This window comes from Malus sylvestris, chromosome 7, assembly GCF_916048215.2.
Source record: "Malus sylvestris chromosome 7, drMalSylv7.2, whole genome shotgun sequence".
In the NCBI taxonomy this organism is placed as follows: domain Eukaryota; kingdom Viridiplantae; phylum Streptophyta; class Magnoliopsida; order Rosales; family Rosaceae; genus Malus; species Malus sylvestris.
In genome coordinates this window covers 14,260,897-14,405,075 of record NC_062266.1, presented here as the reverse complement: position 1 = coordinate 14,405,075, position 144,179 = coordinate 14,260,897, and the positions used below count along the sequence as shown (strand labels likewise).

At 38.0% G+C, this 144,179-nt stretch overlaps 7 protein-coding genes, 1 long non-coding RNA gene and 1 pseudogene across 13 annotated transcripts; 6 read left to right on the top strand and 3 right to left on the bottom strand.

The window, feature by feature from the left end:
- The first annotated feature begins 21,759 nt into the window (after positions 1–21,759).
- Positions 21,760–22,756, top strand: LOC126630117 (uncharacterized mitochondrial protein AtMg00810-like). The gene is made up of 3 exons (XM_050300263.1): positions 21,760–21,915; positions 22,058–22,283; positions 22,506–22,756. Exons 1-3 carry the CDS (start codon positions 21,760–21,762, stop codon positions 22,754–22,756), a joined length of 633 nt encoding a protein of 210 aa, XP_050156220.1.
- Positions 22,757–23,332: 576 nt separating this feature from the next.
- Positions 23,333–26,718, top strand: LOC126628074 (uncharacterized). Of its 4 annotated transcripts, none has more exons than XR_007625247.1 (4): positions 23,333–24,963; positions 25,114–25,477; positions 25,801–26,001; positions 26,493–26,718. It is a non-coding gene; the product is annotated as an uncharacterized LOC126628074 (long non-coding RNA). The 4 variants fall into 4 exon arrangements; XR_007625248.1 differs by having other exon boundaries at positions 23,335–25,353; positions 25,429–25,477; XR_007625249.1 differs by having other exon boundaries at positions 23,337–25,353.
- Positions 26,719–40,496: 13,778 nt separating this feature from the next.
- LOC126629713 (arginase 1, mitochondrial) lies at positions 40,497–44,827 on the bottom strand. Of its 2 annotated transcripts, XM_050299818.1 has the most exons (7): positions 44,648–44,827; positions 44,378–44,520; positions 43,789–43,948; positions 43,301–43,434; positions 42,114–42,323; positions 41,391–41,501; positions 40,497–41,102 (listed from the first exon to the last, which is right to left on the bottom strand). In XM_050299818.1, exons 2-7 carry the CDS (start codon positions 44,516–44,518, stop codon positions 40,842–40,844), a joined length of 1,017 nt encoding a protein of 338 aa, XP_050155775.1. In that variant the 5' UTR covers positions 44,519–44,520; positions 44,648–44,827; the 3' UTR covers positions 40,497–40,841. The 2 variants fall into 2 exon arrangements, with proteins under 2 accessions (XP_050155775.1, XP_050155774.1); XM_050299817.1 differs by lacking the exon at positions 44,648–44,827 and having other exon boundaries at positions 44,378–44,548.
- A 452-nt stretch (positions 44,828–45,279) lies between these two features.
- Positions 45,280–79,865, top strand: LOC126630116 (histone transcription regulator 3 homolog). Its single transcript, XM_050300262.1, has 4 exons — positions 45,280–45,298; positions 46,534–46,775; positions 79,554–79,616; positions 79,761–79,865. Exons 1-4 carry the CDS (start codon positions 45,280–45,282, stop codon positions 79,863–79,865), a joined length of 429 nt encoding a protein of 142 aa, XP_050156219.1.
- An 11,517-nt stretch (positions 79,866–91,382) lies between these two features.
- On the top strand, positions 91,383–94,825 carry LOC126629265 (uncharacterized). The gene is made up of 3 exons (XM_050299233.1): positions 91,383–93,001; positions 93,345–93,534; positions 94,477–94,825. Exons 1-3 carry the CDS (start codon positions 91,409–91,411, stop codon positions 94,602–94,604), a joined length of 1,911 nt encoding a protein of 636 aa, XP_050155190.1. The 5' UTR covers positions 91,383–91,408; the 3' UTR covers positions 94,605–94,825.
- A 114-nt stretch (positions 94,826–94,939) lies between these two features.
- Positions 94,940–98,116, bottom strand: LOC126629266 (ycf20-like protein). Its single transcript, XM_050299234.1, has 4 exons — positions 97,881–98,116; positions 96,988–97,194; positions 96,012–96,674; positions 94,940–95,880 (listed from the first exon to the last, which is right to left on the bottom strand). The coding sequence occupies exons 2-3, from the start codon at positions 97,185–97,187 to the stop codon at positions 96,203–96,205; spliced, it is 672 nt and encodes a 223-aa protein (XP_050155191.1). The 5' UTR covers positions 97,188–97,194; positions 97,881–98,116; the 3' UTR covers positions 94,940–95,880; positions 96,012–96,202.
- Positions 98,117–103,632: 5,516 nt separating this feature from the next.
- Positions 103,633–115,589, top strand: LOC126630115 (uncharacterized). The gene is made up of 3 exons (XM_050300261.1): positions 103,633–103,795; positions 115,188–115,249; positions 115,344–115,589. Exons 1-3 carry the CDS (start codon positions 103,633–103,635, stop codon positions 115,587–115,589), a joined length of 471 nt encoding a protein of 156 aa, XP_050156218.1.
- Positions 115,590–118,306: 2,717 nt separating this feature from the next.
- On the top strand, positions 118,307–123,717 carry LOC126629251 (protein GRAVITROPIC IN THE LIGHT 1-like). Of its 2 annotated transcripts, none has more exons than XM_050299221.1 (3): positions 118,307–118,574; positions 118,696–118,756; positions 122,145–123,717. In XM_050299221.1, exon 3 carries the CDS (start codon positions 122,215–122,217, stop codon positions 123,481–123,483), a length of 1,269 nt encoding a protein of 422 aa, XP_050155178.1. In that variant the 5' UTR covers positions 118,307–118,574; positions 118,696–118,756; positions 122,145–122,214; the 3' UTR covers positions 123,484–123,717. The 2 variants fall into 2 exon arrangements, with proteins under 2 accessions (XP_050155178.1, XP_050155177.1); XM_050299220.1 differs by having other exon boundaries at positions 118,308–118,574; positions 122,152–123,717.
- Positions 123,718–134,438: 10,721 nt separating this feature from the next.
- Positions 134,439–135,981, bottom strand: LOC126630114 (uncharacterized; annotated as a pseudogene).
- Positions 135,982–144,179: the final 8,198 nt, after the last annotated feature.

Genomic DNA, 144,179 nt, shown 5'->3' with positions numbered 1-144,179 from the left:
CACATGCAAGCTTTGCATAGTTGCAGCAGATAATTGCAATGGAGATAATATATATAACAGGTGATAGGAGCATATTTATGCGACTTAATTGGCTTGTTCTCATGCGTTTACGTTGTGTTTCCTTAGTTATTTAGCGTTTAAAGTCATTTTCGTATGTTTGTAGGTCTTAATAACAACGTTGGCAAGAAAAGTGCATTTTGGTGCATTTTGGATCAATATTGGGCTGAAATGGATTGCATGCATGAGGATGGACGTTTTGGGCATATGTGTGTGCAAGTGTGTGTGTGCAAATGCAAGGGTAAACAATGACAACTCATACACATGCAAACTCACGGCAAGAGAGGGAGAAAACACATGCAAAGACACCCACATGCAAAGTGAAAGAAAGTCACGGCCATGGGAAGAAATTGTGTTGTTTTGTGGCTGAAATGATGTGTGTGCAAGTGTAACAACTAGGATGAAACATGGCAGCACACACATGCAAAGAGGAGCTGGAATCATCCTTCACACAAATGCAGCAACAACCCCTCATCATTACACAACATTTCTGCCACAAAACACATGCAAAGACACCCGCATGCAAAGTGGAAGAAAGGCACGGCAAAAGGGAAGGAATTGTGCTTGTTTTGTGGCTGAAATGATGCAAATAACATGTGTGTGTGCAAGTGTAATAGCTAGGATGATAACATGGCAGCAAACACATGGCAAAGAAAAGAACATGGCAGCAAACACATGGAGCACACGGCATGGGCAGAAAATGTGGGTGTTTGGTGGTTGAAATGATGAAGCATGTGTGTGTAAATGTAAAGGGGAAACATGACAACACACACCCACACAAGCTGCACATGCAAAGGAAATGGAGTGGTCCTCTCTCAAGCCTATAAATACCATCTCCCATATTCATCAAGGAGAACAGATTTTGATCCTTGTCTTTGCTGTGAGTTCTCCACCACCATTCTCTCCAAATTCAGCCAAAAATCACCCCTAGCCACACCACCCATCAACTCTAAACCTTTCCATACCATTCCCCATCCATTCTACACCATAAAAACCACCCAAACCTTGTCCAAAACCTCTCTGCCGCAGCAAGGAAGAATGAGGAACTTTGGATGCACCTGCTGCCAAGTTGGAGTGTCTTAGGTGTTCTCTTTCTTTGAATTTTAATGTCTAATTTTATGTATCTTTGCTTTGCAAGTATGAGGAACTAAACCCCCCTTAGCTAGGGGGGATTCACAACCATGTTTATGCTTGCTATATGATTTGATTACTTCCAATTGCGTTTCATGAATTGTGAATTTAATTTACTTATCTCTATGAATTAAAACTAATTTGTGTATGTTGGTTGAGAGTGCACGCTTAATTTTCATGCATAAGTTTGATGCTAGGATATAAGGGAGTTTCACCTAATCGTTATGAACTTATATTCATAAGTAGTAAAGGTTGTTGATCACAATCATGTTAAGTAAATTATTGGCATAAGTTTCATGCAATTCATAGTAACAAGTGCCTCGCCAATGCTTATGGTTTTCATAGAACTTAATGATTCTTGCTTGTATCTCTATTATGCAATTCATGTAGGGGACTTGTGAGGAATGCTTTGGGTTGTCGTATGCAATTCATCCAATTCAATAACTTTAGGGAAATCTGAGGGTTAATTAGTGCAATTCACAGTTAATCTGGGGTGTTGGGAATTCATGGTGTGTCGAAGAGCAATTGGAAATCATTTTGTATGCAAGTATAACATGTGTGGAGAAGAACCCCTTAGCTAGCTTCTCATCCATTCAATTTAATCAATCTTGTTTTACAATCTGCTAGTTTTTAAAAGTTTTTGTTTAGTGTTAAATCTCGTCAAGAACCAATCTCCCATTTATTTCAAAGTGTTAGATTAGTTAGTAATCACTTTAGTTTGTGTTTTTAAGTGTTTTGATTCAAGTGGTAAACCAATTTCGTCCAAATTTGTGTTTGTGCTCAAAACTGCCCAGAAAGTGTTTTTAAGGCAGTTTTGAGTCTTTTGGTTGCTGTTTTGAATCTTTTTGTTTATCTTAGTGTTTTAAACTTTAGTTTTGCATTCTTTGAGTCTAGTTTAGTGTTTTAAACTTTGTTTTTAAGTTTTGGGTCAGTTTTCAAGTGATTTGGCAATCCCTCCTAATCCCCGGCCTAGAACGATCCTTACTTACATACTTGTTACAATTGATAAAAAGAGGGTTTAATTTGTGTGCTTATATATTTCGCATCAAATTTTTGGCGCCGTTGCCAGGGATTAGCAACTTTGCTAATCCCTTTGATTGTTTCTTTTCATTCATTTATTTTGTTGAAGTTTCTGACCTTGTTTTGTTTCTTTGTTTTTAAGGTACTAGTGCATGACTCGAAGTTCCCACCCTGTTCGTGAGCATATTTTGGACTTTGACGACGATTTTGAGAGAACTTTGAGACGAAGAAGGAACCAACAAGAGTCCAACCCACTTAGCCTGGAGCCTAACCTTGAAGAACAAGTTCCAGAAGAGGAGGAGATACCCACGACACAAGTGGGAGAAGTAGTGCAAGACATAACCATGGACAACCGAACACTCAAGGAGCTCGCCGCTTCGGGATTAGATAATGCCGCACCTTTGTGTATCCAATATCCCACTGCTGCGCAAGGTAAGACCGAAGAGTTCGAGTTAAAGTCAAGTTTGCTCCACCACATTCCAAAATACCATGGGCTGTCCATGGAGGATCCGAACAAGCATTTAAAAGAATTTGAAGTGGTGTGTTCAAGCATGACTCCGGTTAACGTCAACGGAAGTATTTTGAAGATGAAGGCTTTTCCATTCTCTTTAATGGATAAAGCCAAAGATTGGTTGTACGAGTTAGCTCCCGGAACTGTCACATCTTGGGAGAGTATGAAGAGGGCGTTTTTGGAGAAGTTTTTCCCAACTTCTCGAATCATTCTCCTACGTAAAAAGATTAGTGGTATTCAGCAAGAGGAAGGTGAGTCTTTTCCCACTTATTATGAACGTTTTAAATCACTTATTGCTTCTTGTCCACAACATCAGATGAAGGAGGAGTTACTTCTACAATACTTTTACGAGGGGCTCCTACCACTTGAACGTCAAATGCTCGATGCCTCGGTGGGTGGAGCATTGGTGGACAAAACACCCATGGCTGCCAAGATCTTGATCGCTAATCGAGCATTGAACGCTCAACAATACGAAGGCGTTGGCCAAAGAGGACCCCCACGGCAACAAGTGCATGAGGTAAGTTCCACATCCGAAATTCATTCACAATTAGCTAATCTTACTTCCATTGTGTCTCAGATGGCCGAAGGAATGAGAATGCAAGGGCCAATGGTGTGTGGCGTATGTTCTATCCAAGGACATGCCTCGGAAAAGTGCCCTCAACTCATTGAGAATGGTGGATGGGAGAGCGCTAACGCAATTGGATTTCAAGGCCAAAACCAACCGAGGAACAATCCATATTCAAACACATATAATCCAGGTTGGAGAAACCATCCAAACTTCAAGTGGAGGGAGGCCCAACAACCCCAACAACAAGGAGGCTTTAGGCAATAACCTCCGGGGTTTTTCACCAAGCCATACGCACCCCCACATGTTCCACAACAATCTACCCCAAATGCTTCAGGTACATCTCTAGACAATGATACACTCCTTAAGTTACTAACTAACTTGTCTCAGGGGAAAGAAAATCAAACCAAAGCTATGCAAAGCCAAGACAAAAGGGTGGATCAATTGGAGAAACAAATTGGGCAGATTGCAGACTTTGTGAGCAAATTTCAGGACCCAGGCCAACTCCCTAGTTCTACCATTCCAAATCCAAAATGAGGTTTCGAAAGCGCAAAAGCCATATTGTTGAGAAGTGGAAAAAAAGTTGGGGCAGGTCCTAAACCATCTACATCAGGTCTCAAAGAAGATAAAAAACTACAATTTGAAGAGGAGGACACAAGCCCACCCACGGCAAAGGTGGACACACCTTTGCCGCAAGCTTCCATAGGCCTAAATCTGTCCAATTCGGCCAATAAGGGTAAGAATGTGTCAAATTCTCTTCCTACTAATGTTTTTCCTTCGAATGTCCCTTTTCCTAGGAGGAAGCTGAAAGGGACATCCTTGAGACATTTAGGAAAGTTCAAGTCAACATACCCCTTTTGGATGCAATCAAGCAAGTCCCGAGATATGCCAAGTTTCTAAAGGAATTGTGCACCACTAGGAAGAGGATGTCGACCAAGGAGGTTGTCAAGGTAGGTGAAAATGTATCCGCTATCTTGCAACGCAAACTACCCCCCAAATGCAAAGATTCGGGTAGTTTTACAATTCCTTGTGTCATTGGAAACACTCGCTTTGAATCTGCCATGTTAGATTTAGGTGCTTCTATAAATGTTATGCCATACTTAATTTATGCATCTATGAATTTAGGAGTGTTGAAAAATGATGGTGTAATCATACAATTGGCCGATAGATCTAACGCATATCCAAAGGGAGTTTTGGAAGATGTTCTTGTGCAGGTAAATCACTTAATCTTTCCGGCGGATTTCTATGTTCTCGAAATGGATGAATCGGACCATACCCCTTCATTGCCCATCCTCTTTGGAAGGCCATTCATGAAGACGGCCCAGACTAAAATTGACGTGTTTAATGGAACTTTGTCCATGGAATTTGATGGTGAAGTTGTTAATTTCAATCTTTCAGATTCTATTAAGTACCCTAGTAAGGACCATTCATGTTTCTCTATTGATATAATTGACTCTTTGGCGCAGGGATATCTTGAAGATTTGAATGACGATGTGCTTGAAAAAGTCATTACAAGAGGCATGGAACTCAAAACCATGGATGCAAACCATATGCTAACCCACGACATGCATGAACCATTCCATGCCGTGGCTTATAGTGAGGAATTCATTGAGTTGGTTGCTGCCCTTGAGTCATTACCTAAGCATGGTGGTAAGTCTCCTAACTTCGATTCCATTCCCATTTCAACTAACAAGTTGCTTCCATCAATAATTCAGGCACCTGTCCTTGAACTCAAACCATTACCAAGCCATTTGAAGTACATTTTCTTGGGAGAAAATGAGACCCTATCTGCCATCATATCCTCATTCCTCATGGCACAAGAAGAAGAGAAACTAGTTCGAGTCTTGAAGGAGTTCAAATCTGCCCTAGGATGGACCTTGGCCGATATCAAGGGTATAAGCCCTACAACGTGCATGCATCACATATTTCTTGAGGAGGGGGCCAAACCAACTAGAGAGGCTCAACGCCGTCTCAACCCTCTAATGATGGAAGTTGTGAAAAATGAGATAATCAAGCTCCTTGATTGTGGAGTGATATATCCTATCTCCGATAGCCGTTGGGTTTCACATATTCAATGCGTGCCCAAGAAATCTGGAGTGACAGTTGTGGAGAATGCGGAGAATGAGCTTGTACCCACACGAATCCAAACCGGTTGGCGAGTATGCATTGATTATAGGAAGCTAAATGCCACCACAAGGAAGGATCATTTCCCATTGCCGTTCCTAGATCAAATGCTTGAAAGGTTAGCGGGTCATTCCTTTTATTGTTTTCTTGATGGATACTCTGGTTATAATCAAATTGTCATTGCCCCGGATGATCAAGAAAAGACCACTTTTACTTGTCCCTTTGGAACGTTTGCATATCGACGCATGCTATTCGGTTTGTGCAATGCTCCTGCCACGTTTCAAAGGTGTATGGTTAGCATATTTTCTGATTATGTTGAAAGGATTATTGAGATATTCATGGATGATTTTAGTGTGTTTGGTAGTTCATTTGATAATTGCTTAGATAATCTCACTTTAATCTTGAAACGTTGTGTTGAAACAAACCTTGTGTTAAATTGGGAGGAATGCCATTTTATGGTTAAACAAGGTATTGTTTTGGGTCATATAATCTCTAAAAAAGGAATTGAAGTTGATAAGTCTAAGATAGATCTTGTACGCTACTTACCCTCTCCTACTTTGGTGAGAGAGGTTCGTTCTTTTCTTGGTCATGCAGGATTCTATCGACGATTTATCAAGGACTTTTCCAAGATTGCACAACCTCTATGTCGTCTCCTACAAAAAGAAGTGTCGTTTGAGTTCAACAAGGCGTGTGAGCAAGCATTCAACCATCTCAAGGACATACTCACTTCGGCACCAATCATCACTCCACCAGATTGGAGCATTCCCTTTGAGCTCATGTGTGATGCATCAGATTATGCAATTGGGGCTGTTTTGGGTCAAAGGAAAAACAAGCTGCCACATGTTATTTATTATGCTTCTCGTACTTTGAATGATGCACAATTAAATTATTCCACAACTGAGAAAGAGCTCTTGGCTGTTGTCTTTGCATTAGATAAGTTTAGATCGTATTTAATTGGTACTAAAGTCATTGTCTTCACTGACCATGCAACCTTGAAGTACTTGTTCACAAAGAAAGAAGCTAAACCTCGACTCATTCGTTGGATGCTCCTACTTGAAGAGTTTGATATCGAAATTAAGGATAAAAAGGGAAGTGACAATGTGGTTGCCGACCACCTAAGTAGATTGGTGCATGAGGAAAAGCCCATTCCCATTTCAGAAATGTTTCCGGATGAGCAACTTCTGTCCATTGAGGTAAGTACCCCTTGGTATGCCGATTTGGTCAATTATTTGGTGTCTAAGCAAGTTCATCACACCTTAAACAAGTCCCAACGTGATAAACTTAAACATGATACACGTTTTTATGTTTGGGATGACCCATATGTGTGGAAGTACTGCCCATATCAGATTGTTAGACGATGTGTACCAAATTCTGAATTTAACTCCATTCTAGCCTTTTGTCATTCTTATGCATGTAGGGGTCATTTTGGCACTCAAATAACAACCCTCAAGGTGTTAGAATGTGGTTTTTATTGGCCTACATTGTTTAAAGATGCTAGAATGTTTTGCTTAACATGTGATAGATGTTAAAGGACAGGTACCATCGGTGCTAAGGACCAAATGCCGCAAACTCCTATTTTCAATGTTGAAATTTTTGATGTTTGGGGTATTGATTTCATGGGTCCCTTTCCTTCTTCATTTAGATTCACTTATATTTTGCTTGCGGTTGATTATGTTCCCAAATGGGTAGAAGCAAAAGCTACCCGTACTAACGATTCTAGAGTGGTTTCAGATTTCATCAAGACTAACATTTTCTCTAGATTTGGGATGCCGCGGGTGTTCATAAGTGATGGAGGCTCACATTTCTGTAATCGGACCATTGAGGCACTCTTTAAGAAGTACAATGTCACCCACAAGGTTTCTACACCTTACCATCCTCAAACGAATGGCCAAGCTGAGGTTTCCAACCGAAAGATCAAACAAATTCTAGAGAAGACCGTTGGGCCTACAAGGAAGGATTGGAGCTTACGGTTAGATGATGCACTTTGGGCATATCGTACGGCGTACAAGACACCCATTAGAATGTCCCCATTTCGGCTCATCTATGGCAAGCCGTGCCATCTCCCTGTTGATTTGGAACACAAAGCTCATTGGGCCGTCAAGAAGTTCAATATGGACCTAAATGCCGCAGGGAGTCATAGAAAGTTGCAACTAAATGAACTTGATGAGATAAGGCATGCAGCGTACGAGAATGCTAGCATTTACAAGGAGAAGACCAAAGTTTTCCATGATAAGATGATTCGAAGCAAAACATTCTCTGTAGGGCAAAAAGTGCTATTGTTCAATTCCCGTCTACGGTTATTTCCCGGTAAGTTACGTTCTAAGTGGATTGGACCGTTTGTTATTACTAATGTTTTTGTTCATGGTGCAGTCCAGATCCAAAGCTTGAAAACGGGACATGAATTCAAGGTGAATGGGCATCAATTGAAGCCCTATTATGAGCATTTTGAGGAGCATGCCGTGGAGGACATTCCCTTGCATGCCGTGGGCTCCAATGGGGAGTAATTGCGTTCTTTGTCCGGCTGCACGACGTTAAAGCAAGAGCTTCTTGGGAGGCAACCCATGTATTCAAATAAGGAAGATCTATGAATCGCTTCACAATCGGTTTTGCGTTTCTAAAAACCTTCCATTTACTACGTTTTTTTTACCTTGTTTGTCATTTTTAGTTGTTGCTTGTTTGATTTCTTTTGGTGTGGATTTTTGGTAAACAAAGATGCTTTTTCATTGATTTTTGTAGAAAAGGAACATTAAGCAGAAAATTACAAGAGGGAGCCTTCACAAAGGCTACTTAGGAGAAGTCTCAGTAGTCGGCGGAGCCCCAGAAGGAGGAGGCAGCGGAGGTTGATCATTTGGAGCTTCAGTACGCAGTACAGCCCCAGAAGACGAAGGTAAATGCTGTTGGAATAAACCCACAAACCTCTGATGATCAAGTAAGATCTGACCATCAGATTCCTGCATCTGGTCAATTTTCCTCTTCATGTTTGTGGCATAGTTGTGTGCGAGCTTATGTAACTGTTTATTCTCATGCTTGAGCCCTCTAATATCCTGTTTGAGACTCATCACTTCAGCCGCCAACAATTCAACTTGACGGGTTCGAGCAAATAGGCGTTGGGCCATGTTGGACACGGAATCCGCACACTGCACACTAAGAGCCAGAGACTCCTTAACAGCCAACTCATCAGACTGTTTTGAAAGCAGTCTGTTATCTTTAGGAGTGACAAGGTTCCTGGCCACCACTGCAGCTGTCATATCATTCTTCATCATTGAATCCCCAACGGTAAGGGGGCTAGTAGGGGATATGAAGGATGGGCGCCATATGTTGTCTGGAGAAGGTGGGACTGCCTCTTCACCAAGGTTCAAGTCAAAACGATGGTCGGAAGGGCCATACATTTTCAGAGGTGTTAAAGAAAGAAGAGGTCGGACAGGTCAAGATCGTAGAAGTGCAAGAATGAAGTTTTTACAGGTTGAAATTCAAGTGTGCTTTGAACGTCATGCGTACCTCTATAAAAATCAACATGTGATGGGATTTCAGAGATTGAAGAGGCGAGCTCATAATTCAAAGAAGCCAATTCAAAAATCGAAGAGGCGCCAGCTTTCTCAAAAGTTAGGCTTGCTCACAAACCACCGATTCCAGATATCGAAGAGTGTCAGCTTTCTTAGCCTCGTGAGCACCCGACACACGCAAACTCAGCTTTGCGAAAATCACGAAAAATTTGTCGAAGCATCGATCTCAGATAGCGAAGATGCGCTTGTCTCTCTCAGCCTCGTCAGCACTTGTCACATGCAGAGAAAGCTTTGCGAAAATCACGGAAAGTTTGTCGAAGTGCCGATTCCAACCATCTGTCTTTCTCAGCCTCGTCAGCTTTGAGGAAATCACGGGCAATCTGTCGACGATTTCTGTTGAAGTAGAAAACACGTGAAGTTTACTGTTCAATCATCCAACGGTTGCCGACAGGAGTGAAAGAACAGTACCGGTTATTATTTCCTATAAATGTCAACCTTCACCCTTCATGGCAAGGCAGACATACATAACCTTCCGTCATATCCGAGAATGCCTTTCCAACAAACCCTCTCGAGTCACTCAATGTGCCTTATTCCTTGGGGTACCTCTGTAAACAAACCATCCAAAGTAAAAGTATTTCATATCATGAAGGTTGAAAGCAAGAGTATCTCATATCATGCTTTCTCCCTGTCCTTCTCTTTGTCGTTGTTTTAGGACAAGGAGAAAGTGAGTAATCAGCTAGCACTTGGTATCAATCTTCCGATCTAGAACCGACTGCCTGGAACCCTTTCCTGATTGCTTACCTAGCCTTGCTCTCGAGTACTCATCTTCATCATCTTATGCTTCCGCTTCGTCTACCACATCTGCCTGGGGAACAGATAAGGGAAGTGAAAATGATACCTCGAAGCATGTGGAGACAATTTACCAATTCATCCTCAGCTAGGGACAAGGAGAAAGAAAGCAAGAGGTGGGCACTTGGAAAGATTGAAGAAAGAAACAGACCAACACCTTTACCTCGTGTCTGCCCGCCGTGCAGAAGAAACAAGCAGAGAAGAATGCAGACTGCACAATCAAATCATCCCAGCAGAAGGAGTCTGATTTGAAACCAAGGAACTCTCATATTTCTCGCTCAGAATTCCAAACCAGTTCGAGATCAAAGCTATGGAAAGTCAACAAGATCATCTATCTCCAAAACCAGATTTGCATTCTTAAACTCTACTCTGTTTGGTTTTTACTTTGCCATATTTGTCATGTTTATTCGTTAGTTGTTTGTTTGCTTGTTTTTGTGTGAGTTTATGCTTAAAACATTGAGGACAATGTTTGATTTAAGTGTGGGGGGGGGTAACCAAGTTGTTTTGCATGAAATTCGTAGGAGTTTATCACCCATTACTTCTAGTGTTGTTCCTTGCTGTTTTAAGTGTTTTTAAGCTATTTTGGAGTATTTTAGTGTGTTTTGACATGAAAATCTCATAAAAATTTGAAAATTTGTTTAAAAAAAAAAACCAAAAAGAGTTGTTTTTTTTGTATGTGTCTTAGGGTACCTTCCAACACAATGATGAGGATTTGGTTTTTAATTACATGACTGTTTAAGAGAGTTATAAACATGGGTGAACATTTGATTTACTCTTTGGTGTATGCTTGGTTGTGGTTATAATTTATGAATTCACATGCAATCATAAAGGAAAAATTAGTTTTTGTAACATGCTTGAAGGAAGGAACTCAAACAAACGCTACAACCTTGTGAGACTTGAGCCTAAACGTTATTTGGAGAGTTGATAATCTGTGCATTATTGTTTTCTAAGTCGTTGCATGATCTCATTATTCTTTTCTTGGTTACTATTTAGAAGGCGTTTCATCATTTAGTTCCAAATCCTATAACTCATGTCCATTTCATTCAAAGCATGCTATTGATTTGCATAACACATATTCAAGAAGAAGTTGTGTAGTGACCACCACCTTAGCCAAATTGCCATGTATACTACTTCATTATATGTTCAAGTGTAAACCCCGTTGAGCCTTGTTTAGCCTGTTTTTCTTTGTTAATCACATCATCTCCACCTAGCCTAGATTAGGACCATCCATACCCTTGTTCTTAAAGCATAGTAAAGCATGATTCAAATTGAATTCCTGTTGAGTAATGTTTGGCAGAAAACAAGTGTGGGGGAAGTGTTTCTCATGTAAGTAGTGAGCCATAGGCACGGGTGGAAAGAAAAGAAAAGAAAAATACATTCAAAAAAAAAAAAAAAAAAGAAAAGTTGTGAAAATGTATGAAAAAGAGTTCTAAAGTGTTGTTTGTTGAAGAAATGGTCCAAAACATTGAATTCGGCCCTAAGTGTTGCTCAAATCGTCCTTATGTGTTAAAAGTTGATTTCTGCATTCTAAAGTGAATTCTAAGTTTCGATTTCATTACTTTGCTTGCTATTGCCTTAGGAACATTTGTTATCCCTATCTTTCCCTTGTTAAACATTACCCCAAGCCCCGTTACAACCCTTGACTTCTATCTTGAGTGTTATGTGTTTCAATTTGTGGAGTTTGAATTTGGTATGAGCATATGGTGTCACTGGTTCTCGCATCTAAGTAGTAGCATTCCATTCATGAGATCATATCTAAACATGCTTATTAACTCCAGAAATTGCGTTCTTTGTGATACATATATGTGACTGTTCGTTTTCATATCTACATCAATCTTCTCACATATGACTAGTCTAGGGTGTGTAGTTAGAAAATCTGAGTGAAAATTGAGTGCACACTTTGTAAGGAATTGAGTAAATTCTCTAAGGCATGTTACTACATGAAAAACATTGTTTTAATCGATTAATTGTGAACAAGTAAATGGTGACTATGGTTAAGTATGTGCTTAAGTGTAAAGATGACTCAAATCTGTGGGGATAATGATTTTTAACATGTCATGTGCATTGGAAATCCCTGAGGCAAATGTTGGAAGGTTTAGATTGTGTTTTATTTGTTTTGTTTCGTTTTATTTCTTTGTTTTGCTCGAGGACTAGCAAAAGCTAAGTGTGGGGGAATTTGATAGGAGCATATTTATGCGACTTAATTGGCTTGTTCTCGTGCGTTTACGTTGTGTTTCCTTAGTTATTTTAGCGTTTAAAGTCATTTTCGTATGTTTGTAGGTCTTAATAACAACGTTGGCAAGAAAAGTGCATTTTGGTGCATTTTGGATCAATATTGGGCTGAAATGGATTGCATGCATGAGGATGGACGTTTTGGGCATATGTGTGTGCAAGTGTGTGTGTGCAAATGCAAGGGTAAACAATGACAACTCATACACATGCAAACTCACGGCAAGAGAGGGAGAAAACACATGCAAAGACACCCACATGCAAAGTGAAAGAAAGTCACGGCAATGGGAAGAAATTATGTTGTTTTGTGGCTGAAATGATGTGTGTGCAAGTGTAACAACTAGGATGAAACATGGCAGCACACACATGCAAAGAGGAGCTGGAATCATCCTTCACACAAATGCAGCAACAACCCCTCATCATTACACAACATTTTTGCCATAAAACACATGCAAAGACACCCACATGCAAAGTGGAAGAAAGGCACGGCAAAGGGGAAGGAATTGTGCTTGTTTTGTGGCTGAAATGATACAAATAACATGTGTGTGTGCAAGTGTAATAGCTAGGATGATAACATGGCAGAAAACACATGGCAAAGAAAAGAACATGGCAGCAAACACATGGAGTACACGGTATGGGCAGAAAATGTGGGTGCTTGGTGGTTGAAATGATGAAGCATATGTATGTAAATGTAAAGGGGAAACATGACAACACACACCCACACAAGCTGCACATGCAAAGGAAATGGAATGGTCCTCTCTCAAGCCTATAAATACCATCTCCCATGTTCATCAAGGAGAACAGATTTTGATCCTTGTCTTTGCCGTGAGTTCTCCACCACCATTCTCTCCAAATTCAGCCAAAAATCACCCCTAGCCACACCACCCATCAACCCTAAACCTTTCCATACCATTCCCCATCCATTCTACACCATAAAAACCACCCAAACCTTGTCCAAAACCTCTCTGCCGCAGCAAGGAAGAAAGAGGAACTTTGGATGCACCTGCTGCCAAGTTGGAGTGTCTTAGGTGTTCTCTTTCTTTGAATTTTAATGTTTAATTTTATGTATCTTTGCTTTGCAAGTATGAGGAACTAAACCCCCCTCCCTTGTCTAGGGGAATTCACAACCATGTTTATGCTTGCTATATGATTTGATTACTTCCAATTGCGTTTCATGAATTGTGAATTTAATTTACTTATCTCTATGAATTAAAACTAATTTGTGTATGTTGGTTGAGAGTGCACGCTTAATTTTCATGCATAAGTTTGATGCTAGGATATAAGGGAGTTTCACCTAATCATTATGAACTTATATTCATAAGTAGTAAAGGTTGTTGATCACAATCATGTTAAGTAAATTATTGGCATAAGTTTCATGCAATTCATAGTAACAAGTGCCTCGCCAATGCTTATGGTTTTCATAGAACTTAATGATTCTTGCTTGTATCTCTATTATGCAATTCATGTAGGGGACTTGTGAGGAATGCTTTGGGTTGTCGTATGCAATTCATCCAATTCAATAACTTTAGGGAAATCTGAGGGTTAATTAGTGCAATTCACAGTTAATCTGGGGTGTTGGGAATTCATGGTGTGTCGAAGAGCAATTGGAAATCATTTTGTATGCAAGTATAACATGTGTGGAGAAGAACCCCTTAGCTAGCTTCTCATCCATTCAATTTAATCAATCTCGTTTTACAATCTGCTAGTTTTTAAAAGTTTTTGTTTAGTGTTAAATCTCGTCAAGAACCAATCTCCCATTTATTTCAAAGTGTTAGATTAGTTAGTAATCACTTTAGTTTGTGTTTTAAGTGTTTTGATTCAAGTGGTAAACCAATTTCGTCCAAATTTGTGTTTGTGCTCAAAACTGCCCAGAAAGTGTTTTTAAGGCAGTTTTGAGTCTTTTGGTTGCAGTTTTGAATCTTTTTGTTTATCTTAGTGTTTTAAACTTTAGTTTTGCATTCTTTGAGTCTAGTTTAGTGTTTTAAACTTTGTTTTTTAAGTTTTGAGTCAGTTTTCAAGTGATTTGGCAATCCCTCCTAATCCCCAGCCTAGAACGATCCCTACTTACATACTTGCTACAATTGATAAAAAGAGGGTTTAATTTGTGTGCTTAAATATTTCGCATCAATAGGTGAGTGCATGATTGGAGTTCATGGAGGACTCGTTGGTGGTGCCCGTGCCACTGCTAGTGGATGATTGTTTTTGCCTGTTTTTTTATGATGGTGTCTCTTTCTTTTTAAGTTGGTGGTTGACACATTAATTCGTCAGATAAAAAATTCTTATCTTCTTTCATCAGCTTTCTCTGTCCACCACGAGATTGAACCTTAGCTCCATGATATGGGTCTATCTAAAAAGCAACTTGGGATTGATTGTATGATCTGAAAGCTACGTCGTTTAAGCTGTGTGAAGCTTGGCGACGTGAACTGGATCGGAGAATCTGGGAGTTGAGGAGCTTTGAGCAGGAGTTTCTGAGGGCGTGCAGATCAGAGATGTGGCGTAGATCCGGTATTTGAGTCGGGTTGACCCGTTGGACGGGTCAAACTCGGATGGAGGGAGAGGATATATGTTGCACATGCTTTATATATGTAGATCAGAGATGTGCCGATCAGAGACACGAGATCAACTTCTGCTTCAGGATCATCTTCCCCCGACATTGGATAAACCTTCAACCTCGAGATCAACGCTCCCATTATCCATTGAGTAAATCATATTTGAGTGGTTCCGTTGTTGGGTTAACTGCTTCAAGTTTGCGTGCAATCTGATCAACATTTTGTTGGTCATCTGAAGTGGCATCAGCACCTCAATCGAGCGGAGCAATGGCGTTAAGAAGCTCGTCCTTGATAGGCTAAGTGTCTTTGCGTTTGTTCAAAAATGCAAGAAAGAATGAAATTTTGGCTCTCCATTTCTTAGAACTTGAACTGCAGTTGGAGAGTGTGAATGGTGGTGGTGGTAGGTTTCCTAGGCCATGAAGAACATAGGTAGCCATTTGGGATTGCGACTACTTTGGATGAATGTATCAAAATTACGAATGAGATTAGGTTTCTCAATGTAGTTATTCACAATCTCCTTCAAGCTCTGTACCATCTTCCGAGATCCCACCGGTATGACAGAAATCCCAGTATTGCCCTTGCCATTGCTGGCCATTCATCCGCCGCCTCTCCCACTAATTCTCTCTCTTTCTCCCTCCCTCTATGAGAAAACCCTTATTAGATTTGAGATTGCCGATACGGCGTCGTATTGGGTTTATAGTTGTTTGCCTCTTTCTCTGTGGTTCCGCCGCTGTTGCCAAACAGAACGAACAAGGAAAAAGAAGAGGATCATACATAAACAGCCACAGCTCACGGGGATGGAAGAAGCATGAGGCTTTTTCTGACTAGCTGCTGTTGTATGGCGCTGACATTGCTGGTGCGCGATTGACGAGTTGTCGACCGTTTAATTGGGTCGGACCTCCATAACTCATGATGATCAACCGTCTCCTGATCAACGGTTGCTATTCAATATCTGATTTAACGATTTCTGGTAGCGTTGGTGGCGGTGAGGCTGTCCTTTTGTTTTTTTTTTTTTTTTTTTGCAATGGCAAGGGCATAAGAAGATCAGAGAGAGCAGAATGGAGAAAACTACCGCAAGCCTCAGCGCGAGAATTCTTTTTTTGCTAAAAGATTATCTGAATTTCTGCCACACAGTAGAAAGAGAAAGATAGCTGATGAGTGTTTGAGATTTGGATCTTTTCTGTTTCTGGGTTTTTTGTGATTTTGCAGATTCACGCTGGAGGTGAAAAAAATGAAAGAGAACCGACATAGTTTTTTGTGTCGATTCCCCCAAACGACGCCAAATGTTGATGCACAAAACCGGAGGTCTTGGAACAATGTAAATCTGACCGTGAATCTGCAAGAAATGTATATAACAGAAGATGTATCGTGGTTCACCCCAAGGTTTGGGCTACATCCACACTGATTGTATTTCTTTGAGAGTATTTGTGAGGGAGAAAGTGTGAGAGCTTTGCTCTAGATAGGATAGGCTTAGGGTTTGTAAGGATGAGGAGACCATTTTATAGAATAAGGGCTCCTTCCCTTTTTACATATTTGCCCATTCCTTTATTGCATAATTACATTTGAGTCCTCCGAGTATTTATACGAGATCTAAATACGGAGGCCCTAAGTATGGTACAAACAAACATGATTTTTTTGTTTTACTAAAGTGACAATAAACGGACACTAAAATAGACACTTGAACGTTTTATTGTCTATCAAATGCATTAGAATACATGATACGGTATGATAGCGATATATATATTGTGGTAAGGTGATTGTCATGAAAATGGGGTGGATGGTAGCGGTACCATTGATGGTGATGCAATGGGAGTAGGATTCTTTCTCTTCCGATACATGACAGTCAGAAGAGGTGAATATACTTAATTGGAGTTTGAGAAGTTTTGTGAGGATGTTGGTATTGGAAAAAAAAATTAACTATGGCTTACTCCCCAAAAAAATGGCATTGCTAAGAGGAAGAATCGTATTGTTGTAGAAATGGCAAGAACCATGCTTTATGAAAAGAGATTACCTATCAAATTCTGGGGTGAAGCAATGCGCATAGCTTTCTATCTCTTAAATAGGTGACTTCCTTTGAAGAGTTCAGTGGAAGGAAACCAGGAGTAAAACATCTCAAAATGTTTGGTTCTGTATGCTTTACTCATATTCCAACTCAACAGAGGCAAAAGCTAGATGAGACAGACCAAAGGTTGTGTTTGTTGGGTATGAGACAAGAGAGAAGGACTACAGAGTTTTGGATCTGAAGAGTAACAAGATCATTGTCTCTAGAAGTGATATCTTTGATGAATGAGCAATGTTAAATTGGAAAATCATGTAGACTGTCCACATTTCTATGTCGTGGTCAAATACAAATGAAGGTGCGAGTATCACTGAGATTGGAAATGGCTCAAGTGAATGATCATCTTCTTGTGTCATTAAGTTGAAGTCTCCAAGCACATATGTTACTAATGGTGTTGAAATTGGTACTAGGCGGAATATCTCGTAAATAAAATTTAACTTTGCACAATAGACTATTCAAATGAGCTAGTCAACTAGTTACAAGTTAATCAGTGATATAAGGAACAATTGCAAGAACAAATCCTACCTGACCAATACATACAACTAATCAGAGTCTGCCCAGATTAATTTCACAATAATGATTCCTAAACTTGAACCTATATACATATCAGTTCATTATGTAAACAGCATTGACAAAGCAATTATGAATCAAATTATGCTGGATTGACTAGTCAAACTCACTAGTCAACTAAGTACAAATTCCGTCAATGAATCAAATGTAAATCTACAAATCAAACTTAGTTCACTACAAGTTAAACTAGTAAACAACAATTCAGTTCATTACTCATAGTATGTAGTGTAAACTTAGTAACGCATATGAAGGAACAACTCATAAGATGCATGAAACATATGCAAGTAAGTAAGATATGTAGACAAGTTTAAGAGATAAGAAATGCAAGAAATTTTTGGCCAAAAAAACCCACATCTGGGTTAAAAATCAGGGACTCTCCATAATGTTTCCACATAGGCTCAAATCCTATATCATAATCTATGAAGTAGCTTATACCTTTGTGCAACCTTGCCTTACACAAGATGGACTTCTTCGGTCTTCATGAAGTGGTAGCTACTCTTGAGCTCATCACCTTGTAGCACTGAAATGGTGTCGCCTGCAGTCTTCACAAGATGGCAGCTTTTCCTGAACTCTTTACCTTGTGGCACCGAGATCACCACCAACGAATATAAATGATATGATGATAATGATCAAATCAAATATGGATCCAACGACCAGTCAGTTTCTCCGGTCAAACCGTTGAAAGAAGAAACTGACGAGAATCCAAAAAAGGGTCAGTTTAAAGATTTGAAACTTAAAGAACTTGACCACAAAATTAAAACAAAACCACGAAGAACAATGCAACCCTATTATTCAATGATTAGGTGTTTAATGCATGAACATAGTTTTGTGGCTAGAGTTTTAATAAATAACACAAGAGGTAGCTCAAAACTAAAAACCACTGTTTTAAAAATCCCTACCTAACGCCGCTTAGGCCCTGCCTAGGCGTTAGGTGGTTGGCCATCGCCTCGATTAATGCCTAGGCGTTTGAAAATTAAGAAATGACGCTTAGACCTACTGAGGCCCCCACCTAGACTGCCTAGGCACCTACCTAGCCCACCCATACCCGCCTAGACACCTGCCTAGGTTGCAACTCACTTAGACAGAAAATAGATAACTTTTATTTTGCATTTTATTTTTTTAATAAATTGTAAGAGACTTGTTGAATAATTAAAGGAACACACATTATATATTTGTTCCCCATGTTTTCATTATGTTCTAATAGCTCATAATATATATGTCATTCCATTTTCTAGTTTATGATGAAATCATATATATTTTAAGTATAACAAATACATAAAATATAGTAGATTTAATTAAATCCGCCTAGTCTGCCTAAACCCCGCCTAGCCGCCTAGGCGCTAAACCCTAGCCCACAACCCGATTGTGTCTCCTTGTTATTGTAAAATAGTTGGTAGCTCTTCAAGGAGTGATTTATGGAGACTGGTTGGAGGCTACTTCCTAGCTGCTCCATTTCCGTCCCTTTCTCATATACATGCTTCAACCTTGTAAATGTTACACATGAAAAATATACATCCAAAATTCAACATGGTATCTGAGCAGGAATTCTAAAATCCTGGCTCTGAATTTTTCCATTGCATCTTATTTTTTTCTTCAAGCTACGATGGCGGAAGACAATTATTTTGAAGCTGAAAGCTCTTAGGCTACTGCAGCAGGTTCCGACGTTGAGGTTAATCTAAACCAACGTCTCAGTTCTGTCTTGTTGAATGAATTCAACTATCTTCCATGGGCTAGAGCCATATCTCTTGCACTGGGAGGAAGATCTAAGCTTGGATATGTCTATGGTGCTATACAAATGCATGCAACCACGTCTCCTACATTCGAGTCATGGTTGTATAAAGATCAACTAGTTATGTACTGGTTATGTCCTGGTTACTTAATTCTATGGAGTGTAAAATTGGTGAAATTTTCAGTTATTTAGAGTCATCCAAGCATCTGTGGAATCAAGTCAAAGAAATGTATGGGAATCAGAACAACGCTTCTCGTGTCTTTCAGCTTAAGAAAGACATTGCAAATCTGTAACAAGAAGGTAAGTCATTTGTTTAACATCTTGGCAGCTTAATGAGTATATGGAACGAACTTGATATTTATCGACCTCATACCACTGATGCTACTGTCCTAATAAAGAGAGATGAGGAGGATAAGATCTTTCAACTCTTGGCAAGCTTAGGCCCATGGTTTGAAGATCTTAGAAGCCATATACTTATGAATTCCGAGCTGCCATTTTTCACAGATGTGTGTACTATCATTCAAAAAGAAGAAGTGAGGAAGAAAGTGATGAACTTGGAGACCAAGTCAAATATGCCTGAAACTAGGGCTTATGTTTCTAATCATAGTCACACTGAAGGAAAGCCTTATAAAGGAAAAAGGCTTGACTTGAAATGCAACTATTATGATATAGTTGGGCACACTTGAGATAAATGTTGGATTCTTTATCCAGAGCTGAAGCTAAGCTCCTTGAAGGATAGCACATGCCCCTAGAAAAGCTTGAATCATCTACCCCACTGAGCCAACCATGTAGCTGGTTCTTCAACTGAGGGAATGATAAACTTCATAGCAAATCCTACCGTATTGATCAATGAGTTTGCAGCTTATCTTCACAAGAAACAGTTGCACAATGATTGTTTGGAAACCACCATGTCTGAAAGCAAAAATCACACTGCTTTATTGGGAAAGTTAGCTAGATTTCTTGCAAATACTGACTGTGTTCCACAAGGTGATATTCTAGGTATCTTAAGCTCATTCTCAACCGCCTTTAATGCTAGTTGTGTGCATGATTATTGGATTATAGATTCAGGAGTTACGGATCATATGAAATGTCAACTCACCAAACTACATGATTTTACAACAATGTCCATTCCATCTCAAGTGTCAGTAGCTAAAAGGAAAGGAGCCTCAGTTGTAGGAAAAGAAAAATCAATCTTCTTTCAGACCACATAGAGTCATTAGCACTTTATGTCCCTTCATTTCCTTGTCAATTTTTATTCGTTGGAACCCTCACAAAATCTTCAAATTACCTGGCCATTTTCTCTCATCACAATGTTGTTTTTCAGGATATCATCACCAAGAAGATGATTGGTGAAGGTTTCTTTTTGAATGGACTTTATTACCTAGCCAAAGATTTCAAGACTTCCAAGGTTTTTCAAGCTAGTTCCAGTATACCACAAGAACAACATCTTTGGCACCAACGATTGGCTCACCCATCTGAAAAAATGATGTCTTTTTTGTTTCCAAACCTGTGTAAAGACAAGATTCAATGTGATGTTTGTCACTTGTCTAAATCTGTCAAATTACCATTTGATTCATCCTTGTCTAAGGCTAGTAATCCTTTTGAAATCATTCATTCAGATATTTGGAGACCAGTTGTTAAGTCCTTTGATGGATATAGGTATTATGTAACCTTTGTGGATCATTTTACAAGGATCACTTGGTTGTACCTCTTAAAGTTTAAAAGTGAATTTGCAAGTGTGTTTCAAGATTTCTATAAACTTGTTGGCACTCAATTCTCATCCAATATTCACATATTAAGTTATGATAATGGCACTGAATATATGTCCAATAATATATCACAATATCTGAGCAACCATGGCATTCTTCATCAAACAATTTGTGTCGGCACTCCCCAATAAAACGGGGTTGCTGAGAGAAAAAATCGAGACCTTCTTAAGAAAACATGTTTCATATGCATGTACTCAAGAAGTTTTGGTCACAAAGGGTACTCACAACTATATACCTCATCAATCGACTCCCTAGTCAAGTGCTAGTTTTCAAATCTCCTTATGAAGTGTTGAACGAGCGAAAGATTAATCTATCTCACTTAAAAGTCTTTGGGTGTATATGTTTTGTTCACACTCAACCTACTCATCGTGATAAACTTGATCCTCGGGCTGTTAAGTGTGTGTTCATGGATTATTCATCTACACAAAAAAGGTTATAAGTGTTATAATCCAGTCACTAAGAAGCTTGTAGTGTCTAGAGATGTTAGATTCGATGAGTCAACTCCCTACTTTACATAGAAATTGGTTGATACAAATCAAGGGGAGTTTCTGCATGATTTCTTTCCATTACCTAACATCCCTTCATATCAAGAAAACCAAACAGAGAATGACACTCCAAGCTCACATATAGAGTCCTTATCTCAAGCCTCCGAGCCACTGACTCTACCACAAGTTCCAACTCGGAGAAATCCTATAAAAAACCACCATCCTCCATCTAGGCTTGTTGATTATGTTACCTATACTACAAGATATCCCCTAACAGACTTTGTCATTTACAAAAAATGTTCATCCTCTCATGCTGCTTTTCTCAGTGCCTTACATGATACTCATGATCCACAAAGTTTTCAAGAAGCAACTGAGCATGACATTTGGAAAACTGCTATGAAAAATGAACTTCAAGCTCTCCATGACAATGGAACCTAGAGTGTTATTAAGCTTTCTTAAGGAAAAAAGACAGTGGGCAGTCGTTGGGTGCATAAGACAAAGTTCAACTCTGATGGAACTGTTGAGAGACACAAAGCTCGCTTGGTGGCTCATGGTTTTACTCAGACTTATAAAGTGGATTATAAAGAGACTTTTGCTCCAATTACCAAGATGAACACAGTGGGAGTATTGTTGTCCATTGCAGTTAATCAATCTTGGCCTTCATATCAAATATATGTGAAGAATGCATTTTTACATGGTGAGCTAGATGAGGAAGTGTACATGAAGTTGCTCCCAGGTCAACCTCAATTCCATGATACTGACATGGTGTGCAAACTTCATAACTTTATCTATGGTTTAAAGCAATCTCCACGGGCATGGTATTCAAAACTTAGCTCAGTACTTGAAGAAGTTGGCTTTCACAGAAGCAATGTTGATTCCTCACTTTTTGTTCGAATTGGTTCAATAGGAAAAATTGGTTGTTTTGATTTATGTTGATGACCTCATAGTGAAGGGTGATAATATTGAGGAAATTAATTCCCTCAAGCATGCCCTCCAAGTTAGGTTTGCTCTTAAAGATTTGGGAACTCTTAAGTATTTTCTTGGCATTGAAATGGCCACATCTTCGAAGGGGCTCTTTCTAAATCAAAGGAAGTACATTCTTAATCTTCTAAAGGATGCTGATATGGTGGATTGTAAGCCTGGTCGAACTCCCCTTAACAGTAAACTCTAGCTCGACATGCAAAGTGAGGCTCCCACCCATCTCACTGACTATCAAAAGTTAGTTGGGAAACTGATTTATCTCACAATCACATGTCCTGACATTTCCTATGTTGTGAGCATTGCCAGTCAGTTCATGCATGCTCCCACCATCGCTCATTTACGCGTTGTTCAAAGAATACTTCATTATCTCAAAGGCTATTTTGGTCGAGGTATATTGATGAAAAAGAATGGTAACATTGCCATCATGGGGTACACAAATGCTGATTGGGTTGGAAACTCTCTTGATCGTAAGTCAACCACTGGATTCTGCACATTTATGGGTGGCAATTTGGTCACATGGAGAAGTAAAAAACAAAGTGTCATAGCTCAATCAATTGCTGAGGCTGAGTATCGAGCAATGGCATCCACTGCTTGTGAGCTCATTTGGCTAAAAGGTCTTCTCTAAGATTTAAGGTTTCCAAGCAGTTAGCATGTGTCTTTGTTCTGTGACAATCAAGCTGCTATGCACATTGCTTCCAATCTAGTTTTTCATGAGAGGACTAAACATATTGAGGTTGACTGTCATTACATTCGAGCACAAGTTCAATCGAAGGTTATTAACATTCATTACACACGCAATCATGATCAGTTGGCTGATATTTTACGAAATACCTTCCTATTGCTCAATTTCAGCGTTTATTGTTCAAGCTTGGCTCAACGAACCCCCTTGATCCATCTTGAGGGGGAGTATTGGAAGAAGTAGCTAAGGCTTGGAAATCCAACTGGAGCAAATCAATCAAGTCATACATTTTTAGTGTTAGCTGTTTGTTCAATGTAGAACTCTCGGCTAAGGCTAGGGTTTTATTCAAGATATTTTTTCCAGCTTGCTTTAGCGTACAATTAAGGTATTGTGTTTCCTTGTTATAAAATAGTTGGTAGCTCTTGAATGAGTGATTTAAGGAGACTGATTGGAGGCTGCTTCCCAGTTGCTTCCTTTCCGTGCCTTTCTCATATATATGCTTCAACCTTGTAAATGTTACACATGAAAAATATACATCCAAATTTCAACAGATTTACAGGCTTCTTCTTCTCCATAGTTCTCAAGGCGAGCACATCAATACCAACGTCTTCCAAGAAGGTGACAGGATCGAAAGCTATAGTTTCAGCGAAGAGAGCATCAAGATCGTCAGCGAAGAGAGCACGAAGGTCGTCTAGCACCAGGAGTATTGTCTTCAACTCTTTCCCATTACCAAAGCATCGTTTCGGCAGTGACGGATTTACAGGCTTCTTTTTCTCCATAGTTGCCATGGCGTGCACATCAATACCCAAGTTTTCCAAGAAGGTGACGAGATCGAAAGCTGTGGTTTTAGCAAAGAGAGCATCAAGGTCGTCAAGAAGCTCTCCCTCACACGACAGTTCATACTCCATCTGGTTGGGAAAAGGAAAGTAGCAGTGATAGCTAGGGCTTGGAAATCTGGAAACTAGAGAGTAGTACTGTAGTGGTTTACAACACTACAATAAAAAGACGTTATTGCGTCTGATGGCACAGCCGTCGCAAATAACACAAAATATGCGCGCTAGATGGTGGAGCGAAAATAATTGCGACCTTGGCATTAGTAACGTCGCAATTAAAGTCGGAAAAAGATTAGAAATAACAATATGTCGTCTTCAACAAAGGGTTTGCGACGGTCCGAAACGACGGAATAAAATTCAGCGCTCAAATTTTTACATACGCGCTCAATTTTCAGATGAAATAGCCCAGCGCGTGTTTCCTTTTCCTTTCTATCCGAAAAAGAAAAATCTTTTTCTCTCCCTCAACTGTTTCTTTCCCCCATGGTGCTCCTCTCTCCCTAATCCATCCAATTAGAGATTCAATCGGAGATTCTAGAGATTCAATCGGAGATTCTAGAGCTTAATCGGAGATTCTGGAGCACAATCGGAGTTCTTGTAAGCCACTACAATCATCTCCATCTTCTCTCTATTCTTATTCAATAACTTTTGCTAAGTGATTTCTAGGGTTCCTCTCAAATCCGGAAAACAATTGTTTTTATTAATATTGGATTGATTTTTCTAATTGTTGTTGATATGTTTACCTGGAAAGATTATGTACGTGAGATCCCCTCTTTTCTTATTTCCAATTTTTGTTGTCGTTTACTTTCAAGTGAGTTTTGAGATATACAAGGATTCATTTTTCGTTTCAGTATGGGTGGTAACGGAATTTGATCTGGAACTCATTAGATTTTGCTAAAATATATTTTTTAGATAAATTCAGAGTTGTGTTTTTTTCAACTGGATTTTAAGTTTTAGTAGAAACACAGAACCACTTTTGGTGTAGCTAATGGGATTGTTTAGTTTTGGATTAGTTTGGAAAATTGTTTAACTTTTGCGTAGCTAATGGGACTTTGTAGTGTTGAATTAGTTTGAAAACTTGTAAAACTACAGGGAGTATGAGTTTGGTAAATTTAATGAGTCTTTGACTCTTTGTAGGGTACAATTTCCCACACTTTTTCTTTCGGAATAAATCTGAATTGTTCGTGATTTTAGGAGTTTTAGCAATGTTTGTTGCCAGGACATTATCAAGATTTGTTTCTGATAGATTCAGCAACATGCTTGGGATCTTTTTTGAGGTTGAAAATTAAGATTTTGAATCAGATGTAAGCTGTGGAAGTTTTTGTTAGGGTAGGATCAGTGTTGTAGTTCATATACTTTGGATTCGCAACAGATATCAGAACAGGGTGCTTAATACATATCTTGGTAATGAGTTTGAGAGTCATGACTCTTATGTCTAAGCATCCAAGGATTACATATGCAAACCTGTACTAGGTGATTATAGTTCTGAATAATTTACTCAGCCTATTATATGAATTTAGCTCATCAAATTATTTGCAAATGAAGAGCTTGTACAAAGACCATCACAGGCTTTCCTAAACTACGTGGGAGATAGCATGGATTCTTTAATGAAGACAGCAATTAAGGGGCATGATTACTTGTATTTTCAGCTTGCTGGTGTGTTGCAGTTGAGTTCACTGCCCTGCCATTGTTTTCTTTTTTCCAGGCAGGAAGGTATGTTGTGGCCACTGACCACTTATTTCAAGAACACATAGCTAGTTTTCATCTGTTTTTTGTATTTTTTCTTAGGATTCTAAAATTTCTCCTAAGGAAGGACGACTTACAGGTGCTAAACGAGGTTTATTCGAATCCTTAATATATCTTCTTCAAGTTTTATTTTTCCCTATTATAATAGTTCTCATATGCTAGCATTTTAGTTGGATTAGAGTTCATAAATGTTATGCGTTTCGATATTAGATATTTAGAAGTTTTTTTATTAGACTAGATTAGAAGTTCTCTAATAATGTCTCTATTAGTTTATATGTGCTTCTGTATCCTAGCTTTCTTAATTCATGCTTGCTTGTGTATCATTTTCAATTAAATTGTTTGGGAGATGAAGTTTTTTGTTGTTCATTATAGAAGTTTAATTTCTTATCGGTGTGTTCTATCTTTTGATAATAGGTGCACCACATTTTAGGGAAAAGTTCTATAGAATGGGGCTATTGACAAGGATATTTTTGCACTATATGGGGGTGATACATTGGTAATTCTCCCTCCTTGCACTACATGGGCGTGATACACTGGGGGTTGCTGAAACTTCCGACATATGCAGCTTTAGTGGAGGATCCTGAGTTCTGTAAATATATTGATCTGTATGCAAAGGTAATTTGGGTTCGAGCTTGTTTCAGTTCTATTTTGCTGGTCAACAGTTGGATTATTTATCACTGCTAGTGCTATATTATACTTACAGATTTACCGTGTTTGTTCATTTAGAGCTACTTTAATATTGTTAGTTGGCACTAATTTTAACAAACAATCAAATGTTGCTCACCCATTTTCTAGTGGTGCTTGATCTGATCAACTCTCACTTATGAATGTAATATGTTTTCTTGCATCAGTGACAAAATTTTTAATCTGTTTAGTTCCTTTGGGTTTTCATCTCATCTTGTTTTTCTAGCATGTGCTTAGTGGTCTTTGTACAACTAGTATGATTAATACCCTGATATGTGATCCTGTTGGTGCTTTTGAGTTTTGACCATATTAAAATTCGTCTACTTCTAGTTATATATGTTTTCTTCTTATTGATATGAAACTATGGTTTTTGTAAAAAATTTCATACATTATTGATGGTTCCAAAAATGTCACTTGTTCAGGTTTTGGCTAATGACTACATGATGCCATGGATGTATAATGTATAGGACCATTCAACTAACTTGGAAGTAAAAGGGGAGCGTTGCTTTCATAGTTTTATTGGTACTTGTATATGATAATACACTGTATAATGATTTACATTAATTATAGTTCATTGTTAATAACAATTCTTCGTATCAAGCTTACAGATATTTACATAATTTATAGATTATTCATCATTTTTAATAATTATTTATTTCTAGTTTATAAAATTAAATAGAATAAATTGAATCTGGCGTCAAATATGACGTCAGATTTTTTTTTACACCTGCCATCTATTATTAACGATGCTTCAGATAATGTCCCAAGGTTGTCACAAATAGTACTTGCGACAGTCAAGTTGCGTCGTATATGGTGTCAAAACATTTGCGACATAGGTTTATTGCGATGTGTCCATTACCGTCCATTACCACCGTAAGGCCATCACTAAAAGCTTTTTACGATGTTTTTAGCATTTTTTGCGACATTCCCGTTCCGTCGTAGAAGCCCTTTATTTTGTAAAGGCTGCGGTCGATACCTCTAACTAATGGGCTACGTATATATGAACTTTCTTTTCTTGCCTCATGTGGTTTCCTACCCTAATGTGGAAACAATTCTGAAAATTAGGGTTAGTGATCACTTTTCTTTTATTATTAATTAGAAATTAGAAATTTATAACCAACTAATCCATAAATTTGCCTCGGTAAATGATCATCAAGCTTGGGGTTTAGTTTTATTTGCTTTATCATCACGCAAGTGCCTCATCACCGTTTGTTTACCTTCCCTCACAACTAATTTACTGTATTGCCCAAAAAAATTAATAAATAAGATTATTTAACTTCATTTTGTCAAGTTTATTTTTTGGAAATTATATGCACAACCTTTATACTCTATTCACATGCTATTTATGTTCATTGATTCTCTTTTATATATTCAATCTAAAGACAACGTAAACAGAGAACTAGAAGTGTGAAAATTATTTTCCATTTCTTTTGCCCGGTTTGTTTTGTTTGTCAAAGCGAACACGAAAGAGGGGGGGGGGGGGGGGTGTGGCCTTTCAATTGATGGTTCTGCCCATCTCTGCTTTGAATCCTGCAGCTCCGTGTAAAACTTGGCAGGGCTATTTTGGAATTCCATTTTCGCAGGAATTAGGGTTGGTTGGTTAGGTGGGGGGGCTTGCACTTTCGTCTTTGGTGAGGGTAGCTGTTACAGAGAGAGGGAGGTAGAGGGGAGCGTTTCTCAACAGTTTTAATGATGATGGAAGCCTTTTCAACAAGACCACAAAAAAATTATATGGTTGTGAATCTAAAGTGGGTTTGTGTATCGGTCGTAAACCCTAAAGAGCACAACAGACATTTGTTTTGCTTTTTAATTATAGTCATGCAATTGTTGGACGCATTTCAACATGCATCTCTCTTTATCTATTTTTCCTTTTGATTATCCTGTACGTTTAATGAATGCTCTTAAAAAGCTTCCTTTCCAAGCTTTACATATTTTTCTCATGTCCTCCGCTGTGCATTTCTACGTGTATATTGTTGTTGATGTTGTATTCTAGTTGTTATTTAGAGCGAATAAAATGCTGAAAGAAATTGATCGAAGTGAACAACATATCCTAGGAGGAGTTTTGATAAAAAAAAGTTACGGAGATTGGTTAGAAATCGAAAAGAAAAACAACGTCGAGGAACTAAACTTAAATTTTCAAACACTTGCTCCAGGACCAGGCCCATCAACTGCACACAAAAAGAGAAAACAAGAATGGGTTTACGTGTTTTTGGTAAAGGTGACAATCGAAACAAGTTGGTTATCTTGGTTATCTACACAATGTACTTGCCTCCAAATCTAAATAATTAGCTGTCAGACGAAGAAGACTTTGTAGTCATAGATCCCTTTCGCTCTAGAGTATCTAGGGACAAGTGACAAATTAATTTATAGGATAAAGATAGATGTGTGAATCATATTATTTGTACGTTGGTAGGTGTTCCAATGTGGGACTTCTGTTAATTAACTCTTGATCACTTAATTGAATAAGGATATCCACTGAATAATAGTATACAAAATGCTATATATATATTTTTCAGAAAAGAGACAATATTCATTAATTGAGTGAATGAATATACAAGTATATAAGAGGATATGGTACATTTATTTTGGGCCTCGATAAAAACCTTGCCGGGAATTTCAACCCAATCGAAGGGAAAAAGAGTGTCCCATACCAAATAATACAAATTAGAACTATGCTCGATTAAGAGATCTACAATAACATCATGGGTTCCTCGAACCATGTTACTTCTTGGTCCAAAGCCAAACCCAAGCGTTGAAGTCGACGAGCAACTTGTTTGCCTCCCATCTAGTATGTATCAGCATCGTTTGAGGAATAATGCTATATATCTGTATATATTAGCTCTCCAAGAAATCAGAAGGCGAGACACTTTCTTGATTTCAACTGCTTGTTCTTGAAGACGTTCCCTCTTTGCGGTTTAGCCGGCTTAGGCAAATCCTTGATGTCAAGCACCTGAATCTTCCTTCTCTGGTTCTGGTAATCTTGATAACCCTGGTGAAGCTTTCTCTTACTCCTTGCCATCCTCTCTTCGTCATTCCAATCTTGCCGATGATCACGTTCAGAATCGTCCTTCTTCTTAAGGTTTTCTAGATAACAGGAAGGCGGACTTAGCACCCGGTGTAGCGTCTTCAACTCTTTCCCATTACCAAAGCATCGTTTCAGCAGCGGCAGATTTACAGGCTTCTTCTCCATAGTTGTCAAGGTGTGCACATCAATACCGACGTCTTCCAAGAAGGTGACGGGATCGAAAGCTGTAGTTTCAGCGAAGAGAGCATCAAGATCGTCAGTGAAGAGAGCACGAAGGTCGTCTAGCACCCGGAGTAGTGTCTTCAACTCTTTCCCATTACCAAAGCATCGTTTCGGCAGTGGCGGATTTACAGGCTTCTTCTTCTCCATAGTTGCCATGGCGTGCACATCAATACCCATGTCTTCCAAGAAGGTGACGGGATCGAAAGCTGTGGTTTCAGCGAAGAGAGCATCAAGGTCGTCAGCCAAGAGAACATCAAGGTCGTGAAGAAGCTTTCCCTCACATGGCAGTTCATACTCCATCTGGGTGGGAAAAGGAAAGCAGTGATAGCTAGGGCTTAGAAATCTGGAAACAAGAGAATAATACTGTAGTGGTTTGCAAAAGGCTGCGGGGTTGGTCGATACCTCTAGCTAATGGGCTACGTATGTATATATAAACTTTCTTTTTTTGCCTCATGTGGTTTCCTACCCTAATGTGGAAACAATTCTGAAAATTAGGGTTAGTGATCACTTTTATTTTATTATTAATTATAAATTATAAATTTACAGCCAACTAACCTAAATTTGCCTCGGTAAATGATCATCAAGCTTGGGGTTTAGTTTTAATTGCTTTATCGTCACGCAAATGCATCACCACCGTTTGTTTGCCTTACCTCACGACCAATTTACTGTATTGCCCCAAACAAATTAATAAATAAGATTATTTAATTTTATTTTGTCAAGTTTATTTTTTGGAAATTATATGCACAACCTTTCTACTCTCTTTACATGTTATTTATGTTCATTGATTCTCTTTTATGTATTCAATTGAAAGACAAAACATAAACAGAGAGATAGAAGTGTAAATATTCAACCGAATGAAAATTCAAATGCTTGTCTTATTTCACTAAACTACGAGTTACTATATGTAATATCTCATATGATCACATTGATGATAACATTTTTAGAAGAATGGTGATTCCAACACACATGTGAGGGACACTGAAAATAGGACTTATCCTACAAAAGCTTGCCCGACGGAACAATTTTCATCCGTTAAAAAACCATTTACCCGACGAAATATTCAACTTGTAGGGAAAATTTGGTCAACGTTTAGAGTTTCGAGAAAACCTTTACAAGACGGAAAGTATTCGTAGGGCAAGATTTTATCCGTCAGGAAAATTTTTGGCGCTAAGAGGAAAAAAATGGTGCGTTTGCAGAGCGAATACCTAGTTCGTTGGATGGGTCCCTTTGCCCGCCAAACTTTTCTTTTTTGTCGCTTACTATTGCGGGTCGTTTGGCAAAGGACCACGACAATGTGTTAAAAACCAGCAGTGAAGCCCTTGATCGATGACATTTTAATGGTTGCTTGGCGAAGTAGTTCGTCTGGCAAACCCTTACTCATGAATTAGGTATGTGCCTTCTTCTTTCTCCCCATTTCTTCATTTCTCCCCCCCCCCCCCCCCCCCCCCGCGCCCTCCTTCATCTCTTCCTCTCCCACTTAATTGAAGGTTAGTTCATTTTTATTTGTTGATTAATTTTGTCTTCAATGTGTGATTAGTTAATTTTGATTTATGTAGGTTTGTGATTGGATTGGAAATTAAAGGAAAGGTATGTTTTGTCTCTTAATTATAAGTATTATGTTTGAATTTATTTAATTGTGATATGTATATATGTTGAAACTGTGTGTGATGTGAAATTTTGAGTTTGTGTTATTGAAAATATGTAGATTAGGAGAATTTAATTTGTGCAGCACTGTTAGAATTTCATAACCATTTATACGGAGTTAATTATGTTGATAATATTTGTATAATAAATTCGAAGAAACCTTAGACTCGTTTAAGGTTCCGTCAGACGCACGTGTAGGTGCAGTATGCGGCTCCGTGGTCTAATTGAATCTTGAATTGTCCAATTCGAGCACTAGTATGTGTTTAGGGTTTGCAATGAACTTGGCTAAGTTTCTTTCTTGGAAAATTCCGTTGTGTACCCCCTAATGTTCTTCGAGTGCATACTAGATTTTTTTTTGTAAATCTACGTCATGCACGTAAGGAATCATGGGGAGATGCTGCCGAATTCTTTTACATCGGAAATAGTCACGTAATTTGTAACCACAACACAGAAAGTGAACTTTCAAATGGGATAGGATCATTACCGGAGGCATAAGGGGGCAATGAAGCGTATTTTAAATAATCATGATGACTAAATTCTCTAAATACAAGCACAATGGAAAAGAAGTGGATCAAGTTGCAAGGTAGAAGTTGTGACCAATATTTGGATGGGATCGACAATTATATTCAATTTGCATAATCATATTAGGTGTCCTTACGTGAAATGTAATATATTGTGTTCAGATGACACTGGACAAAGTCTGATATCACTTGTATTCGAATAGGATGGTACACACTTACTCCAGTTGGACTTATCATGGAAAATCGCCCATTATAGCATCAATGTCTTCCGGCAATGGGACAATTTGGCTTCAACCCTCTATATCTGACCGTGTTGATGATGACCATATGATGGACATATTGAATGATGATTTCCCTAATGTTTTGCTCAATAGGGATAAAGAGTCATCCACAGACCCCAAGAAGTAGATAAATTGTTGAAAAAAGCTGAGCGAGAAGTGTACCCTGGTTGCGAAGAATTTTTTTGTTCTAATAGCCATTATAGAGTTGATGCACATGAAAGTAGAGTGTAATATGACCAATCAGAACTACGATACGAAGATAGGAATTTTTAAATGTATGCTTCCAAATGCATTACTTGCAAATCATTATAGGTCGAAAAGATCTTGAAAGATCTCGAGTTGGGATATGACAAGATCCAAGCATACATGAACACTTGTGTACCGTTTTACTGTGAATTCGAAAAGTTAGATAAATGTCCCAAGTGCAATAAGCTGAGATATTGAAAAACAAGATTCCGAGTAAGGTGTTGCATTATTTTCCCCTTACACCAAGATTACAGAGATTGTACATTTCGACCAATGTTGTACATGATATGAGGTGGCATGGGGAAGAACAGGTTGATGATGATGTGTTACGGCATTCGACTAACGGCAAAGTGTGGAAGGAATTTGATTACCTCGATTTTATCACAGAGCCAAGAAATATCAGATTAGGTCTTGTTTCTGATTGCTTCAATCCATTTGGGAATTTTTCCAGTGCGCACAACACTCGGCCGGTGGTCGTTCTTCCTTATAACATACCCCCTGAAGGTGCATGAAGAAAGAATTTATGATCATGAGTCTTTTTATACTCGAACCTAAATCACCTGGCGATTCCATTGATGTTTTTTACGACAATTGATTAATGAGTTAATAGATTATGGACAATAGTGTACGAACGTACGACATGTCTACGGGGTGAAATGTTCACTCTAAGAGCCGTATTTAGGTGGACAATTGATGATTTCCCAGCTTATGGTATGTTTTCAGGCTGAAGCACCAAAGGGTATATAGCATACTCAGCATATGGCAAAGACTCATTGTCTTTTTGGCAAGCTAAAAATGCATGCTACTTGAGTTATTGAAGATGGCTCCCCTAGGGTCACGAGTGGAGTGACAGACCTGAAAGATTTGATGGGACATCAAAGTATCAAACTAGTGTTAAGAGAATTATATGGAGATAAAATGTTGGCCAAGTTTAATACGCTTCAATTTGAGGAAGGCTTGAGACTAGTGAAATAACTTAATTGGATGAAAATAGTATATTCATAGACGTGCAATACTGGCCGAAATTGAAAATCAAACACATTGTTGATCCCATGCATATTGAGAAGAATGTATGCGACAATGTGGTGGGAAAGACTCTGCCTAACGAGAGAAACTGAAGGACACCATGAAGACTCGTATTGTCATGCAAGCAATGAGGATAAGATCCAACATGTTGCTTAAATTTGTCATTGATAAATACAAGAAATGGAATGCTAATTTTACTTTCAAGCTGGGTGGTAAGAAGCAAGGAAGAAAATATCGGTAATATCGGAAATATCGGTAGTCCGAAAACACGGAAATATCGATGGAAATATCGGTAAAATATCGATATCGATAAAAATTACATGGAAACCACGGAAATTATAAGAAAAACTTGGAAATTTTTATTGAAACTTTGTAGGATGTTTATTTAGTCAATTATCTATTAGTTTATCACAAAAAATTGGAAAGAAATGCATTGCATGATAGATTTAACATTATCAAGTTGATTATATAGCGAGCTGACAAACATTGTGAGTGTAGAAAATATGTAGTAATTAATGAAAGAAGTCTAAACACACCATAATCATTTATATATAATGAATTAGTACAATATTTGGAGGTTTTATTTAGGATATTAAAAAAAGAAAAAGGGAAGTGAATAAAATGATGAAGAATAATGTGCCGAATTTGACACTTTAAATTTCTTACAGATAAGCATGCGTCTAGGCGTTGAAGTTCCAAATTATAGTATATCAATTAACGATTGAAAATCAATACATTGAATAAGACTAAACTTTAATTTGGATGCCGATTATGTTTTTTTAAGTTTATATAAAGTAAAAGAATTGAATTTTGGAAGTCAGGAGTGTGTCAATTGTTTTATAATTCGTCCGAATACATATATCAGGTTGCTACTCAACGTAATTTGAAAGTATATCTAGTGCAAGGACTTGTCTTTTTTTGTTGATAAGCAAAGGGTTTGTAGCTTTTTTTGCTAAGCAGTAGAACATATTATGTTTGTTTAATCTTTAGCATTTGATGGTTGTCCACAAATATAAGATAGAAAGCCCCAAATTAGATCTGGCTCTTACCTAGTTGGAGTCACAAGTTCACATGTACTAGCCATTGAGACAAAACGTTTTGGTTTTCCTGCCAAACCACCACGAGTTGGCTGGCGTGCAAGGTATCAATCTCTTCGTCTCATCGAGTAGTACAACTTTCCTTTTTATTTCACTCAATTTCGTTGAGTATTGAAAAAGTTATACTCATTTGAATCTTACCTAGTTTCCGGCGACCTCAGTGGCTTTCGAGGAAATTTCCGGCCAAACCACAATGCTTCAGATGTCGTGTGAGATACCATTCTCTTCATCTCTTCGAGGGCTACAACTTTCCTTTTTGTTTCACTCAATTTTGTTGCGTATTGAAAAAGTTATACTCATTTGAATCTTACCCAGTTTCCGGCGACCTCAGTGGCTTTCGAGGAAATTTCCGGCCAAACCACGGCGATTTGGCCGGCGTGAAAGGCATCAATCTCTTTGTCTCGTCGAGTAGTACAACTTTCCTTTTTGTTTCACTCAATTTCGTTGAGTATTGAAAAAGTTAAACTCATTTGAATCTTACCCAGTTTCCGGCGACCTCAGTGACTTTCGAGGCATTTGCCGGCCAAACCACAACGATTCAGACGTTGTGTGAGGTACCATTTTCTTCGTCTATTCGAGGGCTACAACTTTCGTTTTTGTCTTGCTTGATTTTGTTGAGTTTTGACAAAGTTATGGCCATTTAAAGTGTGTGTGAATTTTCGGCTGAAATTCCTATTTTCTTCCTTGAGTCCCACATCGCCCAGCGAGGGCAGTGAGCAAGCCAAGAACGCCTATATTCACATGCTGTGAAAAGCATGTCTTGGTTGGCCTTTGGGCTTTGATCAAGTGTAGTATGTGTTGAGATTTTTCAACATTTTAAAGTATTTTTGAATATTATATTGTGATATTATCGATAATTTTAAAAATATCGATATTATCGATAATATCGTGATATTTTGACGAAAATCATTTGGATAATTAAAAAAATATCGGATCTTAAAAAAAACGATAATATCGGCGATATTTCGCCGATATTATCGATTTTTTCTTCCTTGGTAAGGAGTTCTTGAAGTAGTTGTAAGGTGCAAAATTTCCAGACTAGGTATGCTAGCAATATAGCAAGACATGTTAAAATGGATACTAGGACACTGTTGGGTTTGAAGAGTCATGATTGTCATGTCTTACTGCAACGACTCATTCTGATTAGTATTTGGCCGTACTTGGACTCTAAGGTTGTTAAGACGATGATATTGAAATTGGTACCAGGTGAAATACCCTACAATAAAAACTTAAAACCAATTGTACTGACTAGCCAACATACTAGTTAACTGAATACAGATTGTTAGAATCCCACAAGCATATAAATCACACAAACTTAAAAGGTTACAACTTAACAATGTGAATTTTAGTTAAGTTTTAGTCTTAGTACTTGAGTTAAGTTAACTTGATTAATAAAGTGTCAATACTAGCAAACCTTACAATGTTTAGTTCCAACAAGGTTATAAATAAGGCTTTGTAAAGTATTGAGCACAAGGAAGTTTTTGGCCAGAAAAACCCACATCTGGGTTAAAAACTCGGGGACTCTCAACTGAGTCTAGTCCACTAGTGTAACAAAAGGTTCATACAAAGATCCACACAAAGCTCAATTCTTAGAATCCTATCTAAGGAGCAGCTTTACCTTTGTACAACCTTACGTTACACGAAACAGACTCCTTCGATCTTCACGAAGTGGTAGCTCCTCCTAAGCTCATCACCTTGTGGCACCGAGATCAACACAATCAATGATGTGATATGATGTTATGATATGCACAACAGATTTGGATTCAACTGACCAATCAGGTTCTTCAGTCAACAGTTGAAGAAGAACCTAACATGAATCCGAGAGCTTGGTTTATGAAGAATATGAAACACTTAGGTTTAGACCAAAAACTCAATGCAAAACCATTAAACTAATGCAACCCTAATATGTAGTGATTGCGTGTTTGTGCATGAGATGGTTTTGTAGCTAGGGTTTCGGCTTAGAAGCTTAAGAGGTAGCTTTAGGCTAAATGCACTCTTTTTCTGAAAATCTGAAAAACCTAACCAAGGAACAAATGAAACTTTGAAAACCCTTATAATGGAGGAGATGAATGTTTTAGACAAGGGAACAATGAGACACACGTCACGAGCTAAAGAGACCTTCCCAGATCAAGGGTGAAAGATCCACGTACAACAAAATGTGTTAGATGGCCCATGTGGGTTGTCTTATTTTGCATGCCTAGACAGCTAGAAAAGACGAAAATTCTAACTAGACAACTACACTACAAAAGGATTCTAGAAAAATAAGCTTGACATGCATATGCAAATGTATGATTCAAACCTTTTGTATTGAAGTTGGCTGGTGCTTTGGCGATTTAATTCCAGCAGAAATCCCAGATCAACATTGAACCCTTAACTCTAAATTATGAGTATGTGTGGTAACATTTACAACTTTTTTGACAAGGGAAGCCAAACATTAAACCTAGTACTTAACAGATATATCTCAGTTCATCTAGAAACTGTTGTAAAACTTTGCAAAAGTCCAACATAGATGATATGAAAAAAGATATTGTGTACATCCTCTATTGGCTAGAGCAAACGTCCACTGGTATTTTTCACGAGTATGGTTCATGTAATGATACATTTACCATATAAGGCAAAGCTTGTTGGGCTCATCATAATCGTTGGATGTATCCAATTGAGCAGTAATATTGTTAGTATGTTAATTTGTTAATATTCTTAATCAAGCATTGGAAATTAAAAAATTTCGTAATATTTTACAATTTATCAGACTATTGGGCGATTACGAGCAGTTCATCCGCAACAAGGCACAACCCGAAAGATCCATAGTGAAGGCACTCATATTTATGCGAGGTTCCTTTGGAATGTTGAAACATCCTAGAACAAGCACCTGCACAATTTTTACTGGGGGTGAGCGAGTGAAAAAGTTATCTATCTTTGCGTAACCTGGACGCCCATTCAACGAAGGACCTTTTTCCTGAGCCCTTCAAAGAAGCCAACTTGAGGGGCTCACTAGTCCATATTAAACAACTACGATGAAGTTGACCCATTCATTGAACAACATGAAGCATTGATGAAGACCCAATAGCCTTCACCTTGGGATGAAATCCAAAGACAATTATTTTCGCATTGGTTTGCCAAAGATGTAAGTGTTTTATTTTTCAAAATGTTTAAACTATTTGTTTTTTTCAAAATTTACACATTCAATAGTCATTGTACTTTACTAGATGCGACAGTTACGAGAAGACAATTCACCCTTGTTATTATTCCAGCTGGTATGTCGTCATGTTAGAGCCGAAACGTACGCTGATTGTCACGTGAATGGAGTTAAGTCTTGTTGCACAAGAAGTCATCCACCATATGCCTGTACTTTAAACATATCCTCAACGCCGCAATATTGTCTACTAGAAACACCGAATTCTTGTTTGTCCGTAGGGGCCCCTTGATCGAAGCCAAATTGACGAGCAAACCTATTAGGGTAGTATGGTTCTATCCAAAGGTCATCACCAATTCTAACAGGAAGCTTTGTAGTACAAATGTAGACAAAAAATTCAGAATGATCATCAGATAGGTCTTCATTATCCATCAAAGAACAACTTCTTTCTTCCATAAATGCAGTCGGGGAATAAAGAATAGATTTATCACTCTGGAAAATAAACCTCATATAAGATATACTAAACTACCTGGGTTCAATATCGGCGTATCTCCCTAATTGAGGATAACCTTTAGGAAAATCATTGTCAGGACTAGATCGGTTATAAATATGGAAAATGCTCTCCTAACCAGCTAACAATATAGTGAATCAGTATGGAAAAGCATGTGGACCCGGGTGCCCTCAGATAAGAAACAATGTCTCCAAGGCCATGATAAATGTATCCTATAATAGTTGGTGCAAGAGAAACTTTAGAACCTTGTGTCTTCAAACAATCCATGGGGAACGTCTCAGGCCTCGCTCGGCCACCCTTTGAAGGCAACACAAATCTGCTAAGCCAAAAGCCATAAATCAGCTAAGGCTGCTTCTTTTAAGATCTTCAGGGGGATTTCTTGAGCCTTAAAAATCTATTTCAATTGGAATGTCCGTTGATTTCTCTTCTCATAAGCCACATAAATTATTTTTTCCTCAATGAAAATGGGCCATTGATCCCAAATATCTGCCTCTGACCATAAAATCTGCACAATCGAGAATGAACTCTCAAAATCTCAGGAATAGTAGACGGATAAGGCCCTATTTTGCACAAATCTTGTTGATATTTTCAATCATCGTTTATCAATGTTCTAGTTAAGGCTTGTAAATAATATGCTTTGCAACAATTTTTCAGCATCTTAACTATTGTAATTGAATGTGATATAGGTACTCTCTCCCAAAAGTTTATGAATGAGTGATAAAGGAGCACATTCACTATATATACAAAGGAAACTGTTAATAGCACTCCAAAAATCTCATTTTACACTCTTCACAAGTGTATTTTTCTTTCTAATTATAGAAAGTTTGGAGTGCCAAACGAGATTTTTGGAGGGTTAATAACAATTCTCTATACAAAAGGAAAGATATTTTTATCTGCACATCCTTGAAAGAATTCAAGTTTGCATTTTTGGAGTTTGAGGACTAGTGTTAGTATGTTCAAACACATATCTTAGGTTTGTAATGAATGTAATCTGGCATAAGATGTTTGTTTTATCAATGATAATACAAATTATTCTTTGAATAATGCTCAGTGGAATTTTACCAAAAAGCATATATTTCTTACCTCAATTCCCATTCGAAATTTCTTTTATTTTATTTTTTCCGATTAGGTGTTTTAACGATAACCTTGTTGTGTCGAAAATACTATTTGCCATAGACTAGAGTAGTAGTTGAGAGTCAAAAATAATATTTTCCCTTTATTTTGAACAAAAAAAATTATCCAAAATACATTATTGGAAATATCAGAATTTCCCACAAAAATAATATCTTTTCCAATGAAGATTGAGCACTTCAAGCCCAAAAAAAAATCACCTAGGGGATAGAATACAAACGTCCCCTAGTTGACGTCAGCTAAGAATTAATTAAAAATACAAAAAAATTATAAAAAAATTGATTAAAAATATAAATAATTTATACTTTTAGGGATGGAATTACTCTTATGACGACCACTTGCCCAAAAAGGGTTTGTCCAACTGGAAAATTGCTTTTCTAACGGTTTTTTACCCTTGAAAATGAGGCTTCGTTTTGAAGTGAAGCTCGGGGTCATGTTTCAATTGCTTTATCGTCACGCAAGTGCATCACCACCATTTATTTACGTTCCCTCAAAATAAGTAACATTATTTGATTTCATTTTGCCAAGTTTAGTTTTGGGAAATTATATGCACTCCCTTTTTTTACTTCTCAACTTCTCAAGTTAGTTATGTACTTAACTCTCGTTTATATTATTCAATCAAAGAGGTATGCATGACAAGAGATAGGAGTATGAAAATTATTTCTCTATTTCTTTTGCCATGTTATTTTTGTCAAAGCCAACCAAATGAAAGTCCAAATGCATGTCTTATTTCACTTGACTACTAGCTAGTAACTACTACTCGTAATACCTCAACAAGGCGGTTAAGTGGTTGAGAACAAATTTCTGGCCCATATTCCATACGGCATGTCGTGTATTTGATTCCTACCATTGGTGAATAGCACGATGATGGTGGGGAGGAGGCTGAAATGCCTCTGTGACTCTTCTTGATTCCTGGAAGGGTGGACTATCGTGGCAAAGCCATCAGCTGGTCCTATTTTAAAAAAGAATCAACATACCACATGTTTTAGAACATATTTAGAAGAGATGTGGCTCCAACACACATGTGAGTAGTGACAGAGCCAAAAAATCATGTTGAGGAGAGTCAATCTTGAAAAGTAGGGGTGAACACAAACTGGCCAAACAAACCAAGCCAGCTCTGAACGATAGAATGACCAATTTAGCAAGATTTTTACTTTCCACAAAAAAAATAATGTCGAATAGCACAAATAAATAGTGCTTCATACCAGTTTTCTTCTTTTCTCACACGTGATATGGTAAAAATTAACACACAAATTAAACCCTATAGATTATGTAATTGTAGTACGAGTAAGTAGGAATCCTTCTATTTTGGGGATTAAAAAGGATGCTAATCAACACAAATTAAACAAATAAAACCGAAAACTAAGTTAAACTGACAAAGAAACAATGACCGGGGGGATTTTGGTCAAATTTAATTAAACAAAAAGTAAATGGCAACATGAAAGTGAAGTTGTGAATAAAATACGGATGAAATGATAGCTAAATGATCCTTCTCCTCACATGAAACATATGCATATAAATTGATTTCTAGTTATTCTTTCTATAAACCATGAATGAAAATACCTCAAATTAAATGCGAATAGCACCAATTAACTCTCAAATTTTCCTAAGTTCAATGAATTTGACTCAGCGACACAACCAAATTATTCTTCTCAAGTTTCTTAACTATGAAAAACATAAGCATTGACAAAGCATTCGTAACTATGAAAGGGAGCGACATTGAGCTTCGAAAATCTGTCTGGTCTCAAACCATCAGACCATTAAGCATACCATGTCTCCTCTGGAGTATTATTGCTGAAAATGAATTACCATATCACATGCTACAGCTAAATGTTTAATACTGTCAGTTCAGCTGTCACGAAAAGAAATCCGTGTTATACTGAAAGCTTTTGGTCTCCAGGCCTTGTGTTCTGAAAGGAACGCGGATCGTCGCATCATTTTGAAATTTTCGCAGCCAGCTCTCTCACCAGCTTAGCAGCAACCATTGCAGTCATCCCATCAACGGTATCGCGCTGTGGGTTGAATTCAACGACATCTGCAGCAACAACATCACCTTGGAGGTTATGGAGTATGTTGAGTACATCGCGGAAGGAGAGACCACCTGGTTCAATGTGTGACACTCCAGGAGCAAACGCAGGATCCAGGCAATCTACATCTATCGAGATATACACGCCCTTCACACCTTCCCCTAATTTCTGTCAAAGATAAATTTTGTAAGAGATAAATATGGATGGATGCAAATTATAGATCACACGTCGAATGGTATCGTAAGCATTCACATATAACAGCTGGTTGACAAATATCTAATTAGCTATCTATTTAACTACATAAATATACGGAAACAGTGATGGATATGCATAGGCAAGCTAGTGAGGAAGAACAGTAGAGAAAAAGAGCAAGAGACACAGAAGCTCATAAATGGAAACACAAAGGCACAGATGGGGCATGGAAGGAGAGAAGAACAGAGAGAAAGAGATGGAGACCAGATTTTCCAAAAAGTGACGATCTCGTGAAAAGGTTCGCATTTCATATTGCTCAACACCAAATCGTTTTCCTTGTACACGCCCTTCATTGTTAATTGATCTAATGCCGACCTGAAAAGTCAGCAACCAAGTTCATTAGGTTAACTGCAAACGCTGGATGGCAACTAAAACAGGAGATTTCAATTTAATCCAAGAGCGCAAGAGAGTATGAGAACTACATTTGGTTAAATGCTTGAATAAAAAATTGCCATAGGTAGGGAAACTTAATATAAAGTAAGTACAGAACACTCTTAATGAAGTAGATTTCACTGATGTTGCAGACAGATGCCTCTTAACAAAACACTACTTCTACTAACTACTTAATTCAAGAACCAGAGATGCAATTACTATATGATGTCACCAAATCCTACTTCTGGTAACTACTTTCCATGAGGCATTCTACCTCCTATTCCCAAAATTTCAATCTTTGAAGAAAAAAAAAATTCTAGTGCGATAGAAGTGCAAATATTATCAGCTGAGTATGTTTACTAAGTTCCCACAAACAATGTCAAGATCCTATGAGATGCTTTACAGAAAACCAGTAATGACACACCTAGAAACCCAGGCCAGGTGAAACTATAAAATATATACATATATTTATTATTTGGATCAATACACATTTCTTAAATAAGTGGGAATGCAAACCATAAAGTGTATAGATGCATAGTTACAGACAAAAATTACCTGCAATAGGCGCCGAGCATAACCCCCTTCCATAATACGAGCAAAAGAAGATGCATGTGAATATTTATTATCTTCAAAGGCATGATAGATATCAGGATGGGCATCAAGATGAAGAATATCCACAGGTCCCCCAAGCTTCTCAGAGACAGCTCTTACGACAGGATAAGAAATTGAGTGGTCACCACCTAACACTAATGGGCGCAGTGGATCCTGAAAGGGCATGGACACAATGTAAAGGTTTGTCTATTAAAAGCAAAAGGTAGCTAGTGTATAGATTAACGTCATCGGAATGAAAGGTCGAGGCCAAAAAGGATAACACTATCATGAAAGAGCGCTCTCAATATCTCTGACGCTTTCCGGAAAACAAATTTCCGAAACAAGACCATGCAAACATGCCCTGGATCCAGAATGAACTCAAGATATTATGCTGAACGCTGATGGCATCTGAATTTTCTATTTTCTCTGTCTGACATGAAGAGTCAAAGCTCTCACCAAACTTTTTCTGAAAAGGATCTTGATTGGTGCACACTATACTAGTAAAGTCCCCAATTAAAAAGGAAATATAGGCACCCAATGTAAATGAACCCTTACAATCCCTCCAGCAAGGGCCTGAATATGGCATCATACTGCAGGCAGGGTACTTGATATCTACACATGTAAATTATTAACTGCACTAGCTGAGCTTCAAAGTATACTTCTCAAATGGCTGTGTTTTAAATTATAAGCATATTGTGTAACACAAAATTAAAAAAAACGTATGAGCATATTGCAAGCAACTGAGTCATACTGGAGGAAAATTCAGTGCTATTAGGCAAAAACTACTATAGATGGTTATCAAAGGAATATGATTACATCTACAAGCAACTAACAGTGAACATGTTGTAGTTCAATTAATTGCTGCTAAAACAGAGTCTAAGTAAAGCATTTTAGGCACATCAGGCAACACTACCACCAACAAGGTGGAAAGTACATATGTATTAAGTTTTGGTGCATAAGGTTCAAAAACTCAACTTTTGTCACATAACCTAGCACAAATGGCAAAACTGGTGTCAGAGTTATCAAGCTGCCCACGGAACAAGTAGAGTTTTGAGAACAGAACAGAACAACAGTATTGACATAATTTTTCCACTTTCTCAAAACAAATTATTGCAAAAAAAATTTCGAAGTTTATAGAAATTACAACCAACCTGTTCCATTACTAGCTTGACAGACTCACTTATGACATTCATCAGTCTGTCATCATCTACTCCACAATCTCGAATTTCTTGGACAGGAACATCACCAACATCAGTTAGCACCCTCGGGTCATTTAGTTCTTTCCCTGCATCACCAGCATCATGTTACAATGATTTCACACACCATCAAAGAAGAAAAATGAAAGGACAAGAAATCAGCAACAATGAGCATTGCATCTCTCAAATTCACAAAATTGCAGATGTTTCATGAATTATGACGCAGTCATCACAAAACCTGAGTACATACATATACACATGATAGTTCTGAGATTAGTTGGTTTCACTAACAGCTTAAACTGCTAAATGCAATCGTAAATATGAGAAACAACCGCCAATGTTGTACTTCGAATTCTCAAGCGGCAACACTTGATGGGTAGACAGCTAAACATTGAATGGTTTAAGAAGCAAAAGGTTCAGTAATAATTTAGATAATTCGATACCTTCTTCAGTCGTTGAGTTGGTGCTCCCACACCAGATAGCCTCTCTAATCCTCGGAGGAGCAAAAGCTGGCCCTTGAAGAAACGATGAGTTATGTCCAAGAGGAACTCCAAGAAGAGATGTGGATGCCACAGCTCCTCCTAAAGCACGTACAAGCTCTCCCTACACAACCCAAAAAAGCCCAATTCACCACAACCAATTCTAAGTCCAAGAATCTACTTACACAATCACATAAACAAAAATAACTACTTTTTATTCGATCGATATTCTAATTAATCTAATCTAATCTAATCTAAACGACCAGGAGTGAGATTCAAACTTAGCAAATTGAGGAAAACAAAATTCACCAAAACTCGTTCCATGTCCAAAAATTTGCACAATCACATAAACAAAAAGAAAACCATTGTTTTTTTATTCAAGCCATATTCTTATTAATTTAATCTTAACGACGAGGAGTGGGGTTCAAACTTAAACAACTGAAAAAAGAATAAGAAACACCCAATTCACCAGAATTTATTGCGAGTCCAAAAATCTACTTAGACAATCCCAAAAGCAAAAAATGAAACACAACCCAAGAAGGAAAGAGCATACCTTGAGCTTTGCCCTCTCACGAATGAGTGTGAGAGAAGCATCTATGACTCGACTCTGGCCCTTCTCTATCAGAGCAACGGGAACGTTTTCAGCATTCAGTTTATGCAAGAAATGGATTCCTCTGCGCCCAATGATTGACATTTCTGCAAATTGCATGGACAAAAACACACTTGATTTTCTCACAAGTCACCGAAATAAGAAAAAAAAAAAAAAAAAAAACCCATGTAATTGTAATCGCTTTGGGGTCGAGAAATCAGAGGAAGTGTATACCTTTGAGCAGGAATTTGAAGGTGGTAGAGAGAGAGAGAGAGAGAGAGAGAGAGAGTTGAGTGAGGGGAGCTTGGGAATGATCCGCTGAATACCAATAAGCAGAGAGAACCAAGAATTGCAGTGATTCAGTGGCCAAAGAAGAACGACGCAGAATAGAAGATATCAACTAAATAATCCGGATGACGGGTCATTTCTCGTTTGATATATCCACTCCATTTTCTTCCTTTCTTGCTAAATATGTCTCAAAAGACATTATTGTCCTTCACCCTACATTGTTTTCCTATTCGTGATGATTGGACCACATATCCAACTTTAATTTTATACACATTCAACCAGGAAACCCTTCCCAGGCCGCCCCCCTCCCCCGCATCTCCCCCCTTCCCTCCCGCCTCCCCTACCCTCTCTTAGCTTCTATAGCTCCTCCCCTCCACAACTGAGATGAGCTAACCAGTAGTCCTCTCTCGAAGCAGTGTTTGGTTCCGTTGCCTCGCCCTATGAATGTTGTCGTTGCATGTTTGCAGTGGTTGGATGTTGTTTTGCTTTTTGCGTTGAGTTTGTGGTCTCATCTTTCAACGGTGACATTTATGGTCTCGTTTTATTGTGATACTTTTATGTGGCCTCGCATTTACGCAATGACCTATGCGGTCATCGGTATAAGTATATTGCGTCTATCGTGTTTTTGTAACAGATTTGTATTGATGACTTTTTGTGGGGTCAGGACAGTGTTAGTGGTAGCCGTATACGGGTTTACTATTGTTTGTTTCTCTATGCAAATTTACTCCAAATCAAGTTCTTGATCACTGGAGCTTATGTACCCAATTGGCAATCTCTGTAATTGTTTGTGAAGTTCAATGATATACCACTTTATCGTTTCTTGTCCAAAAAAAAAAGGAGAACATGTTTAAATTATTATACGAGACATTATTTTTTATTTGAGAGTTTTGAGAGTTTTGAACATGTTTTATTGACACAATCTTTTCAACATAAATTTTATAATTTAAACTACATATTAATAAAATTAAGGGTGAAAATACATTTTTGTCTTCTATCATAACAAAAAAGTTAAGGACGGTAACTTAATTTCACAAAACAAAATTTTGCTGTTTTTTGTTTAAGCCTCACCTACACACAGTGTTTAAAGTATCGGTATCGGTGGATATGGATATGCATATTTGTGAAATATCGAAAGATATGTCGTCGATATCAATATTGGTTGCCTTAAATGAAACTGATGAAAATTTAAAATAAAACTTTACAGATTGTCAAATATTGGTTTGGAAGAAATATAAGAGTTTTTTCGATATTTAACAGATGTGTCAGAAATATCGACGATATTTGGTAATTTTAGTCTAAACTTAAGAGTTTCTCCAATATAAGATGAAGTTTAGATTTCACCCCCCATTTCCATATTTTTCTGGTGATTCTCTAATTTTAAAATAATAATAATAATAATAATAATAATAATAATAATATAGAACAAACCTCTCTCCCTCTCTCTCACTCTCTTCGTCTCTTCTTCAATTTACAAAAAAAAAAAAAGTAAAAAATTTCACACACTTTGTGTGTGGGTATATACTAGTTTGGTCTTAAAGATTTTTGTGTTACAACATTTTATCTTGGGGCTTGTGGCATAACTCTATATATCTTCTTTGGTTTAGTAATTGGACAAATTAACTGAAGGTACAGTTTGAATTTTAGGTGGTCGTGTGTTGTGGTGCTCTAGTTCAAGGTATAAAAAATCGATAATATCGGCGATATTTCGCCGATATTATCGTTTTTTGGGGAGTCCGATATTGCTACACATATCCAATAGGTTTTCGTCAAAATATCGAGATAATATCGATAATATCGCAATATTAGCGATATTATCGCGACATTGCTTGAAGGCGACGCCGATGGAGTAGACGGCGACGGGCATGAGGGCCTTGAGCATCTGGATGAAGAAGACAGAGAGAAAGATGTAGGCGGAGTTGGAGAGCCAGAGGGAGAGGGAGTAGAGAGCGCCGATGGGGACGACGGAGGAGAGGTAGAGGTCGCGGGACATGGTGATGGGCTCGACGAGGAGGAAGGCGAGGGAGGAGCAGAGGGAAAGGAAGTAGAGGGCGCCGATGGGGATGACCGATTTGAGGTAGAGCCACCGGGTATGTATGTTGCTTGGCTCTTGGTTGAAAAGGGGTGCGAAACTGAGAAACAATGGAGAGATGAAAGGGATGGTCTGCTACGGAGAGATAGAGAGCCTTTTAAAGCTCTAGGCTCGAGGCAAGGGCAAAAGATGTAGCAGCTACTAGGGTTTTTCAATTCAAACAGGAAGCTGCTGAAGGAAATTTTGTGAAAAACATGTTCATTTAAGCAACATCTATAGCATGCAATTAACAATTAAAAGGCGGAATCATGCTTGTATGCACTTAAAAACAAAACATTAACCATGAAATTCAAAGCCTAGTAGATTGGTGAACCTTGACTCAACTTAAAACAACATTTGTTAGTTGAGAAATTATACCTTTGTAGATTCCTCTTTGCATAAGCAAAGGCTAATCACCCAAAGAGAGGGTCTTCATTTCTTGCATCTTAGATCTATGGATTTGGATGGATGAAATGGTTCTCCAAGTTCCCAAAATTGAGAACCTCTAAGTCTCTTCACCAAGGTTAGATTGGAGAAGAAATGAGTGACCTTGGAGTAGTAGGATTGCTAGCTAAACTCTCCAAGGAGGAGCTAAACTCTCCAAGGAGGTCGGCCACTTTAGAGAGAAATGAGAGCTTATGTTCTCATCCTTTCCCCAAAAGAAAACCCTAAATGAATTTTGGCTATAAAGTCATATGTATACCTTAATTCATTGGAGTGGCAAACTTGTAAACAAGTCCAAAACTCACTCCATCTCTAAATGGCCGGCCTTAGGGTATTATTGGGCTAATTGGGCCTTTGTGAATCATTATTCATTAAGTTGTCATACAACTTAATTCAATGGGCTTGACTTTCGAAGCCCATTGGGCCTTAAGGTCCAAAACTATCCCGAGGTCTTTAACGAGCTTATTCGTTTGATTAATTAACATATTAATTAATTCCTGCCATAAATAATTAAACCATTTAACTATTCTTACTCATCTCCATTGTTTCTTCAATCTCCACCTTACACGGTGTACGATCAATTAGGTTCCTTTTAGCGAGGCAGTGGGCGATTAAAACCATTTCAAATCAATTGTGAATTGAAACTTACTTTCAATTCTCCCTTTAGTGATTATACACGTTTAGGGCTTCTACAAACCATGAGTGACACCTAGGAGCATATCATGGTTACCCAAGCTAATCAGAAGAGGTGGAGAACCTATTCAGTTTAGGATTACAAAATGCAATACGGTCTTTCTCTAATACAATACTCTTGACCACATTGTTTGGTTTGATAGTTTATTCATGTCTACTATCCAATGTGATTCGTGTGCTTATATGATTACCTTGAATGTGATTTGGAACGACTTCCTAAATCTCATTCATACTCTGGCCAGAGATTCTTAATCATATCATACAGTATTTTCCCCCAAACGGTTTGAAGGTTAGAGATCCCTTGTTGCGCATTCACTTGCCTCCATGGCTAAGTGGCTTAACCCCAACGATGCCGTGGACACCCTCCTGATGGAATGACTTTGACATAATAAAAGATCAAGAACTTAACCACAAGACAACTATGATGCCTCAGGTCAAATGACTACTTTGCATTATCCCAACCATGAGTTCTCATGTGACATGAGTATGAGAACTCCTCGTTGATCGTGTTCAGTGGACTCATTCATTATTGAGCACCTACATGCTTGTCTTGATGTCACACACACCAATGACTCGAGACTAGTCACTCTCCCTGAGAGAAGACACAGCATGTACTGATCTTAACGTACTGTCAATGCCCAATTGGCAATCCTATGATCAGGAACGTTTCGGATGTGTCTACGAAAGAATGGTCTCATGAATCTAACTTCTTTAGATCGCATTCTCCCAATCACATATTCCTTGGAATTATCGTTTAAGCGTATAACATTTATATGAGACGGCTCAAACAATAATCTTTGCCCTTGATATTAAACTAGATTAGTTTAACATGTGAAATGTCCGTAAAGTATCATCATATGATTGGTTTTAGGGCACATTTCCAACAATCTCCCACTTGCACTAGAGCCAATCAGCTTGGTCATCAGTGATGATACCTCTTCTGTAGTCATTTCATAAATGGCTGAGTAGTAGGCCTAGACAATGGATATCTATATGTTATCCATAGAAGCAACCTTGAGAATAACGACGTCACCATTATACATGATTCTTAATCATGTGGTTCAGTCTCTCATTTGAGTTCGGGTCTTGATGAGACCTTGATTCCCTGGCTTGAGCTATCGCCCTATTAATGTCGTAGTGTCGGTACACTAGAGACACTTTCTGGTTGGAACCGAATAGAGAGTTCATAAATGAACTTTCCCATCCAAACAACATTGTTGTAAGCTTCTATATGGCAATATATTTTGCATTCATAATGGAACACACTAAAGTCATTACTTTTAATGTTTTCATCCAAATATCTCTTTAGTCATAATAAAGAGATATCTTATTATCTTTTCATTCATAATGAAGAAACATCCAATGATGGATTAGATTCATAATCTAATACATTTACGCTTCCTTTACGTTACTCTAATTCTTCCTCATTCTTTGAGGAATTTATCATTTAGTATTTCTTAAATACTTAAGGATTCACTTGACAGTTGTTGTGGTTCTGATCCTGGGCTTGCACTGATATCGTCTTGTACCTATCTAGGTACAACTCATATCAATGTTTTCATACAATATGAAATTCATAAATCACCTTTCTGCGTATGCATAAAGGATTCTATTTACGCATTATTTCTTTGGGAGTCAAAGAGTACGTTCTCTTTGAGAAGAGCAACTTCTTAGTCTCACTAGAGTTGTCCTTTTTGATTGAAGTTCATCATCATATGAGAAACTTCCTATCACCTTTTGTCTATATTTAGGGCTTGATATAATCCAATTATATCCTAAAATCTATCAATATAGATTTCCATCCCATGTATATAGATTATGTCTCCCATATACATTCTATCTTCATATAATGTTTTAAAGTCATAACTTTAACGAAGAAGTATTCTTTTCATTTCCAAAATCAATATATCATATATTTGTATATATATATATATTCAAATTTAGGAACATGATTAACTCCCACTAATCTTTTGTAAACCTAGTAAACAAAATATTCATTTACATCTTTATGAGAAATCAAACGTTTTGATCTTTCTCTCATAAGACGTTTACAGCTCCCACTAGCTTGCTAAGATCCATGATGGTTGGATCTCTACAACTTACATGTCTTGTGATTCATAGTTTTAGACATATATTATCAAGACTATCTTAATAATGGTTTCGGAAACCTATATTATGTCCAAACATTGAATCACCATTTAGTTATAGATAGCAATCTTCGAATTAATTGAAAACAAGACTACGTCAAAGATGGTTTCTTCAAAGTCAACCATTCTCTTTGATTGTAGTCACCTTAAGCTACCAATTAGCTATTTAAGGTTTCATTATTTCGGGTCAAATGGTACTTTATCATTTCCTTGAGTATATGTCGCATATACACTCAATGTAGTCATAAGGATTTTCATTCTTATTTCTTTCGAATTAAGAGGTGTAACTCTATGACATAGTCATAAAGTTCAAACCATTCAACTGAGACAGTTTATAAATCCTTCTCGACTACCTTGGAGCTTGTGGTATAGGAACTAGGTTGTTATATTTGTTGATCACTATCTTGTTTCTTAAAGAACCATTCTTTGAGTTCTATCCCTCGTTCATTTGCTCTATCTTGGGCAAATCCTATGGTAGGATTATAATGAACTATCCAACAAACAACATTTGTTAGTTGGTTTATAGAAGTGATATCCAAATGTTAATTTAAGGATACCCACAAGATAATTTTCAAACAAATATTGCTTATTAGCACCCAACCCCAAATCTTAATACGATTAAGACTTGTCTTTCTTTCCAACTACATCTTATGGAGTCATGAAAATTTTGGAAGATCTTCTAATTGACAATCATATTGTCTTAGAAGTATATATATATCCTATATATATGGGTAATTGATAACATCCAACGAACTAAATCTTATTCAAGTTCGTTCTTCTCTTAATGGAGAAATCCATTATCTTATGATGCTTCTTTCCTTGATATCTTTCAAGGAAACTGTTCTAAAGTGTTACCTTATCTTGGATCAAATCTAAGGAGGTAAATACTTTAGACGTCTTACTCATCAACTTACATTTCTTGAATTCTTTGAAACCTTTTGCAAAGTATTCGAACTTGTGTTTATTCAAAAAAAACTATAGTCCAACCGAGAGTGATCTTCGGTGAATGTCATACAACATGAGTAGTATTATGTTGTGGACAAGTGCCACTAACATCTAAGTGAATTAACCTCAACAACTTTGTGATTCTTTCTTCTTTCCAAAAGAATAAAGATTCGAACATTTCGCCTCCATACAATTTTAATAAGAAGGTATTGGATCCAGATCTAATGATCCAAAGCATCCATCTATGACCAACTCATATTTTATGTTTTTGAGGTATCACAACTTAGTTGGGATTAGTGACTACCTTGCAACCTTTTGGGTTTTAAGCATCGTTATATTATAAATAGTTAACACTACCATATCATCTCTACTATAGAGACAATCAATTAGATTACTATAATCCAATCATTGACTAATAAAGAACAATGTTTTGTCAAACAAAACATTCATCCATCTCTATTATAGTGACAGAATTAAATTCCTTAAAATTGGAATGTAAAGACAATCTTTGGTTTTTCCAATTTCTTTGGTAGTTCATATGAGGAAGTAAGTACTATCTGCTTTCGCAGAGATCTTTATTTTATTCACGTTCCGAATGTGAAGCACCTTTTTCTTCTTTCATATATCTTCTACTTCTTATTAGTCACACTTTTACAACGATTGTAAAACATAGTTACTAATACGGAATCAAGCATTCAAGTAGAAGAACCAACTGTTTTGAACTATTCAAGAACAATTTACAACACCTTCGAAAGGTGTGTTCTTGACACTTACAAGACATTTCTTGCAAACACCCCTTCCATTGTCCATCATTTCATAAAGAAAGTTTGTTCCCTTGGAGTTATTTCGCTTTCTTCATTTGACTTCTCCTTTGTCTACAATAGTCATGGTCCCTAAACTCCCACTGTCTCTCTTGAAACTTATTTCAATTGTGTTATACACATCAAACGATTTGGAGAGCGTGTGGTTATTGTTCACTATATAGTTTACAATAAACTTAGTGAACCATTTGGATAGGGATACAAATGTGAAGTCCTTGCCTAGTTTCCGTCTCTAGAAGTGGTGTAACACTTCAACACTCAATGATTCAAAATCATCATAAGTCCATGTTGATGGACTATTTTTGTCAACCAACCATTATGTTCTAAACATAATTACAAACTTTCAAGAGTTGTTCAAGGCAACTCTCATTTCTTCATACAACAATTTGTAAGTGAAGAATTATGGCACATAAAGTGTCCATGCCCTTATGCTTTCTTCTCAAGTTCTTTGTTCATTTAACAAAGAAACAAGCACTAGTGTTTGCATTAGCTAATGGTTGTTCAAAGCAACTCTTATTTCTTCATACAACGATTTGTAAGTGAAGAACTATGACATTAAAAGTGTTGTCCTCTTTATGATAGACTTATCTAACATGTTCTTCCAATGATACATTATCAATAGGAAGATTGAGAGGATTAGACTACTTAGGTACATATACAATCCATTTAAGACAATCTTTGGGATTGTGGTACCAAGTCCGGAGGAAACTAAAGCATTTGGCTTTTCTTTGTCAAGTTTTGGATAGCGTTTGCAAATATATTGGTAAACAAATACATAACGAATATAAATTGATTGATTTTAAGCCATTTGATTCGGGTCTTTAAATCAAATAGCACCACCCACTATTTTTGGCAAATTCCATATCCCTCATTGGAATTTGAGAGTTTTGGAGGAAACTCTTAGTAGGGTATAAGAGACTCACTATTACCAAGCCCACCTCACAATGATATGATGTTGGCTAGCATTAATAATAATGAGAGAGTACGCTTACTCATTTGCATCTCTTGCAAGTACCCATCTTATTTGGCCTCTAGAGAATGTAGTCTCACAATGATATGATGTTGGCTCTATTGCACTTAGTTAATTCATTCCCACCATGCAAGTTCGGGTAGGGGTTCAAGAACAACCTCACAATGATATGATGTTGGCTATTCTAGTTGCCTACCTTTCACAACATCAAGTATGCATATAGACTCCTCCTGAGTGTAAGCACGCACTTTGTACTCCCCCATGATAGGGTGAAGCCGGTGTACGAGTCACAAACGATCGGAGCCTACCACGGTGGAAGGCCACGAAAGAGTGTTCAAAGCACTCTCACGCTTCTCAACTTAATAATGGTTTGGTTGAGGGTTTTTAGGTCTCATCACATATAAATATTCATTTTAATCTTTATTAAAACAATTTTGGTCCTATTACAACTATTGGTCCATTTGATTGAATTTAGTTGTATATAATACTCCCACTATGCTTATAAAACGGTTTTTAAAGCAAGAGTATATGATACTACTAACATAAACTTTGCATTCATTTGATGGACTATATAGTTGCCTTAGGGCCTTAGGATGACTATGAACCTTTGATTAGATTCAACACGAGCCTAGTGTTGAATCTCGGTCTAGGGATGGTGATTGATTTTAGTTACGCGTTTAATCACATTAAGGCGTGTTGTCTTAGGGGCGTTGGACCCTCTACTCCATTTTCATGCATATCAAATAATACAAGAAAGGAGTACTTCAAAGTAAAGATGAGCTTATGCTCTTTACAACATTTGAATAAAACAAATTACTTTAAAGTAAAAAAGAGCTTATGCTCTTTTACAACATTTGATCAAATCAAATTACAACCAAAATCTAATCTACACATTCCCATGGTTCAAACAAATTTGAAACGGCCTTTCACATAACTCAATTATCGTAGGCTTAGGTTCATAATCACCCTTTAATTAATTAACACTTTAACTAATTAAATTGAATGCAACGTTTTCATTTGGTTTTTGTATTCATAAAATTGATTTAAATGGAGCTAAATGAAATGAAAATCCAATTCTCATTTAAAGAGACAAAACCATTTTGTTTTCAACCTAATTTGGGCCAAAATGCAATAACCTCAACTTTTTGGGCTATGTTGCAAAAACATAAAATTTTGGGGTCACTTTGTAAAAACACAAAAGTCCCCTACTTCATGTAATTACAACTAGAACCCAAAAATTTCAACAAATTCAAAAACTTCATTAAAGGAACAAAACAATTTGTCCTTTAATGATTTTAGGCCTTTACGTAAAAACGTAAACTTTTGGGCCAAAGTGTAAATACACAAAAGTATCAAAACTTTATGTAATTGCATAAAAGCCCCAAAAGTACCCTATTTTAATAGGGTGGCCGGTTTTAGATAGAAGGGAGTGATGTGTGTGTTGATTTGTAGTTTTAGACATAAAGCATGCAAGTGGTGCATGACATAAATGTCATGCAAGTGGTGTGTGTGAAAGGGAATTAATCCTTACACACCCACCAATATTCCTTACACCTTTCTAAATAAATATCTAACACATTTAAACATTTGAAAAAAAAAATATAAAACATAAATTTTATGAAATAAATCAAAACTTTGAATCAAAACACCAAACTTTTTGTTCTTGGCAAAAATGTCAAGAACAATGAAGAACACTCATGAAAAACTCAAAAAATTTCCATGAACATTTTTCACCCAAAAACATCCCAAAACCATTCAAACTTAAGGGAAATAACATATAACCAAACTAGGGTACATAGGGGTTCCAAAAGTTACTTGAAAACACTTTTAACAAGTCAAACAAGAACCCAAAAATCCACCCTTTGGATTTGGCCGAAAATTCCCAAAAACATGGCACCAAATTTTAGCTCCAATATTCATGCTCATATGAACTACATCTACAACATTTGAGATGGCAAATTTTCTAACAAAATTTACATTCAAAGAAGTAAGAATAAAGCTTGTAACATATTACAACATTTAAATCAAAGACTATGAACTACAAAACCCAAAAGGATTCACCAACTACTAGACCTAGGCTCTGATACCACTTGAAGGAAATTTTGTGAACAGCATGTTCATTTAAGCAACATCTATAGCATGCAATTAACAATTAAAAGGCGGAATTATGCTTGTATGCACTTAAAAACAAAACATTAACCATGAAATTCAAAGCCTAGTAGATTGGTGAACCTTGACTCAACTTAAAACAACATTTGTTAGTTGAGAAATTATACCTTTGTAGATTCCTCTTTGCATAAGCAAAGGCTAATCACCCAAAGAGAGGGTCTTCATTCCTTGCATCTTAGATCTATGGATTTGGATGGATGAAATGGTTCTCCAAGTTCCCAAAATTGAGAACCTCTAAGTCTCTTCACCAAGGTTAGATTGGAGAAGAAATGAGTGACCTTGGAGTAGTAGGATTGCTAGCTAAACTCTCCAAGGAGGCCGGCCACTTTAGAGAGAAATGAGAGCTTATGTTCTCATCCTTTCCCCAAAAGAAAACCCTAAATGAATTTTGGCTATAAAGTCATATTTATACCTTAATTCATTGGAGTGGCAAACTTGTAAACAAGTCCAAAACTCACTCCATCTCTAAATGGTCGGCCTTAGGGTATTATTGGGCTAATTGGGCCTTTGTGAATCATTATTCATTAAGTTGTCATACAACTTAATTCAATGGGCTTGACGTTCGAAGCCCATTGGGCCTTAAGGTCCAAAACTATCCCGAGGTCTTTAACGAACTTATTCGTTTGATTAATTAACATATTAATTAATCATTGCCATAAATAATTAAACCATTTAATTATTCTTACTCATCTCCATTGTTTCTTCAATCTCCACCTTACATGGTGTACGATCCATTAGGTTCCTTTTAGCGAGGCAGTGGGCGATTAAAACCATTTCAAATCAATTGTGAATTGAAACTTACTTTCAATTCTCCCTTTAGTGATTATACACGTTTAGGGCTTCTACAAACCATGAGTGACACCTAGGAGCATATCATGGTTACCCAAGCTAATCAGAAGAGGTGGAGAACCTATTCAGTTTAGGATTACAAATGCAATACGGTCTTTCTCTAATACAATACTCTTGACCACATTGTTTGGTTTGATAGTTTATTCATGTCTACTATCCAATGTGATTCGTGTGCTTATATGATTACCTTGAATGTGATTTGGAACGACTTCCTAAATCTCATTCATACTCTGGCCAGAGATTCTTAATCATATCATAGAGTATTCTCCCCCAAACGGTTTAAAGGTTAGAGATCCCTTGTTGCGCATTCATTTGCCTCTATGGCTAAGTGGCTTAACCCCGACGATGCCATGGACACCCTCCTGATGGAATGACTTTGACATAATCAAAGATCAAGGATTTAACCACAAGACAACTATGATGCCTCAGGTCAAATGACTACTTTGCATTATCCCAACCATGAGTTCTCATGTGACATGAGTATGAGAACTCCTCGTTGATCGTGTTCAGTGGACTCATTCATTATTGAGCACCTACATGCTTGTCTTGATGTCACACACCAATGACTCGAGACTAGTCACTCTTCTTGAGAGAAGACACAGCATGTACTGATCTTAACGGATTGTCAATGCCCAATTGGCAATCCTATGATCAGGAATGTTTAGGATGTGTCTACGAAAGAATGGTCTCATGAATCTAACTTCTTTAGATCGCATTCTCTCAATCACATATTCCTTGGACTTATCGTTTAAGTGTATAACATTTATATGAGACGGCTCAAACAATAATCCTTGCCCTTGATATTAAACTAGATTAGTTTAACATGTGAAATGTCCGTAAAGTATCATCATATGATTGGTTTTAGGGCACATTTCCAACAACTGCTGCATCAGCATATATTGTAGTTGTCGCTGCACTTTGACACAAGTGTGGACTTGGACGTGTTGGGCCGTGTTTCTCTTCAATAGCACCAGGTCTTCGGTTTGAATCCAGGTGATCTTTGTCCTTTTTCTTCTTTTCTTTTTGTTTTATTAATTTGTTTATTTTAATTTCTTTGTTTTCTTTTCTATTTTCCTTTTCTTCCAGTTTTTTTTATTTTAGGCTTTTGTTTTATCTTTTACAGTTTTTATTTTTGTTCTTCAATCTTTGTTTATTTTTACACACCTTGAGGACAAGGTGTGCAATAAGTTTGGGGGTGGGAAAGTAAAATTTTAGGATTTTAATTTTTTAGGCTTTTGTGTAAAATATTGTACTAATTCATTATATATAAATGATTATGGTGTGTTTAAATTTCTTTCATTAATTACTACATATTTTCTACCCTCACAATGTTTGCCAGCTCGCTATATAATCAACTTAAATCAGTTAAATCCATCATGCAATGCATTTCCTTCCAATTTTTTGTGATAAACTAATAGATAATTGACTAAATAAACATCTTGCAAAGTTTCAATAAATTTTTTTAAGTTTTTCTTACAATTTCCGTGGTTTCCATATTATTTTTATCGATATCGATAATATCCCGATATTTCCATCGATATTTTCGTGTTTTTGGACTACCGATATTTCCGATATTATCGATATTTTATACCTTGCTCTAGTTTGATTATCAAAAGGGATTTTGAAAGATAGAATATCCTACATAATAAAAGAAACAATTAACCCCGGAGTATTCTATTTTAGTGCATTTTATTACCAAATATAATAAAAGGTCGTCCAATTATCTGAGAAGCTTGTGGTGGGTGCCCCTAGTAAAAGAAGTGGCGATCGAATGATGACGTGAGCAACTGAACATGGTGGTTTGCCGAGTCACATGGCAATCAAATCTTTCGTCGGACAAAACCAACAGATCACCCAAGAATGGAAACCTGACGTCACGCATTTCGAGGTGCCAAACTGCGCCGTACTTATGCATCACCTAACCCAATTAGGAAAAGCCCAATAGCAGATTCTGAACCGGCCCAATTATTGGGCTTCTTCTTACTTTTGGTGTATCAAATTCTTTACCAGCCTTTGCATTGAGCCCAAATCTCTCTTTTATTTTTCTTTTGTTTTTTCATTCTTATTTGTGGTCCGAACAATCGTTTATTGGCTACTGTTTGTTTAGAGGCTCTTTCTTTTCTCTCGTGCTTGCTTTTGTTTGTGGCTTCCTTTCATGTAATCTTGCTTTGTTGGCTACTATTTGGTAGTATTTTTATTAATTTTGCTACTATTTGGTAGCATTTTTATTAATTTTGCTGGAAGAGGTTCCACAATCAAATGTCTTCTCACTGAATCTTGAAATTGTGGGTGAGAGCAGTTATTGTTGTGGTTTTTGTCTTAAAAAAATATTAGGAGCCTTAGGGCTGGTTTGGTATTGCTGTGCTTTGAAAAAAAGCTGCTGTGAGAATAAGCGGTTGTGCTGTGAGAATAAGCGGCTGTGAAATAAAGCCAGTAGAGTGTTTGGTAAATTTTTTTGTGAAAGTGCTTTTGGAAAAAAAAAGCAGGATGATAGTGTGTCTTTTTATTAAAGGAGCACTGTAGCTCCGTGTGCTTTGAAAAAACTGGCTTTTTTTCAAAGCAGCAAATAGCAGCTTCAGCTTTTCCTTTGATTTTCAGCTTATTCTCACAGCAGCTTCCAAAATAAGCCCTTTTTTTTCAGTTTACCAAACACAAAAATGACCCTCAGCTTTTTTTCACAGTGGCTTTTTTTAAAATCACCTCAATCCCAAACGGGGCCTTAGAATGATGGATGATGATCGTGTTGATGAGAAAGAAAGGTGTAATAAGTTTCATGTTAAGAAAGGAAAATTTCTTTAGAATTGACTATTTATTCAATTTTGTGATGCAAAGTGAGATGAATGAAATTGTGAGATTCAATCTGTAGCAAAGGCTTGAGAAATTGTTGGGTGAAGAACTAAACTTATTTGGTGTATTATTTTAACTTCAATTTTGAACTTTAATGCTTGCTATACTGGAATTTGTATGAATGGTGGATGAATGATGGATTTTTTATTGTATATTTTCATGGTCAGAAATAATAGGTATTTATTTATTGTTGGTACACAATAATAGGTATATTAGATCACTATCTAAAACTTACTCGTTTAGGTCTCACCTAGGTACTAAGCGGTTGAACACCATCCCAATTAATCCTTAGGCATTTGAAAGTTAAAAAAAATTGCACCTAAACCCACTTAAGTGTTTGCCTAGCCTGCCTGAACAAGCGTAGGTAGCAACTTTTACTTAGACAATCGATAACTTTTATTTTACATTTTATTTTGTTACTCTCTACTAATAGAATGCTAGAAGTGAGTTTTGGTATCTCAAGGCTTCACCAACAAAATCTAGACACAAAAGCCCTTGAAACAAAAAAACTTAACTCATGCAATAAATTATACAGAAATTTGATAAGGGATAGGATTGTCCAAATAAAAAAATTATAATATGATAAAATCTCTACTAATAGAATGCTAGAAGTGAGTTTTGGTGTCTCAAGACTTCACCACAATAAATGGACACCAAAGCCCTTGAAACAAAAAAAAAAAACTTAACTCATGCAATAAATTATATAGAAATTTGATAAGGGTAGGATTGTCCAAATAAAAAAATGATAATATGATAAAATAGAAGATAAAGAAGAAAACAAAAATGAAAAATACAATCAGTTAAAATTGTTTGTACGTTACACTTGCCATACCTATAATTCAGGATGAATTTCTCTATTAATACTAAAAAAAATCAATAAAAAAAACATTACAAATAATTAAAAACACCATGTTTAGAGAAGGAAGAATTGACAAAAAATGATTATGGCTAGAACGCCCTGCGACCTAACGAGATTATGCTTCCCCATGATTGTCCTTTGCATTCACCCATGTTCTACTTTGAAAGTTCAAAAATCTCACCCCCAACACCACCATTTATATGTGGAGACAGTTGCGTTGTCCGCACTGCAACCACACTATTCAAAACAAATCATTCTCTTCTCTCTCCTCCACCTACGCCACCGCCACCTTCATTGCCATCTTCTCCAGGTACCCAACTCTCTACTAATAGAATGTCAAAAGTGAGTTTTTGTGTCTCAAGGCTTCACCAAAAAAAATGGATACAAAAACCCTTGAAACAAAAAAACTTAACTCATGCAATAAATTATATAGAAATTTGATAAGGGATACGATTGTCCAAATAAAAAAAATGATAATATCTCCACTAATAGGATGCCAGAATGAGTTTTGGTGTCTAAAGGCTTCACCAAAAAAACTAGACACAATATGTCACATCCCGACCCAAGCCCCCACCACATCCCGGGCTTGACTCCACCGTAGCACGATTTTGTTCGCTTTGGGCCCCGACCACGCCCTCACGGTTTTGTTTATGGGAACTCACACGAACAAAACTTCCCAGTGGGTCACCCATCCTAAGAATGCTCTGACCCCTTTCTCACTTAACTTCGGAGTTCCTACAGAACCCGAAGCCAGTGAGCTCCCAAAAAGCCTCGTGTTAAGTAGAGATGAGAATATACATATAAAGCTTACAAGATCCACTCCCCTGGAAGATGTGGGATGTTATAATCCACCCACCTTAGGGGCCCAACGTCCTCTTCTGCACACTTCTGGCCAAGGATTGGGTCTGATACCGTCCGGGCTCCCACCACATCCTTGTCTCGACTCCACTGTCGCACGATATTGTCCGTTTTGGGCCCCAACTACGCCTTCATGATTTTGTTTCTGGGAATTCACACGAGCATAACTTCCCAATGGGTCACTTATCATGGGAATGCTTTGACCTCTTTCTCGCTTAACTTCAGAGTTCCTATGGAACCCGAAACTAGTGAGCTCCCAAAAGACCTCATGTTAGGTAGAGATGGGAATATACATATAAGGTTTACAGGATCCACTCTCCTGGGCAATGCGGGATATTACACAATAGCCCTTGAAACAAAAAAAATTAACTCATGCAATAAATTATACAGAAATTTGATAAAGGATAGGATTGTCCAAATTAAAAAAAATTATAATATGATGAAATAGACGATAAGGAAGAAAACAAAAATGATAAATACAATCAATTAAAATAGTTTGTACGTTACATTTGCCAGACCTATAATTCAAGATGAATTTCTCTATTAATAATAAAAAATTAATAAAAAAACTTGCTAGACCTATAATTCAGGATAAATTTCTCTATTAATAACAAAAAATCAATTAAAAAAATTACAAATAATTAAAAACACCAAGTTCAGAGAAGGAAGAATTGGAAAAAAAAATATTACAGCCAGAATGCCTTGTGACCTAACGAGACCGTGCTTCCCCATGATCGTCTTTCTCATTCACCCACGTTCTACTTTGGTAGTTCAGAAATCTCACCCCCAACACCACCATTTACATGTGGAGACAGTTGCGCAGTCTGCACTGCAACCACACTATTCCAGACAAATCCTTCTATGTCGCATCTTCTGTCCCTCCTCCAAGCTTGCAATCCTCTACATCTTCTCTCTCCTTCACCTACGCCGCTGCCTTCATTGCCATCTTCTCCAGGTACCCAACTCTCTACTAATAGAATGCCAAAAGTGAGTTTTAGTGTCTTAAGACTTCACCAAAAAAAAAAGGACACAAAAGCCCTTGAAACAAAAAAAATTAACTCATGCAATAAATTATACAGAAATTTAAGAAGGGATACGATTGTCCAAATAAAAATATGATAATATGATAAAATAGAAGATAAATAAGAAAACAAAAATGATAAATACAATTAGTTAAAACTGTTTTCACTTTACATTTGCCAGACCTATAATTCAGGATGAATTTCTCTAATAATAATAATAATAAATCAATAAAAAAAGACATTACAAATAATTTCAAACACCACGTTCAGACAATGAAGAATTGAAAGAAAAAAAATGATTACGGCCAGAACGCCTTGCAATCTAACGAGATCGTGCTTCCCCATGATCATCCTTCTCATTCACCCACGTTCTACTTTGGCAGTTCAGAAATCTCACCCCTAACACCACCATTTATATGTGGAGATAGTTGCGCAGTCCGCATTGCAACCACACTATTCCAAACAAATCCTTTGACGCTACATCTTTTGTCCATCCTCTAAGCTTGCAATCCTCTGCATCTTCTCTCTCCTCCACCTATGTCGCCACTGCCTTCCTTGCCATCTTCTCCAAGTACCTAACTCTATAATAATAGAATGTCGAAAGTAAGTTTTGGTGTCTGAAGAAAATATTTGTGAAAACTAGATCATTTGAGCAACATCTATGCATGCAATTAACAATTAAAAGGCAAAATCATGTTTGTATGCACTAAAAAACAAAACTTTACTCAAGAAATTCAAAGCCAGGTAGTTATGGTGAACCAAGACTCAACTAAAAAACAAAGTGAGTTGAGAAATCTTATACCTTTATTGATTCCTCTTTGCATAAGCAAAGGCTAATCACCCAAGAGAGAGGGCCTTCATTCCTTACTTATTAGCTCCATGGATTTCTTGGAAGATGATGGATGAATGGATTCTCCAAGTTCTCAAAATAGAGAACCTCTAAGTCTCCACACCAAGAAGAGCATTGATGAAGAGATGAGTGACCTAGAGGAAGAAAGATTGCTAGCTATGTTCCTTTAGGGTGGCCGACCTTCATTAGAGAAGAGAGAGCTTTGTGATCTCTTATCTTCTTTTAGAAAACCCTATAGATGAAATGGCTATAAAGTTTCCTTTATACCACCTCACAATGGAGTAGCAAACTTGCAATTAACATAAGTTTGCCTACCCTTCACCCTATGGCCGACCTTGATGGGTTTATTGGGCTTTGAGGCCCTTTGTGTTTTCAAGTTGTCATACAACTAGAGTTAATGGGCTTGACATTCAAATCCCATTGGGCCTTGTGGCCCAAAACTAACGCGAGGTCTAATGTGAGCTTATTCGTTTGATTAATTAACATATTAATTAATCCTAGCCATAAATAATTGAACCATTTAATTATCCTTACTCATCTCCGTTGTTTCTTCAATCTCTACCTTACTTGGTGTACAATCCATTAGGTTCCTTTTAGCGAGGTAGTGGGCGATTAGAACTCTTCAAATCGATTGTGAATTGAAACTTACTTTCAATTCTCCCTTTAGTGATTAAACACCTTTAGGGCTTCCACAAACCATGAATGACACCTAGCAGTATATCATGGCTACGCAAGCTAATCAAAAGATGTGGAGAACCTATTCAGTTTAGGATTACAATGCAATACGGTATTCCTCTAATACAATACTCTTGACCACATTGCTTGGTTTGATAGTTTATTTATGTCTACTATCCAATGTGATTCTTTTACTTATATGATTACCTTGAATGTGATTTGGAACGACTTCATAAATCTCATTCATACTATGGTCAGATATTCTTAATCATATCATAGAGTATTCTCCTTCAAACAATTTCCCTTGTTGTGCATTCACTTGCCTCCATGGTTAAGTAGCTTAACCCCAACTATGTTGTGGACACCCTTTAACGGAGTGACTTTGACATAGTCAAAGATTAAGGACTTAACCATAAGACAACTATGATGCCTCAGATCAAATGACTACTTTGCATTATCCCAACCACGAGTTTTCATATGACATGAGTATGAGAACTCATTGTTAATCTCGTTCAGTGGACTCATTTTTTATTGAGCACTTACATGCTTGTCTTGGTGTCGATCACACCAATGACTTGATACCAGTCACTCTCTTTAAGAGAAGACATAGCACATACTAATCTTAACAGACTGTCAATGCCCAATTGGCAATCATATGATCAAGAACGTTTAGGATATGTATACGAAAGAGAATGGTCTCATGAATATAACTTCTTTAGATCACATTCTCCCAATTACATATTCCTAGGACTTATCGTTTAAGCATATAATATTTATATGAGACAGCTTTAAACAATAATTTTTGCCCTTTTTATTAAACTAGATTAGTTTAACATGTGAAATATCCGTAAAGTATCATCATATGATTGGATTTAAGGCACATTTCCAGCAATCTCCCACTTGCACTAGAGCCAATAAGCTTGGTCATCAGTGATGATACATTTTCTTAATTCATTAGAAAAATGGCTGAGTAGTAGGCCTAGACAATGGATATCTATATATTATCCATAGAAGCAACCTTGAGAATAACGACGTCACCATTATACATGATTCTCAATCATGTGGTTCAGTCTCTCATTTGAGTTCGGATCTTGATGACATCTTGATTCCCTGGCTTGAGCTATCACCCCATTAGTGTCATAGTGTCGGTACACTAATGACACTTTCTGGTTGGAACCGAATAGAGAATTCATAAATGAACTTTCCCATCCAAACAACATTGTTGTAAGCTTCTATATAGCGATATATTTTGCATGATGGAACACACTAAAGTCATTACTTTTAACGTTTCCACCCAAATATCTCTTTAGTCATAATAAAGAGATATCCAATTATCTCTTCATTTATAATGAAGAGACATCCAATGATGGATACGATATTAGATTCATAATCTAATACATTTACGCTTCCATTGCGTTACTCTAATTCTTCCTCATTCTTGAGGAATCTATCCTTTAGTATTTCTTAAATACTTAAGGACTCACTTGACAGTTGCCATGGTTTTGATCCTGGACTTGCACTGATATCGTCTTGTATCGATCTTGGCATAACTCATATCAATATTTTTCATACGATATGACATACATAAATCACCTTTTTGCATATGCATAAAGGATTCTATTTACGCATTATGCTTCTTTGGGAGTCAAAAAGGTATGTTCCCTTTGAGAAGAGCAACTTCCTAGTCTCACTAGAATTGTTCATATGATTGAAGTTTATCATATGAGAAACTTCCTAGCATCTTTTGTCTATAATTGGGCATTGATATAATGCAAGTATATCCTGAAATCTATCATTATAGATTTCCATCCCAAGTATATAGACTAAGTCTCCCATATACATTTTATCATTATAGAACGTTTAAAGTCATAACTTTATCGAAGAAGGATTCCTTTCATTTCCAAAATTAATATATCATATATAAATTCAAATTTAGGAATATGATAAACTCCCACTAATCTTTTGTAAACCTAGTAAACAAAAGATTGATTTACATCTTATGAGGAATCAAACGATTTGATATTTCTCTCATAAGACGCTTATAGCTCCCATTAGCTTGCTAAGATTCATGATTGAACTTACAAGTCTTGTGATTCCTAGTCTTAGACATATATTATCAAGACTATCTTGATAATGGTTTCGGAAACCCATATTATGTCTAAACATTGAATCACGTTTTAGTTGTAGTTAGCAATCTTTGAATTAACAGAAACCAAGACTACATCAAAGATGGTTTCTTCCAAGTCAACCAATCTCTTTGATTGTAGTCATCTTAAGCTACCAATTAGCTATAAAGGTTTCACTATTTCAGGTCAAATGGTACTATACCATTTCCTTGAGTATATGTCGTATATACACTCAATGTAGTCATAAGGATTTTCATTCTTATTTCTTTCGAATTAAGAGGTGTAACTCTATGACATAGTCATAAAGTTCAAACCATTCAACTGAGACGGTTTATAGATCCTTCTTGACTGCCTTGGAGCTAGTGGTGTAGGAACTGGTTTGTTATATTTTTTTATTATTATCTTGTCTCTCAAAGAACCCATTCTTTGAATTCTATCTCTCTTTCATTTGCTTTATCTTAGGCAAATCCTATTGTAGGATTATAATGAACTACCCAACAAACAACATTTGTTAGTTGGTTTATAGAAGTGATATCCGAAAGTTAATTTAAGGATATCCCACAAGATTGTTCTCAAACAAATATTGCTTATTAGCACACAACCCCAAATCTTAACACGATTAAGACTTGTCTTTCTTTCCAACTACATCCTATGGAGTCATGAAATTTTTGGAAGATCTTCTAATTGATAGTTATATTGTCTTAGAAGTATATATCCTATATATGGGTAATTGATAACATCCAATGAACTACATCTTATTCGAGTTCGGTCTTCTCCCAATGGAGAAATCCATTATCTTATGATGCTTCTTTCCTTGATATCTTTCAAGGAAACTCATCTAAAGTGTCAGTTTTCCTTGGATCATATCTAAAGAGGTAAATACTTTAGACGTCTTACTCATCAACTTACATTCTTGAATTTTTTGAAACCTTTTGCAAAGTATTTAGACTTGTGTTTATTCAAAATAAACGATAGTCCAATCGAGAACGATCTTAGGTGAATGTCATATAACATAAGTATTATGTTGTGGACAACTGCCACTAACATCTAAGTGAATTAACCTCAACAACTTTGTGATTCTTTCTTCTTTTCAAAAAAGAATAAAGATTCGAACATTTAACCCCTATACAATTTTAACAAGAAGGTATTGGATCCGGATCAAACAATCCAAAGCATCCATATATGACCAACTTGTAATTTGTGTTTTAGAGGTGTCACAACTCAGTGGGATTAGTCACTACCTTGCAAGCTTTTGGGTTTTAAGCATCGTTATATTTTAAATAGTTAACACTACCATATCATCTCTACTACAGAGACAATCAATTAGATTACAATAATCCAATCATTCATTAATAAAGAATAATGTTTTGTCATACAAAACATTCATCCATCTCTTATAATGATGGAATTAAGTTCCTTTATTCAAATTGAAATGTAAAGACAATCTTTGTTTTCCATTTTCTTTGGTAGTTCATATGAGGAAGTAAGTACTATCTTCTTTCACAGAGATCTATATTTGATTCACGTTCCAAATGTGAAGTACTTTCTCTTCTCTCATTAATCTTCTACTTCTTATTAGCCACACTTTTACAACGATTGTAAAACATAGTTACTAATATGGAATCAAGCATTCAAGTAGAAGAACCAACTATTTTGAACTATTCAAGAACAATTTACAACACCTTCGAAAGGTGTTTTCTTGACACTTGCAAGACATTTCTTGCAAATACCCCTTCCAATGTCCATCCGTTCATAAAGAAAGTTTGTTCCCTTGGAGTTTATTTCGCCTTCTTCATTTGACTTCTCCATTAACTACAATAGTCATAGTCCCTAAACTCCCACTATCTCTCTTGAAACTTATTTCAATTGTGTTATACACATCAAACGATTTGGAGAGAGTGCAGTTATTGTTCACCATATAGTTTACAATAAACTTAGTGAACCATTTGCATAGGGACTCAAAGGTGAAGTCCTTGCCTAGTTTCCGTCTCCTGAAGTGGTTTAACACTTCAATACTCAATGATTCAAAACCATCATAAGTCCATGTTGATGGACTATTTTTGTCAATCAACCATTATGTTATAAACATGATTACAAACTTTCAAGAATAGTTCAAGGCAACTCTCATTTCTTCATACAACAATTTGTAATTGAAGAATCATGACACATAAAGTGTCCATGCCCTTATGCTTACTTCTCAAGTTCCTTGTTCATTTAACAAAGAAACAAGCACTAGTGTTTGCGTTAACTAAGGGTTGTTCAAAGCAACTTTGATTTCTTCATGCAACGATTTGTAATGGAAGAAATATGATACTAAAAGTGTTGTCATCTTTATGATAGACTTATCTAACATGTTATTCCATTGATACATTGTCAATAGGAAGATTGTGAGGATGAGACTACTTAGGTACATATACAATCCATTCAAGACAATCTATGTAATTCCTTACCTTCTAAGCCTTAACTTTAATTTCTCTAGATTTTAGCACATGTTTAGCACCTCTTAAACTCCAAAAACGTCCAGCCCATATGCTATCCAAGCATGATATCCAATCCAAGTCCAAAACTGCTCCAAATTGCTCCATTTAGCTATTTATTATCATCTTTACCAAATGGACCTACAATAATATGAAAATAAATTAAATTACCAAAATAAATGGAAATTAATTAAGTAAATGCAAAGAAATAAGATAACAAAGTCGCATAAATATGCTCCTATCACAAAGTGAGAGGTGATGGGTATGGTGTTGAAAGAAAATAGGTATGGGTGTGAAAGAAAAGTACCAATCATGTACACCAACCATGACTAACACACTTACAACTTTCCAATCACTTTTTCAAAAAATTTCTTGTTGATTGAAATGTCATTCCATTCATTACTAAACAAGACTTTATGTAAACAATAAAAAAACTTTGAATCAAAATTCCCAACCTTTCGTTATTGCCAAGAACATAACAAGAACAATGAAGAACATCGATGCAAACCCATAAAAGCTCCATGAACATTTTTCACCCAAAACACCCCAAAAACACTCAAACTTAAAGGAAATAACATATTACCATACTAGGGTACTTAGGGGTTCCAAAAGTCATTTTAAAACACTTTTAACAAGACAAACATGAACCCAAAAATCCACCCTTTAGATTTGGCCGAATTTCCCCATAAACATGGCACCAAATTGTAGCTCCAAAATTCATGCTCATATGAACTACATCTACAACATTTGAGATGGAAAATTTTCAAGCAAAATTTACATTCAAAGAAGCAAAAATAAAGCTTGTAACAATTACAGCATTCAAATCAAAGACTGTGAACTACAAAACCCAAAAAGATTCACCAACTACTAAACCTAGGCTCTAATACCATGTGAAGGAAATATTTGTGAAAACTAGTTCATTTTAGCAACATCTATGCATGCAATTAACAATTAAAAGCCAGAATCATGCTTGTATGCACTCAAAAACAAAACTTTACTCATGAAATTCAAAGCCTAGTAGTTATGGTGAACCAAGACTCAACTAAAAAACAAAGTGAGTTGAGAAATCTTATACCTTTGTTGATTCCTCTTTGCATAAGCAAAAGATAATCACCAAAGAGAGAGGGCCTTCATTCCTTACTTCTTAGCTCCATAGATTTCTTGGAGGAGGATGGATGAATGGATTCTCCAAGTTCCCAAAATAGAGAACTTCTAAGTCTCCACACCAAGAAGAGCATTGATGAAGAGATGAGTGACCTAGAGGAAGGAAGATTGCTAGCTATGTTCTTCTAGGGTGGCTGACCTTCATTAGAGAAGAGAGAGAGCTTTGTGTTCTCTTCTCTTCCCTTAGAAAATCCTATGGATGAAATGGCTATAAAGTTGCCTTTATACCACCTTACAATGGAGTGGAAAACTTGCAATTAATAAAAGCTTGTCTACCCTTCACCCTATGGCCGGCCTTGATGGGTTTATTGGGCTTTGAGGCCCTTTGTGTTTTCAAGTTGTCATACAACTTTAGTTAATGTGCTTGACGTTCAAATCCCATTCCAAAACTAACCCGAGGTCTAATACAAACTTATTCGTTTGATTAATTAACATATTAATTAATCATAGCCGTAAATAATTAAACCATTTAATTATCCTTACTCATCTCCGTTGTTTCTTCAATCTCTACATTACTTGGTGTACAATCCATTAGGCTCCTTTTAGCGAGGCATTGGGCAATTAGAACTTTTCAAATCGATTGTGAATTGTGATAGGAGCATATTTATGCGCCTTAGTTAGCTAGTTCTTATGCATTTTAGTTATGTTTTCTTAGTTTAAAGTAGTCTTTTAAGTTAGTTTCATGTGTTTTCAGGTTTTAAGAGCATATTACATAAAATGATGCAATTTGGAGCATTTGAGAGCAAAATTGAGCTGGAATGGAGTGTATGCTTATGGAGCACAAGGAATGGATGAGTTTGAAGGTCAAAGGAGCTTAAGAAATGAAGAAATGAAAGTGAAGAACAAAGAAGTCGGAATTGGCAACCAAAGTTTCTAAAGTTGGAAGTTTCTATTCTTAGAGGTTTCCATTTTCGAGAGTTTCTATTCTTGGTTTTGGGCTTTCTAGAAGCCCTATCTACAAACCCTAACCCTAGCCCACTAATCAGCCGCACCTAGCCTTCTAGAACACCTATTTCCTTGCCTTGCAAGGCATTCTAGAAGGCCCATCTCTAACCCTAGCCGCACCTAAACCCTAGCCCATTGTCTAACCTGATTTCTTTAGGGTTTGTGGTGCCTATATATATGTGTTTTATGCCTAAATTCGTCACCACCCCTTCACACCATTCAAACACACCTTGCCGCAACCCTAATCACCATTCTACATCACAAAACCCCATCCTACATCCATACACATCTCTGCCGCACCTTTTGGAGAAGAAGGAGAGCCTTGTCGTGCATTCCGTTGATGAATGAGGGCCTTGTGCGCAAGCCATCTGCATCTTTGGGAGTTTTAAGAGTTTTTTCTTCTCTTGTTTCTGTTTTCATGTTTAATTTAAATTGCTTTTCAATTATGTTAGACATGTGGAACTAATTTCTTTTTAGTTAGAGGCGAATTTGAAGCCATGATCATATGTTTTATATGACTTGATTTCTTCCAATTATGATTTCATAAATCGTGAATGTGGTTTACTTATCTATTTGATTGATAACTTGTTTATGTATGTGGGTTGAGGGTCGACACTTAATTTGCATGCCTAAACTTGATGCTAGAGTATAAGGGAATTTCACCTAATCGTTATTAACTTATATTCATAAGTAGTAAAAGTCGCTAGTCACGATTGCGTTAAGTAAATCCTAGGCAAGAGTAACATGCGTATCCCATAGTTATGAATGCCTCGTCAATGCTTATGATTTCCATTGAACTTAATGATCTTTGATATGTGTCTCTATCATGCGTATTCCATAGTTAGGGTCCTTGATAAGAATAATTTGGTTGTAATGCGTATTCCATTCAATTTAATGAATCTAGGGAAATCTGAGAATTAATTGGTGCAATCTAGTTAATTTGGGGCATTGTCATTCATGGTTTGTTGAAAGAGTAATTGGAGATCGAGTTGTATGCATATGTTCATGTGCGGATAAGGAACCCTCTAACTAGTTTCTCATCATTCTATTTCATCACAATCTGTTTTGCTTTAAGTTTGTTTTCAAAGTTTAAGTTTTAAAGTTTTAAGTTCGTCAAAATCAATCCCCCATTTATTTTAAAGTGTTAGATTAGTTAGAAATCAATTTAGTTGTGTTTTTAAGTGTCTTGAGTCAAGTTTTAGTCCAATTTCGTCCAAATTAGTGTTAGGTACTCAAAACTGCCCAGAAAGTGGTTTTAAGGCAGTTTTGAGTCTTTTAGTTGCTGTTTTGAGTTTTTGGTTGATTTAAGTGTTTTCAACTCTAGTTTTGCATTAATTGAGTCTAGTTTAGTGTTCTACATTATGTTTTTATGTTCTTGAGTCAGTTTCACATTGATTAGCATCCCTAGTTAATCCCCGGTTTAGAACGATCCCTATTTGCTCATATACTACAATTGTCATCCATAGGGTTTAATTTGTGTGTCAAGTCAATTTTCACATCAAATTTTGGCGCCGTTGCCGGGGATTAGCAAAATTGCTAATCCCTTGTGTTTTGCCGTGTGTCTTTAGTATAATTTACCTAGTTTTCCTATTTTGTTTTGTTTTCTTGGTTTAGGTACTAGTGCATGACGCGGAGTTCTCAAACTGTGCATATACACATCTTGGATTTCAACGACGATTTTGAACGTGATTTGAGAAGAAAGAGGAGGCATCCCGAACCTAGTGAACCTAGTTCAAGTTCAAAGGCCGAATCTGAGTTTGAAGAAGTGGAAGAAGAAGTTATGGCAGCGGACAATCGGACCATTAAAGAGCTTTCGGCCTCGGGGTTGACCAATGCCGCACCATTATGCATTCAATACCCCGCGGCTGCCCAAGGCAAGACCGATGAATTCGAGTTGAAGTCAAGCTTGTTGCACCACATTCCAAAATACCATGGGCTTTCCATGGAAGATCCCAACAAGCATCTCAAGGAGTTCGAGGTTGTTTGTTCGAGCATGACACCCAGAAATGTCGATGGGAACATTCTGATGATGAAGGCTTTTCCATTCTCACTTTTGGAAAAGGCGAAGGATTGGCTTTACGAGTTAGCACCCGGAACGGTTACATCTTGGGATAGTATGAAAAGAGCTTTCTTGGAGAAGTTTTTCCCAACTTCAAGAGTCATTCTCTTGAGGAAACGGATTAGTGGCATCCAACAAAATCAAGGTGAATCGTTTCCTTCTTATTATGAACGTTTTAAATCACTTGTTGCTTCTTGTCCACAGCATCAAATGAAGGAGGAGCTACTCATTCAATACTTCTACGAAGGACTCCTTCCCATGGAACACCAAATGCTTGATGCCTCGGCGGGAGGTGCGTTGGTGGATAAAACTCCGGGGGCTGCAAAAGTTCTAATTGCCAACCGAGCACATAATGCACAACAATATGAAGGTGTTGGACAAAGAGACCCCCCACGGCCACAAGTGAATGAGGTAAGTTCTATGCCCGAAATTCAATCCCAATTAGCTAACCTTACTTCTATTGTTGCTCAGTTGGCCAAGGGAATGAAGATTCATGGACCAAGTGTGTGTGGTGTGTGCTCTATGCAAGGACATGCCAACGATCAATGCCCTCAATTGATTGAGAATGGGGGTTGGGAATCTGCCAATGTCGTGGGTTTTGGGAGCCAAAATCAACCACGCCATGATCCATACTCAAACACCTACAATCCAGGGTGGAGGGACCATCCAAATTTCAAGTGGAGGGATCCTCAACAACCCCAACAACAATGAGGATTTAAGCAGCAACCACCGGGCTTTTATACAAAGCCATCCGTCCCCAATCAAACCCAATTGCAATCTGCCCCAACAAACTCAGGTATGTCTTTGGATAATGATCAGATTGTTAAGTTACTTACTACTTTGACGCAGGAAGTACAAAATCAAAACAAAGAGAGGCAAATCCAAGACAAAAGGGTGGATAACTTGGAAAAGCAAGTGGGGCAAATAGCGGAATTCATGGGGCATATTAGAGAACAAGGCAAATTGCCTAGTTCAACTATTATGAATCCTAAAGGAGGCTTTGAAACCGTCAATGCAATCATGTTGAGAAGTGGTACACAGGTTGGAGCCGAACCAAAATCATCCAAATCAAGTCACGATGAGGATGAAAAGTTGCTACAAGAGGAAGCACAGGGACCAAAACTCACGGCCAAGGATGAACAATCCTTGCCGCCACCATCTAGCCCTCCTAAGCCGTCCCAAACCACCAAGGTAAGTCCAAATTCGACTTTTTCTAGTTCCATTCCACTAAATGTGCCCTTTCCTGGCAGGTTTAGGCAATCAAAGAAGGAAGAAGCCGAGAAGGACATTCTAGAGACCTTTCGAAAAGTTCAAGTCAATATTCCGCTCCTTGATGCAATTAAGCAAGTCCCGAGGTATGCTAAGTTTTTAAAAGAACTTTGTACATCAAGGAGAAGGATTTCGAACAAAGAGGTGGTCCAAGTAAGTGAGAATGTTTCTGCCATGTTACAAAGGAAATTACCCCCTAAATGCAAAGATCCGGGTAGTTTTACCATTCCGTGCGTTATTGGCAAGACTAAGTTTGAACAATGCATGTTAGACTTAGGGGCTTCGATTAATGTTATGCCATACTCTATTTATGCATCTATGAACTTAGGTGAGCTTAAAAACGATGGTGTGATTATTCAATTAGCCGATCGTTCTAATGCATATCCAAAGGGTGTTTTGGAAGATGTTTTGGTGCAGGTGGGCAATTTGATTTTTCCAGCGAACTTTTACGTGCTTGACATGGAGGATTCACCCTATTCTACCCCATTGCCGATACTATTAGGGAGGCCCTTCATGAAGACAGCCCAAACCAAGATCGATGTGGCTAAGGGAGAGTTAACAATGGAGTTTGGTGATGAATTGATTAAATTCAAAGTTCCTGAATATGTTAAGAATCCTAATGATGTTCGTTCTTGTTTTGCAATAGATGTGATTAAAAATGTGGGGAAGGAACATTCATGCGCACCAATCAAGAAGGATGTCCCTAGATGCATCATCGAAGAGGGTATTGGAGTGGAGCATACGAAACATGTCATTACACCCAAAATACCAAATCTGGCCGAGATTGCTGCCCTTTTTGAGTCTTCATCTACATGCATTGGTAAGCCTCCTCCTCTAATTCCAATTCCCGTTTCCACTAATAGGTTATTGCCTTCTGTAGTGCAGGTACCAAATCGAATCCATGATTATGGGAGTTCTTACTTTGACCTTGGGAAGCTCAATGCCACAATCTGGGACCATCATTATCCACTGCCATACATAGACCCAATGCATGAGTATTTCAAGGAGCATATCATGGAGGATGTACCCCTCCATGCCATGGAACCTAGTCAAGCTTAAACGGAGGTACCGTCCGGCTGGAAGACGTTAAAGCAAGCGCTTCGTGGGAGGCAACCCATGCATTTGACAAAGGAAGACCTAGAGAGCACTCCAATTCCAGATTTGCGTTTCTAAACCCTTCTCTTTGTTGTTTCTTTCGTTTCTGCCATGTTTAGTTTGTTAGTATTGGTTTGTTTGTTTATGTGTTTTTGTGTGAGTCTATGCTTGAAACATTGAGGACAATGTTTGGTTTAAGTGTGGGGGGGTAACCAAAGTGTTTTGATGCAAATTCGTAGGGTTTTCTCACTCATAATTTCCAATGTTGTTTCTTGCTGTTTTTAGGTGTTTTTAGGCTGTTTTGGTGTGTTTTAATGTGTTTTGATTCAAAAATCCGAAAATCCCATAAAAATTTGAAAATTTGTTTTAAAAAACCCAAAAAGAGTCGTTTTTAAGTTGTTTTTGTGTGTTTGTTTGTGTCTTAGGGTACCTTCCAACACAATGATGAGGATTCGGTTTTTAATTGTATGACTATTGAAGAGAGTTATAAACATGGATGGAAGTTTGATTTACTCTTGGTTTATGCTTAGTTGTAGTTATAACTTATGAATTCACATGTAATCAAAAAGGAAAAAATCAGTTTTTGTGACATGCTTGAAGGAAGAAACTCAAACTAAAGCTACAACCCTGAGAGACTTGAGCCTAAACTTTATTTGGAGAGTTAAAATCTGTGCATTCTTGTTTTCTAAAGTCGTTGCATGATCTCATTATTCTTTGCTTGGTTACTACTTAGAAGGCGTTTCATCATTTAGTTCCAAATGCTAGAACTCATGCCAATTTCTTTCAAAACATGTTATTGAATTGCATAACACATATTCAAGATAAAGTTGTTTAGTAGTTACCACCATAGCCAAAAAGCCTTCATTCCATACATTTGTTTTTCTAGGTTTAAACCGTTGAGCCTTGTTTAGCCTATATTGTTTGTTAACCCACATTATCCTTACCTAGCCTAGATTAGGACCATCCATACCCTTGTTCTTGAAGCATAGTAAGCATGACTTAAAATGAATTCCTTTTGATTGAGGGTGTGCAGAAAACAAGTGTGGGGGAAGGATTTTTGATAGGTGGATGTGCCAAAGTCTATTTTGAGGCACGAGAAAAAAAGAAAAATGTTGAGAAAAGTGTGAAAAAGAGTTGAAAGAGCATGGAAATGAGCTCTAAGGTGTTGGTTGTTGAAGAAGGGGTCCAAAACATTGAATTTGACCCCAAGTGTTGCATGAATTTCCCCTTTGAGTTTAAAAGTTGATTTTTGCATTCAAAAGTGAATTCGAAGAGTCAATTTCATTGCTTTGCTTACTATTGTTTTAAGAACGTTTGTTTACCCTTCACCTTTCTTTGTTAGCCAATACCCCAAGCCCCGTTACAACCCTTAACTTCTATCTTGAGTGTTGTGTATTTCAATTTGTGGAGTTTGGGATTGGTATGAGCATATGGTGTCACTGGTTCTCGCGTCTAAGTAGTAGCATTCCTTTCATGAGATCATATACATGCTTATTAAATTCAGAGAAAGCTTTCCTTGTTATAACATATATGAGCATTCGTTTTCATATTTACATCAATCTTCTCACATATAACTAGTATAGGGTGTGTAGTCAGAAAATCTGTGTGAAAATTGAGTGCATATCTAGTAAGGAATTGAGCAAATTCACTAAGGCATGTTACTATGTTCAAAATCATGTTTTATTTGGTTAAATGTGAACTAGTACGTGGTGACTATGATTAAGTGTGTGCTTAAGTGTAAAGATGACTAAAATCTGTGGGAATGATGATTTTTAACATGTCATGTGTATTGGAAATCCCTGAGGTAAATGTTGGAAGGTTTAGGTTGTGTTTTGTTTGTTTTGTTCGTTTTGTTTTTCTTTAATTCTTTATTTTGCTCGAGGACTAGCAAAAGCTAAGTGTGGGGGAATTTGATAGGAGCATATTTATGCGCCTTAGTTAGCTAGTTCTTATGCATTTTAGTTATGTTTTCTTAGTTTAAAGTAGTCTTTTAAGTTAGTTTCATGTGTTTTCAGGTTTTAAGAGCATATTACATAAAATGATGCAATTTGGAGCATTTGAGAGCAAAATTGAGCTGGAATGGAGTGTATGCTTATGGAGCACAAGGAATGGACGAGTTTGAAGGTCAAAGGAGCTTAAGAAATGAAGAAATGAAAGTGAAGAACAAAGAAGTCGGAATTGGCAACCAAAGTTTCTAAAGTTGGAAGTTTCTATTCTTAGAGGTTTCCATTTTCGAGAGTTTCTATTCTTGGTTTTGGGCTTTCTAGAAGCCCTATCTACAAACCCTAACCCTAGCCCACTAATCAGCCGCACCTAGCCTTCTAGAACACCTATTTCCTTGCCTTGCAAGGCATTCTAGAAGGCCCATCTCTAACCCTAGCCGCACCTAAACCCTAGCCCATTGTCTAACCTGATTTCTTTAGGGTTTGTGGTGCCTATATATATGTGTTCTAAGCCTAAATTCGTCACCACCCCTTCACACCATTCAAACACACCTTGCCGCAACCCTAATCACCATTCTACATCACAAAACCCCATCCTACATCCATACACATCTCTGCCGCACCTTTTGGAGAAGAAGGAGAGCCTTGTCGTGCATTCCGTTGATGAATAAGAGCCTTGTGCGCAAGCCATCTGCATCTTTGGGAGTTTTAAGAGTTTTTTCTTCTCTTGTTCTGTTTTCATGTTTAATTTAAATTTCTTTTCAATTATGTTAGACATGTGGAACTAATTTCTTTTTAGTTAGAGGCGAATTTGAAGCCATGATCATATGTTTTATATGACTTGATTTCTTCCAATTATGATTTCATAAATCGTGAATGTGGTTTACTTATCTATTTGATTGATAACTTGTTTATGTATGTGGGTTGAGGGTCGACACTTAATTTGCATGCCTAAACTTGATGCTAGAGTATAAGGGAATTTCACCTAATCGTTATTAACTTATATTCATAAGTAGTAAAAGTCGCTAGTCACGATTGCGTTAAGTAAATCCTAGGCAAGAGTAACATGCGTATCCCATAGTTATGAATGCCTCGTCAATGCTTATGATTTCCATTGAACTTAATGATCTTTGATATGTGTCTCTATCATGCATATTCCATAGTTAGGGTCCTTGATAATAATAATTTGGTTGTAATGCGTATTCCATTCAATTCAATGAATCTAGGGAAATCTGAGAATTAATTGGTGCAATCTAGTTAATTTGGGGCATTGTCATTCATGGTTTGTTGAAAGAGTAATTGGAGATCGAGTTGTATGCATATGTTCATGTGCGGATAAGGAACCCTCTAACTAGTTTCTCATCATTCTATTTCATCACAATCTGTTTTGCTTTAAGTTTGTTTTCAAAGTTTAAGTTTTAAAGTTTTAAGTTCGTCAAAATCAATCCCCCATTTATTTTAAAGTGTTAGATTAGTTAGAAATCAATTTAGTTGTGTTTTTAAGTGTCTTGAGTCAAGTTTTAGTCCAATTTCGTCCAAATTAGTGTTAGGTACTCAAAACTGCCCAGAAAGTGGTTTTAAGGCAGTTTTGAGTCTTTTAGTTGCTGTTTTGAGTTTTTGGTTGATTTAAGTGTTTTCAACTCTAGTTTTGCATTAATTGAGTCTAGTTTAGTGTTCTACATTATGTTTTTATGTTCTTGAGTCAGTTTCACATTGATTAGCATCCCTAGTTAATCCCCGGTTTAGAACGATCCCTATTTGCTCATATACTACAATTGTCATCCATAGGGTTTAATTTGTGTGTCAAGTCAATTTTCACATCAAATTGAAACTTACTTTCAATTCTCCCCTTAGTGATTAAACACCTTTAAGGCTTCCACAAACCATGAGTGACACCTAGCAGTATATCATGGCTACCCAAGCTAATCAGAAGAGGTGGAGAACCTATTCAGTTTAGGATTACAATGCAATACGGTCTTTCTCTAATACAATACTCTTGACCACATTGTTTGGTTTGATAGTTTATTCATGTCTACTATCTAATGTGATTCTTTTACTTATATGATTACCTTGAATGTGATTTTGAATGACTTCCTAAATCTCATTCGTACTCTGGCCAAAGATTCTTAATCATATCATAGAGTATTCTCCTTCAAACGGTTTAAAGGCTAGAGATCCCTTGTTGTGCATTCATTTGCCTCCGTGGCCAAGTGGCTTAACCCCAACTATGTCGTGGACACCCTTTGACGGAGTGACTTTGACATAGTCAAAGATCAAGAACTTAACCACAAGATAACTATGATGCCTCAAGTCAAATGACTACATTGCATTATCCCAACCATGAATTCTTATGTGACATGAGTATGAGAACTCCTTGTTGATCATGTTCAGTGGACTCATTCTCTATTGAGCACCTACATGCTTGTCTTGGTGTCAGTCACACCAATGACTTGAGACTAGTCACTCTCTTTAAGAGAAGTCATAGCACATACTGATCTTAACGGACTGTCAATGCCCAATTGACAATCCTATGATCAAGAACGTTAGGATATGTATACGGAAAAAAATGGTCTCATGAATCTAACTTCTTTAGATCACATTCTCCCAATTACATATTCCTAGGACTTATCGTTTAAGCATATAACATTTATATGAGACGGCTTTAAACAATAATATTTTCCCTTTATATTAAACTAGATTAGTTTAACATGTGAAATGTCAGTAAAATATCATCATATGATTGGCTTTCGGGCACATTCCCAATAGTGTCTCAAGGCTTCACAAAACAAAATGGACACAAAAGCCCTTGAAACAAAAAAAATTTAACTCAGGCAATAAATTATACAGAAATTTGATAAGTGATAGGATTGTCCAAATAAATAAATAAAATGATAATATGATAAAATAGAAGATAAAGAAAAAAACAAAAATGATGAATACAATTTGTTAAAACTGTTTGCATGTTACACTTGCCAGACCTATAATTTAGGATGAATTTCTCTATTAATAATAAAAAATCAATAAAAAAAACATCACAAATAACTAAAAACACCACATTCAGAGAAGGAAGAATTGAAAGAAAAAAAATTTTACGACCAGAACGCCATGCAACCTAACGAGATCATGTTTCCCCATGATGGTCCTTCTCATTCACCCACGTTCTACTTTGGTAGTTTAGAAATCTCACCCCCAACACCACCATTTATATGTGGAGACAGTAGCGCAATCCGCACTGCAACCACACTATTCCAGACAAATCCTTCTACGCTGCATCTTCTGTCATTCCTCCAAGCTTGCAATCTTTTGCATCTTCTCTCTCCTCCACCTACGCCGCCGCCACCTTCATTACCATCTTCTCCAGGTACCCAACTTCTCAATTTAAAAAACTAGGGTTTGTTTTTGGATTTTTTTCTGTCGTTAATTTGGGAATGGTGACTATCTTACGCAATGGGTGAGATTATGTGTGTTAAAAGAGATTGGGCATCTATAGAGCCACTGAAAATCCCCAAGTCCAGTTTTGATTTTTCACTCTTTTCATTTTTCTTTGTTCCTTACAGATTCTTGAAAAGGATTGGGACTACAAAGTTGAAGCTCTTAGATCACAAAAAGGGAGCAGCAGAGTAATTGATCATGGTCTTTTTCCTTCTTCATTTACATGGTTGCACTGCTTGAAATTTTTTTCATTTGTTGCTTGGACTTGGTCTCTCTTTTGTTTATCTGAGTATTACATTGGATTGTATTGCACTTGGTTTGATGGTATTTAGGTCGGCAATGCATGGACAGAAGAAACAAAGAGGTCTAGATACACGGAAGGAAGAAACCGCCATTCTTCTTCAAATTTGGATCTCAAGAAGGGAGCAGCAAAGTAATTGATCATGGTTTTTTTTCTTCTTCATTTAAGTGGTTGAACTGCTTCAAAATTTTCTCTCATTTGTTGCTTGGACTTTTTATCAGCATCTATTTTTTTATGCATATTTTGTAATGGGTAGTTGGTGGAGGGAGGTTTTGAGTTAGTGTTTTATTTTATGAGCATGCTTGTTATTCAATTTTCCCATACTATTTTTAATATTGTCCAAATTTCAATTCACACTCTTTTCTTTCTCACTCTTCATCTGTAAAGTCGTTGTCAGGTACGCCAATGATATGTGCTTTATTTTATGACCATGATTGTTATTCAATTTTCCCATTTTATTTTTAATATTTTTCAATTCACCCTCTTCTCTTTCTGACTCTTCACTTGTACAGCCGTCCCGTGTGTATAAGTGGTTGTATGCATTAGACGTGAAGAGCTGGCGTGCTAGGAGATGGTACTTCAAAAGTATTTCTCTATCTATTTCTTCTGCGTTTTATTAATTTATTTGGCTATCAAATGACACTCTGTTCTTTTCTGTCTTAGGTTTTGTCTATGAAGAAAAATGTTACACCTGCATGTTTATTAGGCACTCATCGACTCATATTCAAAGGTATTGAGCTTAAATGTGTCTTTATTGTTCTGTTTTCTATTTGGTACTCATATATTCCTCAAGCTAGACATGCATCCTTACTTCTTTATTGTGAATAATCTTCATTTCATGTTATATATTTTGTTGCCAAAGAGTAAATAGGTAGAAAAATTAAACATTTGTCATTTGTTTTAGCACAACACTATGACACGATTATCGAATCTGCCTCACCAAATGACACTGTCTATTTTGTCCATGCATTTTTATGTCACCCATAAATGATATAATCCCCCTTTTTTTTATCCTTAAAGTCAATTCATTCACCCACCATAAAAATCAAATGAGTAAAAAACATATTATTTGATTACACAAATAGATTTTTTTATAGCGAATTGTTTCTCCATTCATTGCAGAAATCAAAGCGAAGAAAACGAGGGCGAGGCAGAGGTGAAACAGATCGAGAAAGAGTCTTCCTCGGTACAACTTTTCAACTCTCAAATCTTAATCTTTTATTCTCAATTCTCAAACTCAATTGTTTTGGTCCTGTCAAGCTTAAATTGGGATTACAAACTTGGACGTGCATATATGTATACTGTAACATCCCACATTGCCCAGAGAAGTGATCCTTAAATGTATATTCTCATCCCTATCTAACACAAGGCCTTTTGGGAGCTCACTAGCTTCGGGTTCCATCAGAACTCCGAAGTTAAGCGAGTAGCCCGTGAGAGCAATCCCATGATGGGTGACCCACTGGGAAGTTGCTCGTGAGTTCCCATAAACAAAATCGTGAGCTCGTGAACGGCCGTGAGAGCTCAGAAAGAATCCTTGAAATTCATGGTTCCGTCGGAAAATGCAGGTGAGCTTCCTCCGTGCCGTTCCCATCCTCAAACCTAGCCAGAAGAAATGAAGAGATCTGTCGGAGGTCCCTTCTCTGGGTTCCCTGACTTCACTGCGACGGAGAGAGAGAAAGATGGTGTCAGCAAGGTTATGAAAATGGTCTACACTAGAGTTGTATACATGTTGCTTGGTTGGTCAAGGTGCAGGGAGTGAAATGGAGAGAAGAGAGATCATGTGAAAGAAAGAGATGTCTGAGAATGAAGACTCGGGCAGAGGGGAAAGAGATGAGATATGAGAACCTGCCACGTGGTAGTTTAGGAGCAATAGGGAATCTAGATCAAGGGTTAGGATTAAATTGATAGATTTAAAAATGTTCTAGGGGAAATAGAAATAAAATGGAAATATGGGGGTGGTTGTAACAATCTACCCCCCTTACAGAAATTTCGTCATCGAAATTGCGAATTTACACGAAAAGAAAGGAATATTGGTTCCGCATTGATTCCTCTGTTTCCCAAGTAGCATTTTCGACTGTATGGTTCCTCCACAGTACCTTTACCAAAAGAATAACTTTGTTTCGCAACACCTTGTCCTATCTGTCAAGGATAGCCACTGGTTCTTCTACATAGCTAGCATCCAGATTTACTTCCAATGGTTCTATCTGGATGATATGATAGGGATCCGGTACATATTTCTGAAGCATGGAAACATGGAAAACGTTATGGATCAGTGACAACTCTGGTGGTAGCTCCAACTTATAAGCAACTGCACTAATTCTCTCAATAATCTGATAGGGACCGACGTATCGAGGACTCAGCTTTCCTCGCTTAGCAAAACGAACAGCACCCTTCCAGAGAGACAACTTCAAGAATACAAAGTCGCCCACTGTAAACTCACGATCCTTGAAGTGTTTGTCTGCAATGCTTTTCTGTCGGTTTTGTGCTGCTTTCAAATTCGCCTTAATTAGTTGGATATTAGCATTTGTGGTATCCACAATCTCTGGTCCCACCAAAGGCCTTTCTCCTACCTCTGTCCAACATAATGGCGTCCTACACGCCCTCCTGTAAAGTGCTTCAAAAAGTGCCATACCAATACTTGAGTGATAACTATTATTGTAAGCAAACTCCACCAATGGCAAATAGTTATCCCAGCTGCCTTTCCACTGTAACACCGACACTCTCAACATGTCCTCTAAAGTCTGAATCGTCCGCTCAGACTGACCATCAGTTTGTGGATGATAAGCAGTGCTGTGATGCATAAAATAACTAAACACACAAATTAACCCTCTTGTTGACAATTGTAGTATGGATAAGTAGGGATCGTTCTTAAATCGAGGATTAGGAGGGATTGCTAAAACACTATAACTGACTCAAATCTGTAAAACAAAGTTTAAAATACTAAACTAGACTCAAAGAATGCAAAACTAAACTCTAAAATGCTAAAACAAACCAAAAGACTCAAAACAGCAAACAAACACTCAAAACTGCCTAAAAACCACTTTATGGGCAGTTTTGGGACTCTAACACAACTTGGACGAATTTTGGTTTTCTAATGACCTAAAACACCTAAAAACATATTATAAGACAAGTTCTAGTTAATATGACTCAAAGAAATAAGATGGGGTTGATTTTGGACAAAAATAAATAAAACAAAGCAAGAACAATGTAAACAGATTTTTAGACAGAATTAAGTAAATTGATGGGTGATAGACTAACCAGAGGGTTCTTCTCCACACATGATACACTTGCATTCAACTTTGATTTCCAATTGCTTCTTTCAATAAACTATGAATCTCAACACCCTAGGTTAACTGTGATAGCACTTTTTTAACCTTCAAGTTTTCCTAAAGTTAGTGAATTGGATGGGAATGCACATGCAACAACTCAAAACATTCTCTAAAAGTCCCTTATGTGAAAAGCACAATAAAGGTACAATCAAAGATCATTAAGCTTCATGAAAACTATAAGCATTGACGAGACAATTGTTACTATGAAAAGCATGAAACGTTTGCCAAGAATTCACTTAACACGATCGTTTATAAGCGACCTCCACTACTTGCAAACATATGGTTGTAACTATCAGGTGAAACTTCCTTATGTTTTAGCTTTAAATTCCTGCATGAAAACTAAGTTGGCCACCTTAATTAACACACAAAAATAAGTCATCAATCAAACGGTTAAGCAAATTGCATTCACAATTCATGAAATAACAATTAGACATAATCAATTCATCTTGCAAGCATAATCATGGTATCGAATAACCCCTTAGCCAAAAAGGCTTAGTTCCCCATGTTCACAAAATAAAGGAAAACAGATTTATACATTGTAAATATAAGAAAGAGAACACCTAAATATTCCAACGATTCGATGTTGAACAGCTAGAACCTTCAAGTACTTCTTCTTCCTCTCCTTTGCTGCGGCACAAGGGTTGGGGGTGAGTTTTGGGAGTTATGGATGATGTAGAATGATAGGTTTATGGGTTGGATGAATGTAGGGGTCGGCTAGGTATGTTTCTGGGCAGAAATTAGGGTGAATGGTGGTAGAATGGTGCGGTTGAGAGTGGAGGCTAGTTTCTGGCGTGAATGGATAGTAGATGGATCTTTTTTTGCTGCAAAAGAGAGTTTTATTTAAAGGATTTCAGGAATTAAAACCCTAGGCAATTTAGGTAATCAGAAATTAAGTCTAAGGCTTCTAGAAATAGGAAACAAAATCAGAAACTTAATGGAAATTAGCTAAAAGGTGCGGCAAGGGTTTGAAATAGATTAGGAAAGTGTTTTAAAGCATAGATTCAGGAAATAACCCTCTCCCTTGCACGGCAAGGAAGAGGAAATACCAAGGGGGTGCGGCAAGGGTTCACAATGTGCAAGGGATGTGTATTTGATGTCCTAGAATGCTTAGGATGCCTTCAAAGTTGATAAAACTTAGGAACATTTAGGAAAGGTCAAACCAAAGTAGGAAACCTTGGCTTAACTTTCCTATTTCAAGTAGGAATCCTTCTTGGAGTAGGAATCCTCATGTGATTAGGAATCCATCTTCAATTAGGAATCCTTCGTTGATTAGGAATCCTAATTTCTTCAAGTCTTCAATTCATCCATTCCTTTTGCTCAAAAAGGCTCCAAATTACATCATTTTGCACTCTTCGGCTTTGGAATCTGAAAACACACAAAAGTGACTTTAAACACTAAAATAACTAAGGAAACACAACGTAAATGCACGAGAACAAGCCAATTAAGTCGCATAAATATGCTCCTATCATGCTGAACAATAACTGAGTACCCACAACATCATTAAAGGCTTTCCTGGAAGTAAATTTGGGATTTTTATCTGACATAATGGAGACGGGTACACCATGAAGACGAATAATTTTGCCAATTTTTCCAATGAGTAAGTCTGTCGAACTGGTAAGAAATAAGCTGTCTTGGTAAGCCGATCGACAATTACCCAGATACCATCATACCTTGACGGTGTTATAGGCAGTTCGTACAGAAAGTCCATAATGATATCCTCCCACTTCCAAACTGGTATCGGAAGATTTTGCATCAGTCCCCCAGGTCTTTGTCTGTCTGCTTTAACCTGTTGGCAGATTAAACATTTACTCACATACTCTGCTACATCCCATTTCATCCCTTCCCAGTAATAGAAAGGATAAATGGTGCGATACAACTTAGTACTTTCCAGATGTATAGCATAAGCTGAAGTATAAGCCTCATCCAGAATTTCCTTTTTAACAGCTTCATTATCTTTAGGCACAAACAAACAGTTCCCTTTCAATAATGCTCTGTCCTTACGAATGATGAAATTCTCATTATCCCCCTTCAACACTTGTTCCTTTAATTTGGCGAATTCCGGATCAAGTTCCTGAGCTTCTATGACCATGTCTACAAAGATAGGTCTAACCTGAAAATGTGCTAGCTAAGTTCCGTGCTCACCTGGTTCCAAATTAACACCAATTTCCCGAAGAGAAAATAGTAATGGAACGTGTACAGCTTGAAGTGATGTAAGTTGCTCGTGATGTTTCTGACTAAGAGCATCAGCCACAGCATTAGCATGCCCAGTATGGTACTCGATCGAACAATCATAATCACTGATAAGCTCCATCCATCTTCTCTGTCTCAAATTCAGTTCCTTCTTGGTGAACACATACTTAAGACTCTTATGATCCGTAAAAATCATGAGTGGGATAATTTCTTTCATGGGTTTTGAGTTGTCTGGAAGCGTAGGCAATAACTTTTCCATGCTGCATCAGTACACACTCAAAACCTGATAGAGAAGCATCAATATACATCTCAAATTCACTACTGTCATCTGGAAGAGCGAGAACAGGGGGCCTGAGTGAGGCGTCGCTTAAGCTCCTGAAAACTTTGTTCACAATTTTCATCCCACACGAACTGAACACCTTTACAAGTCAATTTAGTAAGAAGTAGAGCAATTGTAGAAAAATTATGAATAAATCTTCGATAATACCCTGCCAAACCCAAGAAACTTCTCACTTCAGTGACATTATTCGGTTGTTCCCAATTAGACACTGCTGACACCTTTTGGGGATCCACACTGATTCCTTCAGCAAAAACTATGTGCCCAAGAAAACCAACCTGAGTTAACCAAAACTGGCACTTACTAAACTTGGCATAAAGCTGGTTGTCCCTCAGTCGTTCCAACATAAATTAGAATATCATTAATGAACACAATCACAAACCGATCCAGATACGGTCTAAAGACTCTGTTCATCAAATCCATAAATGCTGCAAATGCATTTGTCAATCCGAAAGGCATGACACGAAATTCATAATGCCCATACCTCGTACGGAAAGCAGTTTTTGGGACATCATCCTCGCTAATCCTTAATTGATGGTAACCTGATCGAAGATCAATTTTGGAAAATACCTTAGCACATTTCAATTGATCAAAAAAATCATCGATCTGAGGCAGAGGGTAACGATTCTTTACCGTCACCTGATTCAGTTGCCTATAATTGATACAGAGTCTCATTGATCGATCTTTCTTTCTAACAAAAAGAACAGGAGCTCCCCACGGGGATGTACTTGGCTGGATGTAACCTTTGTCTACCAATCCTTGGAGTTGGATCTTCAATTCTCTCAACTCTGCTGGTGTCATTCAATAAGGTGCCAAGGAAATAGGATTTGTACCTGGAGTAAATCGATAGTAAACTCAATTTCCCTCGCAGGTGGCAGCCCCGGTAAATCATCAGGAAACACATCGATGAAGTTCCTTACAAATGGCACCTTTTTTGGACGTAAAGAAGATTCATCCTTCACAACTACGTGGGCTAAAAACCCCACACAACCTTTATTCAACAACCTAGTTGCTCGAATGGTAGAAATAATACTATAAGGGAGGACACGTCTCTCACCCATAAATGTAACTGCTAGAAGTCCTGGCGGATTGAACGTCACGATTTTCTCCCAACATGCGACATTCGCTCAGTGCTTAGATAGCCAATCCATTCCCATAATGACATCAAACTCCGCTAGTTTGAAAGGAATTAAATTAATCTTTAAGTTTTCCCCTTCAACAATAATTGGACAATTCCGATATTGCCATTGAGCACAAAACAATTCACCACTTGGCATTTGAATCAGCATATCAAAACCTAGTAGTTGAGGTTGAGAAGGTATAACCCGAGCAAAAGATGAAAAAACAAAAGACTGCGTAACACCCGGATCAATTAAAACTCTAGCCCAAGTATTACAGACAAGTAACGTACCGGTGATAACTCGAGGATCCTGATTAGCCTCCTGCTGAGTCATGGCGTTTATACGTCCATGAACCTGATACCCCGCATTATTATTCCCACCGCCACGACCTCTGGAACTACATCCTGCTCTGTTCCCCTGATTACTATTACTATAAGATGTTCCAGCTTGCTGCTGGGTCGAAAAATGAGCACTCTGGCTGTCATTTCCTCTAAAACTCTGGCTACCTCAGCCACCAAACTGCAGACCTTTGTTACTCCCGTAGTTCTGATTAGTACTGCTACCATAACTTTGACTACTATTGCCACTGCCATCAAAGCTTTGTCAGGCGCCAAAATTCTGAACTGGCTGATGTCCACTGTAGCTTGAGCCCAGAGGTAAAATCATCAGGTGGTGCTGGACAATCACGAACAAAATGCTCGGTGCCACCGCACCTGTGACAAACTACAGCAGTTATTCCACACCTCTCTCGATGACGTAACCCACACTGATTACAGACCGGATAACTCGGAATGAAATGACCGAAAGATCGTCTCGCCGACTCGTTGCCTGAGCCTTCACTAGACGACCCTAAACCCCAACGTTGTATGAATATTTTTGTACGAATTATTAACACATATCTATTAATATTAAACGAATAGTGATTTTACATTGTCATTGCCTTTTTGTACTATCAATGCAAACATCCATTTAATAATTCTGCTATGTCTACAGACAAAAAAATAATATGGAAAGGAATATGTTTGGAATGATAGGTGATAAATTTTTTATGTAAACTTGGAATAACAGTTCAACTATAATAGTCAAGAGAAAAATATAAAAAGAACATCACATAAAGATGTAGTATATTGATATAGCAACAGAAATTAAAAAAATGAAAAGTTCTATAAAAAATAGTGGAATGAACCTTTTTTTTTACCCCAAAACACTAAGGTAGTAGAAACTGTTCCTTTGTCCTCATCCTCTCTTCCCATGTCACTATGTGGTAAATCAAGTCCGCTGTAAACTAATTTTATTTTACCACTGTTATAATATTTACTCTTTAATAAACTAAGTCTACCGTAAACTTTTTTATTTTTTTCCAACCAAACGAAAAAGAAAAAAAAACGTAATGTATACCATTGATTTAATTACAAAAACAAAAGGAAAAAAAATAAGTATGTAGGTACTTAAATAATATTTTATGCTTGCTAATATTTTTCGTGCACCATTACGTTCTTGGTTTAGAGCAACAAAATGCATATGTTACTGATGAGAGACAAAGCCAACGAGAGCAATGACGGGATCAACAACGTATGAGGCGGAATTCGATGAGTTCAAGGCAAAGACACGATTACTTAGCACGACGACAATCCAATTATCGTGTTCAACAAATTCAACGCTCAAACATAATGTTATTTGGTGGTGATACCGATCAAATTCAACACCCTAACATAGTGCAATTCGATGAAGGCAGTAGCAATAATGTTGAACGACTCAACATAGTGCCGTTTGGAGAAGGCAACAACAATCAAGTTCCAAGAACAATGATCTTAACTCATATAAGGCAAATTGCCCAATCAAATAGGACACACTTGCCTTAGGATGGACTTATTCAAAGCTTTACTAATAATGGTGATCGTACAAACTACCATAGTACAACTTTGAAAAAGATAAACATCAATATCATCATTACTGTAAGCACCACTTATTACCTTATTTCCATTTCATTTGATTATAACAGAAAATACAACATCGCAATCATTCAGTTCGAATACTCCAATGAATATTCTTATCCACCCATCATCAATGAAGGTATCAATTTTTGAATATTAATACCTACAAATTCAACTATGCTCTCTAAATCATAAAACACCTTTAGTGTTTCCTTTTGACGCAAATGATTTTAATCTCATTAATGAAAATGAGATCCAACCTAACGAGGACGTACCACCTCAATAGCATATTATGGGAACAAGGCCAATTCATAATTGTGCTAGAAACTTTAATGAAAACATAGAAATCCTAAGATTTCACATGTCAATTCCAACCACATGTCCAGATTGTCATGCCCGTTTGTTCTCTCATGAAACATCTAAAATGTGTTGCTTACGTGGAAAGCTTGCTCTACCATTGACACTGTCCCCTCCTGGAATGACTGAGCTCTTTTACAACCAATTTGCCAAGGGAAGACATTTTAGGCAGAATATACGAGCTTACAACCACATTTTTGCCTTCACTTCAATGGGAGTTCATGTTGACGAAAACCTCATTCGCTTCAATGGGAGTTCATATTGACGAAAACCTAGCAATAGGAAGACGTGGTTTTACACATTTCATGCTCAAGGTTCCATATACCATAAGATTGATTGCTTTCTATAGGAGAGTGCTTGATTTTAATTTTCATTTTGGTGTGTTACCTCTTTTGGATCTATGTGTCAAGGGTGAAGCTTTTGATTAACTAGATCTACTTTATTTGGTGTTTTAGGATCGTGATGGTGATTAGGTGATACGATCGACTCATGGTCATCATACTCCATATTCCAATTTATGGTTTGAGATTTTAGTCTCACATAATCTCCATGTAACACGAAGTTTAACAGTTTTATGGATCTTTTAATCGTGCGGTTCCCGAATCGTTCGGATGAGTGCTTGAAGTCTATGCTTTGCAATTAGTGATGTTTTGTTATAATATTTGTATATCTAGTTTGCAATGGCCTTTTTGGGGCCGAGTTTTTCATGATATATATTTGTAATGTCCTTTAATGAAGTATCATACTCTTCTTTAAAAAAATGTTTAAGAAAAAAAAGATATTATTATTGAAACTCCAAAAAATTTATTAAGAATCATAACTGTATTTTACTTCTAAATAGAAAGTTGGCCTAATTGGATAAATTATTCTCGTGGTGATAGGGTATTCGGAAGATAGCCTCGTGATAATAAATTTGAATTAAAACCCCTGTTTTGAAGTTCGTTAGGAATTAAACACAAAATTAAAATTTCCATTAGTTTCTCCGTTAAGATTTGTTTTTTAATTTTAATTTTAATTTTAATTTTTTTTTAAGTACACAGGCTTGATAATGCAACCTTTCCAACAAGCTAGCTCAATATAACCAAGAACAAGCTTGAATTCAGACAATGCTAGACGAGAGCAATGGTGAATCGAAGGTCTTTGAGCACGATTTTTCGATATGCTATCTTTTTCCTGCAAAATGTATCATTCCATTCACGGTATTCGCGAAGCGAAACATTCGAAAACAAGAAAAACAGAGGTTGTAGCTGACTCTAAATACAAGTAATGCTAATGAGAAAAAGAGAAAAGAAAAAAAAAAACCCAAAAAGCTCAACTTCCTCCCCCAATCTCCCAATTCGATTTCAGAGACAAAACCCCACAATGATTAGCAGTCCATAGTTCGAACATGAGGGAGATAAAAACATATTGCACTGAAGGTGTTTGATTTAATCCCTGATAGACCGCTCGAATTAATGGCTTCGACTTCGGCAGCTGTGGAGGAAGCCGAGTGTGGCTCAGAGTCCGAGAGGTCACTCTGCCATGGAGAAAGTGCAGATATCTGAATGAGCTTCATCTGTCACTAATTTCCAGCCACCACCATTTTTAGGATTTTGTTTTCGCTACTTCAGAAGTTTAGAAGGAAAGAAAAAGATTTTAGGGCGGTAGCAGATGATAACATTTTCCAAGCTGTGGTTGGCTGCTTTGCCATTGGCAGTGGTGGGTAGAGAACCTTGGTTGTGACTCACTATTTTCCAAGTTATGCTCTACACTCACGAAAAACTAATGGAGTTAACGGAAAACTAACGAAAATTTTGTTTTGGGTATATATTCTAACGGACATTACTGCAGGAGTTTAAATTCGATTTTTTTTACTATGAAAACTATATTTCAACTACTTTATTACTATCGGAACTATTTATCCAATTAGGTCTAGTAAGTTTTAGAGAGCACAATGATACTTCTTGAAGTTTCAATACCAATACCAAATAAATAAGGGATAAAAAGTGTGTGAGCTTGAAAACTAGTTACGAATTGGACTTGAAACAAAGAAGATCGTTTTTGGGCCCAGATCAAACAGCCCCAACAGCAAATCGGCACATGAGATATAAACTAAGAAAAGGAAAGGGATCATTTCCGAATCTTTTCTACTTCTTCTACCTAATCATTCTTATCAAATAATTCGAATTTTTAAAATTTGATCTAACGGTTAAATATATTATAACTTTAGAATGGGTCTTATTTGTAACCGTTAGATTAAATTTTAAGAATTCAAATTATTTGATAAAGAGAATTAGATAGAAATGATCCGCGAAAAAGTTGGAACCATCAAATCAATCGTGTCCATCGAATTTTCAAAGTAATGGGAAGGTCTAGAAGATAGAACAAAAACGTTGGAACCATTTTTTCCTTTCATAAAACAGAAAGAAAGAATGAAAGCAAAATATGCCACCACTCCATTCCACAAGGTTCACTTTCCCTATAAACTCTCCACTCTTCCACCTCCTTCCACCGCCTCCAAACTCACCACCACCACCGCCAGCAAAACCTTAATCCCCGCCATGTCCTTCTCTTCCTCTTCAGTCTCCAACCCCAAACAACCCCAAGACCCACAAGACAAAGATCTCCATTTGCAGCAGGTACTCAAGTACCACAACCAGACCAAGCACCAGTTCACCAAATACGCCAGAGGCCCCCACGGCCTCGACTGGGCCAACCAGCCCAACCCATTCCGTCGGTACGCCCCCGCCCCTCTCCTTCCTCTCCTGCACTGCCCCACAGACAATCAAACCCCAGACACTCCTCTGTATTCCTCTCTGTTCCACTCTCTCCCTCCTCCAAAACCCATCTCCAAATCCACCATTTCTCAGTTTTTCTACGATTCTTTGGCTCTCTCAGCTTGGAAAACTGCTGGGTTTTCGACCTGGTCGCTCAGAGTCAATCCCAGCAGCGGCAATTTACACCCCACCGAGGCTTATATCATTTCTCCCCCAATAGAATCGCTCTCCGATTCAAGTTTCGTAGCGCATTACGCTCCGAAGGAGCATGCTTTGGAGCTCAGAGCTGAAATCCCATCGTGGGTTTTCTCCGGTTTCTTCCCGAAGGACTCGTTCCTCATTGGCTTGTCGTCGATTTTCTGGAGGGAGGCCTGGAAGTACGGCGAACGCGCTTTTAGGTACTGTAATCACGATGTGGGTCATGCTATTGCTGCGGTTTCGATGGCGGCAGCGGAACTTGGCTGGGACGTGAAGCTTCTTGATGGGCTGGGTTATGAGGATTTGGAGAAGCTAATGGGGCTTGAAATGTTGCCAAGGTTTCAAATTCCTTCTCGGCCTGTTAAAGGCCGGTTTCCCGAGATGGAATTCGAGCATCCGGATTGTATTCTGGTGGTTTTTCCTAACGGGGTTGGTGAATTTGATGTGAATTATAAGAAGTTTAGTTTGGTGATGTCGGAATTTTCAAAATTGGAGTGGAAGGGAAAGCCGAATTTGCTTAGTAAAGAGCACATTTGTTGGGATGTAATCTATAGAACGGCAGAGGCCGTGAAGAAAGAGTTAAGTATTGGTGATAAGTTTTTAGTTGATCCATTTCAGAGTAGTGGGATTTGTAGTGAAAGTTCATATAAGGGTTTTACAGTTAGGGAAGTGATTAGGAAGCGTAGGAGTGCGGTTGATATGGATGGAGTTACTGTGATGGATAGAAGCACATTTTATCAGATTCTTTTGCATTGTCTTCCTTCGGGTTCTCGAAATGGAGGGAAGCAGAAGAGGTCTTTGGGATTGCCATTTCGGGCTCTTCCTTGGGATGCGGAGGTTCATGCTGCTTTGTTTGTTCATAGGGTGGAAGGGTTGCCACAGGGTTTATATTTCTTGGTGAGGAATGAAGACCATTTTGATGAGCTCAAGAAATCAACGAGGTCCGGATTCAAGTGGGTAAAACCAGAGGGTTGCCCGGATAATCTTCCTTTATACGAACTTTATAGAACTGATTGCCGTGCCCTTGCTGAAAAGCTCTCATGCCATCAGGTATGTCAAATGTAAATGGTATTTTCTTGGGGTTTTAACTTGACGGTGTATAAATTCTATGGTAAGTTAGATATTGAATAATGCTGGAATATGATTCTAGAGTGACCATCGAAAGTTGTTTTATTGGGAATTCTTGAAGTGTCTGATGAATCATTGTTTACTACAATCTCAAGCCGAATTCGCAAAATCTGAGTTGTTGCCTTGACTACAAATTTGCAAAATCCCCAATTTGATCCTATACTTGAAGAATGATTTCGTTTCCTACTGAAATCAAATTACGATTGAGGCACCTCTGTGTGTCTGTGTGTGTGTATCCAACTCCTAAAATAATGCTTTTATGCAGGAAATTGCCAGTCATGGATGCTTCAGTCTTGGTATGGTAGCTTGTTTTAACCCTATGTTGCAAGATAAAAAAGTGTGGATGTATCCTCGATTGTTTTGGGAGACTGGAGTACTTGGGCAGGTGCTGTATCTTGAAGCACATGCCGTTGGTATTTCTGCGACAGGAATTGGTTGCTATTTTGATGATCCTGGTACGATCTCGCCTCTAATTTTTTTTCTATCAATGATTCCCCTATCCCAGACCCTGCGTAAAGCGGGAGCCTTGTGCACTGGGTACGACCTACGACGAATGATTCCCCTATCCTGTAGCAATAGTACATTACATGTTATATGAAATATCTGGACCTAGTTAATTGAATATCAAACTGCTTAAACCTTAAAGTGCACTCGTCAAAACTAGGTGCTTTAAGTTTTGTGATAAAAACAAGTCTTTAAGAATGTTGAATCGATGTCAATGGTTAAGGTCATGATTATTACTATGTATCACCATGCGTTAAACCAGAGTCAGTAGCTGAACGGGGCCCTAATATATTGAAGCATGACTGACTGGCTTCAGTAGAATGCTGTTATCTGCGTCATAATGTAAAATATATGACCACATCTATATTTATGTATGGCAAAGCTGAGCCTCTGCGTTTGAACATCAAGTTTTGTGCCTTTGTCTTTCTGAAATAAGGCATATTGTACTAGTGAGCATATTAGATTGGACGAGAGAGGAGAAAAAAAATTAATCGGTTCACCCTGTCTATGAGATTATAATAATGTCCATGAATAAAGGATTTGACAATGAATTATCACCGTAGATCAATCACGCTGTTGCTGCTCACCACAATACTCAGGTTTGATGTATATAAAGAATTGATGTTGGCAGGCCATTAGGGTCAAGCAAGTTTGGTTACACTTTTAAGGCTCTAAGCTGTTAACTACATTTGAAATTGTCAAGGATTTCTGATAATCATGTATCTAAATACATTATTTGAAGTGTCATACAAATTTTAAACTTCGGCTTCGTGTTGTAAATTGTAAGGGGTGCTGAACCAATTTTGAATATGTATTAGAGTAGATAATTGCAACATGCACTATGCTTGATATCTGTTGCACTAATTAAAAATTATGCTCTTGTTATGTTGCAGTGCATGAGTTGCTTGGGTTGAAAGGGTCAAACTTCCAGAGTTTATACCATTTCACGGTGGGAGGTCCGGTCATTGATAGGCGGATTATGAGCCTACCGGCCTATCCTGGCCCTGACGTTGATGCGTGATTGCAGGATATACAAGAAGCGCCTGCCAATTAGGTTTTCGTTTGGTAAACACATACTTAGGGACCTTGTATTAGTTTAATAACCGCCGAGCATTGTAAACTTTGACAAATCACGTTTAATGGCTATGGCGACACAATAACTAGGAGAAAAGTATAATTTACTTGTATTTGTTTCACTCCTTAAACACTTGCCATTTTATGAAAGTTGGATGGGTTGTGTAAGGTTGCTTGTACAAATATACCAGTTTGCATTTGCAATATCTGTTTCTCTTGCGGATTAGTCGATATTATATGCCCGTTACTTGGCATTGCCTGCTTCCTATCCAACTTTTGGAATTAGTAGCCCAATGTTTTTAAATTTCAGCTTCCAAAGTCCAGACCCAGGACCTCTTCTGATATTGGAAAACGAACCATCACTACACCGAGAGCGAGAGATGGAATTACGAGAAACCATTAATTTCCTCTTGCCCAAGCTCCATGTGAACTTACTTTTCTTACCCAAAAATAAAAATAAAAAATCAGCAATCCTTCCCCATAGAAGTCGAATGAATATCACGAAGATGCGACTTCTGAGAGCAAGCGGTGTTAAGGTGATCCCGAACATGTGACAAACCAGTTTTTTTCTTTTGCAACGGCATATGCATTCCTCCAATCGGAGAACAGGCCTGAAGTCGAGATTGTCTGGGGCTTTATCAAGCAACGAAAGAGTTAGTTGCTCAACAAGTACCTTAGCTGATGAAATTCTCATCCTCCAGTCACCATTGAATGACTTGGTAGGACGGCCATAGATATCATTTGGGAAGCTCAACCCAGCAAAAATCTTTGAAGCCTGAGTTTCAGCAGCACCTGACCCCATGAGCTGCCATTGTTTCTGGTACTGGTGCATTCTTTAGAAGTTTCTTTTCTCGAGCTGACACAGAGGGTCCTTATCACGCTTAATGACTCCTGTCCTGGGCACCAAGGTCCTTATCACACTTTCTTAACTCTTTTGCCCGTTATGGATACATTAAAGTGGCTTACAATTTGGACTCTGTTAGCACATACTCAACTTCTTAATCAGAGGGAGGGCGATCAATACCGTGAGCGTAGGATTAAAGTTTTGGAGCACCTTTTCCCTTCGTACTCGAGGAAGATCCTTTCTTTGGTTTATTGGGTTTCTGGTCTAACATGGTATAGACTGATAATTTCTCTTTCTTTCAGTAGTATCTTCCAGTGGACTTAACCTTCATGGTTGCACTAGCCTCCTCTGTCTTCTTCTTTCCGGGTGCAGCAGTTATCTGATACACCGAAGAATAAAAAGAATATTATTTCAACTTCAAAATATGTGTGAAATCAATAAGCTCGAGAACATAACAAAACAATACAAAAGGCACACAGGAGAAAATAAGCAAACACATCCACAACATACCCAATAAATCATTTAGCGAAAAGGCTCCTTATTTTTCTGGCAAACCCATTACTCTTTGTACCTTCTCTTTGTTCTGAAAAGCTAACAATGTTGCTCCACCACTGCAGTTCCTGACCTATGTTTACTGGTCACATTTTCTCCAACTTTGGATGAGAAACACGTCAGTAAGCAGCACTCAAACAAGCCTTGTGTTACCAGAATATTGAGAAAGCGTGTAGTTCGAAATTGAAGGGGTTACTGAATCCAAAGATGTCATTGAACTCATATTTGAATGAATCCAAGAAGAGACCCATGGAAAGCCCAGCTTTCCAATAGTTAAACATGGTTATCAGGTTCCTAGTCTTCTTTACAAAAGGAATAGACGCCTTATACATGAGTGCCCCAATCCCCTCCACAATAACCACAGCAAAAGCGGCAGATAGAATGTCCCAGTCGCCTGTTTGCCCAATAACAGTAGCATAAGCAGTAGCACAGTAGAAACCCACTAAGAAGAAGAGTAATTTCATTGGAAAACCTCTCCGTAGCTGTCGAATTTTTACACCTAACTTGGTTTGAATAGCTTGGATTGCCCTAATTAATCGCGTCGTGCCAGTAGAGCCATTTCTTGGAGATGGATCCAACCCACTGCTATCCACACTACTTCTGATAGACCATGTCATCCTCCTGTACAATTCAAAATTGAACCCCAAAAGAGGCAGAGGGAAGAATCAGTAAGATCCGTAAACTGGTTTGTTGATTTTCCTATACATGTTTCGGTGCAGTCAATTACTGAGGGAAGCAGTGCCATTACTTTATGCAGCTAGCTTTAACAAAATTAAGACTCTCAGTTCAAATGCCAAAACAAAGAAACTAAAGCCCGGGTTTAAAATTAATTTCTAAAATGGCACCATGTTTCAATAACTTGTCACTTGTCCTTCTATAAACATATCAAACCGAAACTCGGATACTATTACTACCAATTCGCACAATGACATACTTGAAATTGTTGACCAGTAGAGGTTGAGGTCTGCAGAATAAACAGCAACGAGAACTGAGTTTTTGGCCAAAAGCATGAGAAGGTTTGTGAAGCATTGCATAAAGATCCAAAACTATAACTCCAGACTTGACACGCTCGGAAGATGGAAGCTTAACATTTCCTGGATAGGTAGGTGATGCAACTGCAGCCACCATTATCATGTACAACCTGCAAACAACAATTCCCAATTTGGTTCTGAAAATGCGAAACAACAAGAACTATTAAACTCAAACCTGAACAAGTGCAAGTGGCCCTCTACCACAGTGGTGGAGAGGGCTGTCGCCCTTGCACCACGGAGTGGATTCAAATCCCGTTGGCTGCTTAATCTAACGTCTAATCTAACAAATCTATCATTTGACAAAAGAAAAAAAAAACCTGAACAAGTATTCTCCCAACCAAATCTTGTAGCCCAAATTCATTGACCCAACATCTAAAGTAACTTGAACAATGGCAGTTTTTCCTTCTTTTTTCAAAAAACATTTCGTCACTTGGAAATGAATCATCAATGACTGAAAAGGTTTTTATCAACAATTTCGGTCAGCAATTCGAAATACTTCTGGAAGATCACAACATATGAAAAGTTGCTTCTGGGTTTCGCTACCGTAATTATCAAAACAGAAACCCACAAAAAACTCACAAACAAACACATTCATGTAAAATCGGGAAACTGGGTTTTCAAATTTCTCTCAAAAAGTTCACAACTTGTTTAGCAGATCAGAATCTGGTGCACAAAACACAAATGGGTATGCTGCCCCTAATGCGATTGATTAAGCACCAGTTAACTCAGATTAGATTACAGAGAACTAGAAAGAACAATTAAAAATAAAGAAAAAAGAGAAGGTACTTCTTCTTACAGTTTGAGACTTGAGTTGAACTGAGCTGGGATGCTGGATAAGCTGCCAAGCTGGGAAGAGTTTGAGCCTTTTACTTGCTTCTTCAACTATGGCCGTCCAAGATCAAGTCAAATGACCTTGTCCTTTTTATGTTATATATATTTGTTTGGGACTTTTGTTTATAGTTTCTTATAGGGTTTTGTGATAACTTTGAAGAAGCTTTAACAGCATTTTCAATGGCTGGGGTAAAGCTCTTAATCTCCATAAACCATCTTCAATAGTTGGGCTTTAAATCAGCCATGGAAACATTGTGGGCCAAATTTTCCCCACGATTGAAATCAAGGATAAGAGATTAGGCCCACCATGCATGCCCGTACACACTCTTCACAAAATACCACACGCAAGGAGTTAACGCGCCTCACTCACTTCACGCGACAAAGCTATCAGCGATGGGACCCACCAGCCACTTGTTTTGAGCCCAACGTCTCTTTTTTGGATCAAACGGCTAACATGATTGGACCTTTGGTTGATCCAAAAGTTCAAATTCAATATATTTATTTATAATTACATTAAATTGAGCGGTAGCGATTAAATATGCGCAAATCTAATAGTGAAAAAAAGATCCAATGGTCTAAAATTATGTAACGTTTTAATTATAGTTTGTATTATTATTTAGGCTAAAATGATTCTTTTTATAGTTTTCAGACACAAAAAAACTATGGGTTCAAAATAAAGCCATTATATATGGATGTAAATAAGCAAAATGCCTCCAATAATAATAAGAATACTCTATTATCTTTTTGTAGAAAATAGTTTTCTTTTGTTGTGAGAGTAAAAATTTCACATTTAAAACATATTTTTATATTCTTCAAATTTGGCATAGTCGGTTGAAAGGTATAAATTTTTGTCATGTACATATAAATACTTGCCCTGAGTTATGAAATTAAGGTTCTAATATAAATCAGGCTGCTCATTGTGTGGTTTAACCGAACTTTCTTTCTTCTTAGTGTAAAAATATCAGTGTACTAAAAAAATGAGCATTGGAGATAAGGGCAATTCGGGACCACCGAATATTACAATTTAGTAGTATTCTTGTTCAATAAGTTCTAGGTTTAATTATCGCCAAAGACAAATTCGAACTAAATTATTATGGCTATTTCATTGTGAGTTTTAATGTAGATAATATCGTATGTATTAAAAAAAAATATATGTCGTATGTATTAAAAAAATATTATATGCATTGCATGTGATCATAATTAAACGAAAAAATTGTGACAATTTGACCGACGACAACAATTATAAAAAAAATGAATACATTTTAAAATATGAAGAAAAAGAACTCAAAATCAAATTGTGAGTTCAGCATTGCTAAAACCTTTTCCTTTTATTTAATAGTGTCGTTTCACTGTCAAATGCATCATAGGTTCTGTTGACCCTAAAAACTACCAAGCCTACGTGGCGCGCAGGCCGAGTAACTAATGAGCTAACTACGTCATTCGATTGATGTGGGCCATGCTAACTTGTCGGCCGAGCTCGGGCGAGGAGTAAAATGTGTTAATGTTGAGTTGAGCGTGCAACTGACTTCTCAATCTTGTGACTGCGATCGAGGAAGGAACACGTCTTAGCCTTTAGGTTCTAGAGCCTAAAGATAAGGCTGCTAACTTTGCGAAGTTCACAAATCGTCGACGCCGGATTTGGTCACGATGATTATATTTGTAAGGGTATAAGCACGCCGAATCGACACCAGAGTATAGGGGCACAGATACTCAAAACAGATATATGTCTTGATGGTAAATGTGGTTCGGCCGTCAGAATGCCGAACTCTAAAGCTTACTTGTGAGTATCCAATCATAAAACAACTCGGCGTTCAATGTGCCGAGCCTTAATAAACTGTAACACCTCATCTCGCTGAAAAGGCTAATAAGATGACCTCTGCCAATAAAGACTCGAAAGTCTTTCTCGACCGAGACTTGGATAGATAACTAGTCGACCTCAACGTAGTTTTGTTTATCCAAACTGAAGGTATCACCAGTTGCCTTCACAGTGCTGTTTATCTAAACTGAAGATGTGTTGGCAGAAAAAGAAAATAAAAATCTTAAGGCTGTTGAGAGAGTTGGCGCAGGGCAATTTGTGTGTTGAATTGGAGAGACTTAAATGATGCACTCCTCCCTCTATTTATAGTAGCAAACCTGCTTCTGATCGAATCAAAACTATGCTCAGATTAGGATTCCTTACCCCGATCCAATCTTATCTCGGCCAGTCCTACTCCTATTAGGACTTTGAACCCAACCCCTTATCAGGTTGTATCCATTCCCAAGTTTCAGCATCCTCGTCATGTCGAGACTCCTTATTGTATCAGGATTCAACGGCCCCATCTTAATAGGACATGGCCGGCATTTGAGCAACGTTTATGGGCCGAGAACAATTCTATACTCGGCCCAAACCAGTATTTTAGGCCCAAACATTGCCCCCTCACTTCTGAGGTCGTCGACCTACATTCTTTGGCTCGAGCCTAGGCCTTGAAGAAGCGAAACCGACCTAAAACAAACATTGAACACTCTCGAAAAATACCACCATGCGTATTTATGAGACATGATCTCATGATCTCAATTCTCCTAACTATCCTGCCACGTGCCGGTCCCTTCATTAACCTAGCAGCCCTTAATCATGACCCTCGAAAACAAGCGACAGCTGAAACGTCTATTTTGGATTAAACCCGCCGCAACACGCAATCGTGCATCCTCAAATCACGAAAACCTCGGTCTTTTCACCTGGATTTTCTGAATATCCACAATGATTAGCAATTTTCCCGCTCAATTTTATCCTCAATTTTGAAAATCAAACGTTTAACCTTTCTTCCAAAATGCCTATTAATACCTGAATCTTTTCCGTTCGTACTTTACACTTTCCAAAACCCTTGAAACCTTATTGCCATTTTGCTTTCAAAATCCTAGAAAACCCCAAGCTCTTAACCCAGAAATCCTCAAGTCTTCATCAATGGCCTCCTTCATCTCCAAGCTTTCCAACGAATGCACCAAGTGCAAAGACTTCATCGACCGGAGCACCTTCAAGACTCTGAGCTTCGAGAGTGATTTAAATGCCACTCATCAAATCCTAGGACCACTTTTCAAGGATACAGTGCCATCGTCCATCACCAACCTCTTCAAAGACCACTGCCTGACACCCTTGCTGCAAGGGTTTGATTAGTCGAAGTGGTGCCTGACAAAACCCCAATAAGTCTGGCCTTCGACCTGGGCGGCCTGGGTCGAACGGATGGAAAGGTTTTTTAGCAAAGAATGGGAGGTTCTCGGCATCCACGACGCCATTAAAGTATCGACCATGGAGATTACAATGGATAAAGAACTCTTTATAGCAGCTCTGAGCTTCTGGTGCTCAGCCACCAACACTATGATCCTTCCTTTTGGCCTTATCACCCCACCATCGTCAACGTCTCAGCCATCCTTGGGACTTCTCCTTTTGGCATCCCAATAGATGTCGCCATTTTTGGGTGTCCGTCGAATCTTGACCTTAAAGGATTATTCAACAAACAGGTCATCAAGACGCTAAGCCAAGAAGGTCAAGAGCCTTCAAAAGAAGAAGTTCAGAAGTTGCACAAGAACTTCTTCAACTACAACACCCTCATCCTCCATTTTGTTGGCCGAATGGAAGATAGTCTGTGGAAGGGAGAGCACGTAGCCTTCATATTTTACTGGTACAACAAGTTTATCTATTATACCAAGTCAAATAAGTGCTTGGTCGAAAATATGCCTGTGGCTGAAGCCTTGGCTAATGGTCACTCCCTGACGCTCAATCTAGCTATTCTCGCCAACCTTTTGCGTTGTCTGGCCAAAGTGACCATTAACAAGATTAAGCCGCACCAGAACAGACTTTTCTGGGTATTCCAACTTTGGCTGCAAGTCTATTTTTCCACACTTCGGCCAAAGATCCCCAACTTTCAGTCTACGGTAGTGCTCGGCCTTTAGTTAGCCTCCCGACCGGTGCCTCATCACCGGGTCGAAGAAGTTTTCAAATACTTCAACTTCTTCGACCTAGATGTCTTCTTAGACTATGAATTTTTGATATGTCGTCGTCAAAAGTACATTTTTCCCTCAGGCTTCCAACATCAACATGGAGTGAAAGTGAGGATGCTGACCTTTATCAAAACTGGGGGTCGTTCGTGATAACGCGCGACCTTTCCTTTGGCTACGACGCTAGCCGAGCGAGCTGGGAAGTCTACCACCCCCACTTTGCTACCCAACAGCTCGGCTATCTCCAAGGTTGCTCGGTGCCTTTACTTACTTCCCTCTCCCTCCTAAGCCGATGACGTTTCTCTGGTTCCTTAGAGAGGGAATGCAAATATACCGAGAAAGAGTTTCAGGAACGATGCAAAAAATTTCTTCTCCGACCAACTGTTCCTGAATCTTTTGGCACTGACACCTTCGGCGACTGGTGGGAAGGATACACTCACGACTTTTTTGGCGCTTCGGTCAACAACATGGTCAACAAAATTTTTGGCTACCGACCAAAAAAAACCACTACCCCTCAATCTAAATAGACGACCCAAGGTATATGGCTATCTCTACCTTTATTCTTAAAACACTTGATCGATTTTACTAACTTGACTTCGCTTTCTTAAGTGGTCGAGTATCGAAGCAAGCAGACGTGATCGCCGCGGTTGCGACCAGGAAAAAGTTACCCTCTTCTTCCAAGAATACTAAAACTTCCATGCAAACCCCACCGAGCAAATGGCTTCGCCAGTAAATCGAGACGGCAGGTGAAGCTTCTCGTCCCACAATACACGTCAAGAAATTGGCGAAGAAAAGAGAACGGGAAATTCACGTTATCTCCAGCCAGATGACGGGAGTGACCACTCATAGTGCCTCTTATCCTGCTCCCGTTGTCTAGGCCTCGACGGGAAATGGCCAACTCCAACTAGATCAACACCCCAAATTCAACCCGTCCCTGATGTTCCTGAGGCCATGGTCGAACTAGTTGCCGCACTGTTGCACCCATTTTAGAGGAGGTGACCCCTTTGGTCAAGAAAAGTCTCCCAAAAAATCCAAAACAATCAGCGATAATCTTGGAAGAGGTATGATTATGTTATTGGTAACTCCATTCTCTCATTAAATTCAAAAGTATTAACAACCTTTATTTCAGGATGACGAGAACGACGAGATTTTGCTGGAAAGTCGCCCTCGACTAACCAAACCTCCTTCCATTGAGCATCCCGCTGTGGTTGAGGTGACTGACCAGGTCAATCCTCCTGCAACTGATCGTTGAAAAAGGCTTCAGGTTGAGCCTGAAGTGATGGTAAAAACACCAATTCACCCGCAGGATCAAGACCTCGGCATTCTCCCTCAAGAAGTGACTTCAACTTTTGTAAGACTCGATTACTTTCTCTTGTTAACTTTGCTATAACTTGTCTGAACTGAGAAAAATATTACATGTTAGGTGCCCAATTATCCATTTCACCGAAAATTTTATGCATCGAAGGGCGTTATCTATATTTCCTGGCCATCTCAGTGGCCATTGAACGTAGATAACTTTCATAGGCCATGTGAATTGAGAAGCAGTTTAAAACACTGGGCTTGACCATTAAGCTCTCTAGGTTCGAGCAATGAACCAGGAGACATAGCCGAAGTCTCCTTTCGGCAGGTCTAAAAACAAATTCTCTCTATTATATTCTTTTACGTTTTCCTTTTGCCTAAATTCTTTTCATGTACAGCCTTCATAGGAGGTCAAGTTCGATGCTCTTTTTTTGAATACTTCGGGAATGGCTGGTCCTTCGACAACTACAATCGGGTCCTTCATATCAACGGCTGAATCAAATGCTCTTGTTAGGCTGCAAGAGCTCTTATCTCTCTCTGCTTCACAAATTCTTGAACGCCAAGGCCTCGACTCAGTTGGTGCATGTCTAAACAATCTCGCAACTGATGGTCAATTGAGCACTTAAGCTATCACTCGAGAATCTTCTACCCTGGAACAAACCCGAGAATACTTCGGTATTTTCAAGAAAGCTCTTCAGGCTGAAGACGACTTAAAAGCTGCAACGACCGTTCGAGAAACTCTTCGTCCAAAGGTCGAAGTTTTGAAGGCGAATAAAGAAACACTGACCGACCTTGACCGTCAGATTGTCGAACTCTAAAATCGAAGGTCGGCAATTGCTTCTAAGCTTGCAACGGATTTTGAGTTGAGCGGTAAATCTTGCTTAACCGAATATGCGGCTAGCGTGAAACGGGTAGAATAGTTGAAGATGGATAAGAGGAATCGGTAAGCTGAGGTCACCATGGGTGAGGTAAGGTGGTTGGAGTTGAAAGCCGTTCTTGAATCTCTCCTTCCTTCATCACCTTATAATTATTTAGTTGTAAACTGATCAACCAACTCTATTTGTATACCCTTTTGCAAACTTAATGAAATGAACTTTTATTCCCGCATTTCCTATGTGACTGGATAATATTTCTTTAAAAACTTCCCATTGATTGGCAACTTGTGAATTACACCAGTTCAATCTCTAAGATGGTATGCCCGTTTGCCGAGAACTTTATGAATAACGAATGACCCTTCCAAATTCAACGACCACTTGCTGAACTTGGGATCTTTAATTCCTACGGGTAGTACGGTTTGCCAAACCAACTCCCATTCGTCGAACGTTTTTTGTCTGACTCGTTGATTATAAGCTTACTCAACGATCTTTTTTTGTGCCACTAACAAGTTATAAGCATCAAACCGAGCTTCTTCTAAATCTTCTAACTCTTCTCTCATGGCTCGATTGTACTCGGCACTGAACAAACTACTTTGTTCGATTACTCGCAACAAGTTTATGCTTAGCTCGACCGGTAACATTACGTCGTGTCCATAAGTCAACGTGTATGGAGTCGTTCCCGTGGATGATCGGAGAGAAGTTCGATAGGCCCATAACGCTTTGTTTAGCTTTAGATGCCACATAACAGGCCTTTCTCTCACCATTTTTTCAAGAATACCAATCAAAACTTTATTATTTGCTTCGGCCTGCCCGTTTGCCTGCAAATAATATGGCATAAATTGCTCAAGTTTAATTTTCAAATTCACTGTATACCCCTTAAACCTGTCGAATGTGAATATCATACATTATCTGTTATGATTGTTTTTGGTATGCCGAATCTAGTCACGATGTTTTCTTCTACGAAATTACAAACTTTTTTAGACATTAACTCGGCATATGACTTTGCCTCGACCCATTTGGTGAAGTAGTCCATCATGACAAGTATCTATGCATGTTTTGCGGACCCGGAAGATGGCGTAATTTTGCTGATTACATCCATGACCCATCCTCTAAACGACCATGGTTTAGTGATCGAATATAGTTATTCGGTCAAGACCCTCTGTATAGGACTATGAATTTGGCATTGTACACATCATCAGAGAACTCAATACAATCTTTTAGTATACTTAGCCAGAAATAGACGTGTCGGCGAAGCAATCATCGCATTTTTCGGTCGGACTGATGAGCCCCGCAAATTCCTTCATAAACTTCTGCGATTGCTTGGGTAGCCTCTTGCGGTCCAAGGCATAACAGTAATGAACCGTCCTCACCTTTTCGGTATAATTCATTTTGGTATAATACGTAGTTTGTGGCATGGACCCTTATCCGTCGGTCGTGTTTTTCGCTGGGGTTATCAATATATCACATAATCACCCTTCTCCAATCGTCTGGTAATGCCTCGATAGCATCAACCTCAATAGTGTCCTTCCGTTCTAACAACGAAGGTAAGGACATGACCCGTGTACGGATCACACAATCATATTGGAGAACTTGCTGATTAATCAAGGGCGAACGTGCTTGTCATGACACAGGTATTTCTCGGCTTAATTTGCCCCCTAGGAGTTGTGCTCCGGAGGCTATTTGAGCTAATTCGTCGGCATCGATGTTATAAACTCGTGAAATGTGTTTGAAAGTAACGTCGTCAAAAAACTCGGCCAAATAGCTGGCAACCATGTGGTAGGGCGCCAAAGTACAACTCATGAAATGAAAAGTCCCATTGAGTTGATTAATTACAAGTTCAGAGTCACCAAGAACAAGGACATGAGTCACCCGCAAATCGTGTAGTACACCAAAGCTGATGACAAGGGCTTCGTATTCAGCTTGATTATTCGTACAATTAAAATCGAGCTTAAGAGAAAAATACCAACGTCTATGAGTGGGGGATTGAATAACAATCCCAACGCCAGCCGAGATTGAAGTACTAGAACCATCAAAGTACATCGTTCAGTAATTATCACGTGTTTCTACCATGCCGATTTCAACGTTATTGCCTCCGAACTCATACGGGGAAAGGTGTTGGGCTAAAACATTGGCCAATACTTGGCCTTTGACAGCTTTCTGGGGCATATATTGCAAGCTGAACTCAGAAAGTTATCGTCCACTTGTCGATTTGACCCTTTACGATCGGTCGAATGAGTATGTAATGAATGACATCGGTCTGGGCAATGACCTGAGTGATTGACGGGAGCATGTAATGTTTAAGTTTTGATGCAGCAAAAAATAGGGCGAGACAAAACTTCTCTACAGCGAATTAATTAATCTCTGGTGGGTTGAGATTTTGGCTAAGGTAAAAAATGGCATGTTCTCGCCCAACGTCATTGTCTTGTGCAAGAAGTCATCCGATGGATTCTTCGGCCACTAAGATATAGAGCTTAAGAGGTCTGCCACGTCGTGGTGGGACGAGGACGGGTGGAGTTGTTAGGGAGACCTTAATCTACGTAAATGCCTCTTGGTGTTTTGCATACCATTCGAAGATGTTAGAGTCCTTAAGTTTCAAAAACGTAGAGAATGCTTTCATTTTCTTGGTCGAATTAGCAATAAATTGATGGAGAAAGTTAATCTTGTCGAGCAACAATTGTAGTTGTTTCTTAGTTGTTGGGGATGAAGCATTAATGATTGCGCGAGCCTTGTTGTCGTCTACCTCAATATCACGATGATGTACGAGGAATCCTAAAAAATTACAGACTGATACGTCGAAAGTACATTTGGCGGGATTCATCTTAAGATTGTGCCGGCGTATACGCAGGAAAGCCGGACATAGGTCACCCAAATGTGTCTGCTGATGTTCTGATTTGATTACAACATCGTTGATATAGACCTCAACAATGGTACCTATCAAATCATGGAAAATAGTGTTCATGGCTCGTTGGTATGTGGCACCGACATTATTGAGGCTGAATGACATAACGTCCCATTCATATGTGCAGATTGCCCTAGGGCAACGAAAAGTGGTTTTATGGACATCAGGTTCGGCGATGAAAATTTGGTTATAACTAGCATGTCCATCCATAAAGGATAAGATCTCGTGGTGTGCCTTTGCGTCAATTAGCAAATCTGAAATTGGCATTAGATACTCGTCTTTAGGCGTTGCCAAGTTCAAATTTTGAAAATCAATACAGATGCGCAAGGCACCATTTTTCTTTAAAACGGGGACGATATTCGCCAGCCATTCGACGTATCGAGTTGTCCGAATAAACCCAACTTTTAAAAGTCGAACGAATTCATCTTTTATGCCGAGTTGTACTTCGGTCGAGAATCGTCGAGGTGGTTGGCGGAATGGTTTACACCCAGGTTTGATGCACAATTCACGTTCAACTAGTATATGATCTAAACCAGGCATCTCATGGTAACTCCAAGCAAAACAATCCTTAAATTCTTTAAGAAAATTACAAAGCTCAATTTTGACATGTTGGGGTAACAAAGCACTAATGAACAAAGGCTGTGGCTCTTCGGCCGTTCCAACATTTATTTCCTCCAATGGATCTTTAACTTGAGGTTGACTATCCTCGAGCTCGGCCGGTGCAGCTTGAACTTTGTCTAGTGATAGTATAAGGCCGTTATCTCCTTCGGCAAAAAATTTGACTAAGTTGATACCTGAATTTGGGTGTTTGGAAATATCGTACCAGTGGGCCAGCAGTCGTTCTGTGATAAATAAAACTGCAGCTTGGCATCTGTCTTGATTTTCTTCAAGCATCAATGTCGGCGATCAGATCGGCCAACCCAAATCTTACTGAATCTAGATAGACAGTCTCGGCGCCTACCTCAATCACTTTCTAGACCGAAATTCGAGTCGGTTGCCCTTCCTTGTTCAAACCCTGTAGGATGATATAACCGACATAGTCATCGTAATACCGTGCCTGAATCATATTGGCTTCGAACAACTGACTGTTGGCCGTATGAACCACAACTGATTTTCTGTCCCAAAAGATGAGAACTTGGTATAAAGAATAGGGAATGCAATTCATTTGATGAATCCAATCCTGACCGAGCAATGCATTATACTTGGTTTTGGAGTCGACGATAAAAAATGCAGTCATGTGATTGCTATCTGCAATGTTTACCTCTAAAGGGAGCACTCATTTGGTTTGGGATTTGTCACTAATGAAGCTGCTCATGGTTATTCCTGATGGGATGAGTTCGTCGTTGGATTGTCGTAATGCTTTCATGATGGATATGGGCATGATATTGACCGTCGCCCCACAATCGACCAAAATTTTAGAGATTGGATAACCTTCAATGTGAGCCGTGACATACAATGACTTTAAATGTTGAGGATGAGCGGGGAAACAACATGGCCAAAGCTGCTTTAAGTTTGTTGTCGTTATTTACTTGCTCATCTTCGACGGTGGTGACGAAATCGACTTGTGTTGCTTCCTCAACAACCACATCACCATCCAAGAAATTTGGTTGGTGTGCAGTTGGCTGGAATTCAGCAGGTAGAACATGAACCATGTTGATTTCCATGTTCTCAAAAAATGAAGGGCCCATCGGATTTTAGTCGTCCTCTTCCAGGTTATCGAGGACCGCAACATTATGCGTTAGAGCATCATCGGCCTGATCATCGTGTGCCTCAACAGGTACTTGCTCTTGTGATATGTATCTTGACCTTGCTTTCTTCTGACTGTCGTCCTCAAACTCGTTCGTTTCTGGTGTCTGACTTTGGCCCTGTAGTGTTTTACAAGCTCGTTCTTCATAAGAGATCTGGGTGTCCCTTATGTCTAGGTAGGATTCCAGACGTGCCACCTAATCTTTTTAATCTTCCACAAGACCGAAGAGAGATACGGTCGAGAAGATGATTGTTGGGGCTTGTCGGTCATCTCTGCCTCTTATCATTTCTTTCGGCTACCATTTAGCGGTCGAAACGGTCTGGGCTGTCTGTCGTCAAGCCATGCAATCTATCCATTGGCGTCAACGTTTTTAAGATTTGGATAGTGCAGTTTACATGCCAGTGGGAGAGTTGTAACTGTACCAACGTTGGTCGCATGGTTCAGGCGGCTTGAAGGTCTTTTGATTCACCGATGAACTTGAACTGTTGGAATTACGCGAGTAATAATCCTCGTTATAAAACGGTGTGTTGAAATCAAAACATTGTTTGGCCGAGGTAGGGTTGTTTGTCCATTCCTGAGGGCCGAGCCTATCGAACACTTTCTGACGCTAGCCTCTGCCAAGTTCCTTTGGAAGTGTCACCATAGCTTTGGATGGTTACGGGGGTGTTGGAGTCTGAGGCGGTCTCTTATTCGGTTCGGTTAATACGACGCATGCCTTACAATTACTGCACAAAACCATCAGCCCGTCAGTTTCTTTTGCACTGAAGTCTGACATAGATTCGATTACGGCCGGTCCTAAAATCTCGGTGGGCGGTTCAATGGAAAATAGATTAATTTTGAGTTGTGGCAGAGAGTTTTTCTTTGGGACGTGTTGTATTGGGACAAACTCGGCCTTCTCTTTCCCTTTGTTCTTGGGCAAATGGGTGTCTATCATGCCAACTGTTGCCGAAGAGAATGGATCAATGTCAACCGCCATTTATTTTTCAGGAAACTTTAGCTTGCCTTTATCAATCCAGCTTTGAATATCATTACGGAAAACGACGTAATTGTTCGTGGTATGCTTAGTCGAGTTATGGTACTTGCAATATGTTTTTCTTTTAAGCTCTTCAGCCTTGGGAATGTTATGTCCTAGCCAAAGTTTGATAATCTTTGTTAACAATAACTGGTCAAAAATTGCATCGGCCTTGGTGATATCAAAAGTGTAAACTTTTGATGTTTTCACCATCTCTTCAGTGGCCGAGCGGATTTTGGCATCTTTGGAATTAATTTGAGTAAATGCCTTGTAGATATATGGTTTATCTATTACTATTTCGGTTGCGTCCACACTGACGTATTGGGAATCTTCACCTTCGGCCGATGCGTAGTTGACCGTGGGATTTTTGTAAATCGTTCCTCGGGATGGGGACTTCGAGATCTTTTCTTCTCGGAGCAAATAATCATATTGCTCGACATGTTGGCCTAATTCGTACATATCTCGGAAGTTTTACCCCCAGGAATTTCTTTTTGTACTCTACGTCTAGCCCATTCAGAGCAAGCCTAACAAATTCGACTTCGGGTAGAGGTATTCGACACCAATTCCTGGCCGATTTAAACCTTGTAAGATAGTCCATTGGTGACTCATCAGATGCTTGAGCCATCTTAGCCAATGAAGAAACTGACATTTCCATCCCCGGCCGATAGAATTGTTCGTGAAATTTCTCGACCAGCTCCTCCCAACTTTAGATGGAATTAGATGGGAGATTGATATACCATGCGAATACTGAGCCCGTCAACGAAAAGTTGAATAGTCATAGTTTATGGAAATCACTATTGACATCTTCGCATTGCGTAGTGAACCGGGCCAGATGTTTTCACGAGGACAGGGACGATTCTCCAGCAAAAAGGATGAAATATGGGATCTTGAAGCCTTTAGGATATTCGAATTTTTCCACATAAGCTAGATATGGATGGATGAATTTTAGGAACTTCGACCCTTTTTTCATGGCCGAATTGATCATTATTTGGACCTGAATCATATCGACAGATGCTACTTCCACTATCTGGTCAGATCCATCTGACCCACTACTTGATCCTCCATTTTTCCCAAGTCAATTATTTTGAGCTGGGTAGATCCTATTTCGGCTTGTAGCATATTACTTTTGAGTGGAAATTGTCGAGACTGATCAGCAGGTCCCCTTGCAAAGACTCTACTAACTAATAATTCGAGCAATTGGGTGTGTGTCTTACCATTACTTCGTATTACCTCAAGCAAGCTGTTCATTTTTTTGGATAACTGTTTGTTCAACCTGCCAAGATTGCTCGTCAAGTCATCTTTGAAGAAACGACCTAGTTTGAGGGTCAGAGCCTTCACCACCGTCTTCGTCGCAATCCTCCATTATTCCTTCAATGAAAACGCCTATGGTTCGGTTGGGTACTTTTGTGTTTCGGGGCTGGGTATTGTGACAAACTTCCTTTTCTCAGTGTGTCACATTTGCAGCCTCAAGGGTCACAGCAACGAAGGGATTTCGCGCATATGACACTTCTTGTCCAGGACTCTGAACTAGCAGATCGACCATTGACTTTCCCATTATTGTTTTCTTTTTAACCGATTGTGTCTCGATGGTCATGAACTTCATAGTTTTAGCACTTGGTCCCACTGGGCGTGCCAAAATGTTGACCCTAAAAACTACCAAGCCTACGTGGCGTATAAGTTGAGTAACTAATGAGCTAATTATGTCATTCGGTTGATGTGGGGCGTGCCAACTCGTTGGCCGATCTCGACCGAGGTTGGCCCATGAGTAAAATGTGTTGATGTTGCGTTGAGCGCGTGACTGACTTCTCAATTGTGCGATTGTGGCTGAGGAAGGAACACGTCTCGGCTTTTGGGTTCTAGAGCTTGAAGACAAGGCTACTAACTTTACGAAGTTCACAAATCGTCGACGCTGGATTCGGTCGTGGTGATTATATTTGTAAGGGTATGAGCACGCCGAATCGACACTATAGTATAGGGGCACAAATACTCAAAACAAATATATGTCTTGATGGTAAATGTGGTTCGGCCATCAGAATGCCGAACTCGAAAGCTTACTTGTGAGTATCCAATCATAAAACAACGCGGCGTTCAATGTGCCGAGCCTTAATAAATTGTAACACCTCACCTCGTCGAAATGGCTAATGAGATGACCTCTGCTAATAAAGACCCGAAAGTCTTTCTCGACCGAGACTTAGATAGATAACCAGTCAACCTCGACGCAATGCTATTTATCCAAACTGAAGGTGTTCTGCGGTCGGCCGGTTCTACGGTGATAATGTTGTTTATCCAAACTGAAGGTATCACCTGTTGCTTTTACAGTGCTGTTTATCCAAACTGAAGATGTGTTGGCGGAAAACGAAAATAAAAATCTCAAGGTTGTTGAGAGAGTTTACGCAGGGCAATTTGTGTGTTGAATTAGAGAGACTTGAATGATGCATTCCTCCCTCTATTTATAGTAGCAAACCTACTTTTGATCAAATCAAAACTATACTCGAATTAGGACTCCTTACCTCGATCCAATCTTATCTCGGCCAGTCCTACTCCTATTAGGACTTTAAACCCAACCCCTTATCAAGCCATATCCTTCCCAAGTTTCAGCACCCTCATCCTGCCGAGACTCCTTATTGTATTAGGATTCAACTACCCCATCTTGATAGGACACGATCGGCCTCTGAGCAAAGTTTTTGGGCCGAGAACAATTCTAAACTCTGCCCAAACCAGTATTTTGGGCCCAAACAAGTTCATAGGCACAAATTAAGTTTTTTGTTTCCTTCTAAACGGGTGACTCCATGCTAATAAGCTCTCTGTTTTGCAAGAGTTGGGGGGAGAAACATCTATTGTACACAATTTTACTTTTATTATGCAAAGATATTGTTTTCATGACTCGAATCCATGATCATTCGGTTACAAGGAAGCAACCTTTTCATTTCTTTCTATTGTATTAAATTGAATTTTCTTTTTATTTTATTTTATTACTATTGAATTTTCATTTTTATTACAATTAAATTTTGAAAAAAAATAAAATGTCATATTAACTTGTACACATTTTTTAATTTGTTGTATGCAGTGACAGAGCCAAAAACCTAGACTGAGAAGATCCTTTGAGCCATTTGAAAAATTGTAATATAATTAATGGGAGAAAAATAGAAATTTTGTTTTTTGTGTTGGCCTAGAAATTTGTAATCAAGCAAAAATGTGACAACCTGTCCCTAGTTCTACGATTTTATAAATTTAAAAAATGTGAATTTACGAAAATACCTAAAGGCAAGGGTATTGACTTTTGTTGACCAATGTATAGTGAGACATATGAAATATTCTTTTAGCGTATTCTTGAAATACTTAACGATACGAGCACATAGGCGAAAGCCGTTTGCGAATTCGGGTTTTAATGGTATAGTTACTCACATTCGAAGTCGTTTTATTAAATTTTAGATTAGAAATTAATTAAACTCCCACTCTGTGGGAAAGAGGCCAATCAGATTATTGTTTAAGTGACCAATTAGATAAAGGAGTGGTGGACCAATTAGAATTTGAGAAAAGAGGGCAACAGCCAATTAGGAGGAGAGAAATGAGAGAGATGGGCGAAAGAGGAAGAGAGAAAATGAGGAAAAAAGAGGGAAGTTAGGCCAATAGGGAGAGAGAGAGAGAAATGAAAAGGACGAATCAGAAGGAGGAGAGAGGAAGGTACCCAATCGGGAGGAAGAAAGAGAGGGCCAAGGAGGGAAGGAGAGAACGGGGGATTAGAGACCCCTTTCTCTTTGACTCATTTTTCCCCCATCAGACCCGCGTGCTCGGCGACTTTCTCGTTGCTTTTCCGGCAACTCGAACCTCACCACCACCTGCAAATGAACCATCATCTAACCCTTTTCCATTTCCACTCAAAAACCAACGAAAATTGACCTGGAAATTGTGAAAACTACACATTGGGTGCGGGGTTCGAGTCACCAGAAAAGCGACGGGAAAGTCGCCAAGTCCGATGGGGGAAAAATGAGTCAAAGAGAAAGGGCTCTCTAATCCCTCGTTCTCTCTTTCCCTTCTTGGCCCTCTCTTTCTTCCTCCCGATTGGGCACCTTCCTCTCTCCTCCTTCTGATTCGTCCCTTTCATTTCTCTCTCTCCCCATTAGCCCAACTTCCCTATTTTTTCCTCCTTTTCTCTCCTTCTCTTCTGCCCATCTCTCTCATTTATGTCCTCCTAATTAGCTGCTGCCCTCTTTTCTCAAATTCTAATTGGTCCACCACTCCTTTATCTGATTGGTCACTTAAACAATAATTTGATTGGCCTCTTTCCCACAAAGTGGGAGTTTAATTAATTTCTAATCTAAAATTTAATAAAACGACTTCGAATGTCCATAACTATATCGTTAAAATCCGAATTCGCAAACGGCTTTCGCCTATGCACTCGTATCGTTGAGTATTTCAAGAATACGCTAAAAGAATATTTCTTACGTCTCACTATACATTTTTCAACGAAAGTCAATACCCTTGCCTCTAGGGTATTTTCGTAAATTCACATTTTAAAAATTTATAAAATCGTAGAACTAGGGACGGGTTGTCACAAAGAATGGTGGAGCTTTTGTATGAAAAACCTAGTATTGAAATGATTATATTATAAATCAAAACTTGTTTACGAGTTTTGATAAAAAAAAGATTAATGACATAGATTCGAACAAAAATTTAAGAGTAAATTATATAGTAGCCCCTCAGGTTTGAGGTTAATTAAAACCCCATACAACAACTTTAAAACATTTCACTTTCATATATCCAGTACCATTTTATTTCAAAATAACACCTACGTTAGATTTTCCATCCATTAGTCTGTTAAATGCTGACGTGGCTGCCACATTTGTGCCACGTGGCTGCCAAATGTGTGCCACGTGGAAAAAATAATAATTTTTTTATTACCCCATTGAACAAAAAAAAAAAAAAAAAAAAAAAAATTGAAAACCCATAATTTCATCCCGTGCCTCCCTCCCTCCCTGCACCTTTCTCCTCTCCCTCTTCATGCCACTTCCTCCCTCCCTGCACCCTTCATCCCTTCCTCGCCATGGACCAAACATTGCAAATCCCTACAATTCCACGTGCCATGGCTTGATCCAAAACACAGCAAATTCAAATCCAAAAACCCATTTAAAAAAAAAAAAAATTGAAAACCAGAAACCCAGAAACCCATTCCCCCGACCTTCCTCCCACTCTCCTCACTCTCTCTCTCAAACCCCAAACCCCCCAGATCCAAAACCCATACAACTCCGCCGGGTCACCACCGCCAACGCCTTCCTCCTCAGCGGTTTGACCCTCCTCCCACTCTCCTCACTCTCTCTCTCGAACCCCAAACTCCCCAGATCCAAAATCCACACAACTCCGCCGGGCCACCACCGCCGGTGCCTTCCTCCTTAGCGGTTCGAACGGCTTGATTGGTTGAACCGGATGCTGGAACGGCGGCTTGGGACCTTAAAGATTGGAACTTGCAGGGGTGGGGGTGTTGGAGGAGGCTGTGAGGAGGGTGAAGGAGGAAAGACAAATGAAGTGGAAGGTGAGCAGTTCGGTGGTGTTGGGATTGGGAGTGGGGATGAAGATGGTGAAGGGAATGATTTTTGGGAGGTGGAATTTGTGGGATTGGGTTGCAGGGAAAAGGCGAGGCTCGGGTTGGGGGGAAGGAGGATTTAACGGGAGTGGGTCGTCGGGGGGAGGGGGTGGGATTTGAAGGGAGTGGGTCGTTGGGGGAAGGGGGATTTAACGGGAGTGGGTCGTCGGGGAGGGGGGTGGGATTTGACGGGAGTGGGTCGTCGGGGGAAGGAGGATTTGACGGGAATGGTTTGTTGGGGGGGTGGGGGGAGAAGGAGGTTGCTGCGCTGGGTTTCTGGGGGGATTAATGAGGAAGTGGGTTTGGGATTAATTGGTTTCTGGTTTTGGGGGTTGCGGGTAAAGCTTTTAGGTTTTTTTTTTTTTAAATATTTAGAAGATTAGATTTAAAAAAATAAAAAATTATTATTTTTTGCCACGTGGCAGCCTCATCAGCATAAATGTGGCAGCCACGTCAGCATTTAACAGACTAATGGATGGAAAATCTAACGGAGGTGTTATTTTGAAATAAAATGGTACTGGATGTATGAAAGTGAAATGTTTTAAAGTTGTTGTATAAGGTTGTAATTGACCTCAAACCTGAGGGGCTACTATGTAATTTACTCAAAATTTAAAGTCATTAACTTTATTTTAATGATGATGAAGGATTATGAGTCAAACTACTCTTAAGGCTTGGTTCTCAAACTACAAAAGTAGCCTTACTTTCTAACACACACAAAGCGATCAGAAAGAACAAAGACGCGGGATTTAGCCATCAACTACAAAAGTAGGCTACTTCCTTCTTGTTCAGAGCGATTAAAAATGACTAACTTCCCGATAGAACGACCCCGTACCTCTTCGAAATTTTATTTAAAGAAAAAAAATTAAAGGGATATAAGTGGGGGGACAAAACCAAGACCAACAAATAAAACCAAGAAAAATAAAAATAAAAATAAATCAACGATAACGAAAAATACGACTAAAAAAAATATGACTGGCATGAGCGGTATAAGTAAAATCGAGAACTATGAACCACCAATAATAAGCACTCCGAGCAGCATTGAAAGAAACTAAGGCATCAACAACTTAGTTACCCTCCCGATAAATATGTGTACAAATAAAACTCATCTGACCAAGGCGCCATAAACAATTATTCCAATCAACCAAAACAAACCAAGGGATTGAAGTAGGGGCCTTGAAAAGATGATGCAAAACCAAAGAGGAATCAGTTTCAATCCAAATGTGTTTCCAATCCTGAACCCAAGCAACACGAACTACCTCAATGAAAGCAAAAATTTATGCACCCAATGAACTAGCAAACTCTGTATTCGAGGCAAAAGCACCAAGCACATGTCCGTTCAAATTTTGAAAAATTCCACCAAGACAGGCACGACCAATAAGATTTTGTTGTAGATTGTATAAGCCTTTGTTTAATACCAACTGGCTAAAAAAGAGGGTATGATTTTTATATGTTAAAACATAAGGCTAATTATAACAAAAGAAAAAAAAAAATAAGAAAGAGAGCTTAGTTTTAATATGGTAAAAAATAAAGCAAATTATAAGAGTATTTTATTCTTTTAGTTAAAAAAAACAATCTAAAAAATGTTGGCATACCAGCAAGTCTTGAACAATGGCCACTTGGAATTGCAAACCTCACTAATCAATGAGCCGCATGCTATCTGTGCTATAAAAGTAAAACATGCAGAAAGTATGTACAAACGGCTAATATTCCAGGATAGGCCTGGACCAGTGCTACTTTCTATGTCGCTTCGCCATCGGTCATATGAATTAAAATTTTAATTGATTTTTCATATAAATTTTTGAAAATCATTAATTTATTATATCATCTTAACTCTATTAAGTTTTTCATCCAAAATAAGTTGCACATGATTTATGTGTTCAGGGTTATTTTAGTCATTTCAACACCTCGCTCTTCTTCAACAAAAATAAATCTAGGGATTCTATAAAAGTACAAAAAGGGATTAATATGGTATACAATGATTTGAAGGTTTTCCATTTGGAAAAAGGAGAATAACCTGCACTCTCTTATCTGTGTTTCGAACTGAAGTAACTCAAAATACAGTCACTGGAAACCTTCAATTTGTGGTAAAATTGGAAAATATTCTTTATGTTGAAATGTCCAAAATAACCATCAACACAAGTTAACAAGACACATAACTAATTTTGAATAAAAAATTTAACAAAATTTAGATGAGTTAACAAATTAATAATTTCGAAATTACTATGACATATCGCAACTTTTAGTTCATATGATAAATTGAAAAAACAAAAGTGTGTAAGTTCATATGTCTTTTCAAACAAATTTATTAAATTTCTCTTGGGTGCAAATAATTTAAAGAAAATGGGTTGAATTGTTGGAGTTTACCCGGCCCATGTTAATTTTGCCATACAAAAACAAACCCCATACTTGCAAGTGACTTTTTATAACAGTGATAGAAATATGTTGAATTCTTGCATGATGATTTTGGTTCAAATTTCTTAGGTGATTAATCTAACAAAATCTATTGACAAGATATAAAAAAATAAAAAAAACCCACATTTTTTTTCTTTGAATACATGGATAAATTTTTACACTATGGGAAGATAGAGTTTGGCTAAGCCACACAACCTAATTTGGTATCGAATTCATCATTCATGAAATTTAAACCTAAGATCTTACTTCAAAGTAAAAAGAAATATCACCATATCATAATGCTCAGTGGCCACACTTTCTTTTGAATGCTAATTTCTTGTCAAACGATGAAAAGGAATAACAACACCCACCATAGTACTCACTACGGAAAGGGATCCATCCCTTCCACCTAATTCACAAAGTTCGGAGATCGGATCATTGAAATTTGATCAAACAGTTAAAATTATTATAACTTTTAAAGTAAGCCTCTATTTGTATAACTTTTAAAGTAGGTTTTATTTGTAGGCGTTAGATCAAATTTCAATGGTCCGATATTCGAACCCGGTGGATTAGAGGAAGGGAGAGGATCCCTTCCAATGGTCCACAACACTTTCTTTTGCTGATTTCTTATCAGACGGTGAAAAAATTGCGTTTTATAGAAACCGAAACGGTAAGACAGTGGTGGAACGACCCCAAAGTTTCCAATTAGGGTTTGCAGACCCCTGATCCAACACAAACCAGTTACCAACACAGCAATTCGGAGTTCCACTGTGGGAGACAACGATCCGAATCACAGCAAGCAATCGGACTATTAAGGTTAGGGCTTCGAGACGCCTCAGGCTCGCGATCTCCGTCGAGGTAGAGAGGAGGATTCTTGTATCGTGTAAGTACAACTGGTTATGGCGATCAGCTGAAAATTTGTGCAAAAAAAAGAAAAGAAAAAAGGAATTTAGTGTTATTTGAGTGATTAGTGTTGTTAATTTGGGATTTGTGCTCTATTTTAGGTTGAAGGGGTGGTATTATGTTTGTTAGATGGAATCTGTGCCAGAGATGTGGTCCTGATAGGTAAGCAGCTCATGCTCCATATATATATATATATATTTATTTATTTTTGAAATTTATGTTTTGGGTTCTTTTTTCTCCCGATTTAAATATTTATCTAGTCAATTTCCAGTTTTGTTCATAGATTGTTGTATATACCCTTAATCTGATTTTTTTTCGGTTCAAGCCACTGAGATTTGCACGATGCTTTTTGGTGTGAACCATGTAAATTAGCTGACATATTTCTCTTAAAACAAAGCTGACTTTTTTAGGACTATTGCTTGTAATTTTCTCCTAATATTCTAGGAAGTATTTTGGGTGATCATATAATTTGAACTTAATCGTCCTTCAGCTCTTTATTATGGCACAACTGGTCTTATTTATACTTTAACTTAAGATTTACATTGATTTTGTTATGGGTTGTTTGTTTTGGTATTCAACCTTCTCGCCATTTTCGTGTCCTGTCTCCATTTTTTGTCGATCATATTGTCAAGTGTAAGGGCAATATCAGGGACCATCTTAAAATGAAGATAATTTGTATCGTGTAGCTCTGGGAGAATTAATTACATACGCATTAAAAGAAAGGTGCGATGTGAGCCTTGACTAGATTCCCATGGAAAAATAATTAGCTGAACTAGATTTCTGCATTAAAACGATCACACCTTATATTAGTTAGCATTTTTCAAGCCATCAATCAACCAATGCAAAAGAATGGTAGATGCATATTGAATCATTTGTGCCTATATTGTAAATGTTTACAAATCTAGCCATTTTTATTAAAGCTTCTTGCATAACATTCCCCATGCTTTCTTCAAGATAACTTTGAGCAGATTCGCTGCGTTCACACTTCACATATAAGGTGACAGTTCTGAATTGAGACCGTTAATGTAGAGTGTGGATGTATTTTCATATTTATCCAGTTCCTATGTCTAAGTTATAGGTACACTAATTACTTTGTTGCTAGAACATGAGCAAAAAAGGTTAAACTGAGTGTGGCTGGGGATCTTCATGTTTTGACTCATGCGAACATCATCACAGTTCTGTCAGTTTCTGAAAGTAAAACAAAAGCAATAGTTGAGTAGAAGTACTTAGATGGACTCATACAAAGAAGTGCTTGCCAAGGACATTAGTACTTCTACTGGGTGAAATGTCAATTTAGTATACATTCTGAGTTGAATTTTGTTTTCTGATACTACCTCATACATGTCAATGCTTCATAAAAGTGCCCAAATTCTGGAATCTAAATTTGTAATCTAAGACAGGTCAGGACATGATAGATGTTAGAGTTGTCTATGTGTAAGCAGCTACATTTTAAAATTTGAAGTAGAAAAGTAAGAAGAGTTTATGGCATATTTTCTTTATCAAGGACAAAAAACCAAAGTATTTCCAGTTTGGTAGTTTCTTCTTTACAGCTGGTCAGTTGGAATTTTGAGTTTAGGAGAAACCTAAGAGAGTCGGAGATTGAAGAGGTGGCTGGTTTACTGCAGAAGGTGGAGTCCGTACGGCTGTGCCATTCTAGAGAAGACAGGAGAAGATGGAATTTAGAAGGTTCTGGCCAGTTCACTTGCAAATCCTATAACTCTTTCCTTTGCAACAATGAAGATGTGCAACACTTTCCCCCTTTCTCTCAGATATGAAAAGCAAAAGTGCCCCCAAAAGTCAAAATCCTTGTGTGGCTAGTGGCACTCGGGAAGGTTAATACTTGTGATCAAGTCCAAAGACGAATGCCTTTTGCATGTTTCTCCCCCCATTGGTGCGCTTTGTGCAAATCCGGGGAGGAAAGCGCCAACCATGTTTTCCTCCATTGTCCGTATAGCATTCAACTTTGGTGGAAATTGCTCAAGGAAGCTGGAGCAAGATGGGTCACCCTAAAGGGCTGTTTTGAGCTCCTAAGCACTAAGTTCGAAGGCCTAGGGAAAGGGAGGAAAGCCAAAACTTTGTGGGGATCTCTGTTGATGGCTCTCTTGTGGAACATTTGGTTGGAGCGTAATAAAAGAGTCTTTGAGGATTACAAGGGGGTGGGGGTTGAGGAGCTTTGGGATAGAGTAAAACACTGGGCAGCCCTTTGGGCTTCGGTTTCAGTGGAGTTTAGAGATTACAATTTCTCTTATATTTTTAGGGATTTGTTAGTAGCCGTTAATTGATTCAGTCTAGCTTTTCCTCTGTTCAGTTAGTTTTCTTTAGGGGTCCTTGCTAGTTTTCTTCTAGCTCCAAGTGGATATCTTTTCCACGTGGTTTACTTTTCCTCTTTTGTAAATTCTTTCATTTTATAAAATTCTTTCGTTTCCTTTCAAAAAAAAAAAAAAAAATCTTGGTTAGGGATTCTTGCATGGTTAATTTTTATTCTTTTTATTTTTATTTATTTTTATTTTTTATTTTTTATTTATTTTTTAAATTATAGTTGTAAAGTAACAAATGTTTAATACTGGAAGAAGATAACTTTGTGAAGTGTCTATTGAATAGAATGGTTCATTTTGGTTTCCAAAAGAATGTTGTTATGTTGCCTTGAACGGTGCTTTTTAGAATGAGTCGAGGGAGTAGGCATTATTGGTAGAGAGGAAGTAATAAATTGGAGTGGGCGTTATGAATGTCACAATGAATATGATTAGGAAGTTTTGTGGCAAAAAGGAGATTCATTGGCTCATTATCTAGTCCGAATTGGTGAAATGATAGAATCCGTAAAAATTACTCAACAGGTCCTGGAAGGAATTCCTGGGGGACCCTAAGAGAATTTAGAAATATGATACTTTGATAGAGAAAGGAATCCAGAATGGAATGATTTGGAATATTGATTTTTACTAGTAAAAAGCCATTTCCTATATTTGAATTGCCGAAACAAGAATGTAAGAGTCGAAGTCCCAAAGAGAGAATTCGGAATTTTTCTCATAGGGGATTAGAGTTGTTTTCCTTAGAGATGGAAAATCTGCCTGTGGGATTTATCAATTTGCAAATTCTTTTTTGGGTTAGATAAAAGAATGAAATTGGCTCATATTATGACGATTTCTTATATTCCTAGTGTGGCTGAAATTGATTGAAACTTTAGCATGGGCTCATGAATGCACACCTTTGGCTAATTGGATTTGATGGAGAGATGAACTGGTGGCTCTTTCCATTGTGCAAGCAAGATTGGTTGGATTAGCCCACTTTTTTGTTGGATGTTCACCAGATGTCTGTCAGCAAAGTTTTCTTCAGAATTCAACTCTTTAGGGATAAACCTAGAAACACATGTATTATTGAGCCACATTTGTTTTTTCTTCTTTGGTCAAAATTTCTTGAGCCATATTTGTAAATAAATTTAACAAAAATGTATGTTGGATTGAAGCACACAGCATTGCTGTCACCATTTTGGATAATTGCATTATTTTGTGTTACCACCTGACTTTAGATTATGCAATTTATACTTATGCTGAAGTTTGCAGGTGTTGTAGTATCGGTGCTTTTTCTGAAGAAAGTCAACTTAACCGCTCCTTTTGGAAGTAGCTATGCTACCCACTGGAGCAAGAGATACTCAACTTCGCGAGAGCAATAGCCAGAAGGTTCACCCACAACCCATGGAAGAGGCCATGAATCAGAATCCGGAAGCTGTGGAAGCCTTGATATCGAAGGTTTTCACGAACATCTCTTCCCTGAAATCAGCTTACATTCAGCTCCAAGCTGCTCATACTCCCTATGACCCTGAAAAAATTCAAGCTGCAGATAGACTTGTAATTTCTGAGCTTAAAAACCTCTCTGAACTTAAGCACTTCTACAGGGAGAACAATCCCAGCCCAGTTTGTGTTTCTCCACAGGACTCCCGCCTATCTGCAGAGATTCAAGAACAACAAATTCTGCTGAAAACCTATGGGGTTATGGTTAAGAAGTTCCAGTCAGAAATTCAAAATAAAGATGCTGAAATCCTTCAGCTTCAGCAGCATATTGAGGAGGCAAAACAGAAGCAAGCAAAGTTAGAAAAGAACTTAAAGCTGAGGGGCATGTCTACAAAAGAATCAGAAGGTTCCGCTGATGAGAATGGTTTTATGCCTGAGGATTTAACTCCCAATCTCTTCACATCGGTTTTTGAAGCTTCATATAAAGCTATTCATGACTTTGCTAAACCATTGATTAACATGTTGAAAGCAGCTGGGTGGGACCTCGATGCAGCAGCCAACTCAATTGAACCCAGTGTTGTCTATGCAAAGAGACCTCACAAGAAGTATGCGTTTGAATCTCATATATGCCAAAGAATGTTCAGTGGCTTTCAGCAGGAAAGCTTCTCCCTTAAATTGGACAATCTTACAGTCACCAAGGAGAGTTCCTTCCACCAATATCTTGCACTACGGGACATGGATCCGTTGGACATGCTTGGCCAAAATCCAGATTCTATTTTTGGGAGATTTTGCAGGAGCAAATACCTAGTAGTGGTTCACCCAAAAATGGAGACTTCGTTTTTCGGAAACTTAGATCAACGAAATTATGTAATGGGTGGGGGGCATCCAAGGACTCCGTTTTACCAGGCTTTTCTAAAACTGGCCAAGTCAATATGGCTTTTGCATAGGCTAGCACATTCTTATGATCCTCGGGCTGAAGTCTTTCAGGTCAAGAGGGGGAGCGAGTTCTCAGAGGTTTACATGGACAGTGTGGTGAAGAATTTGGTAATGGATGAAAACGACGAAAAGCCTAAGGTTGGTCTGATGGTTATGCCTGGGTTTTGGATTGGAGGTAGTGTGATTCAAAGTCGGGTTTATCTCTCTGGCGTGAAGGTTGCTGAATGACAAGCCAGTTCACGGTGCCAATCAGTGTTCACATGGGTATGCGGTGTGTTTTTTATACATGTCTGTTGCTTTCATAATGTATCGTTGTTGTTTGTGATTTTTACTTTGTATAATTGTTAAGATAAAATCAGCTATTAAACACTTGTTCAAACTCTCTCTCTCTCTCTCTCACATAAAAGGTTTAGTATGTGTTGAAGATCAAGATTCGGAATGATAACGAACTGTTGTTGAGTAGATTTTCCTTCGAAATGGTGACCAGGCGCCATGTGTTAAGCCTTTCTGTTCAGATTCGTAACCAGGATTAAAAAATTGATTAGTTAGCAATGGTATTTCTAGTATGCACCGGAATTCATGACTTGTTAGATCCTTAAGACATTGGATCCATACTTGGCCAATCCACTCTAAAAGAATTTTTTTTTTCTTTCTGCACACCCTTGTTAATTTTCGTTCCTATTTTGTTTTAATCATTCACCCCAAAAGTTGGAAATAGAATGTTGAGTGGGAGAAAAAAATGAGGTGTGAAAATCTTTTCTCAATTCTAATTAAATTAAGACTTAATCTTTGTCATTAGTAATCAACAATATCACCTCATTCAATGATGCATCGGGAGAAGTAAAAGTATGTTTTACAGAAGTGTCAATTTTAAGGTTACTAATTTGCAGTAATTATTATGTTGTGTCTGTAAAATAACTTTTATAATATAAAGAGAAATGCTAAAAAGACTCTTTTAAAGTAAAACTTTTTATAGTCTTTATATCACTTTATGTTTTTTGCATAATGTTTTAAATGTTGGCACGTGAATTATACATTTCTCTAATATAAAATTTCACTCGAAGCAAGAGCATGCAATTGCAAAGTATCTCAAGTAGACCTAGCATTTGTGTCGTGTTTTTCATGTTCGTATCGTTTTTGTGACATACCTGATTTCATAATAGGTCTTGTCGTGTAACATCTGTTAAAATGAACGCGTAATATGACCCTACCGAAACTCGACCCCAATAATACTAACGGTAATATGATCAAATCCGTTACCTACTAAAGAAAATATATATTTAAATCAATAAATAATCAAATAAAAAAACATAATACTAAATTAATATCTAAATATTATATTGTCACATAAATATTATTTTAAAACACAAGACACATTTATATTTTTAAGTATTACATACTTCAGAATAAGTGACTAATGGAAAAAAACATTGACGATAATTATGTAACCCAATTCTCTTCCCTCTACAAGTCCACTGGGGAGGCTGGGTACTGGGTAGCATAACAATCAAAAGAAAAAGGCAAACATATACAGAACAAGGGGAAGAAGACTAAATAGTTGATATCATCCCTTCCCATGAAGCTACGTTTAGTTTATCAGTGTTGTGATTATTGTTACTAGTCATATACCCACACGTTATACTTGTGTAATTAAATTTGGCTATTATTTGTTATAAAAAATTTATATCACTTTGTTTAGGGAAAAAGAATTTTTTTTTTTAAATCAAAATAATATTGGGCGTGGAACTTGGAAGGTGAGAGGGTTGAAGTGGGAGACGTGGGGTTAAAAAACCTTCATAATTGGACGTGGAACTTGGTTCAAGTTGTTTTCAGGAAAGGTCTTCCAAGTAATATTGGCAATGGTGTACAGTGGGTTGAATCCTCCATCTCAAGCACACAAACATATATTGGAAAAATCAAGTGGTTAACCTGCGCCAAAACATCTTCTAAAACTCATTTCTAGTATGCATTAAATTGATCAACTAATTGAATAATAACACCATCGATTTTAAGCTGTCATAGATTAATAGATGCATAAATGGAATATGGCATGATATTAATGAAAGCACCTAAATCTAACATAGCACGTTCAAACTTGGTATTAACAATAATACAAGGGATATTGAAACTACCTGGATCTTTGCATTTAAGTGGGAGCTTTCTTTGCAAAACTGCAGAGACATTCTCACTTACCTGTATCACTTCATTTTTTGAGATCAGTTCTCTTGTTGTACAAAGCTCTTTAAAAAATATAGCATAATTTGGAACTTGCTTTATTGCATGAAGAAGCAAGATATTAACTTGTACCTTTATGAAGGTTTCTAAGATATCTTTTTCACTCTCTTCTTTCTTAGATTGCATAAACCTGTGAGGAAAAGGTACATTTGGTGGAATGGGGTTAGAAAGAATTGCATTGGACCAACCTTACCTGAATTAGGTGGCGTATGGGCTTTAGAAGGCTACGGCAAGGTTTGCTCCTTCCTTTTTGTGGCCTTATCTTCCTACTCTTCTTTGGGTAGCAGTTGTTCGTCCTCTTTTTGGCTTTGTTTGGATGTTTTTGGTGTTGGAGATATGCCCTGAAAGTCAATCTTTGGAAGAAACCTTTCAAGACAATGTCTGTATGTATAGATAACTCTAATACAACAAAAGGCAAAGTCACTCATTAGGACTATCTCAATAAACGATATACGTCCAAAATAGTGAATCCATGGACAATGGATCGATGGAAAAAGTAATCTAATGATGTTAGACTACAAAGACATTCTTCACATAACCATAATGTCCAAAAAGGTTCCTGGTTATAGGATTATCAGAGGGATACTGACAAATACATAGACCAGTACATACTATGTCCCTTTCCAATGAGAAAGATGGAAAGTCTCATGCCATTCGTGTAGTGACACTAAGACAACTATGTAGGTGCTCATTAAGGGAATGAGTTCACTAAAAATAATCGAACAAGAGTACTTGCATGGAGGTCTACTCACATGTCAAGCAAGTAACTCCACTAGTTGGAATAATGTAAGTAATCCTTTGATATGAGACATCATGGTTGTCTTAAGGATACGTTGCTGATCATTTGATAATGAGACGTGACCACATCTCATCTTGGATGTGTTCTATGCATTGTTGGGGTTAGTGATTTATTCTCAAGGGCATGTGAAGGATCAACAAGGGATCTTTAATCCTCGTTATGAGAGGAAGAATACTCTAAGATATGATTCGGGAATCTTCGGCCGAAGTATCAAACGTAATGATGGAAGGCGTTCCTACATGACTCAATTGAATCATATAACTAAGTATAATCACATTAGGGGTTTGACATTCAGTATCCATACACTAGTAATGCGATTGTGAGTATTGTATTAGAGAATGATCAAATTACATTGTAATTCCAACTGAATAGGTTCTCCGACCAAATTCTACATTAGCTTGGGTAGCCATGATATATAGTTAGATGTCACTCATGGCTTGTGGGTTCTTCTAGATGATTAAATAAGTAGTCATCAAAGAAGAAGGAGAATTAAATAAGTTTTAATTCAATAAGTGATTGGATAAATAATAATCAATTGGATTGGTACTAATCACCTCACTGCCTCACTAATTAGAACTTAAAACGATTGTACACCGATACACTCTTGTGGTGAGACAACTAAAGGATGATGGAATTAATTAATTGGATTAATTAGGTGTTATGATTAATTAGAAAGTCTAAAGAAATCATAAAAGTGATGAAAGATCATTTCGGGCTTAAAGAAAAGTTCGGGTTCATTTGGGCCCAAACCTATTGGGCCTTTTATTCAAGCATAGGATGAATCAAAATGATAAAAACCCAAAACCCAAAACCCAAATCAACACTTAGTGGCCGGCCAAGGATGAGGAAAGAAGAGAGAGAAAGTGTCAATTTGTTGACTTACTTCTTTTACCTTTATAAAGGGAGTTTAATGAAAAGGTTTCATTAAGGGTTTTTTGTGTGAACTTTTCAACAAGAGAAAAACAAGTCTCTCTCTCTACACACATACATAGCCGGCCACCAAAGGGGGGTATAGCTAAACATCTCTTCTCCTTTTGGTTATTCCAACATCCATCTCACTACACTAGTGGATGTGGATCTTTAGAGGTCTTATACTTTGGAGACTAGAGGAGAATCAAAGGAGTTCCAAATCTATCAAGGTGGAGGAGTCAAGGAGGGAGGCTAGACTCAAGGAGTTCCAAGAACAAAGAGCTTAGAGGTGGTCCATCCTTAGTCTAAAGTCTAGATTAAGAGGTATACAACTCAACCTTCACTTTGTTCTTCAATATTTTGTTAGATGCATCATATATGAACCTATGCTTCTTAAAGGGGATTTGCATGACTATAGCTTTGATAATATGTGATAATATGCTTCCGTTGCTTATGTATATAAATTTAGAATTGTATATGCATGCTAGTCACTAGAAATCCCACTATAAATCTCATTATTTCCCTTCATTTGGTTCAATTCCTACCTCCTTACCACTTCTCAAAGTGATAGCATTAGGGGTTTCAAAACTTCCATTTGGATTGGCAATGGTTGAACTAGGAAGTTTGCCTTGTTCTCTAAATTGTCCCATGAATTATGTTATCTGTCCAATTTGATTCTTTGCGTCCCCTATCTCTTTAGCTCTGTTTTGTAAACCCTGAGTCAAAGAAGTTAGTGTTTGAAGAATTTTATCATAATCCATTGACGAACCTTAATTTGGTTGGGATGGTTGTGAGGGAGGTTGTGGTGGTGCAAAGGGCCTTTGATAGAGCCTTGGAGGTGGCTGTCTATATCTGCCTTGTTGTTGAGTTTGTTAAGGTTCTCTCAACTTCATATTTGGATGATTTCTCCAGCTCGGATTGTAAGTGTTGGAAAACGGGTCATTCCTTAATTGATTTTAGCCTTGGTAACCCACGACATTGGAACTTTCCCATCCCCCATTTTCTATAATTGAGGACATTGATTAGTAGGATGTCCTTCAAAAGAGCACATGCCACATGTAGCTACACTTTGCACTTTGGACTGTTCGATAACCGGTGATATAAGAGTAGTGAGATTGAAGTTCTGAAATAGCAATTACCTCATTGACTTGAATTGGGCGTGCAAGTTCTCTTTCTTCAACTCTTTCATATTGTTGTTCATTCAAGGCACGATTCACTATTAAAATCTTCCCAGCCAATGGGGTTTTGTCAACAAAATCACCTCCAGCTGAAGCATCAAGCATTTCTCTCTCAAATGGAAGTAGTCCTTCATAGAAATATTAAATTAAAATATCTTCCTTCATTTGATGTTGTGGACAAAATGCAACTAAAGTCTTGAAACGCTCATAATGCACTGGAAATGATTCTCTTGGGCCTTGTTGAATTCAAAAAATTTTCTTCCTCAAAAGAATGACTCTTGAAGTAGGGAAGAATTTCTCTAAGAATGCTTTTTTCATGCTTGCCCAAGAAGTGACGGTTCCAGGTGCTAATTCAAAGAGCCAATCTATAGCCTTTTCCAAAAGAGAGAATGGAAAGCCCTTCATCTTTAAAATATTCCCATCCGCATTAATAGGTGTCATGCTCGAGCACACTACTTCAAATTCCTTGAGATGCTTGTTCGGATCTTCCGTGGATAGCCCATGGTACTTGGGAATGTGATGCAGCAAACTAGACTTCAATTCAAACTCATCGGTTTTGTCTGGAACTGCCATAGGATATTGAATACAAAGGGGAACGACATTGTCCAATCCTAAGGCTGAAGTTCCTTAATTGTTCGATTGTCAACAACCATGTCTTGTTCTTCTTCTGGTTCCATTTCAGTTTCAACTTCAAATTCAGATACAAAACTAGAACTAGCTGGATTGAATTTTGGTTGCTTTCTCTTCTTTCTCAAAGTTCGTTCAAAATTGTCATCTAAGTCTAATATATTCTCACGAATAGGTTGAGAACTCTAAGTCATAACCTAGTACCTAAAACAAAAGAAAAAAAAACAAAATCAGAAACAAAAGAAAAGACACAAACAACAACAAAGGGGAAGATTAGCAAATTTGCTAATCCCCAGCAACGGCGCCAAAATTTGATGTGGTAGAAACTAACACACAAATTAAACCCTGTATATTATGCAATCGTAATACGAGTAAGTAGAGATCGTTCTATTCCGGGGAATATAAGGGATACTAATCAACACATATTAAACTAATAAAACTGAAAACTAAGTTAAACTAACAACAAAACAGTGACTGGGGGGATTTTGGACGAATTTAATTAAAACAAAAGTAAATGGCAGCAAGTAAATTAAGTTGTGAATGAAATATGGGATAGCTAAAGGATTCTTCTCCCCACATGAAATATATGCATACAAAATGATTTCCAGTTATTCTTCCTATAAACCATGAATGACAATGCCCTAAATTAACCGTGAACAACACTTATTAACTCTCAGATTTTCCTAAGTTTATTAAATTGATTGGACTTAGCGACGCAACCAAATTATTCTTCTCAAGTTCCCTAACTAAAAGCATGATAGAGATATATCTCGAAGAACATTAAGTTCTGTGAAAATCATAAGCATTGATGAAGCATTCATAACTATGAAAAGCATGATACTTCTGCCAAGGAATCATGACTAGTGACTTTTACTACTTGCAAACAAAAGTTCAAAACGATCAGGTGAAATTCCCTTATATTCTAGCATCAAATCCCTGCCTGCAAACTAAGCTTGCATCCTTAATAAATGTACAAGAATAAGTTTTATATAATGCATATAAGTAAATCGCATTCATATTTTATGAAACGATAACTGGATGTTATCAATTTATATAAAACATATGATTATGGTTTCGAATTCACCTTCAACTAAAAAGAAACTTAGTTATGCATGTATAACTGAAAAGAAATCTAAAATAAACATTGAAACTTAAAACAAAGAGAGAATCTGAAAATTCCAGCAACTTCAATGGATGTAACACAGGCGCGACGCACTTCTCAAACATTGCAGGACATTATATATATATATATATATATATATGGCATGATTGAATCCAAGGAGGAAGGGGAATAGGCATTTTGAATTATTTTAGGACTCTAAGAAATAGTTGGAGAGTGTTGGAATGTGATTAGGATTCTTTCCTGCAGCTGGAGATAAGATTAGATAATGTTTCACTCCAACAAGGATTCCTCTTTCTCATGCAATTCCATGTCTTCCAAGCCTCAACTTGAATTTCTCCAAAATTTAGCACATGTTTAACACCTTTTAAACACCAAAAACGTCCAACCCATATGCTATCCACGTATGCTATCCAATCCAAGTCCAAAACTGCTCCAAATTACTCCATTTGATCTCTAATTGTCAACTTTACGAACTGGACCTACAATAAAATGAAAATAACTTAAATCACTATAATAAATGGAAATTAACTAAGTAAATGCAAGGAGAAAGATGATCAAGAAAGAAGATTTTGGAAAGTGAAGAAATAAAGATAGCCATACACTTGGCAGAATGTATATATGGCTTAGATTGGCCTGATGATGAGATCGAAGCCCCAAAGTAAGTAGAATTTTTGTCTACAGAGCCCGACAAACTAGCACCTGAAGTCCAAGACCCCTTGGAAACCATTAATTTAGGAACTGAGGATGATCCAAGGCCAACATAACTCAGTGGCCTATTGGAACAAGATGATTGGGCAAAAATAGTTAACCTTTTGCATGAATTTAAAGCTGGTTTTGCATGGCATTACACATAAATGACAAGATTAGACTCAAGTTTGGTGGAGCACATGATGCCTATAAAAGAAGGGCAAGCCGGTAAAGTAAGCACCAAGGAAGATGTCTAAAGAAATAGAGGAAAAATAAAAAAAGAAATTGAGAAACTAGTAAAGGCGAGCTTTATAAGACTTGCAAAATATGTAGAATGGCTGGCCAAGGTTGTACCTGTATTAAAAGTTTTAACTAATGCCATTCGATGTTGCGTAGATTATAGAAATATTAATGAAGCAACCCCTAAAGATGAGTACCCTATGCCTATGGTCGACATGTCCATTGATGTAGTAGCAAAGCAAAAACTATTTTCCTTTATGGATGGAAATGCTAGTTATATTAGATTAAAATGGCTAAAGAAGATATACACAAAATAACATTTAGATGTCCAGGACATGTGGGAGCCTATGAGTACGTTGTCAGGCCCTTAAGGGCTAAAAAATGCTGGTGCTACATACCAGAGGGTGATGAATGCTATTTTTCATGATCTGTTTGGGCATATCATGGAACACATTGATGATATTGTGATGAAATCTATGATCGAAAAGCAGCACTTGGAAAATCTTAAGCAATTGCTGAGATTGAGGACTCACAACCTGAAGATGAATCTCAGTTAGTGTGCTTTTCGGGTAAGATCAGGCAACTTTTTAGGATTCCTGGTCCATCAGAGAGGTGTAGAAGTGTATAAGAACAAGGCCAAAGCTATAATGGAGTCACATGCACCCATCAACAAAGTGCAACTCCAAAGGCTGCTGGAAAAGATAAGGTTCATTGCCAAGTTGTTATGCAAAATTCAATCTTTAACCCCTTCGTTAAGGTTGAAAAACCAAGACAAGTTCAAATGGAGTCAAGAACACCAGGAAGCTTTTGACAAAGTGAAGATTTACCTAGCCTCTCCTCCAGTACTCATGCCTCCCCAGATGGAAGCCCTTGAAGCTCTACATTTAGCATCTGAGAAATCTATAGGGAGTTTGTTGGCTCATAATAATGAAGGAAGAAATGAACAAGCAGTATACTACCTCAGTAGGATCCTTACTGATGTGGAGACAAAATACACCCCAACTGAGAAGTTGTGTTTAGCCTTATATTTCACTGCTTACATGTTGCCCTGCCATATCCACATAATTGCCCAAACTAATGTGTGTAAGTACATGCTGTCCAAACCTATGTTAACTGGAATGATTGGAAAATGGATTCTAGGACTATCAGAATTTAGCTTCCAATAGGTGCCCCAGAGGGCGGTGAAGGGACAAGCAATTAAAGACTTTTTAGCTGAGCACCAGGAGCACCAAGAGTAACTAATCAATATCCCTTGTACTTTGGAAGTGGCTAGCATTTGGATCCCATCTAGTAAGACCAATTGGGGCAAGGAAGAATGGATATAGCAAGAGGTAAAGAGGATAACTAGCCTATGGATCACCCTTTGAAGGTTGTATTTTGATGGATCTTGCACACAACAGGCTGCAAATACTGGGATAATCATCATTAATCCACAAGATGTTCACCATTGTTACTCATTTCTCTTGGATTATGGTGATATTACCAACAACAGAGCACAGTATGAGGCATTGATCATTGGCTTAGAAATCTTACTGGAGTTGGGGGGGGCATATGAAATAGAAATATAGGGGGACTCTGAGTTGGTGATTAACCAATTAAATAGGGAGTATAAGTGTAGGCATATAACAATGGTAGGGTATTACATGGCTGCTAGTCAATTGTTGGGGTATTGGGGAAATGAAATTTCAATAAACCATATTCCTAGAGAACCAAACTTGGTTGCCAATGAGATGGCACAATTGGCTTCTGGAGTACATATCCAAGAAAAGTGCTTGAATTGAAAGTAGAAGTACAAGGGAGAAGTCTCATTTCCATCTTTGAAAAAGGATTTAGCTTGGATGTGATGGCTGAAGAGCCCGAAATGAAGTACTGGAGAACATCTATCATCAAATACTTGAGAAACCCTTCTCTCCCCACTAGCAAGAAGCTCAGACAACAAGCATCTAAATTTGTTATATGGGATAAGACTTTGTTGAGGAAGACCCTAAGACTCTTGTTGAAATGCTTGGGTTTGGAGGGTGATAGCTGAAGTATATAAAGGCATTTATGGAGCACACCAAGCAGGAACAAAGGTGCGGTAGTTACTGAGAATATATGGCTACTTTTGGCCAAAAATGGAAGAAGATTGTAAGGCTTATGCTAAAGGATGTGAGGAATGTCAAAGGCATGAACCTCTTCAACATATACCATTTATGCCTTTAAATCCAGTGGTGAAACCTTGGCCAATCTGAGGGTGGATTATGGACTTCATTAATGGGCACACCTTCATAATTGTGGCAATTGACTACTTTACTAAGTGGGTAGATGACTTAACTATGAATACCATCAAGTCAGTTGCTATGAAGAAATTCATTGAGACCAAAATCTTACACAAAGATGGGGTTCCTGAAACAATTGTCATAGATAGAAGACCATCATTCATTTCAAGAGAGGTGGAGGAATTTGTAGCCTAGTTCAAGATATAGATGATCCAATCTAACCTTATTATCCCCAGTCTAATGGTCAAGAAGAAGCTAGCAACAAGATACTGGTAAATATCATTAAAAGAATGGTTACAAAAAGCCCATAAACTTGGCATGACAAGTTGGGAGGCACTCTTTGGGCCCACAGAACTTAAAAAAGAACAGGAACTATAACTACCTCTTATGCATTGACATTGGGGCAAGATGCTCTACTTCTTATGGAAATCAATGTGATTTTTGTAAGTATCTAGAGCCAGTTCGGCTTACATAGTGATAAATTTATTCAAGCCATGTGTCATGGGATTAAAGACTTATATGTTGCTCGAATAGAGGCTCTGAACAAGATCCAAGAAGGGAAAAAGATTATGGCCCAAGCTTACAATAAAATGGTGAGGTTGAAGACATTTGAGGAAGAAGAGTTGGTATGGAAAGCTGTTTGCCCTTGGGAGCCCAAGTTAGAGGATTTGGAAAATGGAGCCCTACTTGGGAGAGCCATTTTACAATTAGCAAAGTGTTGGACAATGGGGCATATTATCTGGTAGATTTAGAAGGTGATTTCCATAAGCATCCAATCAATGGCAAGTACTTGATGAAGTATCATCCAACTCTCTAGGATGTTAGAGATTGTCATATTGATGAAGTATAGGTTGTGGAGTTGTTGTTTGGTTACTTATATTTTAAGCAGTTTCATTTGTTCCTTTCTTTTGATTGATTGAGCTCTTAATAGAAAGTTGAATGTAAGTAAGTAATTATTAGCTAAAGAATATCATAAACAAAAAAAGCTTTTATTAAAAATTGGAAAGTACAAAGGGTCTCAATTATAGGTTCACATCTTTGGATAAGGCAACTATCCTAGAGTGACAAGTCTGCATAATAGTAAAGATGCGGCCAGGTTCCTACATGGCAATATTGCGATTGGCAAGCTAGGACTCAGAGTCCTCCACCTCTTGACACACTTTCTTGACCTCTTCAATTTTCTTATATAACTTGCTGGAGATGGTCATTTGCTTGGGCTTTAGTGCAGAAAGTTGCTGCTCCAATTTGTTGATCTCTAAAGCCACCACCATGATCTAGTCCTCCATTGTCGAGCCCTCGTCCACTATTTATTGCAGGCTGGTTGAGGATTGAGTATGTTTTTCCTTGTGGCACTTCACCCTATGAGCTTGTCTCTTAGCCTTCTGATGTTGGTCCTTCAAAGCTCTCAAGTTCTCAAAAAAAGGATAGGAAAAACTCATACTGCACCTTCGTCATTTGTTGGAGTTGATACAGCTCATTTAGTACACGTTTAGCTTCCTGGAGAGATTTCGGGTTGAAGGTAGCAGAGAAATGCCGCTGCATCCATTCTTTAAGAGCAGTTGCACCCTTAAAAAAATGCGCCAGCACCTAGCCCATTTAATTCACTCAGTAAATAGTGACAAACCCCAATGAACAGTAATAGGCCAAATGCATCTCCACCCCTAAAAAAATGCGCTGGCACAAAGTCTAAAAAATGTGCTGGCACAAACGATCTCCACCCCTACAAAATGCACTAGCATCCAGCCCATTTAAAATATTTTAATTTTTTTATAAAAGAATAAATAAATAAAATAGTTTTAATTTCAGATAGGATTTTTAACCAATCTCGTCACGCCACGTGTCATTATCCGAACGTACTATTTTGTGAATAGATTTCCGCTAAGATTCTCAACCAATCCTGACGCGGCACGTGTCACTATAGATAACTTATTTATAGAAAAAAAAATTTAATTTTTTAAATTTTTTTTGTATTTTTTAAACAATTTTTCATAACTTTTTTTATAAATTTTAATTTAGTTAATTAATTTGGACCGTTGGATTTGAAAAATATTCAAATCCAACAGCCTATAAGTTGACACGTGGCCAACGGTCATAATTCTGACCGTTGTGCCTTTTTCTTATATTATTTTTGGGGGGAAAATGTGGATAGTTGATCTGTGATCGGATGGTCCAATCAAAATTCAAATTCAAATTTTTTTGACCGTTGGAAATCTAACGGTCTAGAAAACTAGCCGTTGGAAATTCAATAGCCCAGGATGGGCCATGTGGCCTTGCCATCTATTCGCTGAGTGCGCCTGCGCATGCAGGCCCTGAATTCTTGCTCATACTTGCCACCCGCTTGGCGCAAATTTTTTTCCAGATTCCCTCCAATGCCACGCTGGTGTCAGCATGGTGTCAGATGGGCCGGTCCATGACTCTGTCGATTCTGGTCTAGCCTGGAGACCAGCGTTGGTTGGGTGTCAGCCTATATGCTGGGCTGGAGTGAATTGGTTGGGTGCTGGCCTAAAGGTTCCCCGGTGGAACTGCTCTAAAAATTCTCCTATACTCTTGGATGTGTTAAGACTCATAGGGGCACCTTGGAGACCTCAGCTTTGTTTTAATCTGCCCGAACTCCCGGACTAGTTCGGGTAAATGAGCAGTGGCTAGAAGTGGGGCCAAGGGTGGAGGCATTTCTGAGGGGCTTGAGAAGGAAGAGGATTCAGCTGTAACATTCCTTGGCTAAGGGATGGGAACATTTGTGACCCTAGCAGCTCGAACAAGTCTAAGAGGAGCAACTTCACCAATGTTGGGTTAAGGAATATTGTACGAATCACTAGTAGAGACCTACAAACCACAGAAGGAACAAATCAGGTTGCAACTCTAATCAATAATGAAGAAAAGAAAGGTACTGCAAGATCACTTTACCTTAGGCTGATCTTGAGCTTTAGTTGTTGGGGGAGTTGTTGAAGGAAAAAAATTTGTCCTAGCTAAGAACAAGTATGAACATTTGAATACACATGCAAGCTATTAACACTTTAAAGTAGGCATGCATCCAAAAACAATTCATAAAACCCATGACTTTCAAAGCCTAGTATATGGTGAACCAAAATAAACTCTTTAACAACATTAAAGATAAGTAAAGATTTAGAGTTTCTTTACCCTTGAAGCTCATCCTTGTTTACACAAGGGATTCACCCAAGTGGAGGGCTTTCAAGTCACCTCCAAGCTCCTTGAATTCTCCTTGTGTTTTCCTCCCTTTAGTGCTCCTTTGAAGATTTGAGGAAATGAGGATATGTTCTCCAAAACACCAAAAGTTTGATGTCTCTAAGTCTCTTCACCAAGGATGTATCTTGTGAAGATGATATGGATGACTAAGGGGAGAAGAGATTGCTAGATGTCCCTCGCCTTTAGTGGCCGGCCTCTCTTAAGAAAAAGGAGAGAAGATGTTTCACCCAATTTCCTTTAGAAAAATCCTAAAGAGAAAATAGCTATAAAGTTGCTTTTATAACCTTTTCTTTGGTGAGTGGCAAATTTGCAATTTAAGCAAGCTTTCACCATCCACCCTAATGGCCGGCCATCATATTGTTGTTGGGCTTATTGCTCATTTTGCTTTAGTTGTCATACAACTTAAACATAATGGGCCTTTTGGACCAAAACGCTTTTGGCCCCGAAACCCAAAACCAACATATAAGCCCAATACGAACCTTTCATAAAATTAATTAACTAATTAATTAATCTTGACCATTTTTCAATTAAACCATTTAATTGCTTATCCATTTCATTTAATTTCTTCACATACATCCTTACTCGGTGTACGATCCATTAGGTTCCATTTAGTGAGGCAGTGGGCGATGTTACTCTTAACGATCGATTGTGAATTGAAACCACATTTCAATTCTCCCTTTGATGATTAGTGTTTGCTAATCATTAGGGCTTCCACAAACCATGAGTGACACCTAGCAGTATGTCATGGTTACCCAAGCTAAGTAGAATTGGTTGGAGAACCTATCCAGTTACAACTACAATGCAATACGGTCATTCTCTAATACAATACTCTTAATCACATTGTTTAAGTGATAGTTTGTTTCATGTCTACTATCCAATGTGATACTTTCCTATATGATTCCCTTGAATATAATTTGGAACAAACTTCCTAAGTCATATTCATTTGCTTTGGCCAAAGACTTTAGAATCATATCTTAGAGTATTCTCCTTCCACCTTGGAAGGTTAGAGATCCCTTGTTGTGCATTCATATGCCTACATGACTAGATAGCTTGACCCCAACAATGCCGTGGACACTCCGATGGAATGCCGTTTGACATGATCAAAGATCAAGGACCTAACCATTAGACATCTATGATGCCTCAGGTCAAAGGACTACTTTGCATATTGCAACTTTAAAGTTCTTACATGACATGTATGTTCGAACTCTCTTTTGATCGTTGTTCAGTGTACTCGATTACACTTTCGAGCACCTATGTGTTTGTCTTAGTGTCCAACACCAAATGACTTGAGACTAGTCATGCTCATGCTTGAGTCAACATAACACATACTAACCTTAACGGATTCTCAATGCCCAATTGGCAATCCTATGGCTAGGAACGTTTTAGGAATGAACATAAGAGAATGGTCTCGATAATCTAACTCACTTAGATCACTTGTCTCTTAGATCAAATACATTCCTTAGATTCACTTATTGCTTAAACACATGATACAATAAATAGTGATTAACAATAAGCTTTGCCCTTCATTAAACATATAAAAGTTTAATACATTAAGTATTCCAAAAGCTATTACATCAAATGAGTGGCTTTGTGGGCATACTTCCAACAATCTCCCACTTGCACTCAAAGCCATCCTCCCATGTATCTAATACCCATCTTTTCTATATGACGGTCAAGCTGGATTTGAGACATTGGCTTTGTCAGTGGATCTGCTACGTTATCGGCTGAAGCAACTTTGAGGATGTTGACTTTCCCCTCGGCATCATATCTTCTAATAATATTAAAGCGCCTTTCAAAATGCTTGTTCTTTTGATGTGCCCTGGGTTCCTTGGCTTGAGCTATCGCCCCACTATTATCACAGTACAAAGTTACTAGTGATGTAATGGTTGGAACCACTCCAAGTTCAGTGATGAACTTCTTCATCCAGAACGCTTCTTTGCCGGCTTCAGCTGCAGCGACATATTCAGCCTCTGTTGTGGAATCAGCAATTACACTTTGTTTCTTGCTCTTCCAACTGACAGCCCCACCATTCAGAGTGAATACATATCCGGAGTTGGAACTTCTATCATCGACGTCAGATTGGAAATCTGCGTCTGTATAGGCTTCCACTCGCAACTCTGCCGCTCCTCTATATACGAGGAACATGTCCTTAGTTCTTCTTAAGTACTTAAGGACCGTCTTAACAGCTGCCCAGTGTTCTGGTCCTGGGTTAGATTGATATCGACTAGTAATGCTCACAGCATATGCGATATCAGGCCTTGTGCATATCATGGCATACATGAGACTCCCTATGGCAGAATCATAAGGAATAGCATTCATTTGCCGTATCTCTTCAGGAGTCTTAGGTTCCATGGACTTAGAAAGGTGAATTCCATGTCTAACAGGAAGAAAACCTTTCTTAGATTGTTCCATCTGGAACCTATTTAGCACCTTATCAATGTACATAGATTGGGATAATCGAATTAATCTTCTGGATCTATCACGATAGAGCTTTATCCCAAGTACATAAGATGCATCTCCTAAATCTTTCATGTGGAAGGTTTTGGACAACCACACTTTTACAGAAGAAAGTATTGCAATGTCATTCCCGAATAGTAATATGTCATCTACATATAACACTAGGAATACTACTGCTTCCCCAACGACCTTTTGATAAACACAATTGTCGTCTTTGTTTTGAGTAAAACCAAACGTTTTGATTTCAGTGTCGAAACGAATGTTCCAGCTCCTGGAGGCTTGCTTAAGTTCATAAATGGACCTTTGAAGCTTGCATACCTTAGTCTTTTCAGACTTGGACACGAAACCTTCGGGTTGAGTCATATAAAGCTCTTCCTCTAGGTAGCCGTTCAGAAAGGCCGTCTTCACGTCCATTTGCCAGATTTCATAATCATGGTACGCAGCTATAGCAAGCAAAATCCGAATGGACTTAATCATGGCTACAGGAGAGAAGGTTTCTTCATAATCAATCCCTTCTCGTTGCCTGTAACCCTTGGCTACGAGTCTAGCCTTATAAGTCTCCACGTTCCCATCAACGCCTATCTTCCTTTTTAAGACCCATTTGTTTCCAACAGGTACAATACCTTCTGGAGGGTCTACAAGAGTCCAGACCTGATTTTGATACATGGAATCCATCTCGGATTTCATGGCCTCTTGCCATCTCTTTGAATCAATGTCGGACATTGCTTCAGTGTAGTCCCTAGGGTCCTCATTTGTGTCATTGTCACCTAGAAGGTGCAATTCCGCAAAGTCATTGTCTAAGCCATACCTCTTAGGTGGCTTACTAACCCGTTCAGATCTACGTGGAGCTAGGGGTTCAGGAACAGGGTTGTCAACTTGTTGAGTGCTGGTTTGTGGTTCATCATTAATCTCATTAATTTCTTTCAATTCTATTTTGCTAGTTCCTTTAAGAACGAATTCATCCTCCATGAATATAGCAGTTCTGGCGACAAAGACTTTCTGGTCGTCAGGGTGATACAATTCGTATCCATAAGTCTGTTTAGGATACCCCACAAAATAGCATTTAACGGATCTCGCTTCAAGCTTTCCAGCATCTTGTTTCTTAACATATGCTGGACAACCCCAAATCTTAAGATGTTTAAGACTTGGCTTCTTCCCATACCATATCTCATATGGTGTTTGTGGAACAGATTTAGAGGGCACTGCATTTAGCAAATAAGCTGCTGTGTGTAGTGCATATCCCCAGAATGATATTGGTAGATCAGCGGAACTCATCATAGAATGAACCATGTTCATCAATGTTCGGTTTCTCCTCTCAGAAACTCCGTTATGTTGAGGAGTTCCTGGTGGAGTCCACTGTGATACAATTCCACACTCTTTGAGATAATCTAGGAACTCGTTACTTAGATATTCACCCCCTCGACCCGATCTTAGGGTCTTTATCTGTTTCCCAGTTTGCTTCTCAACTTCATTCTTGAATTCTTTGAACCTTTCAAAGGATTCTGACTTGTACTTCATAAGATACACATAGCCAAACCGAGAGTGATCGTCGGTGAATGTGATATAGTAGGAGAAGCCTCATCTCGACGTAGTAGACATAGGTCCACATACGTCAGTGTTGATTAACCCTAGAATTTCAGTGGCACGCTCTCCTTTTCCAGTAAATGGAGATTTGGTCATCTTCCCTTTCAAGCAACATTCACAAGTACCCATCCGGTCATTACCTAATGGGCGGATATATCCGTCTTTCGACATCTTGCGAATCTTATCAAGGTTCACATGTCCAAGTTTAAGATGCCACATCTTTTCTTGGTTAACTTCTTCTCTAGCCCTTTTGGGTTTTGAGGTATTCCCGCTTTCAATACAGTGCGTCCCACTATTCGTCTCTAGGTGAAAAAGTCCCTCTATCATATTACCATGAGAGATAATACGACCGTTCAAGTATAAAGTGCAGCTCATTTTGTCAAACAATACTGAGTGCCCATCTCGTAAAAGCTTAGAGATAGAAATCAAATTCTTTATACATGAAGGAAAATATAAACAATTTTTAAGTTCCAGGACTTCCCCAGAGGGTAGGTTAAGCATGTAGGTGCCTATTGCTTTTGCAGAGATTTTAGTGCCGTTCCCAACTCGCACAACCATCTCCCCATTGCGCAGTGACCTGCTCCCTGTTAGTCCCTGCAACGTATTGCAAATATGTTGACTAGCGCCTGAATCAAATATCCAGGAATTGGAGCTCACTGTAAAAGCACTCTCTATGACAGAAATAGTCTCTTCAAAAGTTCGTGTCATAAGGCTCGCAATGTGCACCCTGTATTTCTTCTTCCAACGTTCATCCTTTCCACAATGAAAGCATGTTCCTTTGGATTTCTTTGCCTTCTTCTTATGCAACCTTTTCCTTGTGTTTGCATTCTCACTCCCACTGTCCCTTTTGAAACCTTTTTCAAATTTACAGCACATGTCAATCATCTCTTTCAAAGAATGATCGAATCTATTCACTTTATAGTTTACAATAAACTTAGTGAAATCATCCGAGAGAGATGCAAGGAAAAAGTCTTGGGCCATTTTCCCATCGATGGAAGTTCCTAAACTTTTAAGATCTTTAAATATCTTTTCCATCTTTTGTCCATGTTTATGGACCGACGCCCCCTTTGCCATCTTGGCATTCATTAGACTACAAACATTTGAGAATCGTACATTACTAGTCTCAATGTCATGCATCTTATGCAAAATTTCAACCATGGCACAAGAAGTGTTCATGTGCTTAAGTAGCTTCATAAGCTCCTCACTAAGTGAAGTGAGGATTAAGCATTTGGCTTGTAAGTCATCCTCATAGTGTTTAACATAATTTTGACACTCCTCATTTGAAGCTAGTTTCGTAGGAGGTACATGAGGAGGGGATTGCTTAAGCACATACAATATGTCCTTCACCTTTGAGACATTCTCAATATGGCGATACCAAGCAAGGAAACGTTGGCCCTTAAGGCCCCTTTTGTCAAGTACAATGGTGGGTATAATTTTAGGCATGTCGTTCACTACATAACATAACAGAAATCGTATTAGATTGTTTGTTTAAAACTATTTGATTGGGTCTTTGAATCAAATAGTACCACCCACTATTTTTGGCAAATTCCACATCCCTCAATAGAATTCGAGAGTTATATTGAACTCTTAGTGGGGTATGGGAGACTCACCATTACCAAGCCCACCTCAGAATTATATCATGTTGGTTAGCAAAAATAATGATGAGAGAATAACGCATTATTCATTTACAACTCTTGTAATTACCCATCTTGTTTGGCCTCTAGAGAATGATTACCTCAGAATTATATCATGTTGGCACCATTGCACTTAGTTAAGTCATTCCCACTATGCTTAGTTTATGTAGAGGTTCAAGCACAACCTCATAATTATATCATGTTGGTCATACTCGTTGTCTACACTCACCTCATCATATGTTTATGGGTTCCTCCTGGATGTAAGCACATACTTTGAACTTCCCCATTATAGGGTGAAGCCGGTGCATGAGTCACAAACGATTGGATCCCACCACGGTGGAAGGCCTACGAAGAGATGTTCAAAACATCTCTCGCTTATCAACTTAATATTCGTTTTGAGGGAGTAGTTTTGGGCTACATCAAAACATTTTAATCACATTAAAAGAACTTGGGCCTATCACAACCATTGGTCCAAGTTAATATGAATTAGTAGTTTATAATACTCCCACTATTTCGAAGAAACAAGCGAGACTATATAGAACTACTAACGAATGCATTGCATCCTCATATGGACTATATAGTCATATTAGGTTTTAGGATGTTTATGAACCGTTCGATTTGATCCAACACGAGCCTTGTGTTGGACCTTGGGTTTAAGGTAGATAGTTGTTGATTTTAGTTACGCGTTTAATCCAATTAAACCGTTATTTCCTATTGGGCGTTGGACCCAACTATTCCATTTTGCATATAAATAAACAAAAGGAATACATGAAATAATAAGAAGGGCTTATGCCCTTTTACAACACAAATCAAATGATGGACTTATGTCCATTTACAACAAATTGAATTAATCAAATTACATTCAAATCTACACTACTAAAACCCAAAGATTCATAATGTAAAGCGGCCAATCACATAGCTCAATTATCGTGGCCATTGGTTCATAATCATCCTTTTCTTAATCAATCACATTAACTAAGAAAACAACTTAAACAATTGGTTTTTGGATCCATAGAATTGATTTAAATGGAACTAAATGAAATGAAAATCCAATTCTCATTAAAGAGACAAAACAATTTTGTTCTCATCCTTTTGGGCCAAAAGGAAACTATGACCACAACAATTGGGCCATAATGCAATTACAAAACTTTTGGGGTCACTTTGTAAAAAATACAATAGTCCACAACTTCATGTAATTACAACTAGATCCCAAAATTTTAATAATGTAAAAGCATCCTTAAAGGATCAAAACAATTTGTCCTTTAGAGTTTTTGGGCCTTAACGTAAAAACGTAAACTTTTGGGCCAAAATGCAAATACACAAAAGTATCTCAAACTTTGTGTAATTCCACAAAAGGCCCCAAAAGTAACCCCACTTGGGGTGGCCGGCCATTGGAAGAAGTTATGAAAAATTTTCTAAAAAGTTTTTGCAAGTTGATTTTGGTGGGTGAGGAAAAGCGTGAAAATGATGGTTTGTAAGGAAAAATTAAAATCTATGACAAACATTAAAACATTTCATCACATCTCACCTATAACCATCAACCATCAAATAATAAACCAAAACTTTATGAAAAACATAAAACTTTTGAATCAAAACTTCAAAACTTTATGTTCTTGGCAAGAACTTCAAGAACATTGAAGAACACCATGAAAACTCATAATAGCTCCATGAATGTTTTTCACTTACCAAAACTCAAATTTTCACCACTCAAAAGAGGGCTAATATCCTAGGGTACTTAGGGGTTCCAAAAGTCACCTTAAAACCATTTTAACAAGACAAACATGAACCCAAAAAGTCACCCTAAGGATTTGGCCGAATTTCCCAAAATACATGGCACCAAATTTTAGTTCCAATATTCATGCTTGAATGAAATACATCTACAACATTTGAGATGCTAAATTTTCTAGCAAAATTTACATATTCAAAAGCAAAAACAAAGCTTGTAACATTTACAACATTTAAATCACATATTATGGAAATCACAAAACC

Bases quoted from the DNA above. Each gene is read 5' to 3' on its own strand.
- LOC126630117 (XM_050300263.1), top strand. From the start codon at position 21,760: ATGAACACAGTGGGAGTATTGTTGTCCATTGCAGTTAATCAATCTTGG. The intron at 21,916-22,057 runs GTGTGCAAACTT...TTGGTTCAATAG, and splicing joins AATTCCATGATACTGACATG to GAAAAATTGGTTGTTTTGAT. The intron at 22,284-22,505 runs GTAAGCCTGGTC...ATTATCTCAAAG, and splicing joins GGATGCTGATATGGTGGATT to GCTATTTTGGTCGAGGTATA.
- LOC126629713 (XM_050299817.1), bottom strand. From the start codon at position 44,533: ATGCAATTTGCAGAAATGTCAATCATTGGGCGCAGAGGAATCCATTTC. The intron at 41,502-42,113 runs GTAATTTTTGTC...CTGACTTTTCAG, and splicing joins ATGCTCGGCGCCTATTGCAG to GTCGGCATTAGATCAATTAA. The intron at 41,103-41,390 runs GTCTCCATCTCT...TATCTTTGACAG, and splicing joins GTCACTTTTTGGAAAATCTG to AAATTAGGGGAAGGTGTGAA.
- LOC126630116 (XM_050300262.1), top strand. The intron at 46,776-79,553 runs GTAGAGCCACCG...TGTTCCTTACAG, and splicing joins ATGGGGATGACCGATTTGAG to ATTCTTGAAAAGGATTGGGA. The intron at 79,617-79,760 runs GTAATTGATCAT...GATGGTATTTAG, and splicing joins CACAAAAAGGGAGCAGCAGA to GTCGGCAATGCATGGACAGA.
- LOC126629265 (XM_050299233.1), top strand. From the start codon at position 91,409: ATGAAAGCAAAATATGCCACCACTCCATTCCACAAGGTTCACTTTCCC. The intron at 93,002-93,344 runs GTATGTCAAATG...GCTTTTATGCAG, and splicing joins AAAAGCTCTCATGCCATCAG to GAAATTGCCAGTCATGGATG. The intron at 93,535-94,476 runs GTACGATCTCGC...GTTATGTTGCAG, and splicing joins TTGCTATTTTGATGATCCTG to TGCATGAGTTGCTTGGGTTG.
- LOC126629266 (XM_050299234.1), bottom strand. From the start codon at position 97,187: ATGATAATGGTGGCTGCAGTTGCATCACCTACCTATCCAGGAAATGTT. The intron at 96,675-96,987 runs GTATGTCATTGT...TGAATTGTACAG, and splicing joins CTACTGGTCAACAATTTCAA to GAGGATGACATGGTCTATCA.
- LOC126630115 (XM_050300261.1), top strand. From the start codon at position 103,633: ATGGCTGGTCCTTCGACAACTACAATCGGGTCCTTCATATCAACGGCT. The intron at 103,796-115,187 runs GTCAATTGAGCA...TGGAACTTGCAG, and splicing joins AAACAATCTCGCAACTGATG to GGGTGGGGGTGTTGGAGGAG. The intron at 115,250-115,343 runs GTGAGCAGTTCG...ATTGGGTTGCAG, and splicing joins AAAGACAAATGAAGTGGAAG to GGAAAAGGCGAGGCTCGGGT.
- LOC126629251 (XM_050299221.1), top strand. From the start codon at position 122,215: ATGCTACCCACTGGAGCAAGAGATACTCAACTTCGCGAGAGCAATAGC.